The sequence below is a fragment of the Pteropus medius genome, unplaced genomic scaffold (assembly GCF_902729225.1).
Source record: "Pteropus medius unplaced genomic scaffold, Ma_sr-lr_union100, whole genome shotgun sequence".
Taxonomy (NCBI): domain Eukaryota; kingdom Metazoa; phylum Chordata; class Mammalia; order Chiroptera; family Pteropodidae; genus Pteropus; species Pteropus medius.
Genome location: NW_024354502.1, coordinates 18,033,791 through 18,177,969, shown reverse-complemented (window position 1 = coordinate 18,177,969; position 144,179 = coordinate 18,033,791). Strand labels below are relative to the sequence as shown.

The 144,179-nt window shown below is 41.0% G+C and overlaps 2 protein-coding genes and 2 pseudogenes across 6 annotated transcripts; 2 read left to right on the top strand and 2 right to left on the bottom strand.

The window, feature by feature from the left end:
* The first annotated feature begins 9,628 nt into the window (after positions 1-9,628).
* DCSTAMP (dendrocyte expressed seven transmembrane protein) lies at positions 9,629-25,423 on the top strand. Of its 3 annotated transcripts, XM_039853556.1 has the most exons (4): positions 9,629-9,913; positions 17,509-18,550; positions 23,226-23,534; positions 24,669-25,423. In XM_039853556.1, the coding sequence occupies exons 2-4, from the start codon at positions 17,522-17,524 to the stop codon at positions 24,741-24,743; spliced, it is 1,413 nt and encodes a 470-aa protein (XP_039709490.1). In that variant the 5' UTR covers positions 9,629-9,913; positions 17,509-17,521; the 3' UTR covers positions 24,744-25,423. The 3 variants fall into 3 exon arrangements, with proteins under 3 accessions (XP_039709490.1, XP_039709488.1, XP_039709491.1); XM_039853554.1 differs by lacking the exon at positions 9,629-9,913 and having other exon boundaries at positions 17,439-18,550; XM_039853557.1 differs by lacking the exons at positions 9,629-9,913; positions 23,226-23,534; positions 24,669-25,423 and adding an exon at positions 22,913-23,186 and having other exon boundaries at positions 17,439-18,550.
* A 27,001-nt stretch (positions 25,424-52,424) lies between these two features.
* Positions 52,425-133,132, bottom strand: DPYS (dihydropyrimidinase). 3 transcript variants are annotated; one of them, XM_039853999.1, is made up of 10 exons: positions 132,778-133,126; positions 117,049-117,207; positions 113,265-113,444; positions 111,872-112,061; positions 100,095-100,251; positions 98,684-98,825; positions 96,411-96,553; positions 64,369-64,576; positions 54,576-54,706; positions 52,425-53,904 (listed from the first exon to the last, which is right to left on the bottom strand). In XM_039853999.1, exons 1-9 carry the CDS (start codon positions 133,039-133,041, stop codon positions 54,590-54,592), a joined length of 1,560 nt encoding a protein of 519 aa, XP_039709933.1. In that variant the 5' UTR covers positions 133,042-133,126; the 3' UTR covers positions 52,425-53,904; positions 54,576-54,589. The 3 variants fall into 3 exon arrangements, with proteins under 3 accessions (XP_039709933.1, XP_039709934.1, XP_039709935.1); XM_039854000.1 differs by having other exon boundaries at positions 52,434-53,104; XM_039854001.1 differs by lacking the exons at positions 52,425-53,904; positions 54,576-54,706; positions 64,369-64,576 and adding an exon at positions 80,951-81,060 and having other exon boundaries at positions 132,778-133,132.
* LOC120595895 (uncharacterized) lies at positions 99,339-99,464 on the top strand (annotated as a pseudogene).
* Positions 113,646-113,764, bottom strand: LOC120595876 (uncharacterized; annotated as a pseudogene).
* Positions 133,133-144,179: the final 11,047 nt, after the last annotated feature.

Sequence of the window (144,179 nt, the reverse complement as noted above, 5' to 3'; positions counted from 1 at the left end):
AGGCTGGGGTTGGTTAGTGCCCAGAGGGGTCTAGCACTGCAGGGGTCCAGTCCACATCTCTTACAGTGACTTTTGCCATATGTCTTATCAATGGTATTGCATTAATTTTCATAATCCAATGATATCAGTACCAATGTGACCCCCTTTTTAGGAAGCAGGGGCTCTGAGAACTTCAGTAACTTCCCCACAGGCCACAGCTGTAGGGAGTGGAACTAGGATTCAAATCTAGGCCTGTCTGACCACAGGGCCCTTGCTCTGAACCAATGTACTTCACTGCATATCAAGTGGTTCCCCAACTTCCGTCATAGGCTCTCATCAAGCCCGGGCTGTCCCACATGGCAGTCAGGAGAGCTCGAAGACAGGCAAGAAAAGGGTAAAGGGTATGGGGAAGGCCAGCTCGGGGCTAAGCTCCGCCATCTATCCCTGTTAGTTTGACTGGGATCCAGCTGTGACAGTATATGCTACCTAGACAAAGTGACTCTTCTGGGGTCACATAGCCAGAATGGCAGTCCCTGGGTGGGAATTCCAGCTCTAGACAGAGTTTGAGAAATGGTTTTTCTGGCAGATAATACTTGTTGATTGACTTGACAGATGGTCCCACTCCATTATCCTTGGAACCTCCATTAAAAAGGGCAATTGCTCTCTTTCTCAGTCCCTGGTCTGGTCTCGTGACACAGTTCTTGAGAGTGGGATGTCAGCAGAAGTCCATTAGGAGCTTATGGGGAGGTCCTTGCTCTTTTTTATGTGAGGGACAATGCTACTGATTCTACCTCTTGGTTTACCGTGGCCATGTGCCTTGAGTAGCATCAACCATCTTGCAACCTTGTAAGAAAGGCCAAGAGCAGCTGGCCCTGACACTGAGTCACTGGACCAACACAATCAGCTACCTAGCCAAAGACTTACTGGTATGTGCACCAAATGCACCCCTTTGTGTTTAAACCTCTGTAAATCTGGTTTTCTGTCACTTGTAGCCCAGCATAGTCCTGACTGATGCAGGTCCCTATAAGTGATGATGAAGCAGTAGCATGCCTCATGATACCCTGGTCATTGTTGCACACACTGATTAGTAAGTACCAAGATGCGAATTCATGCTTTCAGCAGGAACGAGCTGCTGGCTGTGGTTATGGAACTCTCGGAATGACTAGACATATGTAAGTATGGTGTTTCACTTCCCCAAACTAAACTGTGTAAAGCTCATAAAACATGAACAAAAACTGATGTACGATCAGGGAAAAGTTGCCAAGGGCTGTGGTTCCTCTCAGTGACTCCTCTAGAGCCCATCAAAGCCTGATGGAAATCTTCCTGAAGGGAGGAAAAGAGAACAGAAATCAAAATCGGAGACTGCGAGACGTATTTCCCAGGGAGCGCCAACAAATATGAGGTTAGTGGTGACTGTCTGAGACCGTCCCTTCTCCTCCACTCTCTCCATCATTCGGGTATATAATTGACAATTTCATGTGGGGCTAAGAGTATAGACCTCAGATTGGGTTCAAACCTCAGTTATGAATACAATTCCAATCATGAAACCTACTCTTCATATGACACTGGATAAGTAAGTTACTTAAACTCTCTAAGCCTCTACTTCTTCATCTATAAAATGGGCTAATAATGCTTAATTCATGGTGTTGTCATGAGGCTTACATTAGGTAAACCATGTTCCATGCATAACTCAGGCCCTGGCATGTGGTAGGTAATTGATAATGTTAGTTATCGTTAGGGTCTTCAGCGAGAGCAAAGTGGCTCTTTGTCTATGATGCTTTCCCTGATCTTTTATCACACAAAGAAGGCCATCTTGCCGCCAACCCCACTGCTCTCTGCGAGAGTCCTACTATATCGGCCATTATTCTCTTATACTGTTAATTCCTCTTGAGGTCAGAAAAGCTGGGGATGGAGGGCAGTCAGGACCTTGGCCAACATGCCAATTGAAGGTCCCCACCAGCAGCCTTGACTTTGCCAGCGCTAACCTTTTTATACCTAACAAGGCAAACGACCATGGGTCAGGTCGAGGCTGGAGCAGGGGTGCAAGGACAGACCGGCCCATGAGATAAGAAGGGGGGTGCAGGGTAGGTAGATACCCTGTGAGGGTCACTTTCAGCTTTGTGATTTGATATAAATCATAAAATCAAATGCAATTGAGTTTAACTCTGTTTGAGACAACATGGATTACCATCCCCTGCCCCCCGAGTCTGGGCAGTCTCCCTATCAGTCAAGAGAACAAGCCATAAATTTCCCCGTGGATACAAGTGCTGGGCACACAACACACTCCGCTGTCTCCCTTGTTTCCAGAAAGGGTTGATGAATTCTCCCCTTAGCATTTATTTCAGCCATTAACAGGGCACAGTAGAATTTCAACAGGACAGAAATAGAAGACAGAAAGGTTGATCCTGTCAAAAGCTCTTAATATAATTATGAGAGACTAACCTCTGCGTGCACCCCCACCCCGACTTCAGGAATCATTAGGCTGCAAAATGCTGGGAAGGAGCTGAGGTGGGGGAGGGAAGGGACAGCAGGCTGAGGACACCGTGATTAGCGCGATGGCCGCTGCTTCTCTGCAGCAGGACACGATGCCGCAGCCCTGAGGTCCATGGGAAATTCTGCAGCTTCATAAAAGCCCCGGTCACAGCTTGGATCATCTCAGACGGCAATTAGTGGCTCTAATCGTTTCGGCTGAGACGTTATGGCTGCCCCAACTGCCATTCCCTCTGCTGAAGTTTAGTTATGTAGGACTGTGCCCTAATCACCCCCCACACCGAGGGTGTCTACAGAAGGTGGCCAGGGACATCTAGGCCATGGCACCAGGCTTCACAATTAATGGCCTCAGAGACAAACCAGCAGGAAAGGAGAGTCCCTCTTCCCTTGAACATTTGCTTTATGTTTAGTGTTTAATTTTCTCTTTGAAAGGCAATCTATGGAATAAAAACAGTCCCCAAAGTCCATCGAGTTGTCTTTTCTTTAATTTCCATCCTAATGTTTATGCAGCTCCTACTGTGGCTGGTGTTAGGCATTCGTTATTCTAATTCTGCAGTAGTCTCCCCGGGGTTTGCTATTTTGTCAGAGGACTGCACTGTTCTATTTCAGAATTTGAAGCAGAATTAAAGAACTCAGGTGTCACTGAAGGGGCCCAACACCCTGGGAACGAGCTCCCCAGGGCTTCTTCCTTCCTGGCCCCAGAAGTGGGCTGCCCTTCGGCTCTACTGGCTGCCACCTGGGCTCTGGAGCATATAACTGGTGGCCGAGTCACAGAGCCCTGTGCTCTGTATGCAGAACGGATTCAGATCCCCGAAAACTGCTCCTCCACGATTCTGCACCTGGCCTCCGTCGGCAGCGGTGCCAACTATACCTTTCAGAAACACTCCAGTTTAGCCTTTAAAAGCACTCTCTAGAGCTGAGATTACCTCGGGTTTGAATCTCAGAACTAGCACTTACCAGCTGTGTGACCTTGGACAATTCTTTAACCTCGCTGTGCCTTGTTTTCATCATCTGTAAAACTGGGTACCAACAATACAGGACCATTAGTAGCATTGGAAGAATTAATAGTTATAAATTGCCTGGAAGAGTGCTGGGCACACAGTCAGCAGCAGCAGGTAGCAGCCGTAATCATTATTACTGTTATTAGACCCTACTGGGGCTACCTGGATGCAGACTGGAGCTGCAGTTCCCAGCGTGCCCAGCAGGGCGTGTTCTGCATCTCAGTGGCACAGTGAGTGGCGTGGTTGATGATGGATGCTGGGTCCACCAAATGCGAACATCCTGGTATCCGCACATTGGATTCTGTTGGACAATGGGTGCTTCCATCCCTTCACAGGCTTCATTTTAATCCCTCTAACCCATTTGGCTATGACTTGTTTGAGGAAGGCAGGCAAAAGGGAGAAAATCACTGGCATTCTGATTCTCATCTTCAGAGGGGATCATTCACTGGGCCATGGTCACTTGACTAGCAAGTGGCATTGCAGGGGTTCACATCCACATTGACTTGACTCCCAAGGGCATGACTGCCTCGGAGGCCCCTTGGTGATGACCCTTTTGCCAGGGGCTGCTCCATGCCATTCCAGGCTGCAGACTGGTGAGTGTGGAGATGATTCCACCAACAAATCTCTGAAAACAGAGGTGAGGCTGTTTCATAACCTCCAAAGGTTGGAGACGGTCCAGGTGAGAGAAGCTGGCCTACTTGAAAGGCTTTCCTCTCAGCGAAGGAAATTCCCACTATCTCAAGACACAGGATGAGCTGCCACCTTCAGGCCAAGTTCGGATGACAAGGCCTTGTTCTAAAATACTCAGCCACCAGTTCTATCCTTGTGGGACCCAGCCTCACAAATCTGTACCTCCGCCCATGGCGAGGATTCCCCAGGATCAAACCAGAGCCTGTGCCCCGATGACTACCTCAGAGGTCCCGTTTCTGGGCATGTGTGGATAAGCCCGCTGTCCCCACCAAACGAGGTCCCTAGGCAGGAGGACACACAGCTGTCAACCACTCCTCTGCATTTTCCTCGCTTGCTTGGCGGCACATCGTCAGCTGCCTAAGTTAGCGGTTCCTCCACGTGTAGCATTGATGACTGGTGGTCTGTGGGCACTCCAGGGCTGTAGGCTGCACTTGGCCTCTGACAAGCCGAGTGGTGTCTGGCAAACCCCAGAAGGGCGGGTCTCTTGAGGGCTGGACTCAGGCTGTGGAGAGGGCAGACTTCCACATGTGCGACCTGCCACTCAACCTTTCCTAGGGCCTTCTGTGCCCCGGACTCCCTCATCAAAGAGGCCAGGCCTTTTGCATGTGATTCTCTCTCTATTCAAGTTCTGGTTACATCGCCAGGGGAGTGGCTGTTTTAGGCTGAATTTCTCTAGATCAAGGGTACATCAGTATCGTTCCCAGCAGACCAGGCCACCCAGGTGATTTAAAAAGCTGCCAGAATCTTTGATGTTGGTCGTTTTCCAGCCGCAGTCTCCTCAGGTCCTGATTTTGCCAAAGTCACCCGCCTGCCAACCTTGGCTAAGGTCAAAGATCTGGGCCCTTATGTCATAGCCCTGTCATTCTGGAGCCTTCACCGCCCCTCTGAAGAGAATCATCTTCCTAAGCCCCTGCAGAAGAGGAGGGGTAATGGGTTGAGGAGACAGCCCAGCTTTGGGGCCAGATCTCCAGAACTTGAGTGCTATGTGGCCTTAAGCATCCTCAGGATGCTCCCTGCACAGTAAGGAGAGTGGTGGCTCCATTAACTGTCGTTTCCATGATGAATGTGAACACCTGATAACATAGGGAGCCCTGCAGCTCAGGACATTGCCCACACTCGGTACTCCTTTGCTGCCTGCTGAATGATTTGCCCATGACACCTGGCTGCTTGGTGAGCATGGCGACTGGCTGGGTGTGAGGCAAGCACTGAAAGGACCCTGGGCTTGTCTGAGTCTGAGCCAAAGGGGAAGGGAGTTGCCATTGGCCTAGGCATCCACTGGAAAAGACAGCAACAAAATCCAGAGCTCCCCCTATTGGAAAAGAGAGGCATTGAAGGGCATTCGAGAAAAAGCAAGCGGAGAGGAAATGGCAAAGGCGCTACAAATAACTCGCTTGTCCTGCCGCTTTGCCCAAAGATTGCTCATCTTCAGGCACATCCAGATTCTGGAGTTTCCTGCCCACCCATCCTCCACAGCCCTGGCCCCCATTTTGCAGCCCACTTATGGACCATCGCCTCATGGCCTTGCTCTTTGCAGGGGCAGCTGATTCCCTGCACTGATTCATGAGAACACAAACACTTCCATGTGCTGGGAGGATGGTGGGCAGAAAGATGTGGTCTGCTCAAGGCATTCTGGAGGTTCTAAGGACTGGGAATCCTACGGAAGAAAGGGCGTGGGTGGGGAAAGCGGGCTGAACGTTCTGCTCACGAGGCTCCTGAGGCCCCTGGAATCCAACACTGGTCTCTCCGCTGGCATGGCTGATATCCAGAAAAAAGTGAGACGATGGGCAGAGATTTGCATGACTGAAAGGTCAGGCTGTTGGAAACATGCATTCATCTTCTTGGATCTTGGAAAGTCTGTCGGCCGGAGGAAGGGTTGGTCCCACGGCAGAGACTGGTCCATCAAATGTCCATCTGGCTGCGGGGCCCACACCGCCTCCCTCAGGGCTGCCTACAGAGAGAAGGGAATTTCTCAAGGAACAAGAAGGGTGAGCTGGACAGGGCTGCAGTGGAGGCTGAGCCAGCTGCAAACCCCGGCTCCTTCCTGTCTCGGGGCAGCCTCACATGGAACCAGCACCCCCTGCCCCGACTCTTTCCCATGAGAGCATCCCAAATGAAATCATAGAAGAGGCATGTTGGGGCATTTCCAATACTACAGACATAAGTCAGGCAATTTCTCTGATACCTGAATTCTCCCACATGCTGTTTGATTTAATTATTCATAAGCACCATCAATAACTACTGATCTCCAAGGATGAATGAAGCTGTCCAGAGTTCTGCTGAAGGCGAATGGGCGGGTGCTGCCCCAGCCAGAGACCACTCGGAGCTGTCAGGGGCCACTGTCCCCATTAGCACTGCAAGCGCGAGGCCTTCCCATCAGTCATTGCTGGCCTTATCTTATTGATCCTTTTAATAGCAGGCAGTAACAATTTATTAGTAATTTTCCAGAGTCTCTGCCTCCTGGCTAGATTTTTTCTTCCATCTTGAGAGCTGAAGTAATATTTCTTCTAAATCTGGCTCTTTTCAAGGCACTAAGAGAGGCCAGTCTGAGTGAGCGGGTGATGCCTGCAGAGAAGGAACAATTAAATTTAAACATTTCCATTTTTTTTTCTCCTTGCCTATTTGTAAAAAAAATAAATAATTTAGTGGTTGCTAGTAAACAACTCTTCCTGAGCTGGGGGTGAGGGGCACCCACAGAGACCAGATGACAAACAAGATATCTTTTTATTTCAATCTTATGTTGAAATCTTTATTTCGTTTTATTTCCCCTTATAGAAATTGATTTCTACAAGCCAGGGAGACGTTGACCGGGCCCAGGAGCCAGCTGAGCTGGGGGCGGGGTGGGGGTAAGGAAGGGGCAGGAGTTCCCCACTCCCGGCCTCCCTGCCCTGCCCTGTGACTCGGGCTTTTGATCCTCCAGTGTTATGCACAATCAAAAGAAGGGGAACAAGAAGCCACTTCCCTGTCTGATGACCCACGAGCTGATTCATGGCGCCTCTCCTTTCCGTGAGAACGAAAAACTGCAAAGAAGGCGCTGACTTTCAACCACGCGCTGGCAGGAGGCGCGCGACCGTGGGAAGGGAAATCGGGCGGCGAGGAAGGGCCCCCGGCGGCCTCTCCTGGCTTCTCAATGGCCCGCCGCAGCCAGGAAGCCGTTAGCGGCTCGGCCTGGGTAGGCGACTGGGGCTGTGTAAGTTCTAAGTGTTATCCGTTCACGGCCAGAGGAGGACAGGCCAAGGTGAGGCCAGGAACTGACAAAGCCCTCGAGGGGGACGAATGCGTCATTTCAGGCTTGCCAGCCGTAGTTGCAAAGTCGCCTCTGCCTCTCAGCCACATACTGCTTCCAAAAGCAGGAATTCCTGTCCCAGGGACGCTTAACTCGCCCCAGGGGGGCCCTAGTCTCTTATCCTCTGGTCCTCTGCCCAGATTCCCTCCATGGCGGGATGGCCGGGGCTCCCAGGGCTGATGATACACCAGCCACCAGCTTCTTGTGCCCTGAGTTTACAGCTTAATTTGCATGACGATAATAGATGTCATTGTGCCCAGAAAGGGTAAACAACTGCCCAAGACCACACAGCTAGTAACTGGCTTCAAATGCATGCCCATCTGATTATTACTTATTTTTCTATTTATAGTTATGTTATTGGCTTATACATTTACATAAATATATTTATATAATTAACATAGAACTTTAATATATTTGTTTAATTGTATAATGTATTAAGTTATAATTTTGTAGTTTATGACTTTTTATTATTGCTGAGGTTTGTATGTTATTTACGTTTTGAATAGACAGTAGTACATGCGGTTCAAAATTCAAAATGTACCAAGGGAACGCAGTGAAGAGTCCCCCTCCTCAGCCTGTCCTTCAGGGAGGACCACTGTTAGTTTCTTGTATATTCTTTTAGAGACAGCAAGATAGATAAAAATAATATGCTCGTGTATTCTTTTTACACAAGCGGATCTATACTACTTATCATTCTGCTCCTTTTTTTTTCTTCCAAACAGTATTTTTTGGAGATCATTCCATTTCAGTACATAAGGAGCCGCCTCATTCTATTTATTACTCCATGATATGAAGACAACATATTAAATTATATTTTAATCTCAAGAAGCAAATGCTTTTCCACTCTCCTGTTTTATGTATTTATTTTAAAAGTCCCATCTTCTATCTAACTGAACTTTCCATTTTGAACCCAGATCGCTTGTTCTAGAGTGAATTCCCAGTGCTGGGGAGCAAATTGGTTCTTGCTGGACCCCCAGGGCTGAGCCTTCATGGCCTCCTGTTTGGCAGGGTCCCTGACTAGCCACAGTCTGGCCCACTCCACAAACTGTGGTCCTGACCTTCTGCAGAGAAGGCTGCTTGGCCCACAGCCCGGGACTGGGTCCATCACTGTTCCATCTACGATGAAGAAGCATTTCTGATGTTATTCCGCCATATGCAGAGCCCATGTTTCAGGAATCGATGAGGTTTGAGATTGCAAGTCTAAGGAGTTTAGGGAGAAGATGTTAAGACACGCTATAATGTTTGGTGTCTCTTGGAGCCATACCTATGATGATTTTTCAGTAATAAAGATTATGGTATAATAGAAGTTTTGAAAATAGGTTTTGTTTTTTAGAGCAGTTTTAGGTTCACAGCAAAATTGAGTGGAAAGTACAGAGTTCCCATATACCCTCATCTCCCCTGCTAGAAATGTCCCCCGCCAGACTGGAAAATTTGTTATAATCAATGACCCTGTATTCACACGTCATAATCACCCAAAGTCCATAGCTTACATTATCTATCACTTGGTTTTGTACATTCAGTGAGTTTGGACAAATGTATAGTGACATATATCCACCATTACAGAGTTGTGCAGAGGGCACTAATACACTGATCCTAACTCCTTACTCGGCTTCCTGCCCGGTACTCACTCCCTTCCGACCCACTCCAAAGATATGCACTGATATTTTTCGTAATGCTGATTTGCTTACAACATTCGCTAGATCTCTATCACTTGTTGATCGATGGCTGTGTCTCCCAAACATCAGATATTTGTGTATCTTCACTATGATGTTTGACATGAGTTTTCAGGGGTTTGTCTATACCATTATTTATTTTGTATTTTTCTTTATATCAACCCTTCTCAGGGATATTTGAATTTTGGCATGAATTTTAGGATAAAAACTTTTGCAGTTATATTATGGGTCTCAATCAAAAAGTGAAGAACAACTTTGTAGATGGGTTTGAAGGCCTTCTTAGCTCCCTGAAACCACACAAGCTGGTCCTCTCGACGTGGAAGCTCAGTGACTATGATGGAGAGTCCGGTGCAAGACTGAGAGGCACAACACAGATGCCTACACTTGTCTTGGGTGGTCAGTGCAGAGGTGGCTCCTTTATATAACCTACCTCTTCAGCTATGAGGGTGAAGGTGAAGGATGAGGGTGAAGATGGCGAACGTTTGTCATTGCCCATTGCTGGAGGCGGGAGTAAAGAGAACGAGAGTGAGGGGAAGGAAGGAGAGAGGGAAAGAGAACATCTAAGTTTTCATAATTTACTCCCTGGTGTTAAAACATCTATACCTGAAAAAAATATATGTAATTCCTTTGCATAGATTATCCCCATTGTCAATATAAAATGACTTAGTCACTATGTAGGGGAAATAAAGAGGTTGATTCATGGTGATGTGACCCTCTTGTCATTATGGTTCCTTTTTCTCTGTCCTATATCAAGACTCAGAGCCTTTGGAACACAAAGAAGAACCTGAGAGGAAACTGTAAGTAAAACTTCAGAATAATCTTAATTTTGAAATTGCCCCTTTTTAAAGAAAAAAATTACATATTAATAAATTGGAGTCAACAGTTGAGACCAGAGGATACTTTAATCCCCTGCTTTATTCCCAACTGTTCATCTAGGTGCAGAAATATCAGAAAGGCCGTCTTTGTTAATGCTTTATTAATGCTGGCCTGAGGGATCTGCATACCCTCATCTCGGGGAAGACCTTGGCACGAATATCCTCTTACCGGAGCAGCTTGTATAGATTTGAACCTTTCTCAGACTTTGAAGAATTAATCCCTGTCAGCCAAGCCTCTGGGCAGTGGTGAGGAGCAAGACTGGCCCCCTCTGCTAAAAAGAGGCTGCCACAAATGACCGACTGAATTGTGGCGTAAATGCTCTTCTGTTTACCTGGTAGCTTTCATTAATCTTGCCTTTCTTGTGTGAAGATTGCTTTCACAGAGGAAGGCATTTGCAAGCTTTCCCGAGGCAAGAATGATTAAAACTAAGTTATGAGGAACTCATTCCACCTCAAAGCGAGGCCTCTGTGCCTGCTGGATGTATTTTGGCAGGCCGAGAGAACAGAATGTTCTGAACCAAATCATAAGTTTGCAAGAGGTTTTTGTTTTGTTTTGTTTTGTTTAAAAGGAAAGAAAGAAAAAGAGCAAAAGACAGGAAATGCTTTCTTCTTCTTCTGTCCCACTTACAGGTATGGGACTACTGTGAAATGCCAAAATCCAGAGCCGGCTCTGCTGCTCTTCTTTGCCCTTATTTCAGAGACTATTGGGCAACAGGAACCTTAGAACGGGGCTTGTCCAAAGGAACTGTGGTCCCGAGAGGTGCAGTGACCTACGCGAGGTCACGCGGCCCATTGTGGGTGAGACAGGCTGGACCACGTGTCTCCTGTCGCTCTGCCTGTGCATTTTTCCTATTCCAGTCCACCCTTCATCCAAATTTCCTGTAAAAAGAGACTCCCATCAAGTCCCATAGACAGTGAGAGAGGCTGACAGGTTCAGACTAGATCCCTGCGGGAGATCAGCAGAGCTGGTTTGAGGAGCACAGAACGAAGAGGGGAATCATCATCTGGGTTTTGTTTCTCTCCAGGGTGTCTGCAAACTGTATCTGGGATTGTTGAGCATAAGCCATTGGCTTCTGCATGGGGAGAAGCTCATTGTTTGGAGGTTCTAATTACTGTTTCTTGGCTCCACTTGTGATGGCTGCTGTCTGGGCCTTGAATCTAAAGCAAAGATGTGTTCTTTGCACTTTGAGAGTTGATCAAAGGACAGTGCTCAGGAATGTTGGTCCCTTGACTCCCCAGCAAATTGGGGTGGGTGTTGGGGCCCAAGCCCTCCATGCCAGGGCTTTTGCTGCTGCCACTGACATTTAATACTCCGCAGGGAACACAATCGAATCCACCGTGTATGCACCTCGAAGCCAAGGTCTCTTAGCGTGTGCAGGGTTGATGGAGAAGCCTGGCCACTTGTTTCCCATGGCAACATCTCAGCTCTGCGTGAAAGCAGATAAGTGTGGGCTCAGGCTGGATACACAGACTGTGTGGCTCTGCTTGGCTCTCCACTTAGACTAGGGGCTCCTCATCGCCAGCCCTGTTCCATTCCTTGTCCCTCCCACCCAGCCACACAAAAATCGATTTAACCCAGTGAAAGAGACATGGGGCTCGTGATACTCTCCTGTGGGCTCCAGCTGTGGTTTCCTCCGCAGGGGGGTATGGTACAAACTGAAGGTTGGGGATGAAGGCAGGAAAGTGGTAATTACTCTTGGCTGTTGGTAAAATCAAGAAACAGGTACTTACTTGATCCTAGAGAGACAAGGATTTTGAGTCGGGCAATGAGAATTACTGATAATGGAGGCAAAATAAAGAGAAATTGCAAGTTAAAGGGATCGGGTTAGCCTTTTATAAGTTGCCAGAAGAAGCGATGGAGAGAGAGAGGAAGGGGCTCAGTGCAGTAGCACCAGAGGAGGGAATGAGATAGTTAGAGATCTTTGGGAATAAAGAAATAGTCCCAAAGCATAGAGAAAAACCTTTATTCACGAGACTGAAACCTGGCCTACAGCATGATTTAAAAATATCCCAGGGGATGTAAAGAGGGAAAGGTAATTCAGAGAAGTGGGGAAGAGGAAGGATAAGGGGGGGAGAGAGGCAGAGCAGAGAGAAGAAGAGAAAGGAGTGTGAGGATCCCCCAAAGACCAAGGGTTGCAAACTGACGGTGGACAAAATCAGCCAGTCAGAGTGCTTAAAAATAATTTGAGCCTACTTAAAAAAAATCAGATGTCACCCACAGAAATATGGATTTCTGTCTTCTCTTGGGAAAAAAATCAGAAAATCTGGCCATTATAAAATCTGTCTCTATAGAGCCTAGAAGAAAATTTGCATGGCTGGGGGCTGCTGCTCCTGGAGCTGAAACTGGGGCACAGGCTCTCCACTGCGCATCGCCCCACACGTCTCGCTCCCAAGAAGCAGCTGCGTCTCCTGATTTCCTTCACTCTTTTCGGTGCCTGTCTGACCCCGGCAGGCATTTGAAATGCTGGATGCTGCCTACATTGCTCTGATCCTGACCTCCAGCTCAATGGAGTTGGGGCCAACACTGAATGTGCCTGTCATCATCCTGGGACAGGTGGCTCAGCTGAGACTCTGCAGCCTGGATCTGAGACCCGGTTGGACTGGACATCAGGGTAGAGACCTGCAGTCAGCTTTGGAGGGTTCGATGGCTGTGCAGGCAGAGGAGGCAGAGGATGCCAGAGGCAGAAGACGGTGCGGGAAATCTTGTGCTGGCATTGTTGGATCCGCATTTCAGGATGCACGCCTGAGCGGAATCCTGGGAATAGATGTCAACCAAATTTAGAAGCTACTCTTTGAAGATCGTGTTGAAGAGGGTTTGAGAAGCTGCCCATCTTGAACCCTCAGTGTCACTTAAACACGGATTAGGATCCTGGTTCTTCCGCTTGTTCTCTGTGTGACCTTAGGCAAGTTATTTAAGCTCTCTGAGCTTCAGTTTCCTCCTCCAAACTGTGTAGATGTAACACAGAGCTGCCGTGAAGATTAAGAATAGTGTATATTTGATGCTAAAACAGTGGCCAGGCACTTGGTTAGCAACTAGATGACTGTCTTTATTATTACTACTTAGCTAGTTCTCAGGCAGCGGCACAGCTATGGGGCATTCACTTCTCTCTGTATTTTGTGGCGCCTGAAGGCAAATTTGGTCTATGGGGAATTTAGCTCCATTACTCAAGGAACCCTGGTAAAGATGGGGAAGTGGAGGTTCTGAGAAGTCAGAGCCGAGCCGCTGTCGTGCTGGGGAATGTGTCGCTGTCTGGTGGAGACCTGGGTCTTGCTCTCAGCTCCGCCTCCAGGGCCGGGTGCGTTCGGCAAGTCCGTTCGCCTCTTTGGATTTTCGGTTCCTCATCTGTGGAAATTAGCTGGCTGGGTGTCAGTCACAGACACCAGCTACATGTGACTACTTAAAGTTAAGTTAATTAAAACCAAAGACAGTTGAAATTCAGCTCCTCAGTTGCACCAGCCCCGTTTCAAGGGCTGGATGGACTCGTACGGTCGATCATAGCAGACAGCACAGATCTAGGACAACACCATCATCACGGAAAGTGCCATCGGACAGTGCTGGGTTCTAGAGCTTGTGGCCCAGTGCCTGCTCCTCCCACGAGCACATCGGCTCCACTTGGGAGCGTGTTAGGAATGTGACATCTCCAATGCCACTCTAGACCTTTGGAATCAAAATGGACATTGTAACCAGATTCTCCTAGCTATTACATATCAAGATTGAGAAGCTCTGAGCTATTAGATTTCTTCCAGCTCTAAAAAATGAAATTTACGAGTCTGGGTATCTGCTTGACAAAGTCTTTGAGAAAGAAAACAACCAGCCTGTCCAAATCCTGATTCACTGATTTGCCTAAAAGGAAAGAATTGGGCCATCTGAAGAAAGACCAGCAGAATGACCGCACCTCCCGCAGGAGCCAGAGGACAGAACTCAGCAGCCGGTGTCGAAAGGCGCTGGGTGGAACATCGGTGCTGGGAAGGTGGTGTGAGCCAGCTCTGGCCCTAAGCCTCCTGTCACCTTGGTGCACTTGATGTTTGCCTGAAGGTCTTCAGAGGAAGGAAGTTCTTGACGTTCTGCGACAGCAAAGAAACAAGAAGAAATGGACATTTCCTGGGCACCTTATTTCCAGGGTGTCTTACACTCTCCAGAAAGTAGCTCGAGCAGGTCTTTTATTCAAATAGGAAAAATGAGAAGCAGATTGGAGAAGGAATCAAGGCCACCCTCAGCAGTGACAGGAAGTGCAGACCGGAACGCCAGCCTCTGGGCTCACGATCCAAAGCTCTCCTCTGTGGCTTGAGCTATAAAGTAGGAGAGAATACATTGTCCTCTCACTGTGGAAAGTTTTGGTGTCTTTTGGTGACAGGCTGTTTTCAGCACAAAATCAAAGGGGGTAATATTAGATCTGATGCTTGTTAAGAAAGCATATGCCTCTTACAGGACAAAATTACAGTCATATATCTTATTTAATTGATATTAGATTTCATAGCTGAATGTTAAAATTTTAATGTGTTCACAAATCTGTCTCTTACTTTCAGAGAAATATCTGTATTAAGAACACACCGTACAAGAGAAGGGGAAAATGAATCCAAAATGTATATTATTAATTTTTCAGGAAGCAAGCAAAATGGTGCCTCATAAAGGATGTTAGAGAAAAAAAAATGAAACAGCTGGGATTTCTGATTAGCTTTAGAAAAAAATCTGCTCACTTGAGACATATTCTTATAGGGTCAACTATTTTGATGCAGGGGGAAAAAATGAGCAGATAGAAATGAGTCTGTGATATACAGGTCAGTTCTTGAAAGTGTGATATGTTTCCAGCAGATACACAGTGAGCTGAGCATCCTGTCACATGACCCAGAGTTGTGGAATCTGAGCACAATGCAGGGGACAGGGAGCTGGCCAGAAGTCAGAGATCAGGTCTGAATCCCACTGTGCTCCCTACTCTCTGTGTGATCACTGACACATTCCAGTGAGAACTCAGAGCCTCAGCGTCCACTGTGTGAAACGCAGAGTACCTACTTCCAGAGGCTACAGGGAAATGCTTTATGTAAAGTGTCCAGGACAGAAGAGGCAATTGATACTTATCAGTGCATCCCTTAGTCAGATAATGGTCTGGGGTCAAATCCAAAGCCACGACAAAGAAAGTGAATGGGGACACGACCTGCTCTGGTTCCAGGCGTCTGCCCCCTGCCCGCTTCCCCGCTGACTGCTCAAGCCCCCCTGCCCATACAGCAAAGCAGGCAATGCTGGGGAAGCTTCAGGAGCTCAGGGGCTCATCAGTGATTTCCGGGGGTCAGAGAAGCGTGGGAGTGGGGTCAGTACATGGGAACACTGCCAATCTTCACGCCAACCTCTGATTCTGAAAGGAAGCATGCTTGCAGGAAACAAGAACTGTGTTCTTTTGCCAGGCCCTGTTCTAATGACTGTTCCAATTCCCTTTCCTCCTGGTAGAGTAAGGGCCTTCTCTGCGGAGCATCCTGAATCTCAGATAAGGCCAGTCTAACATGGTAATGACCTTTCTTCAACACTTAATTTCTCCCCATGTGTCTTTTCTGTGCCGAGCATTTCCATTCAGAGTACGTGACAGGAACTGTGAACCCTCCACATTATTGCTGGAGGAATGTCCACAGGTTTATTTCTAACCTGCCTACTTCACCATCCCATTTCTGTCCTTCATTAACCTCATTCAGCCTAAACCCAGAAAGAGAATCATTTCCTCACCTCAGCTTGCTCAGTCCATGCCCTCTAGCTAAGGCTGGACACCTTTCTAACACTGTGAGTGTGACCCGCTGGCTCGAACAGTGTTAAGCTACCCATAAATCCAGCCCCATAATATTTGATGCCAGAAGAGATTTATTGAGAGTGTTTTAAAATTGATCAGTGTCTTCATTGAAATCCCATACATATGGTATAATGCTCATTAGATATTTTTATGTCAGTTAAGAGAGAACATCTCAAGTTTATTTTATGTTATTCTAAATGAACTCAAGTTCATCACAGAGACCTAAATCTGAGTGATTCACAGACCTAAATCTGCGTGACTGACAGGGCGGTAGCAGTCCTATAACATCTTCATTTTAATTACGCTAGATTTGGGGGAAAAGAGAAGATAATTAACTCGGTGACAAAATATTCTTGTTTTCCTTGTAAGATTCTCAGGGGAGGACCGCACTTGGAAGGGAAAGGAAGGAGAGGAACGATGCAGCGGTTACAGAACAGAGACACAGTGGCCTCCACCCAATGCCACACTTAGCTTCGGATGCTCTTGATATGCTTTCTGGTCTGTAAAATTAAAGCACAAGAAAATAGAGGACTATCAAAAATTGATCTTACATAATTCAGCTTATTGAATTGCAGCCTGTCCATCAGCTTAGGGTTTGTTTCAATTTTGAAGACACACGAGACAGTATTGCTGCTTTTATCAAGTAATAATCGCTGCCTAACAAAGCAGCACAGAGTTCAGTGGCATTAAAATAAATAAACACTTATTATTTCTCAAGTATCTGTGATCAGCTAGTGGGCTGGCTGGGGGCCGGCTGTCTAGGATGGTCTCTTTCACATGTCTGGCAGTTGGCTGTCTATTGGCTGATCAGCTAGTGGGCTGGCTGGGGGCCGGCTGTCTAGGATGGTCTCTTTCACATGTCTGGCAGTTGGCTGTCTATTGGCTGAGTTGATGCATGTGTCCCTTGTCATCTAGCAGCCCAACCTGGATTTGACAGGCTGCATAACGTCCCCCACCCCCCGGATGTCCATGTCCTAATGCCGAGAATCCGTGAATATGTTATCTATAGTAAAAGAGACTACTCTGTGTATGTGCTTACGGACCTTGAGATGGGAAATTTTCCTGGATTATCTGAGTGGGCCCAATATAATGACGGGGGTCCTTGTAAGAGAGAGGCAGGAGAATTAGAGTCACGGAGGGAAGATATAAGAATGGAAGGAGAAGTCAGAGAGAAAAGAAGATGCGTCATTGCTCGTTTTGAGATGGAGGGGAGTCCATGAGCCTCTAGAAGCTGGAAAAGGCAAGGAAATGGGTTTTCCCCGAGAGCCTCCAGAAGGAATGCAGCCCTCTGGGCCCACTCTGACCTCCAGAACCGTAAGAGAATAAATACGTGTTTCCGTAAGCCAGCTAGTTCGTGGTAATTTGCTACAACAGCAAGAAGAGACTAATATACCTGAACTTGTTAAAAAGGTAGTAGCGAGTTTCCAAAAGAGAGGCTGGAGTGAATCATAGGCGTAGGGTTGGCACAGTGTCACTTCTGCCGCATTCTGTTGGCCAAAGACATCCCAGATTCTAGGCCATCCCAAATTCAAAGGTGGGAGAAAGAGATCCCACCTCTTACTAGATTCTGTTTCTCTCACCTCTTGATGGGAGGAGCTGTAAATTCACACCGCAAGGGGTTGGGGAGACGGAGAAGGGTAAAGAATTATGGCCTTTTTCTGCAATCAGTCTCTTCATGCCCTCTGCAAAGTGAGGGGACATTTCAAAAGCCATGTCTGACCCTGGTCTCTTTTCCATGTCCAGGGACACAGGGAACATGGGTGTCTGGACCTCAGTCAGCGATATCTTCCTAAGTCTTTGGGAGACGTATGTGTCTCCAAGAAGTTCTGGATGGATGGACTTTATGCGGCATTTGGGAGCTTGCTGTTCTGTTGCTTCCGTTTCGGCGGGCCTCCTCTCTGTGGCCTCCTCCTGGCTTCTGTCCCCATTCACAGTCTTCGCCACCTCTTGGGTGATCGTGTGCATCCTCCTGTGCTGTTCCAAGCACGTGCGCTGTTTCGTGCTTCTCTTCTTCCTCTCCTGCGGTCTGCGTGAAGGCAGGAATGCCCTGATTGCGGCCGGCACAGGGGTAGTGATCTTTGGACACATGGAGAATATTTTTCACAACTTTCAAGGTCTCCTGGACAGTATGACCTGCAACCTAAGGGCAAAGAGCTTTTCCATACATTTTCCGCTTTTGGAAAGGTATATTAAAGCACTTCAGTGGATTTATGGCCTCGCCACTCACCAAAGTCTACTTGATGACCTTGTTTCTTGGAAACAGACACTGGAGGTCTCTCTTTTAAGTCCCAGCCAAGCCTTAGAGGTGCAGCTAAATGACACCAAAGGCAAAGTCCTGGGGGTCTTGTACCAGACGGTGACAGCGACCAAGGCTCTGTCCTCGCTGTGGCAGCAGCTCCTTGCTCTCACGGGGCTTTTGCTGGTGCTTCTCGGCACTGGTCTCTTCCTGAAGCGATACTTGGACCCTTGCGGTTGGAAATTTGAAAACGTCTACATCACCAGACAATTTGTTCAATTTGACGAAAGGGAGAGGCATCGACAGAGGCCCTGCGTCCTCCCGCTGAATAAGAAGGAAAGGAAGAAGTATGTTGTCATCCCTTCTTTTTGGATGACTCCTAAAGAAAGAAAGAACCTGGGCCTGTTTTTCCTCCCCGTACTTACCCATCTCTACTTCTGGGTGCTGTTTGTCGCCATTGATTTTCTGCTGTATCGGCTCATTTTCTCAGTGAGCAAACATTTTCAAAGCTTGCCAGCGCTGGAGGTTCACTTGAAACTGCACAGGGAGGTAAGCACTCACAGGCTCTTGGTGTGGCATGCCCTGGCTGTCTGCTGGTCTCTCCTGTGAGGGGTCGTGGCCCTCCCAAGGCAGGACCGTGTCTTACCCACTATGGAGCTACAGTGCCTAGCACGTAGAAGGAGCCCAACAAATGGTGGTTGAATTGAAGTCCCGAAGTGACAGTGTACCATTCTGAAAATTTTTGGTCACTGTGTTAGTTTCCTTTGGCCACTGTAAGAAATTACTGTAACAAACTGGGTGGCATAAAACAACAGAAATTTATTCTTTTATAGTCCTGGGGGTAAGAGGTCTGAAGTCAGTATCGCCGGGCTGAAATCAAGGTGGTGCTGGCAGAGCCACATTCCCTGCGGGCTCCAGGGGAGTAGCTGCTCCTTGCTTCGTCACCTTCAGGTGGCTGTTGGCGTCCGTGGCTGTGGCCGTGTCACTCCATCTTTGTTTCTGTCTTCACACTGCCTTCTCCCAGCGTGCGTAAATCTCTCTCTGGCTCCCTCCTACAGGGTACATGTGATTGCGTTAGGGCTCACCAGGATAATCCAGGATAATTCTCCATCTCTAGATCCTTAACTGAGGCACATCTGCAAAGTCTCTTTTTATCCAAGTAAAGCCACCTTCACGGGTTTGGGGGAGTAGAATCTTATATCTTTGAAGGGTCGTGTTTAAGCAGCCTTAGTTAACAGACCCTGAAATGTGGGAATGGGGTCTCTGATGTGGAACACGAAGTGATTCTCAGGTAGGAGTACTGGGCATGAAGGTGTAGGGCCTGACTCCCTCTCTCCCCAGACTTGTGCGAGCAGACTTGAGTGCCTTCTCTGCATGAGAACATTTTTCTTGGCATCTTTATTCCTTATCAAACACAAGAGGGCTCCCAATGCACCAGCGTCATTTTTAAGAGGATGGTCTTTGAAAAAAGGGTCCCTAAGTGACCAGATAGTATAGCTGGTGCTAGTGCCTGACAGCACCCATGAAAAAATGGAACCAGCTACACTTTTGTTCAGTGGTTTCAACCCTCAGTGTGTGTTAAGAATTCCCAGGGTGGGTACAGAACCTTAGGCTTCAATTCACAGAGACTCTGTTTTAAACAGGAGGGCAATTTTAACAAGCACTTCATGTGATTTCAAAATAGGTGGATCACAGGCCACACGTTGAGAAACTCAGGATTCTCAGGTTCTGGAAAGCAAGACCTCCTAGGCCAGCAGCTCTCAGGGGGGCTGCAAACTGTCATCGCTGGGGAGCCGAACAAGTGAACGAAGGAACCAACTGGGTGCTTCGGTTTGGTGCCCTGGATCTAACCAGACCAGGGGTGGGGTTGGGGTTGCGGTGGGGAGGCCTGGGTGAGAGACTTGTAAAAACTCCTGAGTAATTCTAATGTGTGGCCCAGATGGAGAACCACTGCTCTAAACACGCCACCCAAAGAACGGTGCCATCGGACAGACCCATGAAGATCTTAATTAGCTAAGACAGTGTGTTGCCCTGAGCTTGCGCCTCCTGCGTCCTGGGGAATCTGTCTTTCTCTCCTCTGTTCTTGATCCTCTCAGCATCAGTGCCCCAGCGGAGAAGACCATGATGTTCACGTATCCCATCTTTTTCTCTTTTCCATTTTTCCCTGCAGAAATTTGTGATTATGTGGACATTTCAGAGACTTCGGATACCGTCGGATACTTGTCTTATTTTTTGACCCAGAGATTGTGAAGCTAAGCTAGGTGTGTGTGCATGTGTGTGTAGTGTGTGTGTGTGTGTGTGTGTGTGCGCGCGCGCGCGCACGTGTGTGAGATGCATGCTGGAGTGCACTAGCCCTAACATCTCTTTCCACAATTCTGATTTTCTCTTCTTTTTATTGAGCTACTATAGGTTGTATGGCTGCTGGGAAAATCTTAGAGGGAATCGACTGTCCGCAAACCCTCCTTTGAAGCCCACTCTCTCTTTTCCTCTTAGTCTCTAAGGCTTCATCCACACCTTCCCTCACCTTTTCTTCTGGCTCAGTGGGTCTGTCCTGACTCCGGTCCCTCCTAATCCTGGGCTGCTTCTCAGAGTTGATTAGGCTGAGCTCTCTTCTTCCCCTGAAGAATTCAGCTAATTACAAGAACACTGTCGCTCTAGATGTCTCAGCAGAGTGGGAAATGGAAGCCATGTTTCAAAGGGAAGTTAAAGCAGATTCTCAGACATGCTGGATCCTGGAGGGAGGCTTGTAGAAGGGCATCTGTCCTCCCCTCCTCAGTCATTTTCCTCCTGTTTCTCTTTTTTAATTTCCCCTTTTCAGTTGTCTCCTTCCTTCCTTCCTTCCTTCCTTCCTTCCTTCCTTCCTCCCTTCCTTCCTTCCTTCCTTCCTTCCTTCCTTCTTCTTCTTCCTTTCTTTCTTTCTTTCTTTCTTTCTTTCTTCCTTCCTTCCTTCCTTTCTTTCTTTCTTTCTTTCTTTCTCTTTGTTTGTTCTCGCTCATTTATTTCTCTTGGTCAACACTCAAGCCTGTTTTGTGAATTCTCAGTTATAGACAGAAGGGGGAAAAGAGTAAGTTCTTTTCAAAAAAGGCCCAGAAACTTTTCAGTGACGACGTCTTGACAGACGCATTTTGGGGCGTTATTGAGTCCTGGGGGTGCAAAGAAGTCCTGACTCTGACGGCTGCCATCGAGGGTCTCACATCCTGGGTGTGGGGGGGGGGGAGGCTGCCATGTACACTCACAATGACAGCAGGGCAGTGGGTGCTAGAACACGTGTGAGTTCAAGACTGCTGTGGGAGCTTCTCTCAGATCCTCTTGCCCTTGCCCCAGGATGCACTTGGAGGCTCCTGGTTGCTCCACTGCTGAGATTTGCAAAGAAGTCGAGCAGGAAGAGAAACATCAACTTAAGGTTTTGTAAGCATTGCTCTCCCACTTCCATAGGATCTTAAATAAAAAAAGAAAGATAAGAAATGACCCAAACTGAGCTAGCTGGATGGGCGGGCATTATGAGTAGGAAAAATAGCCACCGTTGCTACAAATCGAGCACTTATTATGTGCACAGAATTTGTCCACATTAACTTGTCGGTACTGTCTGATACCAAAGCGCCTCCCCTGTCCATTACTCAATGCTGTAACTTTGCAAATTGTTTACCTAAGAGAGATAAACACGTTTTAAAACATCAAGGTACTGTTTAGTGTATTGCTCTGGATTTTGAGAGACTTCATTTGTCTTCTGCATCACCCTCCAACGGCCCTGTACAAAAATGTTGGCTCAACCTTTACGAAGCCTTGACTCCCAACTGCAAAATCTCCAATTAGATTCCTAGACTAAATAACTTCTCCCCAGACCAGACCCCTGCTGCTTTCTTATTGCAGGATTTCTCATCACTGACTCAATCAACGGGTTTGTTTCTTCAATAGCATTAAGAAGAGTGCATGCCTTCGCTCTGGGGATCGAAATCTCCTGATTTAATTGTAGGCAAACTATCCTAATAAGAGAAAAGGAGAGGCAACACAAATGCCTTTCATTGCTTAGCAACAGTGCTGGGAAAATTAGATTTCACTTGGCATTCATATAGAGGTCCTTGGTTTGGGATTACCAGATTCTCCATAGGTATTTGGGTAGATCCAAGGTATGTGGTATTTTCTGGGTGTGGTTGGTTCTTTCTGAGAAGTCATTTACCTCTTCCTGGCCCCAGGGCTCTGGGGCACTGGGGTGATAATAACTTATTAAGTACTCCAGTCTATAAGGTTAATGCTCCATCCTCAAGGTGCTTAATTTACACTAGAAGTAGTTTATGCACAGGCAGGATCTGGTCCATTAATTCCTGTTCTACCAAATTAGAAAACAAATCCACTGAGAGATTAAATGACTTTCTCAGGTCAAGGAAAAGAAAGAGCTGAATCAGCACACACTTCTCTTGCTGGTGGCTTGGCTGTGTGGCTCAATGTCACCTTCTGCCTTCTGTGCCAGTTTGCTGAGGGCAACTGATCTGTTCTCTTGCCTTCGAGCAGGAAGAATGTACCCCTCCTGAGCATCCAAGAGATAAGAAAATGTCCTCTTTTGAGATCTCTAAAAAAATAAGATTTTAGAGCTATCTTCAGTAAATACTATTCTTAGTATTCTTACACTAAGAATAACTCCCCCTCCCCACAAGCTCTAGAAGGTTGACTTGGAACATAATTTAATGCCCCCACATCTTTGTGACTTTGTGGTCTGATGGGAAAAATATGACTGAGTCTTAAGGGGCTATGCTCCAAAAACACTTCACCCCCAGTTGAGCTAAAACCACTTTTAATTAGTCTCACATGCTCTAAAGTGTAGAAACAGGTGGTCCATAAATATGGGTTACGTGATCAAATTTGTTAGGAAAACCACCAGCTGAAGTTAAACAGATTTCTCTGCCTTCTTCTCAGAGCCTTCAACAGTCTCATGAGCATCGTGACTCTCCAAAGAAGGGACAAGCAGACAAGCTTATCTGATACCTTTCCCTCAGGGAAATCTATATTTCCACAAATACACTTTGGAAAACAGTGCAAGAACTATAGATAAGTCTCACCCCTTCCCCTTTACCTCATCACAGCACACAAAGTGAGTCTCGAGAGTTCCTTCAGCCAAGTTCCCTGCGTATTTTAAGATCCGTGTTATGTGTTGCAGGGCAGTATAGAGAAAACTAAGGAGTGAGTACGAAATGTCATGGATCTTGATAATTTTATTCTTTCGTTTTAGGAGCAAGGAGCTCAAAACATCATCCATGATTCTTCCTTTAATATATCTCTGTTTGAACCTGACTGCATCCCTAAACCCAAATTTCTTCTGTCTAAGACCTGGATTCCCCTTAGTATTATTCTTGTGATACTAGTAATACTAGGACTGTTGTCTTCCTTCCTGATGCAACTTAAAATGCTGGTGTCAGCATCCTTCTATCCAAGCGTGCAGAGGAAGCGCATCCAATACCTACATGCGAAGCTACTGAAGAAAAGATCGAAGCAGTCGGTGGGAGAAGTGAAAAGGGAACTGAGTCTGTACTTTACAAAGGTAAGGCCAAGATGGGGGTATAACCTGTAATTAAGGAGATTTTGAGTCTGAAGGGCAAATGGAATTTCAAAGCATTCTTTAACTTCATATTATTAGTGTTATATCTTCTGCAATAGATGGGACGCGGGGCGAGGGAAGTTGGCAGATGTGCATGGCCACAGTTCTTAGCTTTGTGATTTTGAATGCTGGTCTGGAGGATTCTACATGATGTCCTTGAAAACATTAATTTCAAGGGAGTACGTTTAGTCATATTGTAGAGATGCTACTGGGAAGGCCCTCTGTAATGACTATTAAAGGAAGAGATTAAGAAGTACAAATTGACAGTTATAAAATAGTCACAGGGACGTAAAGTACAGCATAGAGAATATAGTCAATAAAGTTGTAATAACTACGTGTGCTGTTAGATGGGTACTAGATTTATCAGGGGGACTACTTCATAAGTTATATAAATGTCTAACCACTATGGTGTACTCCTGAATGTCAGCTGTAATCGAAAAATTTAAAAAGTAATACCAAACAAAGGACAATGCCCAATAAGGAGTACTTTACCAGGTCAAGGATAAATAAATAAAACAGAGGGAAATATCTACTACAGCAAACTCCAAAGAATTAAAGTATACATACTACACACACACACACACACACACACACACACTTGATATATGTGTATATTTATGGATATACGTGGTAACATAATGACTTTCATACACATATAAAATGAACGCTTGTCAAAGATTTTATTTAACTTAAAGAATAAGAAATTCCAGTCAACTCAAAGAGCAATTCAAAGTCCACCCATATACAGGCCATCAGGAATATAAAAATGAATTTGCTTAATAAATGCAAAACTGGCTTCTTTCACAAGGGTAGATGGGAGGATCAATTGTATCCTACAGGGTAAAATTTACTTGCAAGTCCATGGACAAGAATCATTTCCATCATTGCTATCAGCTATCTACAATGTACGCAATTGGAAAATAGCTGATTGACAATGAAAGACTAAGATAACCCCACAAGGATAAACTTTTCTGGCCATTTCAAAGTCTTGGGCAATTTTTCTTGACACTAGTAGTTTATGTCAGAGGCGTCTGAAATGAATCCGATGCTCCTTTATCTACCTTTTTGTTCCTTCAGATTCATTTCTGGCTTCCAGTCCTGAAAACGATTAGGAAGAAACAAATGGACACTACAAATGAAGGCCAACCATGAGAGACCCCAAGTAGCTCCTCAGCCATGTCGCACCAGCCATTTTCTTCGGCACTTTTGTTGACGGTCACTCACATGCCCAACGACAGAGAACTGTATTGCATGGTCCTTCCAGGGTTTGGCCCTTCCAGGGCCAAACTACTTTTCTTCATAAGGCTAAAGGGCTACTAGGTAAATGGTGATGCCATCTGTCTTCCAAACAAGGCACTTGATTTAGACTATGTCACAATATCACAGGACTATACCTAAGCCCTTTGAGGATAAGTCTCAGCATGGAGTAATATTCAAATAAAAAAATAATTAGAAAAATCAAAATCTTTACTGCAGGCTCACAAGCAAATACCAAGGAGAACATAAAAATATAATGCCAGTAAAACATCATTAAACCCCTCCATCTCTTCTCTGCCCTCCTCGGTACCTCTCACAGCTCTTCCCTGTGCCCACAGCTGTCTCTCTTTCTCCTGGTCCCTTATTTAAGAACTGTTTCCAAAAACCCATCTCTAGCAGCTTCTAATTTCTTCTTACCAGCACTCTGCTCTTACTCCCTACTTTCCTGAATCTCTTTTGTTTTTCCTTTTCTACCAAATGCTCTAACCATATTTATTTAGGAAAAACATTTATCAAAACCATTGGAAATGTTTGTTAAAATGCCCATTTTGGGCTTCTTTTTCACTATACTCAATATATACTATATCTCCCCTATATTCTAAAATTAGGAAGGAGAAAAAAAAACCCTTGAATATTGATTCTATTATCTCTGAAGTCCTAGAATGGGGAAGAAATAAAGAAACATTATTATTTTTTAACTTTCATTCTGCAGCCTTTTCAGACTTATAAAAAGGTTGCAAAATAGTGGAGTTCCATCTACTCCTCGCCCATCATCCCCAAATGTTAACATCGTACCTAACCATAGCACAGAATTACAGGTCCTTCCGGTCTTTTAAAACCAGGCAAAGAACATTGAAAAATGTATGTACAAAGTTTATTGAATTTTTACCAATTGTTCCAATAAAAATACCTTTTCTGGTCCCTGATCCAATCTAGGTTCGCACATTACATTCAGTTGTCATGATTCCTTGGTCTGGTCCAATCAGGGAAAATTCTTCAGTCTTTCTTTTTCTTTCATGATCTTGACATTGTTTTTTCCTTATTATTTATTTATTTATTTTTAATTTATTATGGTGACATTGGTTTACAAAATCCAGTAAATTTTAAGTGTACAATTCAACAGTAAGTCATATATATATTGCACTGTACGTTCACTGCCCAAAGTTAGATTTCTTTCTGTCACCATGTATTTGACCCCTTTTACCTCATCTACCTCCCCCCACCCTACTCCACGCCCCCTGCTCTGGTAACCACTAGTCCATGACCATGTCCATGAGTCTCTGTTTGTTTGTCATGTTTGTTTGTTACTTTTAGGTTTATATGCCCCATATAAGTAAGTGATATCATGTGGTTTTCAACTTTCTCTGTCTGGCTTATTTTGCTTAGTGTGATTATTTCCAGGTCTATCTATGTCATCACAAATGGCAGTATTTCATCTCTTCTTATGGCTGATTAATATTCCATTGTATATATGTACTGCAGATTCTTTAGCCAATCATCTATCATAGGACACTTTGGTTGCTTCCATGTCCTGGCCACTGTGAATAATGCTGCTATGAACATCGGTGTGCAAATATCTTTTCTGATATGGGTTTTCAAGTCTTTGGGGTAAATACCCAGTAGAGGGATTGCTGGATCTTTTGGTAGATCAATTCTTAATTTTTTGAGGAACCTTCATACTGTTTTCCATAGTGGCTGTACCAATTTGCAGTCCCACCAGCAGTGCTTGAGGGTTCCTTTTTCTCTGCATCTTCTCCAACATTTGTTATTACTTGTCATGTTGATTATAGCTATTCTAACAGGTGTGAGATGGTATCTCATTGTGGTTTTGATTTGCATTTTCTTAATAGCGAGCGATGTTAAGCATCCTTTCATATGTTTGTTGGCCATTTGTATGTCTTCTTGGGAGAAGTGTCCGTTCAGGTCCTCTGCACATTTTTAAATTAGATTGGATGCCAAACCATGGCAACCAAATAATGATTTTCTATTTTCATATCTTCTACATTCCTTAATTGGAATTCTATACTATCCCCAGAAGGAAACATTTTTTCAAAGACTAAACTTTGTTTTAAGCACCAGAGCAGGCATTTTATACATACTATCTCATTTATGTTTCAAGACAACCCTGTGAGCAAGGTATTATTATTATTTCCATTTATAGATCAAAAATCTCACCTGAAATCCTAGTTTAGGTGGCCTGAGGTGGGGCCTGGGCACTGGCGTGTTTGAAGCTCCTGGGTGATTCTGATGGGCAGCCAGGATTGAGAACCACCACTCCAGGAATTTAACAGAACTGCAAGTCTTTTGGGTCAGGTCTTCAATGGTGAAATTTCTCTAACAGAAAGAGCCTCCATTAGAAATGCTTTTGACTCAGCATTTCCCAAAGTGAGTTCCTCAGACCATTTGTTCCATAAAATGAATTATCTGATGTTAGTAAATCTATACCATCTGCTTTCCAGCCTCGAAGATTCATAAAGCATGTTGACGTAATTCAAACCCTTTGAGAAACCCTATAACAAAGAAACTTCTTTTATCTTTGTTTCACCCAGAATTTCCCCAAATTGACTAAATCATGGAACAATTTTACCTGTAATATCTATTATCATCATATAGGACATGTCCTACAGCCTGTATTCTGGTAAATGCTGATATAATTGGCATGACTTTCAACCAAAAAAGGATCAGAGAAGGTGAATATGCAGTTTTGGTTTATTTAAATATTCTGACAATTTGATTTTTTATTGTATTTTCTAAATAAACAAATGTATTATTAATAAACAGATACAATGTGTGAATTTTCGTAATCATTTTGCATTTATTTCTCCTAAGGGATCTGTCTCATATTAAGTAAGGCAAAGAATCAACTGCTCAATTTTTGGAGGAAATAGGATGCTTTTGCCTTTCTAAATTCTACAAATTAACTAACTTGCTTATCTATCTAACAACAGCATTAGTATCTACAGCAAACATTTGAACGGGGCACATAAGAAGTGTCTGTGATGCCCAGACAACTCACCGTGGTCTCTGCCTTTGGCATGCTTCCGGTCAGGTGAGGAAGACAGACAGATGTGTGGACAATAAGTAACAATAGGTGGTAGCTTTTAAGAAACTGTGCCCTGGTTCTCTGCCTTTGCCTGCCACAAATGCCCAGTTTGCCCCTCCTCTCTAGGAGAAGGGCACTAGTAGTGTCAGCAAAGTGGTCGTAACTTTTTTGAAATTAAAACTACTTTCTAAAACAGCATAATCCCTTCTACTTCCAATGGACCGTGACTTTGGACATTTCATGAGACTTCTGGAGAGTGTCTTGCTGTCTTTATCTGTTAGGTAGGCTTGCTCCTATTGGGAGGACAGCCTGGCAAGGAGGTGCTGTCACGAAAGGCAATTTTGATCTTGAAAACAAGATTTAGATTTGCTCATTAGGGCCAGTCTAATTTGGGGTGTTAAATGCTTATTTAATTGTAGCTTATCTACTTAGGTTTAAATGAACTATTAGTTAAATTTCTTGAGACATCTATGGTGAAATGTACTGTTAATATTTTAGAGGCAAAGAAATATTGCCCAAGGCAATGTAACTAGAGCTTCCTTTTTCACTTCTAATTTTAATGGCTTATAAAAGCATATTGCATTATAGTCAAAGCCACTATTTCTCATCTCATGAATCACAACTTGGTGGCCGTATTTTGTGAGGGTCTTTCAAGAATCATTCCAATGTCCTCAGTGACTCCATATTTGTTGTTAGTTGTGTTTCTCTCTGACAGAAAGATACAGTAATGCCAAACATCATCGTTGTAATAGATTTCTTTCATTGTTCTACTTGGAATGTTAAACATTATCTTTCTTCTTTTTAGGTTTTATATCTGCTGCTTTCTCTGTTAGAACCTTTTCAATTCTACTTAGAATATGGGATATGTTAAAGTCTTCACACATCATGTATATTTGTCTATATCATCTGAGAGAAAAAATAAACAAATCTCATCTTAAGGGAGGAAGAACTAGTTTTCTCACCCAAAGTAAGTAATAGTGAGAAAGACCATTGAGGTCAATTATTCAATTTATACTATGGAAGAGAGAGGAACTGGTTTTAAAAAATGAATGTGGGTTCCATGTGGTTATATATATATATATATATCTTTAAAAGCCTGTTATATTATACTGACAAAACCACCACATGGTGGGGAGGAAAGATTTACATTAATGGATGGCAGAGACCACCTAACTTTCAGGGTTCAAAGTCCCTTTTGGTTTTAATCACTAATGGTTGCAGTGACATTTTTAAAATCAGGAAAGGAAAGGGAAATAAATAACAGAGTATAGGAGATGATAGCCTTTTACCGTCTAAATTTTTGGTGTTTCTACACCTCACCTTTGTAGTCAGAAAGCAGAAGAAATCACAGTGGATTTGTCATTTGAAGTCGATGTGCAAATGCAAATGGGAAGCAAAAAAGGCAATGATAGACATAAAAGCATAACTAGCCACAATAACTACAATTAAGGCAGAAAGTGTTGACACTACTTTACTGAATGCAGAGAAAAAACACTGGGGTGTGTGAGGTGCCCCCGCCCTCAGACTCATTCAGCAAAGACAAGGAACAACATGCCCACCAGCCACAGCATGGGACCGAGGAAGAGGACAGGCTAGGCGGACACACAGGAGGACCAGGCAAGACTGAGACAAAGATGCAGGTGTCCGTCCGCTCATCACTCAGAGCAGTGGTTTCCAAAGCTGGCTGATCATCGGAGTCACCTTCAAAAGTTAAAAAAAAAAGAAAGTTACAGATTCTCAACTCTAAACCCAGATGTACTGACTAGAGAGCTGAGGAGGGTTCTGGGAATCTGTATTCTAAGGGACTTCACAGTTGATTGAGATGTTAGGCAAATTTGGTAACTGCTGCTTTAGAGAATTGTAGCAAGGCTTGAAAAGGAGAGATTGTTGATTTTAAAAAAGAAAAAACCTACATCTACATGGTATCTACGTAATTAGCTGTGTGGGCATACACACGGGGCTTCCATTCTATCTGATGCTGAAGGAGCTATTGATCCATTGACTTTCTTCAATAGTACAAAATACTAATTGTTAAAAACTACTATTCTCATCTTCTGCAGTCTAATTTCATCACTTGTGTAAACGAACACCCAAATAAAAACAAAACTGATGATAGCTTCATGAATTAGATAATTTTAACCAGTAGTTAACTATTTATCAAACATGATTTGGTACCCAATATTATTTTTCAATTAAACCATTTTAATTTAGGGGACAGGATATCACATTTTAAAAAGTAGAATTTAACCTTGACTATGACAATCACGTGATATAGTAGAAAGAAGAGATTTTTGGAATGAGGAACACTGGATTCAAACCCCAGATCTGCTAATTATTAGTGACATCAACTTAGGCATCTTAGCTTTTACCTCTCTAAGCGTCAGTTTTCTTATTTACAAAATGGGGCTTAAAATAGCGATCTGATAGCATCTTTTTGAGAACTGAGATGATACATCTTAGGTCTCCTCAAATTAGATAAATATGTTAGCTCCTTCTCTGTTCTCCTTTGCCACTGTTCCCTGCCCAAACCCCATTTTCTTAAACCTTTGACAATACGGTCTGATACAAAAAGAGTAGAAACAAAAAAGAATGTTGATCATGCTTGTTACATAGCGGGGATTGGCAAACTTATTCTGTGAAGGGACAAATAGTAATTATTTCAGGCTTTGCAGCCATGGGATCTCTGTTGCAACTACTCACCTCTGCCACTATAGTGAGAAAGCAACCACAGACAATAAGTAAATGAATGAGCATTATTGTGTTCCAGTAAAACTTTATTTGCAAAAACAAGTAGCACGCTGAATTTGGCCTGCCTGATAATGCAGGAAAGAAAACTTTTTAGAAATCCATGAGTTAATTCAGGACATGATGCAATGAGGACTCAAAGTCAGAAAAAAAGTGGGTTCAAAACCCTCTGTTCCACCAACCAGCTGAATGACTTTGCAAAAGTCACTTCACCTTTCCGAGCTTAATTTTCTCATCTATAAAGATGAAAGAATTGGGATACACGGTCTCTGAGGAGGCTGCCATGTCTCTTAAATTCTGTGATTCTTTGGGAGACTGCAGTCTCTTAGAGAGAATCCCCAACAGGCTCTCACCCAAATTTCAGCATTTGATTTGTTTGTTCTTTCATAGTTGATCAATGAATCATAAAAAAACAACAGAAGCTCTTGGGTCATAAGTGTGATTTATTTGATGAAAAAGGGAAAAGATAACACTTGGTCAAAATAAATGTTATTTTCTCCACAGACACAAAGAAGCGACCAGAATACTTATTAAATTCTAAATGTCATAGACGATTTCACGTGGTTTAAAGTCAGGCTACAATGTCAGTGGCTAAAGACCTGAAAATTGAGTCTTGCTTTTTCAGAAAGAGCTGTGCATTCACTCTAAATGTGATATATTAATTAAGAAGTGAAAGAAATTAATCAAAATTGTTTTCCAAAAGGGAACCATCGTATGTCTGCACTGAGACAAGAAGGATGCTATGTCTTGCAAGTGGAAAAGCTAATACGTACAAAAAGATATATAATACATCGTTTCCAAACCCGATGCAATGAAAGAAAGAAAGTATCGAATTAGAAATGGGAACTGACTTCTAATTCCAGCTCTGCTACTAACTATATTAGCCAAGGCACTTCTCTCTCTTGACACTATTCAGGCCTTCGCACTGTTTTTGGTGTATTACTTCCATTAATCTTTACTAAAATCTCATGAGGGAAGTTCTGATGTTATTGCTGTTGTATAGACGAGGAAACCGAGTCACTGAGAGGCCAAGGAGCTCGCGCACAGTGTATTCTGAAAGTGGTATTTATTTATTTACAAAGTATTTAACGCAGTCACTCCGCCCCACCTCCCACCTCCCAGAGCACTGTTTCCAGGTGTCCTTCCCAGCTCAGAGATCCGGATCCACACGTCCTGGTGAGTTAACATTCCACCCAGTGGGCGTTCGAGCTCCGCTTTAATCTGACCCCGGCCTATTCCTCCCTTATTCTCTGCCTGAACCCTCCCTTTAGTCAAACTCTCTTTCCACTTGACCCCTGAAGAGTCACCCGAGTTCTCCTTCACACCCTGGCTCTTCTGGGCCTCCCCATTTGTAAAGCACCACCCCCAGCTTGTCTCCCCATTCACTTCCTCCCGTCCTTCAAGGCCCTACCCAAGTCCTACCTCCCCAGAAAGTGAGCACAGTGGGAAGAGCATGAGTGGGAGTTCTGAGCATGGGGCCATGTCCTGGCTCTGTCACAACTTCCACGTGAGAACTGGGAGATGTCGTTTAAATTCTCTGTTCCTCAATTTCTTGATCAACTGTGGGTTAATTTTCAAACTTATTAGCTACTATTCTCTTAAGCAGCAGACTCCTTCCTCCAATTCACTCTTTAGATCACCAGTTCCCAGCAAAGACACTGTTGCTCTGCTTGAAATGGCTCGAAGCCTGCTTTTGTCCACCTGGCCTTTCCTGAGGCGCCTGAGGGATCTGCAAGACAGTAGACTAACTTTAGTCACTCAGGCACATCCCTAATTTTTCATCATGTTGACATAGGTCACGCTCTATCATTTACTTAAATGTTCTTTAAATCAACTCAGCATTTTTCCTTAAATAAGTTCATTTTAAAGGGAAATTTTATAACATTATTGTAAATGGAAAAACAGTGTTGCCTTCCATAAATAAAACTAATATACATATATATACATATATATCATACAGACATTAATTATTATATACATATATTATTCACACAGTATAACAGATATTTATATAACCAGAAAATGGCTTTGCTGAAAAATTGGCCTAATCTTCCATGTTACCTACACTAGAATCCAGTCCTCACTCTGGAGCGCAAAAATATCATGAGATCGTTAAAACAAATGATTTCTCTTTGAGCACCTGCATCATTCAGCCATGAAATTCTGGACACCTTCCAGAAAGCTGTGGCCGAGAACACCCTGGTCCCACTCAGAACGCTGTTTATGAGAATGCCCTGTGTGCAGTAGTCTTCACAGGTTTTTTTTTTTTTTTCCTTCTCAAATGTTCTTTAGCCTGTGTAGATGGCATTTATGCAATTCAGAGAAAGGTACCTCAACAGGATTAGTCAGCAGCAAGTCCTCTGACGAAGCTTCTGTGATCTAGTTAAAAATAGGAAAGAGGATGTTTTGCCTAAGTCATCACCATTGTGCAGTGCTGGAGAATTGACCTCCTTTTTTTATTTTTTGGTTGCCACATCCTGTTACTTTATCTAAAAATAGATGAAAACTCTGTCCCTGAATTTTTGATCAAGACCTTTGCTTCTGTGACCTGGGCTCTCTGGCCCTGCTTGTCTCTGGGTCCCTTGGCTGACTTCTTCGCACCCTGACATTTACAGTCCCAACTCTTGGCCCCAGGCTCAGGGGCTCTCCCTTTCTTCCCTCCTTCTAGGGGTTGCAAACTCCAGAGTTCAGAGGGACCATGCAGATCATATAAACGGTGAAGCTGGCCTGGTAGAGGGGGCCACGCAGCCTTGCATGCCCCATCTGAAAGGAGTGTGGCTCTTAACCAGTTTCTCACAGACAGATCAACAGCCAGACATCCAGATTTTTATGGGAACTTCCTAATCTTTAAATGTTAAAGATAAATCCAAATATCAGTCTAAAGAAGTAGAGTAGATGTCAAACCATGAGTTTGTGGTGTGTGGCCTCTGTCCCATATGGTCTCCTTTGGAAAACGTTTGTGTTATCAGCTATAAAGTGGGTTTCTACCAAATCTACATCCTTAGGTCTAAACTCTCCCACATGGAACTGTGGCAGACTAGCTGCACTTCTTGGGGCCTCAGTTCCTCTTCTGTAAAATGTGTCACTTCTAGTCAGTGGCTTCGCAGGCTCGCCCAAGCTCGAGTAGCCTGTGAATCTGATAGATCTTCATCCTCATTCCCCCTTTCTTGCCCTTCTTGATCTCAAAGACCAATTCTCCACCATAGTCAGTGACCCAAATATTTTCCAGATTTTCTCAGCTCAGGAGCCAGCTTTATTTCTAAGTTTGCTTCTAGCCAACACCCATCCAACTCTATTCCTGCAACGTTCCTTAACTCTCCCTTTTTTCCAGTGTTGACTGCTACCACCACTTTCCTGCCAAATCACTGCATTTGCGTCCACCCCTCCTTCAGCCTCCCAGCTCTAGAACTCCTTGTCCAAAAACAAAACAAAAAATAATTTTAAAAGCACTTTATTTGGAACTTTTCCTTGAGATAGAATTCACAATGGCCGTTTATAATTCCCATTACTTAACCACATTTGACCCCCCATCGCCTGCTGCCCTCACAGATTAATAAATCAACTCAGTTATGTTTAATTCACTAGCTGGGTGTGAGGGGAGGGGCCAGTGGTGTGTGACAGAGCCAAGGGCTCTTAAGTAACCTCTCCTCATGGTATCAGGCATTCGTACTTCAGGAGGAACTGTAAATATTTAGGTAGCATCTCAGATACACGTGTCCAATGCATTTATGGATAGTATGGGGAGGAAGACTCTCACCATTTTTTTTCCCCTCACATCCAAAAGTACAGAAAGTGTTATCATCCAAGAAACAGACTGAGAAAATTTTCCATTTTTTCTGTGGGGGGTGTTGAACATTGGAGGTAGGACAAAATTTTAGAGATTAAACTGCTCACCTTTATCTGATTTTCTAGTTGGTGAATGTACTGGTTTCTAAGTACCGCTATAACAAAAATGTATGCCCTCACAGTTCTGGAGGCTGGAAGCTGAGTTCAAGGTGTCAGAAGGGCTGCGCTTCTTCCAAAATCTCTAGAAAATAATCATTTCTTGTCTCTTCTACCTTCCGGTGATTGCTGGCAATCTTGTGCATTCCGGCTTATGGCAGCTTAACTCCAATTTCTGCCTTCGTCTTCACGTGGCAGTCTGTCTTCTGTGTCTAATTTCCTCTCTTCTTCTAAGAACAGCGATGGTTGGATTAAGGCTCACCCTAAACCGGTGTGACCTCACCTTAACTTAATTACATCTGCAAAGACCTTATTTCACTGGTACAAGGGATTAGGACTTGAACACGTTTTGTAGGGAGAGTAGGGGGCACGATTCAACCCAGCATAGTGAACAACCAGCAAAGACTTCCCTCCACATGATTTACTCCACGCATACTATGTAAACCCGGCTCTGTAGACAATATCTTTTACGAGTTTGTCATAGTACAGCTGCATAGTTAGGATGAACTTTACGTATCCTCTGGTGCACTTGAGCGCTACATGCAGGCATAAAACGGGCAAGAGAAATCAAAATTGGATTTTTGCTGCACGGTCGGAGAAAAGTTGTTCTAAGAAATGTGGATGCAATGCCTCAGCCACAACAAATGAGAGGCGCGCGGAGCACTGAGGAGAGGATCTAGAGGGAAAACCTCAGCTGTGCTGAGCCACGAGAGGCCTCGTACGTGAGAGACACCAAACGTGGGAATCAGTGCGGTGTTTTGCTGAAAGGCAAGAAATGGTAGCGAAGAGCCCCAAGTGACGGCAAGACCAGCTGCTGGACAAGGATAAGCCTATTCACACTGGCTACAAGGGACAATTGTGTGGCAGCAGTTCTGTCAGCCGATGTGAATATCCACCTCGAAAAGAAAAGACAAGCTGACCCTCCACTGACGTTAGTGGGTTCTAGCCGAGTGTTTTCTAGAAGTGTCACAAGTTTACAGCTGAGAAAGGGACTATGGTCAAGACACACTCTGGGAGTGGAGCAAGACAAATTCTAAGAATGGGTCAGATAGATTCTTTTTCATCAACGTGATGAAAACCGTTGGGAGCTTTAAAAACACAAATGGATCATTTAATAAAAATGACACAGTAAAATAAAATTAAATGTGCATTGTGACTCTCGTGCCTACATTTTCTTGCGATGACGTTCAGATCTTCAGTTTTGAGGGTGAGACTGCTGGTAGTCCGATCAGGACCGGGACTAGCAAGGAGTAAAGTCCACAGAAGTTGGTGAATGTTTGCGAGCCAGACTTTATTTTGGGAGCCAAACGCTTCTCCTGGAGACTCTTTCTAGGGCCGGCTTACAATATTTGTGGAGGAAAAAGTTTTGAAGAGAGTCAATGAAAACAGCTGACAAGAAAACTTGTTTATTGGCAAGGGAGTTGTAGAGAAATTTGGTATTTCTAGTTGAAAAAAAAAAATTGTGCCACAATGTGTTTAAGTGCATTTTTTTAAAGTTAATTCCTGAGAAGATGATGTTCTCTTGATGGAAGACATTCTGTATCAGGACAGATGTAAACATGGCTGGGAACTGAATCAGGCACGGTGTGGCAATGCCTCGTAACCAGGGGCAGGATGAGTGTGACATAACAAAGGGACAAGATGCCCCAGAAATAAGCCACTCAATGCAACACGGCCATCTTCAGAGCATACACAATATAAAGAGAAGAAAAGGAGGCCAGAGACGTCCTAGATGGCCTGGAAGTCTCAGGAGGGACTGAGAGTACTATCCACATTAGCTATCTGGCACTCGAAAGAAAGCCAAAGGCTGTCAGAAACCAACAAAAAGGGGGAAAAAATCAAAATGTATTGGGTATTTTGAATTTGGCCTTATTCATTTGTCTTTCATTGGTTGGTGTATTCCCTCAAACACTGACTATCTTCTGAACACCAGGCACTTCACTGGACAGTAAAACTACAGAGAGGAATGAGACATAGTTCCCATTCTCAAGGAGCCCGCTGTCCCTAATTGCTCTCTGGAGCAGCAAGACCTAAATAAAATCCTCACCGTCTCACTCCTAGAGATCGCCTCCTGCCCCTCCCTGTGCCCTGCAGCTCTGGTCCTGTTCCAGGGGGTCTGCCAGGTTTCCTTCCTGGCTGAGTAGCATCCTTGCCACCCTGCTTAGGACTCCAGCTCCTGTACTGGTCTTCTTGGCCTTCCACCCCATCCCCGTGGCGGGTCCTTACACCTGCTGTCGGCCTCCTCTGCCCAGACATCTATGTGCTCATTCTGACCCCCTCCCACCGCCTTCTGCTGGGCTCCGAACTTGCCTAGAGCGTCCAACTCATTTCACCATCCTGGTCCTCCCAGCCCAGTGCATCTTCACAGGTTCTTGAGCACAGTTCGAGCCTCAGCTGTCATTGTCTGTTCCTGGCTCTGGCTTTTGCATGTGACCTTCACTATGGAAGACACAGTGACTCACAGAAAACACACCATAAGCTGTTCTCCAACCTCATTCCTCAGCCTGTCAGTGCACGAAGCTTCCAGCTTCCTCCTGTGGGGCCTGGTAACACCTCCTCCTTTGTAACCGCTGCCGAACTTTCTGTCCAGGTTCCAGTTATTCCTTCCATTTCTTGGCACCTTCCCCTCAAAAGTGCCCTTCTGTTATCACTGCGATGTCACCAATCTGTTTTTAAATATCCCATGGCCTTTATAATCTCTCTCATTCTGAATCTTTTTTTTTTTCATTACAAACTAACTTTCCAGAGTAACTGACTTTTTGAGCATGACATCATCATCAATATTATATTGTATTCTACTCATTATATGCATATTTTTTTTTATTGTTCACAAACTTCATTTGGTTCTTTCGACAATGCAGTAAAGCAAGCAGGGTGGCTATTATCATTTCTATTTCATGGACCAAGAAATTGAGGTTCAGAGAGGTTATGTGACATTCCCCAGGTGACACACTGAGAAGTCATGGAAGCCCCTTCTCACGTCAAGCTCCAGCTCTTTGCTGGTGTCATATATGTGTCCTTTGGTGCATGAGACACTGCCTTTGAGGACTCTTGATTCTTTGCCCACACTATGCCTCACTCTTATCCTAAGGGCGCTTCCTTTTTAGTGTAAAGTTAGTGTCCTCCAAAGAATTTCAAAAAACAGAAACACCAACTCACGCTTTCATTTTCCCTTTTTCCCATTAGATCCAGTGGCATAATTGTAGATTCTAGGATCCTACAATTAAGATTCAGGAAGCTCCATTTTTCCTTCCTTGGCTACAAAAATAGGAAGGAAGGAAGGAAGGAAGGAAGGAAGGGAGGGAGGGAGGAAGAGAGGGAGGGAAGGAGGAAGGAAAGTAGGAAGAAAGGAAAGAAAAAACCAAACAAACCAAAAAATCACAAGAAAACTCTCTTATCAGAAACTCTTGAAATCCCAGCGCTTCCTGCATAGTATCCATGCTACGCTCCCAAGAAGCCTGGTAACTTTTAGACTCCTCTCCTTTTAACCTTTGTATTATAAGCTCCTGGAGCGCTGTGTCTACATCTTCTTAATGTTTAGCAAACCTCTCTCCCTCTCAGCAGACCTGGACAGAGCCAGTAAATATTGATTGGCTCGTGTTCTTTAAAACGGAGACAGCAAGCCGTCTTGTTACTAGAATTCCCAAGACGAAAGAATTATTTACAGCGAGCTGGCCAAAGGCGTAAAGCATTTCAGAGTACTGTAAAGAACACGGGCCTTGGGAGGAGAGAGAGCGGAGAACACAGAACCCCGCGAAGCCCGTCCGCAGCTCTGAGAATCTGGACAGCTCAGCGTGGGAACGGCAGGGGGCGCCCCAGTCCGAGCGCCCCGCCCCGCCGCGCCCCGCCGCGCCCAGCAGCCGGCCGCATCCGCGCGCCGTGCAGCTCTGCGGGGTCCGCAGCCGCCGCGCCGAGTCGACGACAGTCGCCGTCGGAATCTGCCGACTGGGACGGGCACCAACACGGGGCGCGTGGAGGCTTCGCGGACGCGGGTGCTTTCCCGCAGCCCCTTTCCAGGGGCCCGCGGGGACTCCGGCACCGCCGGAAAACTTGCAGTCGCATCATTTATCTGTTACTCGGCTCCAGCTCCGTGCTGGTTGCTTCGCGCCCACCGTCTCATCTGAACCTCGCAGCCAACTTCTGACGACGGTGCCACTGGCCCCATTTACCGAGAGGGAGAAACCCGAGGCTCAGAGTGGCTAAGTCGCTTGTCCACCGTCTCCCGGCCAGAGAAGCTGGTTGTTTGACGCCGAAACCTGTGCCCTTAATCAGCCCGCTCTTAAAATGCTCTGTCTCCACCTGTATCTGGCATCTGATAGGTTTCAAATTAATTTCACAGGCTTTATCTCTTGTGTGCCTCCCAATAACCCTAAGACTGGGTGAATGTTATCGCTTCTAGCCGAGGAAACTGAAATTGACAGAGTTAAGTGACTTCCCCGAGGCCATACAGCTGGAAAGGAGACAGCACAGGCCCTCCGACCTGATCTCAGGAGCCCAGTCACGGCAAATCTAACTCTGTGCTCGTGTCTCGCGACCATCAGTAAAGTCACTTCTTGGAGGTTCCATCCCCCTGGGTTTCGGTGTGAGGAGTGGGCAGAATGTACAAGAAGGTGACCTCAGAGGCAATAAAGACGGAGCACGCCGGCTACAATGCCTGGCACAGAGAAATGATCCAGAGGTTCTTGTTAAATTAACCAATGAATTTGATCCAAGACAATACTCAGTTATAACAACTCAGCATAACAAAACCGTTTCCGTAACCAGCTCTGGTTCTAATAGTGTCTTCGCAGTGACTATGGCTGAGTGCTAATCCCTGCCCATTTCACAGTTCCTCTCTGATCATCTGGAAGGACTTGGTTTTTTAACTCTGGGAAGAGAAGTGGGGGGTGCTGCAGCTGGGCCTGTAAAAGTGTCTTATTGTTATTAGAGATATTCACTTTTCAACTCCCTTTTCTTCGTTTTTCCTTCACTCCCAACCATCTAAATTCCCAAATCCCTCACTTACATTAACCAACTTATTTGAAAGTGTTATGTGTGTGTGTGCCTTTTCGTCTTCTCTTTTCATTTTTGTTTTTGTTTTTTATTGTGTGAAAATACTCATGCAACATAAAATTTACCAGTGTAACCATTTTAAAGTGGTGTTTTGAATAGTAACAATGTTGTGCAACCTTCACTACTAAGTTTTGAACATTTTTTATTATCCCCCAAAGAAATCCCATACCCATTAAGCTGTCACTCCCCATGTTTCCCTTGCCCTAGGCCCTGGCAACCACTAATCTCCTTTCTGTCCCTATGAATTTACCTATTCTGGATATTTCATAAAAATAGAATCATGTAATATGTAGTTTTTGTACCTGGCTTCTTTTACTTAGCATGTTTTTCAGGTTCATTCAGGTCGTAGTACATAACAGCACTTCAATTCTTTTTCATAGTTGAATAATATTCCATTATGTGGACATACAGGAATCCCTCACTTCTTGAAAGTTCTCATTAGGGCACTTCGCTTTTGCAAAAGACCTATATTACTACCTGTTTTCACTAACGAAAAGAAAATTGAAGAGGATTTTTGTTTTTATTAAAAAAAAAAATAGTTGAAAAGCACAAACAGCATTCAGCATTGTTTGCAGTGAGTCATTGTAGAGACAATATGAACTTTGAGTAGCAAGTGTGGCACTGCTCTTGATATATATTAGTGCTATTTTATGTGTTATGTATTATTTGGTATGATTTGGCAGCGTTTTTTTGAGTCTAGGAATGCTCAAAAATTTTTCCATATAAATTAATAGTCATTGCTTTTTCACTTTATGCCATTTCAGTTTACAAAAGTTTTCATAGGAACATCCTACTGTTGAAAGGCAGGGGAAACAAACCACATTTTGTTTGTGTATTCAACAGGTGATGGATATTTGAGTTCTTTCCACCCTTTGGTTATTATGAATAATGACGCTGTAAATATTTGTGTATAAATTTTTGTTTGAATACCTATTGTCAGTTATTTAGGAGTGGCATTGCTAGGTCATATAGTAATTCTGTTTACCTTATTGAGAAACTGCCAAATTATCTTCCACAGCTGTGCTTATTCTTGCCCAGGCCTCATGCTGGGCACTGGAGATGCGAGGATGAGTAAGACATGGTCCCTTTCCTGAGGAATTCATAGCCCAGCGTGGAGACTGGCATGTGGTAGGAGCAATAATAGAAGTGTATCACTGGTGAAATTTTTGGTCAAACTCAACCCTTTCAGAGGCTCTGTCAAGGCAGGAACTCTGATGGAGACAGTTCTACAGGATATTAGAATTCCAAACTCTCCCAGAATATTCATGGTCGATGGTCATCAGAACAATGCACTACACACCTTAGAAGCTCAGAGAACAGACTGTGAAATGCAAGAATTGCTTTGGGGCTTGGAAGAGACATAGAAACAGGGGGAAAGGTAATACTTAGCATTGATTTATTGCCAAGCCCATCATACCGTCTTTCTATCCCTAAAGCACAACAAAACATAAAAGGACCCACAATCTCAGAAAAGGAAGGGTTGATTCTGTCCACAAGAGGTCTTAAAATATTCTGTTTCATTATGAGTCATGACTGACATGTGTTTATTAAACAAGCTTTTTCTGACTTCCTACTATGTTCCAAGTACTGCGTTAGACACTTGAGAACAGGGATGAGTTTACCTATCAAGGCCTTGATGAGCGATAAAAAGAAAACAGATCTGGCTCTTGGCAATGGTGGATTCTATTGAGAAGACTACCCAGCATGAGCAAAATAATCACTGTGGGGAATACAAGTGTCCCTTCTGGGCGTGGGGCTGACTGTAACTGCAATGTGACACGAGAGTTGTAGCAGCTGGAGGAAGCTTCAGGAGAGTGGGCAAAGGAAGAGAGGTGGGCAAAAGGGATCGAGAAGAGGTTGTTGGGGACACAGGGGACCTTTGTCTGGCATCCTCCCTCTCTGCGCCAAAGCACCCTGCCACTGTCACGGTCCTTACCACACTGTACTAACACTACTGATCTCCTCGTCTGTCTAGTTTTAGGGACTCTAAACTGGCCCTTCATTGTTATTTTCCTGGAACCTAGATCAGTGCCTGGCACGTGTCACCAACAAATAGCAAAGCTTCCTGCAGTAAGAAGAATGAATGTGTTCACTCCTATTTTATAGCTCAAGCCACAGAGAAGGGTTTTGAACCATGAACCCAGAGGCTGGTGTTCCAGTCTGCCCTTCCTGTTACTGTTGAGTGTGGCTTTGATTTCTTTCGCATTCTCTGTTCCTCATTGGTCTCACTTAAATAAAAGATCTGACTGAGCTCCTCCCGGGTGAGGTTTAAGAAGGAGAATCTCTTTCCCTCTCCCTCTAACCAGCTACTTCCAACTTGGTCCCCTTACTCATACTTCCAGCTCTCCTTTGCCTAGTTATCTTCTACTCATTCTTCAGGTCTCAGCTCATACATCACCTCCTCTGGGAAGCCCTCCCTAACCAGTCCCCAAATCATCAAATTTTTTTCTCTCAGGTTCTCATTTTATTGTATACCTCTTATTTGTAGCACTTGAAGTAGTTATAAATTTAGGCTGATTTGTGATTATTTGATCAATATCTGTTTTTCCAAGGAGGGTGGGTATCACGTCTGTTTTTGTTCACAATTTTGTCTCTGACAATACCTGTCACATAATAAACATTCAATAAACACTCGTCGTACCAAGGCGTGCCCAGCAGTGCATAGTGGGGCTAGGAGGAAAACTCAGGGCAGTACAGCCTCTGGACTCCCATTTCCTTATCTCTTTTATGTATGGCTAAAAGCCCTTTCTGGCCTTAAATCTATGATGCTCTCATTTCCCGCCTAAATAAAGTTTTAGTCTGGTCCATGTTGGAATGTAATGAAGACTTCATCCAGCAAACAACTCTCTCTGTCTCTCTCCTAACTCAACTTTTAGGCATAAACACCCACAGTTTAAGTTTGGTTTTTGTAAAAACAAAATTTCAAAATATTTATGACTTTGGAAGAATTAGTTGTAGAAATGTTTTAATTCCATTTATTATTGACATCTCATTCCTCAATAATTAACTCCAATAATATATTTTATGAAACTGAAAGACATGTTTAGTTGGCTTATGAGACAATTTGAAAAGAGAATGGCAAGGTTAATTTCTCAAGTGGTTTCACAGGTGTCTGGGGCAAGAGGATGAGTCTCCCTGCACCTCAGTGGCTATTAATGTGACTACTTTGGAATTAAGGAAATGACAAAAGTAAATAGGAAGATAATTGTCAATCAATCTCTCTAGAATCTCTTTGGAAGAAAAGTTTGTTGTTTCTTTCCGTTTTAGTTTGTTTTGTCATTGTACTTTTGAGCAACAGAGGCCATAAACTATGACCCAGAGGTGACTTTAAGTTCCCAAGATGGCATTAGACCGCTTCCCCCTGCCTTGGCAAAGAACAATAAAGCAGTCAAGCACAAAGAAATACCAGTATCTGACATTGATTAAGGGCTTACTTTGTGCTCAGCACAGTGTTAAGTGCTTATGCCGTATCCTAATTTAGTTCTCCCCCAAACCCTACGAGGTATTTTTATTCTCCCATTTTACAGATGGGGCACATGAGGCTGGGTGAGTTTAAATAGTGTGACTAAGTTACACAGGTGGTGACAGAGGCAAGTTTTGAACCCAGTCAGTTTGGCTCCAGAGTCCTTGGCTCTTGAGTGCTTCCCTACACAGCCAGTCACTGCTCCTCCTGGGGAAGATAAAGACATTGGGGTTTAGAGCAGAGTTGTGACTTGCAGGAGCCACATGACCAAACGGTGCAGAGCTGGAATCAACTTCACTCCGCATCATGCAGGGAGTCCCATGGCAAGCGGCACTTATGGGTGTGAGAAAGCTTACAAATGGGTTTGACGCTGCTTCAAGTTCATTTCCTCAGTGGCTGGAGGGACTTGCTGCAATCAGGTTCCCACTGGTCCCTGGCACTGGCTCAGCAGCAGAGGACCGCTACCTGGAGAAGCAGCCCACTCAGAGGCCATCTGCACCATGAGTCAATCCCACCCACCACTCTCCCGCCCATGCTTCCAACCTGAGCTCTTGATTTTAGATGCAAAAGAGGAAAAACAACAAATCTAGATTCAATTCTCTTAAAGAAAATGCATGAAAGATAACTCACCCTTCAGCTTCCTTGAAGATAAATGTCTTTACCTGAATGCCAGATTTCTTAGAAAAAAATTGAATCTAATTCCATGAGAACTGCCATCGATTTCAGAAAATCCTGTCTTCTGCTCCTTCTGTGTTATGGGTCACTAGTTAGAGAACATTCTCTAGCTACTCTGTAGAGAAGGATGATGCACCTTCACTGGTATTGTCTTGGATAGTTCAGAAACTGTTTACTGAAAAGCCTTCATACATCTTGGAAGCCCTCTTCCAGGTCATCCTTGCCGCGGTCCAGCCACGACAGGATCCAGGGGGCCCCGAAGGTGGGCAAGGCGTCGGCGTGGGAGACAGTCGACTACACAGCTCAGAGGCAGTGTGACACTGTTCCGTTTTATTGTGATTTGAGTACAACTTTTATACTTTTTATTTTGGCATTTGATTATACTTTGTTGTTAAGGTAGCAGGGAGTTAAATTTCTGTGGTTAGGCGAAGCAGAAAATCTTATAGAGTATATTATTATTAATGTTCATGATTAACTAGTACATTTTTCTCTCAATCATTAGAACAGAACTACCTGATGGAACAATCTAAACTTTAATTCTTATATCTATTATGTAAGATACAGTTTGATTTAAGTAAAGGTGATAGATAGATGTATTCATAACAGCAAGCATTGGCTTGTGGGCAGACGTTGTTCTTCTTTCTGCCTGAAGAAATCTTTTAAATGCTATTTGATTTATGCTATATCTAAAGTTCAAGCTGAACCTTTCTCATAGCTGTTCAAAAGTTTCCTTGGTGCAGAAATGAGGAAAATATTTATAAAAATCAGTTTTACAAAGCTGCTTTCATAAGCTAAGTTTCTGTTCCTTTGTTTTTAAGCACCAAGGAGATCCTGACCTAGCCAGCCTTTCTATGAAACTTAAACTACTATAAGGCACATGAATTCTATCTTTATTCACTATATGTATACTATCTTTATTATAAGCTTCTGTATAAGGCAAAGGAAGATCAGGTAATCTTTTCATACTATTAGCCCCCCTAGGTGGATACCAGAGTTTTCTATTTATCCACTAGGCCACAAAAGGAGGCCCTTCTATAGTAGGCACAGGCTTATGAGTAAATTTCTTATCCTTTTCTAATTTTTCTACTAACTGCATGGGAACAGGAGTATAAACTGGTTCTAGTAATTCAGCTTGTTATAATTTATTCATAATATCTTTAAGAGGCACGTCAAAAGGAATTTCCCTTAATAATTGTTCAAATAAAGGGTTTACGCATTCTGGACACGTCAGGGTGACTAGAGCTGATTCCATACGCGGGGAATTTACTATGTTTTCCTCAGAGCCAATTTTGAGGAAATCCATTTGTATAGCGTTTACACTTACTAGAATTTGTGCTACCCAAATTCCCCCTCTTAATAGGATCATTTCTAAGAAACCAATTATCCCTAAACACATGCCACGTCCTCGTTCTTGACGATGCATTCCTTGAAGCCTCTGTCCCCATCTCCGGACCTTGTCACGCAGTAGGGTAGAATGAGGACGCGGCACATCCTTGACAATTTCTGGGGTCTGAGAGTTATTATTAATGTCCCTGTCTGTGCCATGTATAAAATGGGATAACCACCGTCTCCACCTCCTGGTGTTGGAAGGATGACACGAATTGATACTTGTAAAGTAGGTAGGGCCTTAATAAGTAAACCCTTAATGATTCTTAGCTGCTATGACTTTTTTCTGTGCTCTAGTAATGTTCAGGCAACTGTACATCATTCAAGAGTGGATTCTGTTGATAGTCTTGACTAATGAATTAACTAGAGTGGTCAAGTGGATTCCCATTCCGGATCACCTACTGACCAGTTGAATATCTTTGGGCAATTACTTAACTTCTCTAAGCCCTTTTTAAGAAAATTTATTTTAATTACTTTCAAATATACAGTACTTTGGTAGACATCTATATAGTTCGTAAAATGATCCCCCCAATTGCTCCTGACCCTCCACCTAGCCAAAGTATTAATGCTAACTGCATTCCCTAAGCAGTTCTCCCCATCCCCATGGCCATACATCGGCTACTAATTTGTACTCCTTTAACCCTTCACCCCATTCTCCCAGCTCCCCACCCCCTCCCCTTTGGCCATCACCAGATTGTCCTCTATATTTGTGAATCTGTTTTTGATTAGTTTATTCTTTTTATTCCTTAGATTCTGCATATAAGTGAAATCAAATAGTATTTATCTTTCTCTGTCTGACTTCATTCTAGGTCTATCAAAGCAATATCTTTTTCCATCCTATTTCTTTTAGTCTCTGCGTGTTTTTTAATCTGAAGTGAGCCTCTCGTAGGCAGCATATGTAGGGGTCTTGTTTTCTTATCCTTTCAGCCACTCTATCTTTTGGTTGGAGCACTTGATTCTTTTCCATTTAAGGTACTTATTGATAGGAATGTAGTTGTTACCATTCTTTATTCCTGTTTTTGATACATGTTTTTTTTTCCTTAAAGAAGTCCCTCCAACATTTCCCGTAATACTGGCTGGCTTGGTGGTGATAAATTCCTTTAGTTTATTTTTGTCTGGGAAGCTCTTTATCTGTCCTTCAACTTTAAATGATAGCTTTGTTGGATAAAGTATCCTGGGTCTTCATCGCATTGAATATTTTTTGCCAGTCCCTTCTGTCCTGCAGTTTCTTTTACTAAATCGGCTACCAGTCTCATGGATGTTCCCTTATAGGTAACTATCTGTTTTTCTCTTGTTGCTTTTAATATTCTTTCTTTGTATTTAACCTTTGGCATTTTAATTATGATATGTCTTGGTGTGGGCCTCTTTGGATCCCTGGTTTTTGTGATCCTCTGAGCTTCCTGGGATTTTATGTTCATTTCCTTTACCAGGTAAGGGACATTTTCCATCATTATTTCTTCAAACACTTGTTCAACGTCTTGATTTTCTTCAATTATGCTGATCAGTCGGATATTTGGACCCTTAATAGTGTCCCATATGCTCCTTAAATTATTTTTATAGTCTTGGCATCTTATCTCTTGACATTCTGTTTGAGTGTCCTTGGCTCTTCCATCCTCTAGATAGTGCATTTGATCCTTTTCTTTACTCACTTTGTTTATTCCTTTGTTTATTTCATTTAATATACTTCTCATCTCAGATAACGTGTTCTCCATTTCAGACTGGTTCCTTTTTATAATTTTCATTTCCATTTTTATGTTTTTTATCCTTTGTTGAAGTTCTTATTGAATTTATCTACACTTCCCAAAAGTTCATTGAGCATCTTTATAACCAGTGTTTTGAACTCTGCATCTGTTAGATTACTTGACTCCATTCTATCTGGATCTCTGTTCTGTTCTTTCATATGGTTTCTGCTTCTTTGTCTTCCCATTTTGGCTGCCTTTCTTTGTCTATTTCTATGTACTAAGCAAAGCTCCAAATCTCTCGGTCTTATTAGTGTGGATTTGTGAAGTAGATGTCCAGTGGCACAGTCCTGAGAGGGGTTCAGCTGCAGGCCAAATTTAGCCCAAGCCTCTGTTTCCCCAGGGCCACCTGTTAAGATTCAGCAAGCAATCCACAGATGCTGTGCTTATAGTTGCCTCAAAAGGCCACACCAGAAACCGAGGCCAGTTGCCACCAGCGTGAGACTAGGTGCTGTTCAGCAAGGAGCACCTGACTAGCTGAGGATATACCTGGATGTGGCTTGGTTGGGGTTGTGAGTTGGGGGAAGCAGAGTTTCAGGAAATCCTCTGGGCTGAGTGACCTCTGTTATCCAGTTCGATGATGTCACGGCTATGGTGGCGCTGTGTCTGGAGCACTGGGAGAGGGGAGGGCTCAACAGGGAACAATGGATACCGCCGGCGCTTCTGTATAGAGTGCGTCTCCCCTTGGCCCTCGCTGAGACAATGTCTCCTTGTAATTCTCTGGGGCCCTTGCACGCAGCCCAATCGGCACTGGTGCTCAGAGCGAGCAGGTCCGTCACCACGAAAATCCGCTTGTGGATGCGGCCCCTTTAAGAGGCGTCTGCCGCTGCTGCAGCCTCCGTCTCACTCAGCCACTCCAGACCGGGCAGCCCCGGGTCCTCGCCCCATCTTTCCTTCTGCCGTTGCAGGGTGCTTTCTTGGATTTCTCCATAGTTGTATAACTTGTTCCTCTAGATCCCAGGCGATTTTTCCTTGCTGCTCCTTGTTTTCATCACAACTTTGATTTGGTCGCCAGAGGGATGAACAGAGCCTCTATTATCTATGCCATTTTTTCCTCCCCCTCAGCCTTTGTTTTATTTTTATCTGTTCAACCAAAATAATAATAGTACTTATCACATAAGGCTGCAGAGAGAATTAAATAACAGTGCCTATAGAGAGCTTAGTGCTGGTCCAGACGCCTAATAGGGCTCTAATAAATGTTTGAAATAAATGTTAGAAAATCTATTGAGCACATTTATAGGTTTCGTTAAAGAAAACATCAAAGGTCCTGTAGTCTTGTGGGGACTACATCCCGTTCTAAGCAGTGCTTGAAAGAGTCCTGTTACTGCGTCCTTACTCCCACAGCTTGTTATATAAACCCTCACTGTCCCACGGAGCCACAATGGCCAGTCCCCAGTGAATCTTCATGGCTGATGGCCCTGGCTGAGCAGACCTGCCCTTTTTTGTACTGTTCCCCTTCCTAAAATGTTTTTCTTTCTCTCCTGTGCATATCTTTATAAAGCAGAATTTTAAATCTTTTTCCTTAAGAAAAACCTTTCCAAAGTCAGACATTTTCCTCTAAATCATCTTAACCATGATACATTAGTTGTTCCCCCTTGTCCTCGAGGATATGTTCCAAGATCCCCAGTGGATGCCCGAAACGTCAGGTAGTACTGAATCCTCTATATACTCTGTTTTTTTCTATCAAACACACCTATGATAAAGTTTAATTTATAAATTAGGCACAGTAGGAGATTAACAACCACAATAACTAAAATAGAACAATTGTAACAACATATTATAATAAAAGTTAAGTGAATACGGCATTATTAAGTAAAATAAAGGTTACTTGAGCACAAGCACTGTGCTAGTGCAACAATTTATCTGATAACCAAGATGGCTAAGTGGCTAATGAGCAGGGAGTGCAGATGGCATGGGGACGTGGGACAAAGGGCTGGCTAATGTCCGGGAGGGCAGGGAAAGGCAGGATGCCATTTCATCATGCTGCTCAGAACACTGCACAATTTAAAACTTAGGAATTGTTTATTTCTGGAATTTTTCATTTAATACTTTTGTCTACTGTTGACTGCGAGTAACTGAAACCACAGAAAGTGAAACTTTGAATAAGGGAGACTACTGACTGTAGTTTCAATTCGCTAAGCCCATTGTGGAATTCTACCCTGGTATTGTCTGGGGCACAAGCTGTCCCTGCCCTCAAGGAACTTATAAAGTAGTTGCAAATGTTTGCATAATAAATATAACAGTTATTTTTATGATATTAGATTATTGTATAGGCTGAGATAAAACATGGGCAAATATATTTCGAAGCTGGTCATTTATATTTTTACAAAGTCCCCTGACACATTGCGAATAGCTCCTGAGACAAATGTAGTCCTGACTCCTAAACACAAACAATGATTTGCTCTACTGTTAATTTTCATTCATGAATTATTTTTGTCTCCCCTCTTCATCATCATCATCATCATCGCCATCACCATCATCATCATCATCATTATCATCATCATCTTCTAGTCCCACAATTAACTCATTCTTTCAAAAAGGTTTCACTGACCATTCGAAGGACAGTGGCAGCCAACACTAAGGGGTGTGGTTCCGTGTTCTATAAACAGTAGGTGTTTAATAAATGATAGAGTCACTACTTTATATTTTCTAACTTGTCCACAGATATTCTCCAAAAAGAAGAGAGACAGTGGGTTTGACAAAAAGAAATCGAATTAATCTATTTGGGCTTTTAGGAAGCTCAGTGATAGGTAGATGGGAAAGAAGGCAAAGAGGAGAGTGAAAGCTGGTAGCGGGGAAGGACCTGGAGAGGAGAACGAATCGGACCTTCCACTGCTGGGAAGCCAGATGCTTTATGTGAATCCTTTCAACTAATCTCTGCAAATGAGGTATTATTAACCAGTTCCATCTTATCAGTAGAGAAACTGAGGCTCAGGAAAGTCAAGTATCTTGCTCAACTGGTTCCAAACCAGCTTTTGTGATTTGAAAGCCTGTGACAGGCCCATGGCTCTCCCCTACAGGAGGCTGCCTCCTGGACAGTGGGCAGGCAGAGGACAGAGAAAACACTAAGAGAAGACAGTCCCAGGTATAGCTCCAGATGTTGACATTGGCACCTACTGGACCCGCAGGTGGCATTTGAGAGCCAAGTTCCACAGGCCCCACATTTCAGCTGGTTCCCTTGCTCAGACTGCTCACACGGCACCAGGTCCCTGGGGCCACTATGTCCACTGACCTCAGAGCCCTCTCCAGACCCAGGCTAGGCTCTCATCCTGTGCCCGCCCTCACTCGCCCATCTAGTCTTGGCTTCCGTGCTCCTGTAGCTTCCAAAGGAGCACTACCAAGCCTGGAGAGCTTTGCCACAGAAAGAGAAGAGTCAGATGTGGCCAGTGTCTGGGTAGCACATCATTTATTAATTCGTCATATGGCTGTTGGCATAGTAATCCTAGCTGGCATGTGCTGACCACACAGTATGCATTTTGTAACCCTCACAGCGCCGTCATGTATTAGGTTGATACTGTTATCATTCTCTTCTTACAAATGAAGAAACAGGGGCTTAGTGAGATCAATTAAATTGCACAATGAAAAGGTGCTCAGCCTCATTAGCACTTGAGAAAATGCAAATTGAAACTCTAATAAGATGCCTTTCCTATTGAAAAGATTGGCAAAATTAACTAATCAGACAAGATCTAATGTTGGTTAGAATGTGGAGCAATGGAAACTCTTACACTATGTTACTGAGGGCAGAACTTTCCACTTAGGAGAACAATTTGCCAGGAGCTAAGTAAGAAGAGAATATGCACGTTTTAGGGCCCATCAGTCTTTCTCCTCTCTGCAGAGGGTGTGTACCCTGGAGTGGCTCTCAAAGTATGCACAAGGAAGCCTGTGCAAAAATGCTTATAGCAGCATCATTTGTGATAGCAAGACAGATGGGAACAAACTCAATGCCTATCAACAGGAAAATGGGTAAATAGATTGTGCATGGCTATATGATGGAATATTACATAGCAATGAAAAGAATGAGATTTAGACCTGTCAGAACAAATAACTCCCAAACACCTTGACTGCAAAAAACAGGAATCAAAACAATACATAAAAGCAACAAACAAAAACCCAATACATTCTATATAATGTTTTTATAGATTTAACCACAGACAATGAAATGTTTAGGCATATGTACACATATAGCAAAGGTACAAAAGATGTGCACAGGGCTAAAACACCAGATTCGGGACACTGGTTCCTCTGGGGCAGGAAGAGGAAAGGAAGAAAGAAGAACATAAGGCACCTCAACAGTATTAGTAGTTTTATTTCTTAAACGGAATGATAGGTACCTAGGTGTGATTATGGGTTTTGTTTTGTTTTTTCATTTTGTCTATTGTAATAAGCTCACAACATATTTTAATTTAAAAAATTACTCAAGGCCTCACAGTTAGTAAACAGAAGTTTAAAGCCCACATATTTTTTGTTTCCCAGTACGTCACACTGCCCATTGGACGAAGTAGGCAATGGAAGATGAATTTGAAGAAAGAATGCTGCTCCTTCCATCTGTTCTTCATACAGACCTTGAAAATGCAATCGTATCATGTCAAAGGGGTTTTACTTTGTATACCAGAGGCAATCCCCAAAAAACATGGTATAAAATATTAACAGCTTGAATCACGTTTTCCTATTGCTTTAGGTCGTTATTTAGAACTATGTTTCTGCAAAATATTTGCCACGAAGCCTAATAAAAGCAATAAAGGGATCCTCTTAATCATTTCAAAAGACTTTGTTGATGTAGAATCCTACAGCTATTTCATTCCCCCAAACAGATCTATCAAACTGATAATGAATCTACATTCTTTATTTGAAGCACCTTTACACCAAAATGCTCCACAAAATTTGATCCTATTTTTGTTGAGAATGCTCACTAATTTCATCTATATCGATTTAGGAACTTAGTAGGAAGTCCTTCATCTCCTCCTTTATTTAAAAATGAAATATCCATTGCATGCCCATTGATTGCCAGGCAGTCAGCTAGATGCTGGGGAAATAACAGTGAACCAGACAGGCCCTGACTTGCGTGAGCTTTCAGTTTCCTGGAGGAGACAACAAGTAACACAGGTAATTATTATGCAATGAGATATGGGGCTATGATGGGGTATATGCTGAGCCCTGTTATGGAGGAACATAAAAGTGGGACCTAACCCTGTCATCTTGGATCTGGAAAAGCTTCTGAAAGCGGCTGATATTTCAGCTGAATACTTAAAGATGAATGAGAATTGGCTTATAAATAAGAAAGCGATTTAATTATTTTTTCCCCAGAGGATTCATCTTATTGTGGAGTTTCTATTGTCAACTAAAATGGAGAGGAAAAGGAACAAAATATTTTAAGGTATCTCTTTCCTGAACAAAAAGACTTATAGTTCTTCTTTATATATAGTTCACTGTCTTTTCTTTGTGTTCAATACAAATTACAATTGAGTAAACTGGATTCTAACTACCTTTTGTCAAATATGTGAATACAACTCTGATCATAAGTCAGGGGTAGATGTACCTGCAATGAGAGCATAATTACCCTGAGTTTTACCTGATCCACATTTTAAAAATCCCTCTTGACCTGGTCACCTAGGAGAAAATATAGAAGCTCAGCTTCTCTGCATACACAGAAGGATCCCAAGACAGCCAGGGGGAGACAGGATCTCACTGCAGTATCTTTCAGCCATGTTGATTCCATTAAGTCTCTCAAATCCTGCATTCTTGTCACTGTGATTGGATAATTTGCCTAGGAGTTATCCTAAGGTTGAATATCCAATTTCATTACATGGGGTGTGCTGAAGGACCTGATTTCTGGAGTTGCTGAGGCAGATGTCACACAGGAAATGATGCTTTGGAATCAAAACCAACCTCCCAGGGTCCCAATCCTACTAGTTGGAAGAAGACACATGTAATGCAGATGATAAGGTTTATAATGAAGATCTAAATGTTTATTAATTACAATCGGGTGTAAAATCACAGAGTTTGCTATTTTAAACAAATGCAGTCATTAAAACAACTTTAAACAAAAAAGTGATTTTTAAAAATTCAAGGTAAGAAATCGGGTACAAGCAAAGATGACATTCTAAAGTATCATCAATGAATTTTCACACAGACTTCCCATCACAATAATATTCATTTACATCTTCAGTCTTACACAGCAGCAAAGTCAGAGTGAGAATGATGGCAGTTGTTTCTGAAAGGAAATCAAAGAGGCCTAGAGCGATTATTTTTTCAAAAGGATCTTGGAGAGTTGAAATAAGGCCTGCTTCTCAGGGCTCACAACATTTAGCTGTGATGGGAACAGCAGATCCTTTTCTCTGACTTCGCTTTTGAAAAGAATTAAAGGAACGCAGTGTAACATTCCCTCTCACAAACAGATGCAGAACTCAAGCCTAACCCTTAAGAAGTGCTATAATCAAAGTAAACAATCCTGCTCCCGCAAATGCTGTGAAAAGTATGTTAGAGCCTTCAATAGAATTTCTTCCTCTTGCTAATCTTTCTTTGAATTTTTAACATAATCTTCCTGGATTGCAAGAATAATTCCAATAATCAGGAAATGACAACAAAGCTGAAACTTCTGTCTATGTGGCATGGATAAAGACAACTCTCAATAAGGCGAACACAGCACATAGTGCACAAAGCCTCGTTATTCAAGTTGTGGGTTTATGGAGGAGAACACAGGCTATCATAATGTGAAAATATGCAATGCCTACCTGGATATATATGACACTAGTCCTCTGACAAACAGTGTCCCCAATTAACACAAACATCTATCCATCATGTCAACTTTTATGTAAGTTATTTGCAGATTGCTCTGCTTTGAAACATCTGAAAATGTATCACATATTTAAAAAATTTAGAGTCTACCGAAATGGCAAAACTGACAAAACGTGTAGATTTCATGAAGTCAGTGGAGGAGATGTTAGAGAGATGTTTAAATCACAGCAAAGCCACTTTCAAATAGGCATCTGGCAGAACAAGACCAGAAAACAACTGGAAAAAAAAAAAAGAAGTAAAGAAAAAGAAAATTACTTCAAAAAAGAAAGATCTAAATGCCAAAATACTAAGAGAAAATTGATGAAGCACTCAAATATTTTTCAAAGACGATCACGTCTATAATATTATTCCAAAAGTTAAGTGTGAAATAAGTGCATCAAATACTATCAAATAATTTTCCTGAAAAAGTATACTCCAAAAAGCCACATTGGATTCATTTTTTATTCATCTTAAGTTCTAGAATATTGTCGCCTTTACAATATGAAAATTAATTCTCTAGATAAAGTCTTAATCAGTTTATAAATTTTGACCATGAAATCGTACTCCCTGTTTTAAGTAGTGCCAACTTTCCTCGGTAACAGATCTCTCTGTGTTATGAGCCTACCACTTATTGCTCATATTTGATTTTTCAAGGCTCTGTTGAATGTTCTGAATGCTTCCTGACATCACAGAGAACAAACCTCTAGCTGGCCCAAGGTCTTGGACCTGCAGGCTTATCTAAGTGTTCTGCATCAAGAGGTCTTTCATCAATCTCCCTTTGCCTAAACTCTGCTTGAGTGCTATGTCACTTTGAAGTCATTGACCTTGACCATGGACTCTTCAAATGCTTAAGAAGAGAGGAATGCTATATTCATATGTTGTCATGCAGGAAGACTTTCTTTGTCCACCGTCAGCATGCAGGTCAGGGGCGGGTCTGTTTCCTAGTTCCAGCTGTGCAGCCTTCTTCTGTCTCTCTCGATTTCAGTGTGATGACTTCTCCCTTATAGGGTTCACGCTCCACAGGGGTAGGTGTGCAAGTCTGAAACAGAACATTTCATTTTTCTCATGTGATTTGTTTATTGACTTCTTGAGTTCAAAGCTAAGTGCAGCTCCCTTAATGAATTGTTAGAGAAAAAAAGAATCTCGTGAATTTATCATGTGCCTTCTACCTTCTTTCCCTTTCACAGAAAGTCCTGGCAACCTCGGGTACCTATATTGCCCCACTCTGCCGGTGATAATCTGAGTCAGACAAAAGCCCAGGAAACATTTTCTAATGATCATTCTTTCCACTGCAGCTTTCACTGGGGCCTCTGACACATCCTCACACCCTTCAGAGTTCTATTACCATTTTGTCCTTTCAAACATTCTAGACATCTGTATTCTCAAAGTACTTTGTTGTACCTCTCCTCAGACTCATCATTTGGTTTCAGATCCTAGCAATTTTTGTGGGGGTTTTTCCCCCCGACTGTGGCCGTGTGTAACAGGCCTTCCACAGAATCTCACATAGCTAACCATGCCTCTCCGGTGACCAGCTGCGCTTCAGAACCCTAGGCTGGACTCGACTAGAATTAATTCACTGCGAGAGACGAGTTTTGCAATCTGGACTTTATAAACGAAGGAATTCCCGAGAAGCAACTAAAAAGCATACTGTTTGTAAACATGCACATAAATTCACTGACAAGCAAGCGGCAGCCAATCACGGTGACCGAGGGTGTGGGCTCCCAAACCGGACTGCCTGCCTGTGCTGTGGTTCCCTCAGCTGTGAACGAGGAACAACAGTAGCATCTATTTTACAAGGTGGCTGTGACGATTAAATGTTGAGAGGATTAAATATAAGCAAAGCATTTAGAATAATGCCTAGCATATACTAAGCTCTTTAGAACTACATATATATGTGTGTAGGTATGTGTGTGTATTACACACACAAATAACAAATTATTATGGGTCTTATTAATTTGACCCCCCAAATTCATAGATTGTAGCAATCGACAAAGTCAGGTTTGGAGTAAGACAGATCTAAGATCTAAATTTGTATTCTAGCCTTGCCATTGATTAGGTGTGGGAAACTGGCAAGCTAATAAACCCATCTGAGCCTACTCACTCATCTGTGAAATGGAGGGAATAAAACCCTTCTCCCAGATGCATGAGATTTCCAGATACAAAGCACTTTCTTCACTCATTCAATAGTTATTTATTGAGCATACACAGCCCCAGGCACTGGGGATAAAGCAAAGAAAAAGTCAGAAACTGTCTCTATAGCTGTGGAACTTGAAGCACGGCATTGGGTGCACACAGATCACTCAGTCAGAGGGCGGACCCCCGCCCTCTGCCCACCAGTCCGAGCCTCTGTCCACTCTCCGTGTCTGGTTAGGTGCTTTGTGAGACTTCCATTTGGGCTCGCTATCTATTCAGTCTTTTTCTTCCCCCTGGGTCCTGTTAGCATCTCGAGGAACGCTGATACTGAGAAATGAAGCGCCAGCCTCCCGTTTCTGTCCCCAGCGCCCAGACACTGCAGTTGCCTGGGGCTGATCGACCCCTGAAACTGTAAACTCACTTAATAGCCTGCTCTCTGACCATATCCTCCCTTTCAGGTCCTTGGTCTCTGTGATTTTTCCTCTCCTGGTTTACTTTTCAAGCCAGACTGTATGATGTATCACTTAAACCTAGGGTGACTGTATAATTTATCATCCAAATTGGAACACTTTTAAGAGTGTAAAGGGTACTAAATGTAATTAACAGGCATAACGAAGGACCGGCCAAATAAATCAGGATTTATTTCCACCTTCCTTCAACTCCTCTCTTGCCTACAATCTAAGGGGTTCTGCCTTTCTCTCTCTTCCTCTGGCATTTGCTCTCAGCAAAAACCTGTGGCATATTTCAGTTCAATTAACAGCATTTTCCACAGCCACTTTCTCTCTAGCAAGAGAGTGATATAAGTGGGCAGGTCTTTGTGTCACTTGCCTTCGTGCTGTGTGTCCCTAATCAGCTCCTGCTTCATCTCCCTTTGTCCCCAGCAGTTCCTTTGAAATTTTACTGCATGTGGTTTTCATCTGTCACTTTTCTGCCTCACCTTGGTACTCTTTGGGAACTGGTGGCCAACACCAATGATTTAGGCAGAGCCATCAAGCCCAGGGCCCCATCTCCGCATTCAGAGGTGGCCTCGCTCCAGAAGCTGGTCGGTGCCTCGAAGGGTCCTTGCTCCAACCCGGCTGCAGGCTCAGGAGTAGTAAGTACAGGACTCAACGCAGGAGGAGCAGCGTCCTTCCTGGTTTTTCTGCCAGGGCCGTGGCTTCGCCCATAGGGAATACCCACCCTTTTTTTTTTTTTTTGCCTGAATATCTCCAATTTCTGTTCTATAACTTCCCAGGTGATCATCAGTCCAAGAAGCTTTAGTCATCCCTGCCACATCCACTACCGCACTCACCACTGTTTTCTGTAACAGTTTACTTGTCTGTCTCCTCCAGGAGACTTGAGGCTGGTGTACCGCTCTGTTTCTCCATAACACGTACTGAATAAACAGCTGATCAATTCCCACTAAAGATATGAGGGGAAGGAGAGCCCCCACTGAGCTTTCTCTCCTCTTTGGGTGAGTTGTCCTGGCCTGGGCTGACTCAGTTTCCCCCATACTCCTTCGTTGCGCTTTGCCAGTATCTGGTCTGCAGGCCTCCCTTCTCCTCGGCCGGCTGCCCTGTGTGGGCCGCGGCCTCAGCTCCCCGGTTGTCTCCGAACCTCTTCCTGGCTGCTTAGCCACTGAACTAGCAATGCTGTTAGGCAGCCCTTCGCTCGGCTGGTCACTCTGGTCACACTGACCATTAGATGTCTCTGACTTGACTGGCCAAGGCTCATCTGCACACAGTCCTCCTCCTCACCTGCCTCAGAGACTCTAGGTGGGCGGGGCCTGGTTTCCTGCCGGAATAACTACTCCTGTCCACACTGCAACCTCGTAAGTAAACCAGCCCTCTCCGAGGAGTCTGACTGTCCCATACTTCACAGTCTTTCCCTTTAATAGATAGATTGACAGAAATTAACAACCATTTAAGTTCTGGTCTCAAGCCTTTCAGGTCTTTCAATTTTAATTTTAATTTTTTTTTTTATCCTCAGAGGTGGATTACATAAGCTCTTTAACTCTAGAGTCACTTCTCGTTTGCCTTTGTTCTGCCTATGCCTCCGGCACTGTATGCTATGCGGATTTTAGAACCTCAGTAGTTGTTCACTGTGACAACATGGAAAGGCGATGGCACTCGTGCTGCACAGTCTTCAGCCGTCACTGTATTGTTCAGAAGTTCAGTCGTACATTTGCTTCCTAAGTAGATGTAACCTATGACTCTGAGGAAAAGCAGTCTTGCTACTTCTTTCTAGTGACGATGACAAACCTCCCTCTGAAGTGTGAAGTGCAGGACCAGTGCTTAGTACTCATAGGTGATCCTAGTAGTTGGGGGCCAAAATAAGTGGGCTTCTTTCCTTGGTATCCCAGTTGGGCATAGTTAAAACAGGGACTCCAGCCCCAGTCTTCAGCTAAATGTGTACCTTATTCTTATAGGACATCTAAGCAGCATAAAAAGCACAGAAAGGCCAGGATGAAGCATCAGAGGGTTCTGGGTTGAACAAAGTAAACATTATCTTCTCTTCTTGCCTTCTTCTCTTTGTGTTCTGGTTTTCTTCCTACCTTGCTTGTCGCCTTTCTTAGGCTTCTTTGCTAGTTTCTTCCCTCCTACTCTACTCAAGCTTTGAAGGTTGACAGTCCTAGAGGTGCTCTATTCAAGTGTCCTTTCTTCTCTGTCTAAATCATCTTGGTGGCCTCAGACTTTTAAACTATAGGTTTAAAATCTATATGCCATAACACCCAAATTTTATGTCTAGCATTGATCTCTCTTAATTTCTAGACTCCTTTATCCAAGTGGCTAATTGACCTCATTACAGATGTGTTAAAAGCATGTCAGACAGAACTATAACTTAAGCACCACAAACAACAGTTGAAACAAAAGTAGGATTTAAGCTCTTTGAGACCAGGGACTGCTGTTTTATTTGCGCCTATAACCTCAGGACCTAGACTACTGCCTGGTGCTCAACCAAACACCTCTTAAATGAAAGAACATTTCTTGACTGTATGACTTCTTAGAACTTTTTATATGATATTGGGCAACAGAATCACCTGAGAGTAGCATTATCTACAATTATTTGACGGCTTTCTCTAGGAGTATCTCAAAACACTAGTGTCCTGAGAACACACCTGAGAAAGGCTGGTCTGGGTTGTGCCATCTTTCCCCCACAGTACAGAGTGATATCTATCTTGATGCTATCACAATCAAATAAAATGGCTTGAGGGGAAAACCGTGTGACAGGCACTCCTAAGTCACATACAAAACCTAGACGGCGCCTTGCCTGTTAGGATGGTGGGGGTTTACAATTTCTGTTCTGGGTATTTAATGATGATTGTCATTGTGATGAGTTAATAGACAACAATGAGAATGGTATCACAATACACAGTGCTATGAATAAGTATTACTTGTAATTATCATGATACCTGTGTAATTGAAAAAAATCCTTTTCGGTTAGATGATCAGGAGAAAGAAGCAGCTTTCAGTTGACAGAAAATTTAACTGTATTGTCTGCAAAGAGAGAGAAGTGCTGGGATGCTAGATTTTTCTGAGACTGGAAAGACCAATTGAGAAGAACCTTGGACCCCAAAGGCAGTACTGATAACATGCTGCCCACGGAGGCTAAGATACTAAAACATCAATAAAGACAACAGACCTTCAGAATACCAAACAGTCGACACTGGCGCATACTGAACAGTCCAGCTGAACAGTGACTCCCTGAGAATGGAACCCGTGCCTGCCCAGTGAACTCAGAGGGACCCGGTGCACTCTGAACCGACCCTCCAGAGACAGTAAATCACTAAGACATGAGTAACAAAGGTGATCCATAACAGTGAAACTATGCGTGTATGCTAATGTTTTACAATCCACCAAATGTTTCTATTTAAACCTTGAAATACCTTGTGAGCTATTTCTCAAGGACTGTGTGACAAAGCTGGGTCCTCTCATTTCGGAGCTGGCTCCTCTGGCAAGCTTGCCAGTCTGGAGAAACTGAACCCCACCTGCAGGAGGGAAGACTGAAGAGCTGATATCCTGAGGATGGGGCAGGTGGCTATGTGTCTGGGTAGGGATTAAACTTTGCGATCAGTATACTGCAGCGGTTGAAGTTAAAGGGATTGGCTTTGGAGGGAGAAAAATCTGAGTTCGAGTTCCAATGCTGCCACTTAGTGACTATGTGATCTCCCCAAACCTCAATTTCTTACTCTATAAAATAGAGATACCACTACAGTGGTGTGCTGGTAAATGTTAACAACCAGCTCTGTTTTCCCTTTTCTTACTACTCCAAAAGCCCGGATGTACAGCACTTGCCTACTTCTGTAGTGTAAATATTCCCACCACGGCTGACTGCCAAACTACCAAAGTGACATCACTGAATGAGGAGTTGGGAAGAGATACACACAAGTGAGCCAAAATGAGTTGGCTCCAACATATGTAACATCTTTTATAATTATTAGCAAACAATCTGAGGAAATTAAGATTATATGGCAGTCGAAGGTAAGTCTTAAATTATTTTCTCTGAGCTACCACATTGAGAAAGACATCGACAAACTGTCATTTCAGAAATGGAGAATACCCATTTTAAGGACCGGATCAGCCATATACTTAATTTTACCCCATCTAAAAGGCAAATTATGCTTATAATTGCAAAGATACAGTTCAGTTTAAAAGCTTTGGCAGCAATATTCTGAAACAGTGCATTACTTCATAAAGCTATTCCTCTTTCTCTATAAAATGCAATCTGACCCTTAATTTCCAAAATAGATTAGGTCGCTTATTACTGAAAAAAAGAGAAAAAGAGATGACTTAAGGAATGTCTGTACTTCCAAATTTTGGTGAAAATTATATAACTCTAAACAAACAATAATCTAGAAATAATATCCATTTGAATTTAAAGAGCTATATTTTTTGGTAAAGCATTAAAATATGTAAATTGATTTTTTTTTTTAAAAAATGCTCTTGAACATCTAAATTGCTGTTATTTTTTCTCTTCTTTTATTTTTTCTCCCTGCATCCCTTAAGCTCTTCCTTAAGTGACTTTATATATAACTGAAATATGTATTTTATTATGTTATATTTATCAAATAAAGTTTGATGCCTCATCTTCTGATTTAAATATTTTCCCTTAAGGATTAGCTGCTTAAATGTTAAAATAAATAAAGTAACAATTCCCCAAAGCTGTCAAATTGGATAAAAATGTCATTTCTTTCCTTTGAAATTCAACACAATATCTGATAATAGTGACAGCTGCATGGCATGATGCTGATAAGTTTTATTAAGTAATAAAATGATGGACAAGAATCGAGCTCACAGATAACCCCACTACTTGAAATGAGTCAGGGAAAGTCTTCTGAATAAATTCATTTAAGTTTCTATGAGCTTTGAAACTATAGTCCTGTTCCTTTCATTTGCAGTTCATTTATTTATCTAATGCCTACTATGTACCAACAACAATATATAAGATACTGTCCTCAGGAAATTAGCACTCTCGTCGGAAGACCAGCTGAGCTCTGGAACTGGCAAACGCGGAGGTGTCTACAATCTGTGCTTTGGGAATCTAGAATGTAAGTGATGAATCTTCTTGGGAAGGGTAACAGGTGAGTAGGGGAAATGGTATGAGCTGTTTCTGCTTGCCTTCAAATACTTATCCTCACCAGCAAAGAATCTGAATATTTTAAATGCAAACCAAAGCTCTAATAACCTCATGTGAATTTAAAATCAAGAATTCCTAACAACTGGTTTCTTAACCTTATTGTGATATTTTTCTTCTATAAAATTATCTTTGTCTAATAGAGAAAAAAAATGTTTGAAATGTCTCCAGACAATCCCCAAACCTCATTTTACCCAATTTATTTGATACTGTTTCCACATCAACACTTTTTAAAATATGCATTTCCTCATGCTTTGAATTTCACAATCATGTTCTTTTTCTTGCTCTACAGAGGTCCCATGATACAGCGGGAATCAGAAAGGCCTTATCACAATCCTCTTACTCTTATGTTGACTTACTGCTTAGATCAGGGAAAGTTATTTAATTTTGCTGACACTCAGCTTTCTATTCTGTGAAATGGGGGTGATAACATCTATCATATGGCTTGTTGTACAGATTAATTAAAATAATAAATATAAACTACCTAGTAAAGTGCCTGGCAGATAGTAAGTGCTTGGAACAACATATGATAATAATGATAACAGCTATTACTTATTGTTACCGTAAAAATAATAATGCACTAGAATGCCTAAAAAGTTGGTGATATCAAAAGAAAATACTAAGAAAATAAAATAACTCACAAAATTGATAGTTAACTCTTTAAAAAGTTATGTTGACATTAAGGTCGCCAACAAAACATAAAACGATTTGAAAAGGAGAGCTGATAAAGCCAATCATTTGGTGCTCTCTGCTGCCTCATTTTCCAAACCAGAGGAAGGCTTAGGCAAAGTCAGTCTTTTAAATACAGTCCATCACATGTTCCCAGTTAGTCTAGCATCCCTGCTGGTCCACCAAAAACAGCCCCGCCTTAGATCCACTTCAAGTGTTATCTAGTCCTATTGATCCTCCCCGCTTCTGATTTTCACCCTTTTCTGTTCATCCTTGGATTACTACTACTGCTTCATAAATGAACTAGCTGCCATAAATAAATGCCACCAATTCAGATTAATTTTTTGGGAGACTATTACTTTTCAATCCCATGTGCTATCAATCCCATGAACTTATTTAACTCAATCTTTATGATTTAGAGTATCGTTTATTGCTTAATTATAGTTTTTGGAGTCAGATAACCAGAGTTTATGTTTTGGCTGTGGCATACACGAGCTGTGTGACTTGGATAAGTCTCTTGATTTCTTGAAGCTTCGGTTTTCTAATTTTTAAAATGGGAAAGATAATCCTTCCTTCCCTCACAAGGTTGTTACAGTGGCGGAACCCTTAGCACCATGCCTTGTATTCAGTAAACAGTGTTACTGTTATCTATTGCATAAATGTTTAGAAACACACAGGATTCTTACAGTCACTACCTACCTGTCACTTGTCAGTGTCAGCATTTATAAATTAACCCCCAACAAAATGAACCATCACCTTAAACATTTTGACTAACATATATGTATAAAGAATTGTAGCATCCTGAGAATTTAAAGCATCCTAGAACACTTGTTTACTTAGTCAAAGCTTTAGGAAGTTTTTAAAAATTTGGATGAATCTTGTATAATAGACTCTGAGAATCCACAAGTTAAAATGTTCACGAGACATCAGAAGAGGATTTAGACTACAAGACCCAAATAAAATGAATCAAACCACCCAGAGAACTATTGAAAAAGAAAAGTATATTTTAAAATGGAGAGAAGAGAGAGAAGCCTTAGAACTAATCCAAGGGTTGCAAACTCCAGTGTCTAATGGTCCAGTAAGAAACATTAATGAGTGAAGCCGTCGGAGTGAAAATCAGAGAGGCAGCCTCTGCCAGACTTGGCTACCCAGTTCTGGCTTGTTGTTGCCATGCAGGATTGAGGACACAAGTTTCCTCTTCTGCCCCAAATAAAGCAATTCAGATGGCTTTAATCTGAAATTTTCTGACATGTTAGTATATTTGGTGAAGTAAAATTTTAAAACTGTTTAAACCACTGTGTGAACTACACGAAAACCTATGACATATTAAGAACAAATATCTCTTTTATAATAACAGAGTATGACAAACAAAAACTTGAGGAAAACTTTGTTTTCATCAAAAGAAGAAAACAAAGAAACAGAACTAACATTTATTGACTTTCTACTGTGTGCCTTGCATTTTAAAATTTCATTGAGTTTTACAATTTGTTAAGGAGGAAGCATAGTCATTTTCTAGACGAGGCCACTGAGCCCAAGGATGAGAGAGACATGTGCTCTTGGCCTCACAGCTCGTAAATGGAAGGGCAAGGTAGATTCATATTTAGGTCTACTGGACCCCAAAACGCCACCATTGGTGGTCATTAAAATGCATCCTCAGACATTACACTACACGGAATATAATTTTTCAAGGGGTCATTGCTAAGCTCTGAACTCCATCCCCGTGTTTGAATGGGGGCCATGCCTCCCGCAGCTGTTTCAAGCCGATGACCAGAGACTTGGCTCAATTGCTGCCTGAAGGCCTTGCTTAACTTGTCATAGACTGTATGACAGTTTAGGATACTCTGCCTCCTTTTCTCTCCTCTCCTTTACCAGGGTTAGACTTGAATTGCAGTCAGAGGGCTCTTCCGGCCTTTCCTGGCTCCCTTCCATTCTCCCTCACAGATGTTTTCCCTAATAAAAATGTCACACCTTTATCCACCTGGGTGTCTGCTTCTTGGAGGACCCTGACTAATCCAATTGCCAAAAGCTTCCAGAAGTCCTAAATTTGCCTGGGAAAACCTGACTTGGTCCATCAGGAAACCCTGAATAGACACCAATCGACAAGGGGAAGTGCAACCATCTAATAATGATTCTTTCTTTGAAAACCGGTATTTGTCTCGAAACTCTCATATCAATCCTGACACCCCAGGAATGTGTTAAATTGAGTATATGTGACAACAACACTGACAAGATCCAGGAGCGGGTGACAGCCCAACCCATGGTAACTGTCACATAGGCACAACTCACCTGGTCTCGCTGCTTGATCCGTCTGTAAAGGTATTCAGCAAACGGTTTGCGGGGAACATACTTCCCATCTCCTGCTGTAACACTGAAAACTCCAGCTTCATATACCACTTTACCTCTGGAAATAGTCACTACGGGCACCCCATGGCAAACCATGCCTTCGAAGATGTTGAAGTTCACAGCCTGATGATGAGTTTTTGCTGAAATAGTCCTGTTGGTAAAAACAAAGAAGCTTCAGATCATGACCCACTCATCCGACAAGTATAAAATATTAAAAGAATGACTTAGAAGAAATTTTAGCAACTCCATTAAGACATAGCTTTATCATTAGAACAAGTGACTTTAAGAATAGAACATAGCATTAACATTTCATTACAAAGTAATTACATTTTCTGAGAGAAAAACCCAATAGATCATTCTTTATGGTGATTAATGAGGATGGAGTGGGTAGAGAGAGGGCACTGTCTCTCGGGTTTAAATTTTAAATTAGTTTTTACTTATGTGTTTAAAGAACAAAATATTAATTATAAAACATTTCCAACACAGATGAGTCTGATGAACACACTGACCCCATACCCAGCTCTATAGAATTTTAACTTTTCGCAGATGCCTCTGAGGCTTCCTCAATACCACTCCCCAAATACCATTCTTGTTCCTCCCTTCGCAGAAGCAACTGCTAATTTATAGTGATCAAATTGAATTTGAGACTTATCAAGGAAAATTATATCTTGAATTTCACTCTCTTGTCTGTGACGAAACTTGAAATTTGAGGTAATAAAAATAAAATAGGTTAGAATATAATCTCTTAGTATATTGTATGTCATGCATTTGCATATTCATCAGCGCTCTCAGTAATTTATTAATAGTCTCCCCTTATCCGCGGTTTTGCTTTCTGTGGTTTCAGTTCCCACAATCAATTACAGTCAAAAATATTAAATGAAGAATTCCAGAAATAAACAATTTATGAGTTTTAAATCTCGTGCCATTCTGAATGGTGTGATGAACTCTCACGCCATCTCACTTTGTTCTGCCCAGGATTCAAATCATCCCCTTGTCCGGCATCTCACACTGTATACACCACCTGTCCATAAGTCACCTAGTAGCCGCCTCAGTGATCAGATCGACTGTCATGATATCGCAGTGCTATTGTTCTGGTAATCCTTCTTTTACTTAATAATGGCACCAAAGCACAAGAGTAGTAATGCTGGCAATTCAGATATGCCAAAGAGAGAGTGCATCCCTTAAGTGAAAAGGTGTGTATTTATAGGGAAAACAGTATCTGTAAGGTTCAGTGCTACCTGTGGTTTCGGGCTTCCACTGGGGGTCTTGGAATGCATCCACCTCGGATAAGGGGGCACTATTGCACTTTCAATCATACACAATATGATTGATGACTTCCAGGCTGGATATTTGGAAATATTGGATGTCATCTTTCCCTAAATCTCATTAAACAGGAAAAGTGGGGGGGGGGGGCGGGATCTAGCAGCAGTGAATAATATGAGCATAATCTGAATTCTAGTCAAAATTTCTACAAGTCTTTTTAGGAATGGATTTAAAGAGGTACTTTGCTAAAAACCCCATGGCTGGGTCAGAGGAAGAGCAGAAAAAAGCTCCTGCAAACCTAATATGGAAGGGTGGGACTGGGAAACTGACAGTTTTTGTGTATTGCGGTCCTAGAAATGAACGCGACAATGCTGGCCTGGTCCTCAGCCCTGGAATCTCATACCCAACTATCTACTTGTTTTCCACTCCTAACAGGTCCAAACAGAATTCTTGATTTTCAATGCCTACCCCTACAACTCAAGTTTGCTTCTCCCTTAAGTTTCTCATTTCAGTAAATGACACCACTATCTACTTTTTTTCACCTGTAAAATCATCATCAAGTCTGTTGGTTCTACCTCCAAAAATATAAATCTCAAACCTGCCAACTTCTCTCCCTCTCCATTGCCCCATGCCACCATCGTCTCTCATCTGGATGACCGCGACACCTCTTACTGGCCAATTTGTTACCATTCTTACCCTCCGACACTCCTCACCACTCTTCACAAGGCTGCTTAAATGATCTTTTTAAAGCAAAAGTCATCTTCCTCCTTGAAACTCTAAATGGCTCTAATCTGTTCCTGGAGAGCCAAATAATTGTTAAAAAAAAAAAAAGATGATAGAAATAATAAAAAAGGATCTACTCCCAAGAAGAAATTTCACCATGGAAAAGAACAAAAGAAGCTTCCTGTGTGCGTCAGGTAGATACTTTATAACATCTTATTTCATCTTCATTATACCTCTTCAAGGTAGAGAGTATTTTCTACACTTTACAGGTAAAGAAATTGAGATTCAGACAAGTTAAGTAACTTGTCAAAAGACATGACTACATAGTTTGATAAGACTGGGATTTTTTATATTTTTTAAATTAACATTATTTTTGAATTAAATTAACATACTATCCCTTTGTAGTTATACCCATAACCCCTAGAAACCATTGATCTGTTTTTTATCACTATAGCTTTCTCTTTTCCTGAATGTCATGTAAATGGAATCATAGATTATATAACATTTTGAAACTAACTTTTTAAATTTGGAATAACTATTTTGAGGTTTACCCAAGTTGTTGTGTGTATTAACAGTTTGTTCCTTTTTCACTGCTGAGTAATATTCCATTGTGTAGATTCGCCACAGAGTATCCATTTACCTAATGAAGAACATGTGGGTTGTTTTCAGTTTTTGATGATTATAAATAGAGCTGTTATAAGCATTTATGTGCATGTTTTGTTTGAACACCTCTCTAGTGTAAATACCCAGGAGTGGAATCACTGAGTCATGTGGCTGGAGCTTTCAGTGGCCTTAGGAACCAACTTTCTGATAAAAAGTTTAAAAGATGAATAGGAGGTAGGTCGATACGAACACAGCAGCGATAATTTCAAACTCTAAGAAGGAAAGGTAGTGATTGAATAGTAAGTAATGTTACTGCAGTAAGAAAATGAATAAAATATCTAAAGGATTACTAAGTAAAGAATGAGTTATGATGAGCTATGAGTTGGCGATGAAAGATACAAACTCAAAGAAAACCTAGGAAATAATATAGAAGAACTTCAGATCTTCGGATTAAAGTAGCTTTTTATGACCATCACAATCTCTCTGTGATGGTATTTCCATAGCCTGGGCTGCTGCTTTCCCACATATTACAGCAACACTGATCGATGGCAGGAATTCTTGGGCTCGTATTGTAGAATGTTACATAAACATGTCTGGACTGACACATTAGTAATGCTGCTAGATAGAGAAAGTAGAATGCATAAAAATTCATGCTGAAATGGTTATTGACATAAAAGAATGAGAGGCGAAAAAATGAAAACCCTAAGTCATAAAACTATTTTTCTTAGTGGGAAGGTAAGAGTTACTGATGTTCTTAGGAAAATAATCTAACAGAAGAAAAAAAAAATCTATACACAAAGACTGTCATTACAATATTGCCTAAACTATTCAAAAACTGAAGTATAACAATTTTCCAATGACTAGGCAATGAAATATTGGGCATCTATGAATGACTAGTATTAAGAATACACTAGGAAAGCAAAAAAAAAAAAAAACAAAAGAAATTATATAATATTAAATGAAAAAAGTATAGAAAGTACATACACTATATCTACAAAGAAAACACATGTATGAAGAAAAAATATAAAAGGAAATGCACAAAGTAAGGTTTTTTGGGCTAGGAAAAAGCAAATATTAAAAAATATATATATGAAAGCAAAAGGTTTGTGACAGCAAAATATCAAATCACATTTCTCTTCCTCAGCCAAATAAAGGTCATTCATTACCTTGACTTTCTCAGCCTTCAGATTAGCAAGAGAAAGAGGGCAATTAAGCAACATCTAAACTAGTCTTTCTAATAGGCATTATGTAAATGAGGTCAAATTAACACAAAATGTAAATTCTAGGCATTATCACCAGCAGCAAAAAAAAAAAAAAAAAGTGCTTCCACTTTCACTTTCAAAGGCATCTGACAGGGTGTCATCCCTCCCTCAACTTCTCCCTTCCAGCCAGAGCTGCAATTGTCTAACTTCAAGAGCTTTCACATTTCTTCTTTACCCCAAATGTCCCCCTCTCTGTCATGGCTGCCCCTCTCCCTTCCCTAAGACTCCATTCAAGAATCTCAGTCCCATGTCAGTTACATCTCAACAAACCTTGGAAAATGAAAAGAGAAAAAAAAACAAACCAACAACCCTGGTACCTAGAAGCTGACCCTGATGACCTAGGGCATAACCGACCATTGTTCTTCTGTGGATTAGCATGATCTGAATGTGTCGTAATAGTCTCTTGATAAGTCCCCCTTTTCCTACTTGGCCGCACACTTTAAGAAAGAGACCATGTAAGCAGTGGGACAATGGGGAGTGCGTCTCGCAAGAGGAACCCTGGTAGTTACGTAGGGTACTTGCCTCCGAAAGACAAATCTGAGCTGGAGAAAAAGAATTACCTCCAAACATTTGAACATCTATTTTTGGAAAGAGTTGTATTTGCTCCCTGATGCTGCACATAGTAAAACTAAAACAAATGGGGATACATTACAAGAAATCAATTTTAGTTCAATATATTATATAATCTTCAACAAATAATGAAAGAACCATATACTTTTGTATATTTGTTTTACATTTTAGAATAAATGAAACCCAGCTATTGAAAAAAAAAAAAAAAGAGAGAGACCATGTTGTTTTATCCCCAGAACACAGTAGGTGCTTAATAAATATTTATAAAATGAACGGAAAAAGAATCGCACAATTTTCCTATCGGTTTTATTTCTTGCCTCCACTGTCCCCTGGGACGTGATTGTGTTTTAGAAATAGAACACTGAATTAAATGAGCTGTAAGCATCCAATTGCAAATTTCTGTTGTGTACTTAACCCTTCTGGCAAGCTGTACAAGTTCATTAGTATTAACTAAAGAACTGAAGTAAAATTGTTATAATTATCATTCTTAGCTGCATCTTATTATAGGAAACACTAGTATGTTGATATCTAGCAATACTTAGCAATACCAAGATTGTTAATACTAATAAGTATGCAGCTAAGTATTATTACCCCATGTCTCAGATGATAATGCTAAAATGGAGCTGTATAAGAACTTGTCCACAGAGTTTGATACTGAATGAACCCAGAGTGGTCAGAGTCACTTTCACGTTTTGAGAATACCGGTATATTTGTAACCATACTATAAAAAGGTTAAAAAAAGTTGTGGTACATTTACAACCTTTAATTGTTTTAAACAAAAATAGAATGTGACATCGTCACAAGATTTATACAATTATAAAATATGTTAAAATCTATTCATTACTAGTGCAGTATGGGTGATGTGGTCCATTAAAATAATTAACACAAGTTCAAAGTCACACAGTTGCCTTTGTAAGAAGTCACACAGTTGTCTTTGTAAGAACACCTGTTGTTTCTTTGAGCACACCTCCTCCCAGGCAGAGGCCTTCTGTTCCAAGTACGAAGCCAGGGACGGGCCGTCCCAGGATCCTCTGCGACCTGGCCTTCTCCAAAGGGTGCCCTAGCAGCACACTCTGCATGGCAAGCTGGTGACTCAGAAAGCAGGGGCCCCAGGAATCCCTGTGGGTGAAAGTGGAGACGAATAAATCCTGCTTATAGGCCCAGCCATGACAGGCATCTAGCAGTAGGGTCCAAGCCCAGCCTCAGTGAAGCGATCCACGGCAGCCGTGCCAGGGCAGCCTGGGGCTCTCTGGGGCTCTGTGGTAGGCCTGAGGCACTGCTCCGGTGTGCAGCTTCTCAGCCTGGTCCTCTGGCACTCCTGGAGATTCTCTGAACCACCGCCCCTTTTAACTACCTACAATGGATTTTACTTGGTCGCGGCTAAGAACCCTGCCTGATACATCTTTTTCTTTTGATACTTGCAGTACATTTGGAACTTTTTGAAAAATCTCCTTTGTGATAATCTCAAACGTATAAATTTGAGGCCTGCCTTAAGCGTGAAGGCTGAGCCTAACTGCCCTGCAAGTGTTGGCCCAGGACAGAGGTAAGCGTTAAGCACCATCTTTGATTAGGGTCATTGTCATATAGTACACAGGTGCAGACCCACTCTTTTCGGAGCTTTATAATAAAACACCCACTATGTTTTCGTAAGTTGCTCAGAGGGGCCCCCTCTGATTCAGCACAGGTCCAGGTGTGAAGGCCAAAGTCAGACTCATGTAACCAACTCGGCAGAGCTGGCGGGCCTCATGTCATCTGGTAAGCAGGTAATGCTCTGAATGCTGGAAGACTATTTTGGAAGGCAGCAAGAACACACAGGCCCAGGCTCTGACTAAAGGAACACTGAATTCAACGGACGGCTCTGACTAAAGGGGAAATAGAACACTGAATTCAACGGACGAACCCATCATCAACATAAGGTTTGGCCACGCAGTGAGGTAAATTGGAGCAGGTGTCATGGATCTTCGCAATCATATATCAGCTCTTAAATGGGCCACACACATGAGTCCATCCTGAGAAATGCAGGGTAGCAAGCACTGTAGTTTTGTCCCTTGGCATTTAATCCTCCCTCCTCTGGTGTCAGCACCCCAATTTTTCTTTAAGAAACTTCTCTCCCCATTGGAGATAATCTGGCAAGACCGTTAGATATGGCGCCCTCTCCCTCCCTAACCGAGAGACAGCCAATTGCGTTGTTTCTCAAGAATCTGAATCTTTGGCAGAGTGACAACAAAATTAAAAGTGATTGAAGGATGCATCTCTGAACACAGACCACCTCCTGCTGCGGGATGTCCAGGGCTATGCTGGTCACTGCCCCTCCAAAGCCCAGAGCACTGCCTGTTCCCTCAGTCTGTGACATTTCCATGGCCTCCCATAGAGTGTGTTTGGGTTTAAGTGAGAGCATGTTGGTTACTATGGTTTGCAGCCAATGGCCCTGACTGATAAGGACCTCCTCATTTGGAGTGTACTAACTCCCTTAATGAAGAGCCCATGGATATCTTTGAGGCAAGTTCGAAAGGTCTGTGATTCACAAAGAACCTAAAAGCTACTTTCAACCAAATCTGTCCCCAGAACAGGTGTAAATGTGGGGCCGTTCTCCGATTCCATCTGTAAGGAAAACCCAAGAGCTGCGAGATTCATTATCAAACATTTTTAAAATTTAACAATACTCAAGTCAGCTCGGGAGAGTGGCATTTATGAGAAATTACTCTGATTACTGATTGGATGCCAGGCTGTTGGCCTGGCCTGGTGGTGACAGGAGGGGAAGGAGTGAGTAAAGCCTTCCCATCGGGTGAGTGAGGCTGGAGCTCAGGGCCACTGACACTTCATTAGCAAATTCACAGGACGGATAATCTCATTGGCCACTGCGCCCAAGGGAAACGCTGCTCCTTGTCCAGCTCGCTTCGTATATACAGCCACACGTCTCGCTGCGGAGGGGTGTCTGACCCATCCAGTCACAAACACCTCCGCGCTCACGCCGGCGGGAAGCCCCTCAGAAAACACGAAGCTGTGTTCCGACTTAGTCAATAAGTTTGATACCACTCATATCACAGCTGCAGAAAAACATTCTGTTCCTCGCAAACGGCTTTCTATCAAAGAGCCGCGCACGTGCTCCTAGAGATGAGAAAAATCACCGGAGCGAAGCCTGGGCGAGCCGGCGGAGAGAGCGCCGTGGAGGCGGGAAGAACTTAGAGGACGTGGGTCTTTCTGACCCGGGGAAATGACGCGTTTAGGTGGATTTTTTAAATACTTTCTCCAACTCAGCCATTTTGTTCATGGCACAGATAGATTCATATCAGGTTGTCATGAAAACCTAATAATAATAATTATTATTATTAATAATAATAATTAATAATAATAATTAATAATAATAATAATAATAGGGCTATTAGTGGCATCTTTAAAAATATAACACCTCTTTCCATTGTTATAGGACACCTTGCACAGCCAACACAAAAGAACAATAATCTAAATTTTCCCAACAACCCTACGGGGTCGGTACTATGATTATTACCACATGATAGATGAGGATGATGAGACACCAAAGAGTTAGTAACTTACAGCACGTTTCAGAGGTAGTAAGTTCATGTGGCTCAGGGTAGCTGCCACTGTAGATATTACCCCTGGGAGGCTCTATGGGAAGCTCCCAGGAAAGCCTCCATCAGTGAAAGCATTCTTCATCCACCAGAAAATGCAGGTAAGACAGCTTGTTCCGTCCTTCTCAATGTTTCTTAGCCCGTTTTGTGTTTAGCAGCGAGGGCTTTAGGATGTTATTAAAAACTGCTTAAGCCGAAATTGGTCTTTTTCAGTGTAACCATGATAGGAGATATTTTTTCTGACATGTGTTCCAACTATTTCAAACTACCTCTCTTGTCATTTCTTGGACGTGACAAGTTATATAAAAGGGGAGCAAAGCAGCCACGTCTCTAGAAATGCTAAATGGTGCCACTTCAAGTACATTGTCATTATTAAGCAAAGTTGCTACTGACTGCACCCATCAATCTTCCACCCTCTGTTCAGACTACTATACTCACCTCCCACAGAAGAGAAAATGGGAATTCCTTCAGCCACGTTATTAAATCTAAATTGGACAATAACTTGGGAACTCTGTTGGTGCTCAGTGATGACAAGACATTTAATGCAGTTTCATATAAATGCTGCCCAAACATTGACTTAAAGAAAGAAACTGATCAGGAAACCCTGATATTTTGTCCTTGACGCTGTGTCATGTAAGTAGTGTAGAGCGTGGTTAGATAAACTAGATTTAGACATTGAAAAGTTGACCTTGGAGGTAGGGACCACATTCATCACCCCCTATTCCTCTCACAGCACTAAACATATAGGAGGCATTTTATATACATATTTGTTTATCTGAAACTAAGTTATCGGCAAATTTCTGAATTACTACTTAATATAAATATTGCATGTTCTATATACTAGTTTTCAGAAAGTGGGGAACTGAATGTGAACCAGCAAAAGCTAGCATGACACTAGGGTGCATGTCCTATGAATATTAAACTGGTAACTGCTTATAGGGAGTTATGATTATTAGCTTTTAGAAAGTGAGCTATTGGCCTGACATATTGGTAAGAGCTAGAAATCACTTTCTGGGGTGGTGTGTGGGCTTGGTCTTGTGATTATATTGTTACCCTTCCCGGGAGCTGCCTTGTCCTTGGAGAGATGACATTGTTTGACAGACTGACTATGGGTGCAGCTTGGGCAGAAAAAGATGTCAGTTTTCTACACAGAAATACACTGGGTAAAATTCACACAATATCCTTCCTGAAAGTTCACAGTAGGCTAGGTACTTATTATGTTCAGTTCTAATGTCGTATTTTAAGAAGAAGAAGAAATGACTGGAATATGAAGGGTTCTCAACTAAAGGGACTAAAAAGAGAAGGCTGGATAACAGAAATGTCTGGGGGACTTTTAACTTTACTCTTTTTTTGAAAAGAAGATGACCTATTTTCCCTCCATCCCTCCTGAAGGGAGTAAAAAGAGGTAGTAAGCATAAATGCTGGCAGATGAAATGTAGTTTGACACTGGAAAATAACTTCTTGACAACCAGGGAGTGAGGTATGTTAGTGAAAGAGAGAAGCCAAGTCTATGGCCAGGTAGGAGAGCTGCGAATGCAGACTGCTCAAGAATTGTGTGACATCCAAGAAGATGGTCTGTGGCACCAGTCAAAAGTCAGAGAGAATTTCTAGCTCCTGAGTCCTAAAAATGGAGGCCTGGTCACAGCATCCTGAGGAGGTGATGAGGCAAGCCTAACGTTGCATGATCCTACTCCCAAGTCACAATTGAAAGGGCTCTCAGAAACTCCAAAACTGTCAAAAACATTTTCTTATAAAAAACCATAATGGACATTTATGGCTGCCTTGCTCTGTAATAGGCATTAAAAGCGTTATCTCATTTAGTTTTCACAGTAAGCCCATGATATCAATATTATTATTATCCCTATTTTATGGGCCAGAAAACTGAGGCTGAAAGAGTTTAAATTGCCTAGGATATAGCTATCGCATGGCATAGATAGATCTTGAAGTAAAAAGGCTTTTCCCTTTAATGAAAAGCAGTGTGTTTTAACCACAGTGCAGTGTCTACAAGCTGCTTTGGAGATGGGCTGAGAATCAGCTGATAACTATGTACAGTGCACAGTACCAGCAACGTGCTTGTATATTTCTGCCATGGCTAACAAATTTAACCTAATGCTGACTGCTCAAATACCATTAGTCGGTTTTGAATGGACGGAGCCATTTATGATCCAAGTGTCTAAATGAAAAATTTTTTTTGAATCTTCTAGACTTGAATGGTATCCTATTGTGAATAACAAAGTAACCTTTTCCCAATCACTTCTTGATTCACTGTCTAAAGACTGTGCTGAGGAAAAAGATGGACCAAGAGTTGTGGAGGCACCAAAGGCTCCTCAGCGTCATGGTGGGAACTGGAGATCCAGGAGATTCAAGGAGCTGACCGTGGGTGTTCCACGAGAGGAGTCTATAATCTCCAAAACTCTATATCATGTGTTGGAAACCAATGGCTCGCAGGTTAAATCTGGCCCACAGCTTGCTTTTGTAAATAAAGTTTTATTGGAACACAGCCATGTTTATTAATTTGTGTATTAATACTGCTTTTGTACTGCAATGGCAGAGTTGAAGAGTAGCAACAGAAACCCTTTGGCCTGTAAAGCCCCAAATATTTATCATCTGGTCCTTTACAAAACAAGTTTGCTGACTCCTTCTCTAAGCGCAGTGGTGGAAAAATATGAGGCTCTTGACAGGATTGGAAGACCTAAAACCTTGACAATGAAAGGCCAGGAGAGAAAAAGAGAGAAAAGGTGGACGGGTAAAGAAAAACAAGGAAATAATAAAAAGAGCACAAATGAGGATGAGCAGGGTAACAAAAAGTTATAAGGCAGAGAGACACCAGTGACCATCCCAGCAAGTTCCAGGTATGGTCACTGTCCATTTAGCATCTGCTGTACTCCAGGTATGTGGCATCGCCTCACTTAATTTCTCAACAACCCATATTATTATCTCCGTTTAACAGACGAGGATAGGAGACTGAGAGGGACTGAGTAACTCGTTCGAGGTGCCTAGTAGGTAAATGGCAGAATCAGAAATAACACACGAGCAGGCTGACCGCCAACTCCGTTCTCCTTCCATCACACCCCAGCCATCAGCGACCACCCCCTTTCTTTGAAGGATGAAAGCACTACATCGTTCTTCACTCATTAAAAAGGTTACCGGAACACTTGGTATTTTCATAGTAATTATCTGCTTTCCATCTGGGCAAGAATTCAGTGAAAGCTAATCATCTATTTCAGCTGTGCTGCAATCCAGCATTTTATCAACCCTCCTAAAATAGAGTGTTTTGAGCTTCATTTAGTAATAAAGTTGTTTAGCTCCAACTTGACCAGACCCAAAAAGCACCTGCTTCTAGGAAGTACTGTACTGTCCAGTCGCAGAGGCAGGTGCCGGGGCTAATGTAAGTCACTGCAACATCACCTCTGACTGCCTGGAGCAGGCAGGAGGCTCAAAACCCAAGGTAGATGCAGCTGAGGAAACTGACTCAGCTACACCACTAAGCTTGCCCAACGGCAGACTCATCCATAATGGAGGCAGGGAGAGGGAGTGACACCCAGGAGGGCCTGACTAGTGATCTGCTATTGCAGACGAGCAGAAACCTGCTGACTTGAGCAAACTGGGGTGATGACTGCCTATATTCATAGGATGCTTAAAGCTCTGGGCGCTGTTACAACGAATTCACATATCTTAACACCCTGACTCTACATAGCAGCCTCTGATATGGGTATTATAATCATGCCCAGTTGACAGATGAGGAAATTGAAGCAAACCAAGGTTAAGTAACTCGTCCCAGGTTACACGGTCAGTAAGCGGAGAGGCCAGACTGTGAACCCAGGAGTTCTGGCTCCAAAGACCATATCTTAACCTCTGTGCTGCAGGTGCCCCTCTGTCCTTCTTGCCCTTTTGAGAGGCTATAACTTTGCAGGTTTAAGAGATTACACACTGGAGTCAGCTGGGCCTGCTCTGATTCCCAGCTCTGCCCTTTCCAGCTGTGGGATTTGGGGCAAATGACTAACTCTGAACCTCAGTGTCTTCATCCTTAAAACAGAGCCTCGCATTTGGTAATGGCATCTATGCTTTGGGAGGCAGAAGGCAGAAGTAAAGCAGCAACCAATTGGCAGCTCAAATTATCTGCAGGCTCACTTCTCAGTGCGAGGAGCCACCTGACCGGCTCCGCCTTCCCCTGGATCCTCCTTCAGCTGCTGTGACTCCTGGCCCAGCTGTGTGTGTTCTACCCCGTAACCAAAGACAGACACCCACCCGCACCACACCACCAAGGGCAGAGGCAACGAGAACTGGCATGGGTTCCACTTCATCTCTGTGGGGCTCTGGCTCATGCTTGTGCTTCCACCTTGTCCTCACTCTTCCCTCTTTACCCTCATCTTCTTTTCCTGAAGACCTGCCTGCTGGACTTCAAGCTCCAGCAGCAGCCACACAGATAGCAAGCTGTGCAGATGCTGCTTAACCAGCTCCTACAACTGTGTAAGGTCAAATCATATGTGTATAGATGTGTATGTCTATGTGTGTATCTATGTGTGTCTATATACACATATGCATATGTATACGCTCATACACATATGTACATTTGTGTATATGTGCACACAAATGTATGTATATTTATGTGCATATGAGTGTCTACATCCACATCTATCTCCAAGTGGTTCTACTTCTCTGTCTGAACTCTGACTGATATATCCTGAATGGGCTACTTCTGGGATAGTTACTTGCTGGGATCTCTCTTTCCTCATCTTTTGCTACCCAGAGTTTTCACCCTCAACATTATCACTTGCTTTTCTTACATTTACTAATAGTACCTGAGTGACTGAAAGTCATGGCCAAGTTTTATGATGAACATGATGACAGTAAATAATAATATTCAGTTGCAGCTTCCATTTACTGCATGTTTATATGTCAAGCTCTATGTTAAAATCTTTTCAAAATTATTTTTATTTAATCCTCCCTTACCACCCTATAGAAGCAGGGTTTTTAAAAATACCTATTTTATTGGTATTTTAGATGAAGAAATTGAGGCTCAGGGAAGCTGAGTAACTAGCCTAAGATCATAATTAAGAGTCTGTGTGACTCAAATACTAAGTGATTAACCACTATATATTGCCTCCCACTGTAAGTGATCCATTCAGGACACAGGCCTGGAGTAAAATGCACATTTATATGAAATTTTATATCAACTTCTTCCAGGAATACTAAAGCACCTTAAAAAGAAAACATAATGCAAGGTAGGATAATTAGGGATAAAAACAGAACAGAAAAACTTTAGAAAAGATGATACCAGGCACCCGTGGGCAGCTGAACTGAGGTCTACACAGGAGAATATATTTATTAGCATAAATTTCTATGCAAAATCTTTCCCCACAATAGGCAACCAAAGAATGAATCAGTTTTAAGGCACGCCGTCATGTTTTCTTTTAGACCTTGTGTACAATTTATTCTTATAGGTGCCCAGGAAACAACAAATGAGGCACGGGAAGACCGGGAGATTTGTCATATATTTAGGAGTTAAAAATGCTGGTATATTAAAAATAAAACAACTTGTGTATTTTATCACATTGCTGAAAACCATGCTTGTGTCATTAAACTCTTCCTGGTCTCCGGTTTATCACTTAAATAAATGAGGTAGAATTAGTAATTAGGTTTACAATATTTCTGAAAAGAAAGTTAGGTTCTGAAAAATGAATTTCCTGAGTTCAGGATTTTAAGACCATCTTTCCACAGCTCTGGCCTGCCAGCTATATACAAATCTATTCACTTCTGGCTTGAGGCAAAAAAGAAAATAAAATGAAGAAGTTATCTTGGTGGAAAACTGCCCATCTATGGGTTTATTATATGTTTATCCACATATAGTTCTAGATACTGAGGATGCAGCAGTGAATAAAACAAATAAAAATTCCTGCCCGAATGAAGCTCACATTCCACTCATACCTATTTCTGAATTTTCAATGACATCTTTATTATATAACATGATTCTAACATGTGAACGAAGTCGATGTTTCAACAATAAATATATAAAGATATAATGCTTTATAGTTTATGCAAAAACGGTTTCATGTAAGTATAACATTTTTTTCTTCAAAAGAAACTTTTGAAGAAAAGAACATTTTTTTCTTCAAAAGAAACTTGGGGAGTTTGCAAGAAATATGACCATTTAAATGAAGAGACAAATAATACCATGTTACCAAAAGAAAAATGAGCAAAAGGCATGAACAGATATTTCATTATAAGAAAAAAAAACAATGACTAATAAACACGAAAAAGTATTCGACTGTCTTAGTGCTCAAATATATGCAATTTGTAGTTGAAAGCTAACAATTTTTACCTGCAAAAGTAATAAAAGTCAAAGGAAAAAAACAACACCGTGCCCAGAGCTGGTAAGAAATCACGAGGTGGTTGCCAAGAACCCTTTAATATGCATGCCCTTTGATATAGAAATTCCTCTTTTAACATCCAACCAATGGAAATAATCAGAAACTTAGATTTAAAATAATTCAGGAAAAATTAAAAACTGAAAAAACATAGAATTTATCCATTACTATAAAACCTAGATTAAAGACCTAACACAAAGAAATTACATAGAGAGCCTTTCCCTGGAAACTACTGTCACATAATGTCAGACGTCCAAACATGGTTTAACAGTCCTGTGCGATGTAATGTCTGAGGAACCTTAGACTGAAATTGTAGTTACAATTGTGTCTTATTGACACACCAATTACAAACTAAATGTTCAGAAGAGGATGTGCATAAACAGATGTGAAACTATGACTGGAATTCTGGGACTTGTTGATTTATCTAAGCCTTTTTCTCTAGGATTCCATATTATAAGTTCATTTCCTTTGATACCATTTCCTTGGTACCTTTGATACCTGCTAGTTTGTAAATCTCTAGTGTCTAATAGTTTTATATGTGATAATAATATTGACATTAATATTTCTTAAAATTTTATTACATGCCGTGAACCATGATGAAGGCATTATCTCCTTCCAATAACCTCAGAGGTCGGTACTATTAATAGTGTATCTATATTTTACTCAGAGGAAACTGAGCCTTGGAGAGGTCAGCAACTTGCCCAAGGTCACGTATGAGTATAACTGGGATTCGAATCCAGTGGCCCAGTTCTGCTCTAAATCCCATGCTCCTTAACCACTGGACCATACGCCCTGATCTTTCGCCTTTATATTACAGCTATTTTCATTATTTGGAGTGTTTCTTATCTGTCCAATTAGATCCAAAGTGACTTTAGGAGAAGAAATTTCTCACTCAACTTTGAGTACAATATATTACACCCAGCTGGCATTCAATAAATGCTTGGGTCATAAAAGAACAAAACTGCAGTTGTTTTAAAGTCACTTCTGACTCTTCTCTCTCACTCCATTTCCAATCTTTCACTCAGTTGTCAAGAAAGAAAATAACATCTCTTAAATCTTTTTCTCTCCCCAATGCCATCATTATCTTGCCTGAGTCCTTATCCCCTCAAGCCAGACTCCACCAACAGCTCCTGACCATTCTCCCTAACTCCAGTCCATCCTGCACACTCATCACCCTAAACTACTATTATTCAACCAGTTTCCCGACTGATGAGCCCAAATGCAAGATCCATACTCTCAGACCCCAGAGTGTCCAAGTGTCGGAAAAGCCTGTAGGCTAGTCTCCTTTGACCAAAAGCATCCTCACAGGTGACAAAGCAGTCCTGGTGCAGGTTTAGATTGAAGGATTTGTCTGGACATGGGACTTTTGCTGCTAAAACTGGGGAAGTTATGGGCAAACCAGGACAAGTTGTTTATGCTACATTCTCCTCAAGTCTCCAAATCTCCTTATCTTTACTGCCATGTGCTCTACAAATAAGATCATTTTCTACTTGTCCCATGTGAAGATTGGGAAGTACAGATTTAGATCAATTTAAACCCTCAGTCAAACACAGTCAATAGCTAATGCTGCCTAACAGAAAATCTATGCTTAAACTAACACTCAAAGCTCTCGACAGTCTGGCCAAGACTCATCTTATCTCCGACCACCCACCATCCTGATCTCTTTGCCTTTCCAGTCTCTTGATTGCCCCATGAATGAATCTTTCCCATTTTCCCCCATTTACTCTTAACTTCTCCAATTGGGTGGCTTTACTGCCCCCTTTCTACTTACCCAGGGCCATCCCCAAGGATTGAGTTTGCTCAAAGCCCTTTCCCAAACCCAACCAAGTCTTCTGTGAAGTTTGATGACCTTGATTTAGGACAATGATCTGGACCACTTATTGGTCAAGCAGTCATGCACATAAGACCCTTCCCACCTCTTGTGTTGAATTTTTATTATTTTCTTCTTCTAAGAGTTATCCATTTCCATGTTTATATTTTGTCTATCCAACCAGAATGCAGTCTCCTTGATGGCAGGTATTACACCTTTGATTTATGTCCCCCACAGCATTCGGCAATGCTATTTCTTGTGTATTTCTTATACAGAGTGTGCATGCAATAAATATTTTTATAGATAACTGAGTAATACTCTTTTCCCCTACCATGTGAGGAATTCAGCAACCCTTCTGCACAAATGAATGCTCCAATTTTTTTTTTCTTGTGGGTAAATTGTCATCTCATTATTCTGCCTCCACAATCTTAGCTTTCCTTAAATGCCTAGTAGGAAAATAGAACAGGAAGAAAATTATGAACGTTTCTCACCCCTGTGATAAGAAAAGGGCAGAATCACAGTGTGGGTGAGATGAGGGAGAAGACAGACGAAAATATTATAACACAAATGTAAAGAAAGCATCTTTAAGAAATTCTGGAGAGGCGGAAGGCATTCCAAATGTAGAGAAAGATAAAGAGAAAAGGGCTTCATAGAAAAGGAAAAAAAAAAATGAAACAAAGTTGTCTATATTAGAGTGTGGACAGAAAAACCTGCAAAGAGCCTCAGCACGGATGCCCAGCTCTGCCCTAAGAGGGGCAGCCTGCTCGACCCGCTGCAGAAGCGCACCCGCGGTGGGCTCTGCGCAGATGTTAGGGCTCACGCGCACACCTGGGGAGGCCCCTCGCCGCCTAGACAGCACGCAGCCTGTTACAAGACTGAAGGCAAACACCATGAATCAATGGAAAATTTCCTTCGGGCAACATAATCTCAGCATAAAAAACAATATTGATCCATTTGCCTCCTGGCCAAAGAGAAATCAACTTAGACAAAGGAAATTAGGCAATAGGTTTAATGTGACTCCAACTGCAGCTGCAAAGTAAACCTCATGGAGCCTGACTCTCCTTCCCAAACTCTCTCAGCCTGCACAGGCCACTCCTCTGGGAGAGCGCTGAGTAGGTGTTCTGCAGGCACATGAAATCTTTTAGAAGAAACGTCAACGGCCCTGTGGTGTCCAAAGAATCCCCCTGCCAGCAGAATGTGCTGGGCTGTGTGTCTAGGAGCGCTGGCGGATTTGCAGGGACCCACGCCACGAGCCGGCCAAGTGCACACTTGTCACCAAGGACAGAGAATGCAATCTGCTGCCCCGCAGCACAGCAAGGAAGCTCTGACCTTGAATTCACAGGCAGCTCACTCGGCGCCTCCAGCTCATCCTTCCACATGAACCTATATGGATGAGTATATTCTTTAATCTGTCTATATGTGATAGAATCAAGAAATCAAGGGCCAACATGTGCGTCTGTGCAAAATATGAGGCTATAACCAGAGGCCCTGATTAATAGGGAAGAGTTATATGCCTGTATGCATGTGTCTTGAGTGGGTGCCAATATTCTATATTTCAAGAACTGGGTATGCAGTGAGAAAACAAAATAGGTACAGACCCAGGTCTGAAGGTGACTATTTGCTCTGTCACCTCAGGGGACAGGAAGGGTCCTGATCCCAAGTTACCTGACTCCACTTCTTTCCCACCTGCTTCCTAGTGCCATATCCCATCTCACTCTGGCAGTGAGAGTTAATCCCTGGAGTATCAGGCTCAAAGTCCAAAACACAATGACTGCAGCAAGAAGCAAAACCACCACTTCTCCACCAGCCCTGTCCTTACCACCCTGGGTAAAGGATGAGATTGCGTCTTATTCATTTTTGTCTTTGGCCACCTACTATAGTCTCTGGCACATGGCAGGGCTCTATATATGATTTTTAATGATTAGAGAAATGAATGTGGGACAAGATAAAATGTAATAGGGACAAATGGAAAGTTCTGCATTTATGTCCCAAAATCAAGCAATTAGATATGTTTCTTCTGGGGAAAATCTGACAGCAGTTTATGTAAAACAAATCAGGGGCTAGATGGCTGTTCTAGAGAAATATTCACACATCTATACAAAGATGTATAGAGTATCTGATATACTGAAAGATTAGAAACAACCTAAACGTTCACCAGCGAGAGAATATATAATCTATTATGATGTATCCATAAAATAGAGTACTATACAGCAATGCAAATAAATGAAACAAGCCTACACATTTCAACATGCATAAGTCCTACAAAAAACATATTGTTATACAATATATAGTATAATCAATTCATATAAAGCTAAAAATACACAAAATTTTATATATGTGTGTATATATGAAGCTTGGGAATATATCTACATATAATGCAAATAGAAGAAAATGCAGAAATGTATGGGAGTAATAAACATCAAACCCAGGGTAGTTGTTGGAGAGAGGGACGGAGATGGGCTTGGGAAGGTTAATGCACAGTGCTAACTGTATGATTCTTTGCACTTTTTGTTTATATAAAATATTGCACCTTTTAATTATCTGCCCAAGTGGACTTAAAAGTTGTGATGTGGAAATGTTACCGTTTTCTAATCCTAGTCATATTAACATAAACATCAGAGAAGAATACTCAATATGTTTTTAAATTATTGAATGAACAAATGTGATTTTAGAACCTCACGCAATTGTCCACAGTTCACTGTTTTTGTACCTACAAATGACAAGTCCATCAGGTGCATCCAGATAAAATGTAATAAAAGAAGTGCGAAGTTCTACATTGAGTTATAAAAGTACTCAGCCTCATATGTTTGTGCTCCGGTGGTATTACAGGCAGAATTGTACTCAGTTCTGGGGCTCACATGTTCATAGGACATGACGAGTGTGTCTCAAGAGAAGGGTGGACAGAGAGTGATCAGGACATTGAGATTCTGCTAACCCTGGACCCAAGAGTTCATTGAAGGATCTGAGAATGCTTATCTGGTGATGAGATGGTTTATTGGGGGTCAATAACTTTGTTCAAATGTTTGCGTGAATGAGTGAGTGAATGAATGAATGAATGAAATGACTGACATATGAGAGCACAGACATATTCTGCATAGATCCAGAGGCCAGACATGTTGAAGCTGGAAGGAAGTAATATTCAATGCAGCAAGGGAAGAATATCTTAACAATGACAGCCACCTCAGAAAGGATGGAAAGGTGTGATTAGGTAGTAAGTTCCCCAAAGCTAGGAGTAATCAAGTAAGGCTAAAGGAAACTGTTTGCGGAGTTAATCAGGCTTGATGGTTTCCAAGATCTTACCTAACTCTAGATCCGTGGTTCTCAAACTTGAGTGAGCATCGGAATCCCTGGGAGGGCTTGTTAAGACACAGATCGACGGGCTCTACACCCAGGGTTTCTGAGGCAGCAGGAGTGGTGCCTGAGAATTTGCATTTTTAATAAATTCCCAAATGCTGCTGATGTTGGTGGTCCAAAGACCACACTTTGAGAACCTCTGCTCTTAAAAAATCAAATCAGCTTAAATTAAGTTTTTCGGCATTTTGTTCAGGCCATTAGAAAAGACTGCCCTTCCCTGAATTACTCACTGTCTGCAAACAGGCTTCCACTATGAACCTCTTCTGAAGGGAAAGGCACAATTTTACTGACATTTTCTCAAAGGCCTTTGTGGGAAGCCATGGCTCTTTGCTGTGCTTTAGGAAGATAAGGACCTTAGGATTCTATTCAGGTCCTGATATTAAAGTTCTTTTATTCATTTTCACTCTGTCTTCTGTTTCTTCCATAACCAAGGACCCATGTTTGTAGGATAACTGGCCAGAATTAGGAGTAAGTCTGAGGCCAATAAACAGAGTTATTCAACTCAAAATAGGATCCAGCTTGGTTTAAACCACGTCCATAGGCAATGCTACTGGCCACTGACTCTGGAACGCATATCTGTCAAGTACTGCTTTGGGAAAAAAGAAGGCAGAAGTGCCAAGAATTTTTTTTTTAACTTGAAGAAAAAAAATGTAAAACCTAGATCTTAAACCAGTTCTAGGAACAAATGAACAAAGCCCAACCAAAATATTAAAATCACCCACTTGCTCATTGGCCCAAGACTATTAGTACCTGGTTTATTCATTCAACAAATACTTATTGACCTCCTCTCGTCTATGTACCTGGCACTCTTTTGGAACCTAGGCATACAGCTGCATATAAGACAGGCAAATGCCAAAGACAGAAAAATATCTAATATATGTCAGGTAGGAAAAAATATATAGCAGATGCTCAGTTAGAAAAGACCATGCCACAACTACCTCCCTTCGGTGCTTTATTTTATTTTTTTTTTGCCCAAATCTTAATGCTTAAAATAAACTGTGCTTACTTTGGCAATGGCAAGTGATCAATGATTGAATGTGTTACTGTGATCTGTTCCTAAGCTGCTTTTCTTTTATAATTTGAAAATTTTTTTTTCAGCTATTAGCAGTAAAGTACCTGGAAATCGTTTCTAATTGACTTAAATGGTTCAGTTGCATAAGAACATGTTAAAATAAACAACCTGGAATAAATAGTGGTTAAAATTTTACCCATATGTAACCAGCAAAGCTAGCTTTTTTTCCATGCATAGTCTAAAATTTTTTTAAAGCAAATGTCTTCCGAAGGCCACAAAATGAATCTTAGATGGTTTGTTGGAACAATTTCACTGCAAATAGTTTTTCAAAGGAGTCAGCTCTGGGGGCACTTAAGAGTTCTGATTTAATCAAGTTACCTTAGCTTAAAAAAATCCATTCAAGTTTCCTAATTTTAGTCATTCTTGGTAAAAATTGGTGGATGCAAGAAACATAAGAGATGGAGCTTTTATATGACATACAATTCTAATACCTTTTAGAATTCATGTCTGAATTAAGTCATTAGGGTAAGGACTTTTGAATCACAACTATAGCTACTAATATCTCTCATTTATTTGACAAATTGACCCCCTACTTCCACTGACCAACCACTATTGCTAACTGACCAGCTACCACATACCAAGCACTAATGAACATTAGTAATGTACTAAGCATTTTAGTTGTTTTTTAAATTTCTTTTACCATATCAAACATTTTATGTACACTATCTTAAACATTCACAACAATGCTACGAAATCAATATCAATATCTTCTACAAATAAAGAAACTAAAATTCAGAAAAATGAAATAACATTTCCAAGGTCACATCCAGTCAGCAAGTGGCAGAGTATGAATTCAACCCAAAAGCCTTTCTCTTTGCATGATGGTTCTGCTCTTGCCTCCAGCAGCCAAGATGGCGGGCTGGATTTGCGATAGATCAGCCAAAGGCACTTATTCCTCAAGATACGTTGCTATCATTTGTCAGAAAATGGTCATAATGACTACATAAATCGATGGTGACTACTGTGCGAAGGGTGCCCCCGAGCCATGCAAAAGCACAGCTTGGACAACCTTAACATGGAGCCACGCTTTCTCCGTGAATGTATGCAAGACGACACAGTGAAAATCATGGCATCAATCATCTTCATTCTCCCCACACACTTGGTGCATGGCCTTGGTATCCCACCCTCTCATCCCACACTATGTGCACTTTGATGAGTGGGTTTGGGGACTGGAGGAGGAGTGGGTTATAAACACTCTTAGAAACAGGCATTTAAAGCAGAGTCTTCAGGCCGACCAACTTTTATAAGCAGAAACCTCGTTGCTAGGTTTATGTGCATATGTGCCAGTTTTTGCAAGTATGTGTGTGTGTGCATATGCTTCTTTTGAGAAAGATTATAGTGTATAGATTAGGCAAATGATACACAATGTGCAACTTCAAGGGAAAATACCCAGTAGCTTCTGTGAAAGTCACTGATAATATAGCTATAATACTAAGCTGTTATCATCACTATTTGCCAAAGGGCATCATACTCCTGTTTCTTTTCCCCCATACCCCACAATCCCTGTGACCTAAGGATGAAATAGTCATTCTTCTCCTGCTTTCTTTCACACACCAGGCTGCCTTTAGAATCCAGATGGGCACTTTCATAAGCTGCAAGTCATTACTCTTCACTGAATATAAAGTTAGATTCATTTATCTCTATCTTCAATGAGAAAGGGAAGGAAATTAAGCAGGAAAGACGGCACAACGCCTTCAAGAATGGTGCATTCACAGTCGAAGCCTGCTATAATTGAGTTTAAAAAAATAAACGAAAATAACTGAGTAAAATATGCCTGCTCTGCAGAATACAGTCTAGCTAGAAGTCTTCATTAAATGTTCCAGTGCACACAATGTGTTAGCTCTGTGTTTGTGTGCTTGAGATTCTGTGAGATATCCTAGAGCTCATAAATACTGAAAAGGGACAGTTGCCATAGTAACTAAGTGCTATTTAATGAATACTGAAGAACTGAAGCTCATAGGATAGTCTTAAATTGCCAGAACATGAGTTTCTGCTGCTGCTATGGGCTTGTAAGTAACTTAGATGCCATCCTCTCTCATAGGATTTTTCACAAGTTGGCCAATGTGACCAGCTTCTGTCTTGACCACACGATACCATATGTTTCTGTCTTGACACTCCATGAAAATCATACTCTTGATTTCTTCCCCTTGACTCTAAGTACCAAGATATTCTACAGAAATGGGCCAATCATTTAGATAGGGAATGTGTCCTTAAAATTGAGGCTCTGACCCAAGTAGTGAAGTGTTGGAACACATACCTCTGTCACAAGCAATAGACACTGGCTCAATGAGCCGTCAAGCCGAATACAGCAGCAGATTCTTTGTACTCCTGAAAAAGGTGAATGATCCATATGCACCAAATGCAGTTTGTTTTTATTGTGCGATGACACGTAAGAGCTATTGCAGTTGATTTTTGCAGGAACTTTTCACAGGCTAGTAACGTCTTAGGTAATCTTTCATCAGGATGTCCAAACCTTCTCGACAGACTCCCACTCCCAATTCTCTCTCACCATCCATCACCACATGTCAGATTTCTCACCCTGGGATCATCTATCTTTTTATAGATTTAAAAGAAAAAGATCGTGGCTGCACTGCTTTTCTTTCCGGAGCTCCCTCAGTAACTTCAATGCAGTCCCGTTTTAAGGCTACAATTGTGTTGCAAGCATACTTATTTTACATGCCATTAATAAGTAATGAGAATTTTTAAAAATGAAAACATCTATGTACCACAAAGCCAAAAATCATTAGCAAATACATTCATTCTCCAGAGGCTGGCTTGTTCTTGCATAACCAGCAGCTCCAATGGCCTGGTTGGAGCCCTGAGCTCAGTATGGGCTGTGGGCGCCCCCTTCAGGGTCTTGGGTGAAATGCATGTTGCTCTCATTTGAGGTACTAACTAGCCATATGGGCAATTGTTTTTGCTAAAACCTTGCAGAAAATTTCGAAGGAAAATTTTGGCCAACATCTAAATTTTGGCGAGACAGAAAATCTTCACATCACCAACATTCAGTTAATATTAAAATCGGATAAGTAAAATAAAAGGGAATATCTTGCAAGAAAAAAACCTATTGATATATCCATTTATTTATTTGATGAAACAATGCTCCTACACTAGATGAACTCTGTTTAAAATCGTAATAAACAAAATTGAAACTGGAGAGAGTCAGCTCACGACCTCCTCACCTTCCTATTGCCTCCACAGCCTGAACCTGTTCTCTCTCACGCAATCCTCAGCCCCAACTGCCTCCCCCCAGATCTTTCCATTAGTGCCTCAGTTTATCTCACCTCTATGGTTAGTCTTGGCTCTCAGGGCCAGACACTTCATATACACTCCTCTCTAATGTGGTCCTATGCTGATGACTATGCTAATGCAAGAATGATCTTTCTTCTTTCAACATCAACAGCGTCTTGTTTCTGTTTTAACACATTTTTTAGACTGAGAGTATTTGACTTTGTATCTCCTCTCCTCTCCCCAGACTGTCAGCTTCCTAAAGGCAGAACCTGGTTCTTATACAACTTTGACCTTCATGCTTCTCTTGGCTCACAGAGGTGCTTTTGTGCTGAGTGAATGCGTGAATGAAAGAATACAGGCAGGCAACTCTGTTAGGTTCATTTTCTTCCTCACAAAAGCTGCTTGACAAGGTAATTGCTCCCCAATCTCAAAAATGAAGGGGACACAGAAAAAGTAAGACCAGTGCAACAGTTCTTCCTCTTCTCCTTGGAGAATCCTTTCAACTTACATTCATCTTCATTCATTAATTCTTTCAACACTATTTATTGATAACTTACAATAAATTAAAAGCATGAGGTGAGAAAATGCTATCTTTTTAACTTCCTCTCACCATAATTGTTGCCGAATAAAGCCTTTTCTAATTTCTTTTATGCCAATTCTTTATTTTTCTCCAGTTTTACTGAGCTATAATAGATGTATAATGTTGTGTGAATTTAAGGTGTACAACATGATTTGATGCGCTTAAATATTGCAAAATAATTACCACCATAGCTAGCTAACCCTTTTATCATGTCACATAATTACCATTTCTCTTTTGTGGTGAGAAAATTTAAAATCTACTCTCTTAGCAACTTTCAAGCGTATGATAGAGTTTACCCCATGTCTTTATCACACAGTCTCCCATGCAGCATGGAAGGCTGTAAACTTCTCACTTATCCATTCAACATTTCTTCTTCTTCTCTGGGCTAAACTGGGCCAGGCCCTCGAGATATAGAATTAACTAAAACATAAAACTAGAGCATAATTCCCCACTCTTTAATTGTGGGCTATACATAGTGACTTCTAAAAAGTACAATATTATAGAAAGAGGAAGAAATGAGTAACACTACAGTGAAGAAACCTAGCAAACTTGACCTCAGTCAGCTGATCCAGGTCAACAGTGGCAAGTCATGTTGACAGGAGGCCTCTTGAAAGGATGTGAAGAAAATGGTATGTTACCTCTGTAGTCTTTCTCCTAAAACCCATAACCCCAGGCTAACCACAACAGAGGGACATTCTACAAAATACATGACCAGTATTCCTCAAAACTGTCAAGGTCATCGAAAACAAAGAAACTCAGAGAAACTGTTGCAGACCACGAGAGCCAACTAAACTTAATGTGACATTCTGGATGAGATCCTGGAATGGAAAAAGAATATTAGGTAAAAACTAAAGAAATCTCAATAAAGTGTGGACTCCAGGAAATAATAGCATCAACATTGGTTCATTAATTATAACAAATGCATCACAGTAACGTAAAATAATAATAATAGAAACTGAATGTGGGGGTATATGTGAACTCTACTATTTTTGTGACTTTTCTATAATCTAAAACTATTCTGAAATAAAACATTTATTTCTTTAAAAAATGGGATCAGACTTCAAAAAGGTCGGTGAGGCAGAAAGATGCTGAGTTAAAGGCTGGGGTGTAGTATTGCAAGTGGGCGTGCAGCAGTCGACAGAGCTCAGTCTGCCGGGTGAGAGGAGGCTGACACGACAGGGGTGGCGTCGTGTCCAAGGCTGTGGGGAGCTGTGGATGATGTGCGCACAGTTAGAGAAGGCTAAAAATGTCATTGCACATCCAAGAAGGCCTAGTTAAGGACAGCAGCATTTTGGTCAGGAACAGTCAGCCCAGATGAACAACTTTCTCATAGCAACCAAGCATAGAGAAAGACGATGCTATAATTGACCTAGATAAGGAACCAGCATACGGTTTCCGCAAAATTTCCTCTTTAGATATGAACCACGACTCACTTTCTCCTTATTTAAATATTCTTTCAGATTCGTTATTCTATGAAGCTCCCTGTTTCCCACATTCTGCAATTTTCACACTGAAAAAGATGAATGATAGTGAAAAAAATTGATGATGGCTTAAGGAAAATTCTTAAATTAAAAGGTTAAAGAAGCAAGATCTAGAACAAGTCAAAAAAAAAATCCAAAGGGGCTAGATCATTTAATATACCTTGCTAAGGAAAGATGATGTTTCTTCATTTTTTGAAAATGAAACAGTTGAAAAAAGAAAAAAACAAAAGTTTCCATTTTTTTAAAATTAATTAAATATTTATTTTTATTATGGTGACATTGGTTAATGAAATTCAGTAAGTTTCAAGTGTACAGAACAACAGTAAGTCATATATATGTTGCATTGTATGTTCACTGCCAATAGTTAATTTCTTTCTGTCACCACATGTTTGATCCCTTTTACCTCATCTACCTTCCCCTCCATCCAATCCTCTGGTAACCACTAGTCCATGTCCATAAGTCTCTGTTTGTTTGTCCTGTTCATTTGTTGCTTTTAGGTTTATATCCTCCATATAAGTGATATCATGTGGTTTTCAACTTCTCCTGTCTGGCTTATTTCGCTTAGCATGATTATCCTGAGGTCCATCCATGTTGTCGCAAATGGCAGTATTTCATCTCTTCTATGGCTGAGTAATATTCCACTGTATATATGTACTACAGCTTCTCTATCCAATCATCTACTGTCAGACACTTTGGTTGCTTCCTTGTCCTGGCCACTGTGAATCATGCTGCTGTTAACACTGGTGGGCAAATATCTTTTCGGACATGTTTTCAAGTCTTTGAGGAAAATACCCAGTAGAGGGATTGCTGGATCATATGGTAGATCAATTCTTAGTTTTTTGAGGAATCTTCATGATGTTTTCCACAGTGGCTGTACCAATTTGCAGTCCCACCAGCAGTGTATGAGGGTTCTTTTTTCTCCACATTCTCTCCAACACTTGTTATTACTTGTCCTGTTGATAACAGCTACTCTAACAGTTATGAGATGGTATCTCATTGTGGTTTTAATTTGCATTTCCCTAATAGCTAGCGATGTTAAACATCTTTTCATATGTTTGTTGGCCATTTGTATGTCTTCTTTGGAGAAGTGTCTGTTCAGGTCCTTTGCCCATTTTTTAATTGGATCGTTTGATTTTTTGGTGTTATTGAATTGTATGAGTTCTTTGTATATTTTGGATATTAGACCTTTATTGGAGGCGATGCTTGCAAATATATTTTCCCATTTGATGGTTGTTTCTTTACCTTGTTGATGGTTTTTTTTTTTTTTTGCTGTGAGGCACAGAAACTTTTTAGTGTGATATAGTCCTATTCATTTATTTTTGCTTTTATTTCCCTTGCCTTTGAGGTCAAATTCATAAAATCATCTTTAAGTTCAAGGTCTGTGAGTTTAGTTCTTATATTTCTTCTATGGAAATTATTGTTTCAGGTCTTATATTCAGGTCCTTAATCCATTTTGAGTTAATTTTGGTGTGCGGGGATAGACAACAGTCTAGTTTCATTCTTTTGCAGGTGGCTTTCCAGTTTTCCCAGCACCAATTATTGAAGAGACTTTCCTTTATCTACTGTATGTTTTTGGCTCTTTTGTAAAAAATTATTTGCCCATATAAACATGGGTTTATTTCTGGACTCTTAATTCTGTTCCAATGGTCTGTGTGTCTGTGTTTTTGCCAATACCATGCCGTTTTGTTTACTGTCATTTTGTAGTACAATTTGAAGTCGGGCAGAGTGATGCCTCCTCCCTCATTCTTTTTTCTCAGGATGGCTTTGGCAATTCAGGGTCTTTTGTGCTTCCATACAAATTTGATGATGTTTTGTTCTATTTCTTTAAAGCGTGGTGATGGGATTTTGATGCAGATTGCATTTAATCTGTATAATGCTTTAGGTAATAAGGTTATTTTAACTATGCTGATTCTTCCAATCCAAGAACACAGAATATCTTTCCATTTCTCTGTATCTTCTTTGATTTCTTTTAATAGGGTCTTATAGTTTTCATTATATAGGTCCTTCATATGTTTCATTAGGTTTATTCCTAGATATTTTATTCTTTTTGTTGCAATTGCAAAAAGAATTATTTTTTCCTTCTTTTTCTGACACTTCATTATTAGAGTGTGGGAACACTATGGATTTTTGAACACTGATTTTGTATCCAGAAACATTACTGTATTTGCTTATTGTTTCTAGTAGTGTTCTTGTGGAGTCTTTAGAATTTTCTATATAGAGAACCATGTCATCCACAAATAGTGGCAGTTTGACTTCTTTGTTTCCTATTTGGATGTCTTTTATTTCTTTCTCTTGTCTAATTGCACTCGCTAGGACCTCCAATGTTATATTGAATAACAGTGGTGATAGTGGACAGCCTTGCCTTGTTCCTGATCTTAGAGGAAAGGTTTTCAGTTTTTCACCATTAAGAATAATGTTCGCTGAGGGTTTGTCATGTATGGCCTTTATTATGGTAAGGCCATATACCAATTTTGTTAAGTGGATGCCGTATCTTGTCAAAGGCTTTTTCTGCATCTATTGATATGATCTTATGATTATTTTTTAATTTATGTGGTGTATCACATTCATTGATTAGCATATGTTGAACCATCCCTGTGCCCCTGGGATGAAGCCCACTTGATCAGGGTGTATAATCTTTTTAATATGTTGCTGTACTCGGTTTGCTAGTATCTTACAGTTTCCAGGTTTTTTTTTTCCCCCTCTTTCATTCCCCTCACTCACTTCCACCCCTGACCTATGGATGTTGCCATTTCCCCGTAAGAACTGGTTCTCTGAAGCTGGGGTGTCTCCTCTCATACACTCACAGCACACACCTGGGGCCTGGTGCACACGGGGTATGGTCCGTGACTCCACCTGGGGTGCAAACCCAAGACCTTCTGCATGTAAAGCAGACATGCTAACCACTGCTCCATGGAGCCCCTCCTATAGTTTCCAGTTTTTTAAAAGAATCTGAGGCTGAGAGATATCGAGGCTATGGTTCGGCTGCCTCCCCAGTCGCTAAAGTCAAAGCAGCTTAGAACCCCTAACAATGAAAATGTACTGCAAAGAATGATGCCAGCCATACTTGATAACCGTAACAATACATATTTTGTCTTTGTGTAACACTTTCTTAGTTTATAAAGCATTTGCACATATATTACCTCGTGATTCTAACAAAAATCTTATGAGCTAAGCATAACAATGATTAATAACCTCATTTTTCATATGAGAGACTTGATCTTCAGAGACCCTAAGACATTTGCGTGGGTCCCCGGGCTTAGCATTGATGGAGCAGGGGCCAGAATTTACACATCAGGCTCTCGGATTGTGCTGGTTTTCATGTGCCCAGGTGTACACAACGAACAGACAAAGATGAAGAAGACTTAGCACTAACAATCGAATGTCAGTATGCATCTTTACCCCAAAAGACACATATATGAAAATGTAAATATTTAGTTTTCTGTTATTATTACTGTTATACAGTGAGGACAGGTATAAGAATATTAAAGAACTGATGAGAGAAAGAGATAGAAAGAAATTTAAAAGTGCAGAAGCTTTTTACTTTGACCTTAAGTTAGTTATTCTTAGATTAGAAATGAGGGAAATTAAGCAGGTAATATATAGGTCTTTAAAAAAAAAAACGGAGCATCTGGATCATTATGTGCAATTCAGAAACAACTGAATAGGAAAGGAAGGACAAAACAATGTTAAAGAAATCAGTAACTAACACTTGCGAGAAAGTGGTCTAAATTTATATAGTCGAAAACATGACTCAAAGAGACATAATCACAGCATATAAATATCCTCCAAGCAACAATATACGTGGTAAATAAAGTAAGTGAATTATGCATAACCTTAGTTTCAGGTCATTTCTCTTTGTCCAGTTGTCTAAGGAAGACAATGCTTTACACCTGAGCTGGTGTCATCTTCAGAAATTAAAACAGCTGAGCAGACCTTAAGGCTGGGTGCTGCTGGTAGGGTTAAAAAGGAGAACCAGAGGGAGTGGCCTCCCATGCTCACTACATTAAGACTTAGACTGAGTAGTCACCTCATTCAGTAGGGTGTTTTCCTTTCTCCTTCACCTTAGAAAAGGAATAATAAAGAATAGAATCAAATCCAAAAAGCTTTTGGTTACTGGCCCACTTAATTGGAAGCAAAAATGGACCGTGAACAATCAAGTAGGATATAAAGTGCTCTGCTTTGATATCAGGGCACTAGCATGGTACTGAATCTCATGAAAAGCAAACAAGTTTGCAAAGTCGAAGACACTGGATCAGTGTTGTCGTGTCAAACCTAGCACAGACACTGTTGTGCTATAGTTTTCTCATCACTGTAAGATGATCATGTTTGTCTTACCTTGTAAATCATATTCTAGATGCCGAAGTATTTTTAAGACCACTGAGAGCTGCACACACGTAAATTATTACTAATTATTATCATTGTTATGACTCTCCCAGATGCTATGCTTTAAAAACACCATTTCCCATAAATCTTTCTTCCACATGGTAGTTTTCTCCCTTTTGAAATTATCCAGGTTTTCTGATTAAGTCTCATGATCTCCTTAAGCCACAAGTTATTTTAAAAGACCTGTCTTGTCTCAGTACTTGAGGAAGCCTGAATTGTTTGAATTGCAGCAGAAATGACCCTGGGCAGGCAGGCCCCAGTGGTGTACAACAGCCCTGGCAGAGTGACATTTACAGTATCAGGAGCTCTCTAAACACAGCATGCTCAATTCATTCACAGACCAATCCAACTTTAAGCAACTTTTTTCCATTGTCTTCCCACAGGCAATTTTTCTAGCCTTGTAGAGAAGCTGCATGCATTGGGTTGGACTTGTCTTAATCTCTTATTCAGGGAGAGGGGCCTAGATCATTTGACAACCAGATATTTGGTTCCTAAATGGCCAATGGTTTCTTGTTAACATAATAACAAAGACTCTGAGTTGTGCCTTGTTGCTGTCTTAGGACATTTATGTAAATAAGATGTTCATACCACCATTTACTGCATTGCAAGGATCCTAAAACAGCAACGAGGTGACACACATTTACTAAACGCTACTCACAATGACCAAGTACTGCTGGCTACCTGAACGGGTTTCTGAGATGAGACAGTGAGTGCTCAGAGGAGAGTGAAGAGTGTCAAGCTTAAAAAGACAAGTATCTTCTAAGAGATTTGTTTTTATGCTCAGAGCGATGGTAGGAAAGTGCTTCTCCAATGATCTTCTTTTCCTCAGAAGGTAGCCCAGGAGCACTTCAATTGTAACTGGGTCTTTGTGACAACGTCACTCCCAAGAAACTATAGATCTTTGCTTACTACAATGAAAAACCCAATAGACTTTGAAAAAAATGCATATACAATGAAGGTGGATGGAGCTATCATATCCCTGTTTACACAGGCGTGCATGCACACACAGACAATATGTTAAGTATTTGGAATTTTCTCCATTACAATTGCAAAGTTTATAAAAAACACAAATCAGGATGCAGGTGTCGTCTGTGCTAACGTCCTGTAAAGAGAAATTAACAGAGCTTCTACCTCTTTGGATGCTTTTCTGAGTTGGAATTTGCCAGACCTGCAATATTAACATAGAATTATGGAAACTGGAAACGAAAAGCTGGAGTCTACTGGGAATGACAGGCTCAAGACGAACTCAACTGGAAAATTTGGCTAACTAAAAGTGACATCCTTTGTGCTGGAATTTTTCTATCTGAAAGCTTAAAAAAGGCTGTAATTATTTCGAGTTTTGAATTCAGCCCTTTTCAAACTAAGCCTTTTATTTTCTTCATTGCTCTGTACCTTTCCTCTATGTGAATTCAGGCATCTGCCAAGCACTGAAATGTTAAATTTGTATTGGTTTTATACACATATTTATTTCCAGGGAACGGTAAGCAACACAACGTTTGCATCCTCTATGCCAAGAAAAACAAAGGAATATTTGTACATTAAAACATTTCTCTTATGCACAGGCACAAAATATCTGAGCATGGCTAAATAAATCACCTAATAAGAAATGGCTGATTAAGGCCAATGAATAATTTCTTTGCAAGTTAGTGCTTTTTCTCCATTATGAAACCAATGAGAGCAAGAACTTAGACTTACCTTGTGGCTTTTGGGTCCCAAATCACAATGTCAGCATCTGATCCTACAGCTATTCTTCCTTTTCTTGGATAGAGATTAAAGATTTTAGCTGCATTTGTGCTGGTAACTGCCACAAACCGGTTTTCGTCCATTTTACCACTATGCTGTATAAAGCAATTCAAGGAAGAAAATGCATTTGTTATAATGATCAAATATTTAAAAATCTTCTATCACTAAAAGTACAAAATTTGTATCTTTTAGAACCAAAAAGAAATGTATCTAATTTCTTATGTTGTAGAGCTGAACACATTTGTGGATGCTGGTAAGTCTTAACTAATCATAATGATGATGGGGATGGTGGGATAGCATGTGGAAGCCTGAAGATAACCTTTTAAAAATACTTCAGCTTAAAAAAATACCACTACTAATTTTTTCATACTTCCTAGAATCACATAGACAACAGCTAAATGTTAGCAATGGTATTTTCATTTCTTATTTAAAGTTTACTGCCCGTCTACTGCATTTATGATGTGGCTTATATATTGCAGACCCAAGATTTATGAGTGATCATAAAGACATTAAATGGAATATTATAGAGTTAAAGTAAGACAGACCTTTAAATCAGGTCACAACACTTTTAGAAAAAGAAAGAATCAGCTCAAGAGGTTCGATTTTGTGCGTTTAAACTTTACATGTACCAACAATCATGGATAGTCTACTGCAAGAGATTTTTTTTAATGGACAGACATTGGAGGGATGTAATCCTGCTAAAATTATTATTTTTTTTTAGTGTTGAGAGTTTATCTACATGCACATTCATATGGTAAATACATCCTTAAAGTTTATTTCATTATCAAAGGGTCCCCATCTCAAAAATAAATAAATTAATTAATTAAGAACTATGTCCCAAAAGTAATATTCCCATAAATAAACCATCCTAATGTTTTTTAAAAAATAACATAATTTCTTGTATGTTATTAAATATTCAATCATTTTAAAGCCACTTATATACTTGGGAACTGTAATAGATTATGAAAACTTGCTGTAGTGAAAATACTCATAACACAAGTTTAAAGAGAAAGGTTGGACTGTTATCAAGGAAATACAAGAAAAGAGAAAGAGAAAGAAAAGTCATCGGGGATGGTGAGAGTTAGGGTAGAGGAAAAGGGGGTGTGAAGAGAATGATTAGTAGAAGACGGGGCTACAGAGATGTTTTGAAGATCTTTACATGTAAATTAATTGTTCAAATATCATCATATAAGTCATGGAGAAAATGAAAGGGTTTTAGAGAGGAAGGTATCATGAACAGACCTTCATTTTCGAAAGGTGACTCTGGTACTGGAGCATAGAATAGATTGTAGCGAGTGAGACCAGAGGCAGGGACACCAGCTGTGGGGACGACTGCAGAAGTTCCAACAATCGATAGGCCCCAAAGCAGAGTGGTGGATATAAAGATGGAAATAAGAAGGCGTTTGGAAATAAAATTGACAAGATCTGGTAAATAATGAGAGTTAGATGTGGGTGGTATGCGTAGGGGATTCTGAAGAATGAGATGCGATTCATCTGTCATTTAAGGGAGGGATCCTAGGAGATGGGTGTGAATGGCATGAAATTGGGGACCTCAGGTCTTACCAGGCAGGTGTCCCTACTGATCTTCACATCTATACGTGTAAACTGGCTAGAGAGGTTAATACGAACATTTAGCTATTTGATTCTCCTCCATCCTCAGGGAGAAATTTTTAAATCGTAGGAATCGAAAATATCTCTTTCTAGATTTTTAATTCTTATTTATGTGCCCTCATGCAGCGATTTTAAAAATATGACATCCAAGGGTTCTAAAAGGGGACATCTACAGAGATTTCACGAAAAGGTTACATGAACATAATAAAAAGCCTTCACATATTTTCAATCATTCCAAGAATTTATACCAGTGACATACAAGGAACTGGGATTTAAGAACATGAGGAATCATGTGGAAGGGCTATAACATTTCAAAGAATAAGACTCTACATTGGCACCCAATCTAAATGCATCAAAAAGGCATAACACATCCTCTAAACTAAATCACGCAGAGAAAAAAACGATTATCCTGGGGGTGGGGGTGGCAGTGGTGATGGTGTCGCATTCCACTCTAGTAAAAACAATCAAAAATCTTCTCTGAAATTGTTTTTACTAGAGTCTCCACTCTAGTAAAAACAATCAAAAATCTTCTCTGTGAAAGTTTGCTACCCCTAAAACAGGCTGGATCCTGGCAGAAGAATTAGGCAAAACAGTCTGTATCTCATGAAACTCACCACGCCTTTTTCCCATACTACTGACATCCGGTCCTCAATGCCATTCACCCCATTGGGAATCTTTGTAAAATCGTCCCTCCCAAGAGCTTTCTGGCAGGTGTTGAAAGTGCAGTTGTCAGTGCCTGTTGTGGTTAGATCGTCACTGCAGAAGAAAAACACAAGAGAGTGATGGGGAATAGGTCAGGAGGAAACCACCATACCCTTTCCTAGTCTCCTGACCCCCTTCTCAACTGAAAGTCAGAAAACTGCAATGGAAAACGAGTAGCTTTTTCAAGTACATATTTCACCCACCCCTATTTCTATTCCAGAAAGCACTTGTGGAGGTTCTAGGCTCAGTACCACTGTGATTATGTGCTTGTCCAATGCTCAGTTTCTCATTTAGAAATTGATAATTATATATACTTGATGATAAGTATTTCAGAATTGCTGGCAATAATATAAGTGAAAGTTTCTTGTGAGCAGAGTACTACATACCAATGAACTACAGTGACCACGTGAACAGAGGCAGGTCATCCAGGACATTGTCCCCCTGGCCAAATGTTGTGATGAGCAGAGATGTGACACTGGCTAAGGGTGTTAATGTCATCAGTGACAGGAATCCTGCTTTGGCTGGTGAATGATCTTGGGGATGTAGAAGTGTAAAGAAGGAAAGAGACTCTATGGCCATGCACCCTGAACGTGCCCGATCTCGTCTGATCTCGGAAGCTAAGCAGGATCAGGCCTGGTTAGTACTTGGATGGGAGACCACCTAGGAATCTAGGAAGACCAGGTGCTGTAGGCATTAAAAAAAAAAAAAAAAAGGAAGGAAGGAGACTGAAGGCTCTTGTACAGTCTATTGTGAAAAGCTCTTTGTTAACTTGGATCTGAGTATCAATCCAGGGTGTCAGGGTGTCTGTGAATGGTGTAATTCTAAAGAAAAATATCATAACCTCTCAGAAAGTAGTGTCTCTGAAGATAATTTGGATGACCTTTCACGAAGATAATCTACTGAAGGTCAGAGTTTGCCTTCCCATCCCCACAGCCATAATCTGGTTCCCAAGTTATATCCACATAGAAAGAATTCAAGAATATTCTGAATGATAAAAATAAAGCATAATAGAGAGATCTGGCTCTAGGCAATAAGAGAAAAGACAAGGAAAAATCCAGAAGAGAGAATAATTTCAATAAAAATGATTTGCTTTCTCTGTGTCCAGGAGAGAATTTCACACTATATCATAACATAACTAAGCTAATGCCTTTTGGTTTCCAGATGAGGGCCAGTCCCCAGGGCCTATCGGGTCAAGTACAACAGAATACTGGGAGATGAATGGAAGGTGCAAATGGTAAGACAAGATCTCCTATACTCAAACCTGAGACTCGAACAACACCTGATTTTGGTAAAACACTTCACAGTCATCTGCTAAATGATTACTTAGCCAATAGATTCATGAGGTAGTCAGGAGTTGAAGGGTCTGGTCGTAAAGGTGGACCCATAACATGGTGGGCTGCATGGTGCCATTCTTTATTCCAGTAGTGAGTGCCATCTGTGCCCAGGCTCGCCGCTATGGGTTCTCCATAGACCACCTTCCCTGGGAAGTTAAAAGGAAGCGTACGGCACCTTAATTTGCTCTTAAAAGAACCATCTGACAAACACACAAATATTAGTCTTTTCTGTCTTTGCAAAGTATAATATGAATCCTAAACCTTTTGTGAGCAGGATTGAAAAATAAAAAATACTGTTTGTTGAGCATTTACTGTGTTCCAATAAATGTGCATTGCATGTTATGGTAGATGATTGTACACTCTTGCTGATATTACACTTGGCCACGTGGCTTACTTTGGCCAATCAAATATGAACGGAAGTGATATGTGCTGCTTCCAAGCAGAAGTCGTTAACACCACAATAAGTTTTGCCATCCCCATTTTTCCCTCTGTCATGAGACCAGCAGAGGCTGCTCCTTCGGTTGTGTCTCAGAACAAAGAGAATATGGAGCAGAGTCAGAGCCAACCCATAACGGACACGAGTACGAATGAGAATTAAATCTCTGTAACTGTAAGCCAATAATACTTTTGATTCATTTGTTACTGTGCTGTAACCTAGCAAAAGCTGGCTGATACATGTGCCATTCTAATGAAATCTTCTCAAAGCCCACTCTAGGAAATGTTATTATTATCTCCATTAAAAGATAAGGATAAAGCTTATGGGCTTAAATCACTTCTCTACAGTTACATTACATGCACTTTATATAGACAGAGTAGTGGAGGTAAGATTCGAATCCATACATTTAACTCTAGTGGTCCTAACTGCTATGCATATTACTCTGATGACAATTATCACATTGTCATATGGTGTTCAACTTCGGTGTATCTCTGCTGCAAATAGATTGATACTCTTTTCACACATTTAAGAAAGAAAAACTTCCTCTAAAAACATATTAAATAAAAGAACACTCAGATAAAATTGTAATCAGAAATGCATATTTTAAAAATCATGCAAATGAGGTCATCAAAAGCACATGCAATGTTAGAAAAGTTAATAGCGCATAGTGAATTTGAATTTAAAATCAGAATCCTACCTCTGATTAGCATTTGTCAGGATAACAGATTCCCTGGCATCCATCCACCTGATCATATCCAAGCAGTCATAAAGGAGAGTGCAGAGTAGAGATGCTGGCATACCAAATTAGTTCACTCTGGTTAATCGGATGCCAGATTTTAGTTTAAATCTTGATAGATAACTGAAATTAACTGATTTCCTCGGGGAGTATTGACAGTGGATGGCCACTAGCTGCCTGAGTCATATTAAATTGGAATGCAGCACCCTATTATCTCAAAGACTGTTCCTCCCCCAAACTAGCCACTGTCCTCTAACTAGCCTAGAAATTTGAAAAACCATGAAAGCAAGGTTTATTGAAGCCTAATTGTGCTTCTTAAGTGACCAAATATCAGACTGTGGTCAATAAAAGTTGCTCTCCAGGGACTCAGCCACTGCTAAGATCCTTCGCTTTCTTGATGCACACACACGGGGTGAATCCCATCCCATACCTGTGCCTTACTGCCCAAGTCCCAGAAAAGAGGAAATACCATTAGTATCTTTCGGGTGTGTGGGACAAGAAGCAATCATTTTTAATATGAACTAAGAAGTAATGTATTATTTGCTGGAGAAATAGCAGGGTGGACACAATATGTTATTTGCACAGAGGGATCTTCCTATTCCAAGAGAACTTCTTACAGATGCTTGGACAATGAGAAACTTGGGAGATGTGATCAGCAATCACTTTACAATTGCCAACTCAGGATTTTCCGTGGTGCTTCATCACAGAGGAAAGGTCCTTATCACCTATTCTATTCAATCATTTGGCCCATCGAGGTGATATGGGAATACTGTTCCAAAAGTTCTACAATTTTAATAGCACTCAGGAAAGATTAAATGTGTCAGCATCTACCAAGAGCCTGCCAGGACTGTTTTGAAACCAGATAACAGGTAATTTCCTCCGAAGGGCTCAGCTCCTTTAAAATGTGACAGCTGCTTTTTGGTACACACCACGAGCTCTTCGTTGACTGGGCTATTTTCAACTGTCTCTCTGTAAATATCTGCAAATTAAGCATCCATAAATACAAAAAAAAAAAAATTGAAAAACGAAAGAGTAAAAATTCCTAACTGCCCTTCCCCATGTTTCACAATGGTTTTAAGGTAATTTCAAAGGACGAAACAGTATGCAAGGAGTAAAAAGGGGAAAGAAACCAAGGAGCTTGGAGAACCCATAAACTGGAGACTCAAACTGAATAATTCAGTGTAATTGTGCGTTCTGTTAGATTTGGGCTAAAAATAAAGCAATAATAAAAATAGCTAACATATATACAGCACTCTATAGTTTGCTATTATTGTTTGAAGGTCGTATATCTCATTTGATCTTCACGGCTACCTTCACGCTGATTTGACAGATGAAATTCATACTCAACAAGACCAACTTGCCCAAGACACAGGGGTAGTCAGTGGTACACCAGAATTAGAATCCTAATACTCTGCTAGCATATCATACATATGCGCTATGTTACTAAGAAAAGTGTCCTCCTTTTTCATTTCTTGGTGAAGAGCATGTATCTTTAAATGTTTAAGTCAACCACAAGCTATTTGTGGATGTGGCTGAGCAATTTTCCAATTTCACTTACTGGTTTCATTTACTACGCTTAGCAGGTTGGTAATGAAAAGTGCACTATCTGTCCTCATCTGGTACTCTCCTGATTACATTTGAGACCAGATGGTTTCAACAACTCTTGGGAGAGAGTACAGCTTCATCATTAATCTCCTCCCCCATCTTAGCAAGTTTCACATTACGTTGTATCCTGTCTACCCATACATGTCTTCTCCTTCTTTCTCTCATAAACAGAAAAGACTCTGCACTTATGATGCAATCTCCTACTTAAAGGATTTTTGCCCTCTGGGAGCTTCTAAAAATTTCCAAATAATGCAACATGTCCAAACAACTCAAACTCCCTCCTCACCAGACAACCCGTTTATTAGATGAGAGTGATGGAACGGATGTGAATGCCTTGTCTGGATTTGGGCGCAGCACTGAATTGAGTCCCGAGACCCGTGAGAGAAGGTTGAAAGACGCCGAGATGCTGGCACAGGTAACTAGGAGTAGAAGCACTGGCTGCGGAACAAACAGCCAAACACGTTCATAAAACTAATTTTTCCTGGGCTCCATTTTGATTCAAAATATTGCATTTACAAAGGAAGAAAATAATTGAGAAGGAAAATACATAGAAGGAGCATAACAGAGTAGATCACACAGGTTTCAGTTTGAATCCTGATTTTGCCACTTTTTAGTTGGTGACCTTGAGCAAGATGAGTCCTTAGTCTCAGTTTTTCTCATCTATGAAATGGGATCACAATGTTCCCCCGGTGTGGCAATTTTGTGAAGATTAAATAAATTAATGTATATGAAAGTACCTAGTATCTTCCTGAGTCACTTCATGATTTGGACTGAATTATGCTCCTTGCCAAAATTCAAATGTTAAAGTCCTAACCCCCATTATCTCAGAACGTGACTGTATTGGAGATAGTGTCCTTTATAGAGGTAATTATGTTATCGTGAGGTCATTAGTGTGAGTCTTAATCCAATATGACTGGGATACTTAAAAGAAGAGGAAATTTGGACACACACAGAGGGAAGGCTATGTGCAGACACAGGGAGATGACGGCCATCCACAAGCCAGGAGAGAGGCCTGGAACACAGCCTTTCTTCCCTACCCTCGGAAAACGCCAACCCTGCCAACACTTCGATCTCAGACGTCTAGACTCCAAAATTGTGGGAAAATAAATTTCTGTTGTTTTTAGCCACCCGGCCTGTGGTGCTGTGTTACAGCGGTCCCAGCAAACTAATACATCCCACGAACGTTAGTTTCATTATGTTTACACCATTCTACTCTAAAAAAAATGTTTTTAAAAGGTCAGTTTTCAACTTATTTGTAATTGGATACAAGGTAAATCATCTTGTTCTAAATTAAAAATACAAGGGGATATTCAGATGCATATGTACAAGAAAGAAAAAGAGAAAGCCTGAGATTGAAATCCACCTCGACTCAGCCACACATTAATCATTCCTCAGGAACAGTGTCAATCAGTTCATCGTACTCGTGTCGATGAGGTTTGGTTGACTCTTACTCGGCACTAACAAGCCATGGCCCACACGACCACATAGGGAGAGAATGGTCGCTCGCTGCGTGGCCCTTTCTCCCCCTTATCCCTAAACACAAGAGGAATATATGGGGGCGGAGTTCAAATAAAATGGAAAATTGGACATCTAAAACCTCTCTGCAAGAGAAATTTCTATGTTACAGCAATTAGCCTGGAAAATAAAGCTTTCTACAATAAGGAAAACCAAAACCGAAACCAAAGCACATCAAACAAAGAAAACCCGACCACAACACAGACCACTTCACTGTAAGCCACTTGAGAACCAAAACTGTCTTAATCATCTTTGCAAATCCAAAGTCTAGAGCACAGTGTCTAGCATATATCTGAAGTTCAATAACTTTTTAAAATAAAAAGTATAAAGAAAACTTTTTAATAAGTTCAAATGAGAGTCATATTTATACCCTAGAGACAGGAAGATGAATATAAAATAGAGTTGAATTTTATTAAGACAAGTTAAAACAAGTTAAACTAGAAACTAAAAAAAAAAATCTTGAAAATTTCAATCATAATTGGGAAACAAAAATAACAGATATACACCAAATAGAGCAACAGGTAAGTTGCTGAGAAAAATCACCACTATTCTAAGCAAAGCACCAGAAAAATAGTGAATCCATGTGTAGAAAAATAGTGAATCATCTGAACAAGAGCAGGTTCTATGGGGAGGTGCAGAGGAGAGGTGAATAATATATTTTTTAAAAGACTTTAATAATTCCACATATCAATATGTGCAGAAAAGGAACGTGTTTAACTAAAACCACCCAAACCAAAATAAAAAGTGTCACTGAAGTCAATGAGATATTGACAGATATACTATTTGGAAAAAGACCAGACTGTGGTGAGTGAAAGGGGTCTGCGGCAGGCAGACTGGAACTTCTATTTGTGACACAATTACAGCTGGTTTGTCCAACTTTATACGTTGGACAAAAGAGCAGATCCTGCTTATGGAAGAAAAAGATAACACTCTAGAGACAGCCTTCTCATATTCTTGCCTTATTTTTGCAAAAGTGGCTTCTCACAGGAAGGATGGGAACCAACCTAGTTCTAGTTTCTCAACTTGGATTAACTAAGACTCGAAATAAACATGATATTGAAATTTCTTGCAAACTGGCTTTCGATGGCTTGAATGTGAAAGCTTTATTTTTTTTTCCTGTAACTTGCTTTTTACTTTTTATCTGAATGCTAAAAGAAAATATCAAGGTACAAACACAGGGAAACCTCAAGCTTTGAATTAAAGTTGGTGAACTAAACCCACATTCCTGTCTCTTCCTCCCGAGTTCATATAGAAACCCTGGTGAAGATGTACAAAAGCCACAGCTGTGTTGAAAATGAAGGAGGAACCGTGGCTGACCAGAGTTTTTGAAAGATTTCAGGAAGCCAGAAAGCAGACGAGATGGCAATAGCTCACAAAGGAAAGAAGAGAGAGCTACACCTGAACTCAAAGGAGGAGAGGGATTCATGAAAAATGTTCTTCCTGGGGTGCAAAGGGGCAGTTCACTTGAGAGGAAGGGGAGGAAATGGGGACAGTTAGCACACACCCCCAACTCTGCCTGGAAAATAGAGCTTCCTAAGGTGGTATTGCTGCTACAGAGCGAAGCCCCCGCACCTGACATTAGAGCTCACCGGTGACTGTGCCCCATTTAAATTTACGAAGCTCACAGTCAACACTCTCCTTGAGGGCTGGGCCTGCTCAAGAAATAGGCCTACAAAGCAGCAGAAAAAAGTCTACACAGCTCCCTATTTTAACCACCCGAACTGTCTAGGCTTGAATATGAACAGTCTAGGATCACCAGACATTTGAAGAAAAAACAAACATGAAGAGAAGGGCCAAGATGTTTAAAAAAAAAAAAACTGAAAAATTGACTAAGCAAAAACCAGGGATAATCCAGAAAATGGAAGAATTTTTTTAAATTTCCATCAGTATTTGTAGGGATCAAGAAGATAATGTATCCATTAAAATAAAACAATAGAAAACTAAGCAACTGTGGGGAGAAAAAAAGCTATCAGAAAACAAGAAAGTTTTCTTGTGAATAAAATATGATTACCGAAACAAATGGTTATTACAAGGGCAGAAGAAGTAAACAAAATCCTTTCCTAAAACACAGAACAAAATTAAAAAAAAAATTTTTTAAGGTGAAATAGTTAAGGGTAAATGCAAAACTAATTTAAGAGGTCTGATGGGGGACTTCTAAGAGAAGGAACAGAGAAAATTAATATAAAAGAAATAATAGAAGAAAAAATTTTCAGAATCAAAGATCAGTTTTCAGATTGAAACAGGCCCCTGAAAATGAAGGTGAATTTTTAAAAGGTTTACTGCTAAATATAGTCTTAATAAAGTTTCTGAACTTCTAAAATGAAGAGGGAATACAAAAATCTTCCATGTGGTGAATAAAGTTAGTGACAAAATGACAAGAATTTTGTTGGCATTTGCTTGTTTATCAGTAACCCTGGATGCCAGAAGAAAATAATTCTGAACCTAGAATTCTGTGCCCATTCAAGCTGCTGAACGAGCTTGAGGACAAGGAATCAGAAAATTTACCTTTCAACATTCTTCCTTAAAAAAATTATTTGAGATTCTTCAAGGTAATTCCAAGAAAAGGAGAGGAGATATGGGAACCAAGAAACAGTATATCTAATCTAGGATGCTGTGAAAGGAAATCCTAGGATGACAGCTCTACAGTAGGCTTGAAAAGCAACTATCCAAAAATACAGAAGTCAGAAAACTCTCCTCCCAAAAAGAATCTCTGAAAGAAGAGCTGATTTCAATCAATAGAAAGTGTGATGAAGCTAAAATCTTCATATATGGTAAAGAAGGCATATGTTTCTTTTCTGAACCTATTTTCAAAAAAGCTAATTGGAAAAATTCCAAGGGGAAAAAAAAACTTTACTAGACAATAATGGCCTAAATATGTAACAAACTAAACTAAGGTCTGCTTTAAACCTTATTGGAGTGCAGAAAAGGAAACACATTTGACTTTAACACTTGGCAATTGCTTTTCCAAGAGTTCATTTAAATAACACGAGTTTGCATTTCAATTTAGTGATATAGATTTCTGAGATTCTCTTCTCACTCATCATTTCTACAAAGAAGAATATTTCCACAGTTTCATGTTGAAACAGTTCTAAATTGTAGACTTAACCTATAGACAAAGCATGGAAGACCTAATTATAGTTACAGAGCCAACTGTAATTTCTGTTTGTATAAAGATAATATAGAGTTGATAGAAGTCAGGAGGAGCAAAGAGGGTAATACAGAGCCTCTACATCCCCTTTTCAACATAGTTGAGAATAAAGAGATATCTCTAAAAATAATAGCCGAAAAACACATAAATGTAATTAATATTATTTGAAGTGACAATTATTGCTAACAAAACTCTGGAGGTAAAAGACTTACATAAGCCAAATGGCTCATTTTTCACAGTTCAGAGTCAAGTGATGCTGTCAACAATTATAAGCCTCTACTTATAAATTTATGGTTTAGAATTTTGGAGGTAATCACCAAAGAACTAAAGATAGATATAGTGAAAAACCACTAGTTCTAGGACTGAGCTGAGGGAGAAAGAGGATGTTCACTTTCCACTGAATACATTCTCGATCATTTCTATTCCTGGTATGGGTTTTTCTTTTAATAATGTTAATAAATAATAACAAAATGACAGTGTTTTAAATAAAAATTTTAAATATAAGGTAAAAAACCCAATTACCTATAAACTTGGTATTCATGTTTCCCAACTTTGTAAACTTTCTTCTTGAACAGATCTCCTCTTGAACAGAATGGACAGTAACCAAAAATCAGGGCTCTGGGGTCAGAGGGACTTGAGTTTGAATCCCAGGTTTATTTAGCATTTACTAGTAAAGTGATCTTGGACTTAATTTACTAAACTTTCCCAAGCCCAATTTCATCAATCACAAAACAGTGATAAAATTTAGCTAGAAGCATTGTTATGACAATTAAAAATGATAATGTATATTAAAATACATTGATGAGATGATATATAATAAAACCTGAAATGAGATATACTGTTAAAATATGTGCCAGGCACACATTAAACACTTGACAATGTTGGTTGTTATAATCATTAACTCTCATGCTGTTATCTTCTGGGTATACAGCTGGCAATTCAACAATAAAATCAAACTTAACAGCATTTGTATTTCCAGGCAACTACAATAGAGACAATTAATAATTGGTTATCTTTTGTGCCTGCTGGTACAGTGACTCTGAGCTTTAATATGCATATGAATCACCTGGGGTTCTAGCATAATCTGATTCACTGGGTCTGGGATGGGGTCCAAGGTTATGCATTTCCAACGAACTCTCAGGGGATGCTGACACTGCATTCTGGAGACCACACTTCGAGTGGCAAGACCCTAGATGATAAGCTGGCCTGGCAAAGGAATTTACGGATAGGAAATGTTCATATTATAAATCTGTTTCTTATTTAAACAGGATAACAATCAATAGATCTGTATTGCTCTTTTATGCTCAGAAACTATGTTAGATAATAAATGAGTGCAAGTGGAGTAAATGAATCTTCTGTAAAAGGTCACTTTAGTCTTGTCCCTCTGTACTCCCCAGGGATCTGCCCTTGGGTTGGCTGGTTTGTCACCATGTGGGAGGTTTGGTGCTGTTTATGTCCCACCCTCCCATGCTCCCTTCAAGTTCCTATTTGATTACATGCCTTGATCACATGCAAGGGGTCACATGCTAGGGGCAGGAAATCTCTCGTGCTAATTTCCCCTGAGAGATCTGATGCCTCTTTGACAACTGTGCATTGGAGTATTCTCACTAGTGCTTGTACAATAAGTTTGACTCAACTAGAACATCTGGGGTGACATTTCAAATATTCCATATTTATAATCCCTTTGGAAAGGAATTTAGCAACATCCAAAAGGTGCATATGCATCTACCCTTTGAACTAGCAGTCACGCTTATAGGACTCTACCCTGAGGACAGAATTTTGTGGTAGGCAGAATAATGGTGCTCCACATTCTAATCCCCATTACCTATGAATATGTTACCCTATATGGCAAAAGGGACTTCACGATTGCAATTAAATTATTGACCTTGAGACAGAGAGCTTATTCTGAATTAATCGAATGAGTTCAGCGTAATCCCAGGATCCTTAAAGTAGACGAGAGGTGACAAGGAGATCTCTACCCACCATTGCTAGCTTTGAAGATGGAGGTAGGGACTTGAACCAAGGAATTTAAGTGGTCACTAGAAGCTGGAAAAGGCAAAGAAAGGGATTCCCCATAGAACCTCCAGAAAGAACACAGCCCTGCCGACACCCTGGTGCAGCTATAAGATCCTCCAGAGCTATAAGACAATAAATTGTGTTGCTTTAAGTTTGTGGTAATTTGTTAGAGCAGCAACAGAAAACTAACACACCCTCCACAAACATGAAATAGCATATGCATGTGGCCATCACTGTGGTTTTATTTGTAATAGCTAAAGATTGGAAACAAACGAAATATCCATCATTAGGGAGTAGTTGAACAAATACAATGGTATACTCTGCATTTGAGAAAAAGAATGAAAAGTCTCTTTACCTAATATGAGCTGACCTTTAGGACATATTTTCGAGTAAGAAAAAAAAGCGATATAGAGAACACTCTGTATAGTATTTTACCTTTCGTGCGGGAAAGAAAAAGAAGTTAGAATATACATATACTCTTTCTTTTGGTAAAGAGAAACACTATAAAGATAGGCCAGAAATAAAGTAATAAAAAATAATTACTTATGGGGTGTAGAATGAAGGAACTAGGGAAGAATGTGACTGAGACTATATTCTTTTCTTTTAATAAGAGTTTTTTGAGCCAAACTGAAGACATCTACCAGGGAGCAAGAACTCAAATGCTCTTGAGAATACATTCTCAATATATAATTTTGACTTTTGGGCCATGTAAATGTTTTACATATTCAAGAAATAAAGTTAAATTAAAAAATAACTTAAAATAAAATAAAAATATCCATACTTGAGTTTTCTGCCTATGGTTCACATTCCAAAACTTTCCCTAAACTCTTACTCTGCTTCTAATGGAATTCTATCCCAGTGCAAATTAAATACCCAAGATCAAGAAACTGTTTCCTGACAGAACTGTCGAAATTGTAACTTGATGGTAGGTTAAAAGTGACCGTTTTTGCTGAATTTACTGTTTCTTAAATCATATGCTGATAGTATGGACTTAACTGATAGGCTCTAGCATGTGATATAGTACTTAGAAAGCACAAAATGACAGAACAATTTCATAGCGTTAGCAACAGCGCCATCTGGTGGCAAAAACTTAATGCTCTAACTTTAAAATTGTATTTTCTTTTCAAAGGATTATGCTCTTCTATACTGAAATTACATTATATGGGGGAAGGGAGGAAAAGTAACCAGAATGGTTGGCAGTAAGACCTTATTAACTCCCTGTGAAACTGAGTTTATTCTTAACACAAGATATTGATGGATTACATTTTAAAAATGCATTTGGCTAGAACAAAATCCTTAATTGAACCTTCATTCGACAAGAACCAATTTTGAAAAAAATTATTTTAGTGTCAACTACAGACATGCCAAATATGTTTTCATAGTTTTTATAATTCATATTATAAAAATGCAGGCAGTCTCAGTTTAAACAAACAAACAACCCAGGATGATTTATAAGACTATTTCTGATTATCCGGATTCCTAAAAGTTAGATGATAGAAACTACCAGCCCATCCCCAGACGGCCTAAAGTCATCAAATACAATTCACCTGATTTGTTTCTCATCCTTCCTTTACCAGTACTGACAAATAAATACAATTATTTTTCTACCCAATTCTTATTAAAAACAGGAGATTTTCCCATGGAACAACAAGATGGGAGGAATACGACGAATGTAGGCTGTCGTGCCAACCCTGGGCTACTCATGGTTATGTCTGAAGAAATAAATTTCTATCTTAATAATAAAAAACGAGATTTTCTCTTTCTTTTACGATGACTATTTACATAGTAAACTAAAGAATGTAGGCAATTAGGCAATTTGGAGTAAAAATAACTTTGGTTTTAAGATCTTAAAATAACTGTCATAAAAATACTACTTGGATAACTGCTTCAACTGCACAACACTCAAGTTGCTATGAGACAAATCAATCCAATTCAAAAGAAATTTGTTAAGCACCTACTATGTGTTCTACATTACCCTGCTACAAGGAGGAAGGACAGCGGAGATGCCTAAGAGAAAGAGAGAGCTTCTTAGGAAATGAGCTGCTAGTGGCGTTAAAGGTGAGGACTCGGGGCTGAAGGAAAAGTCTTGAGGTTCCAAATATGGCGAAGAAATAACCTGAAAGAAGAGAAGCAGTCATGAAAATGAGCAAAAAAGAGAATAAAAATAGACACGCACAACAATAAAAGAAAACAGAAAAAATGGAAATTCTTGCACAACTTTTTCATTAGAAAAGGAGAGGTCGCCGGTATTTTACCTCACTCTTTAGTTAATATGGAGTTAGAAGAGAAGTTATATAACTCAGGAATTACCATCTCGCCTCGCATCCGCTATCACCTTTGCTGCGGACTTGCTCATCACGTGGACGATGTAGAGAGGGCAGTTCACCGCGCTGGCGATGGTGATGGCTCTCAGCGTGGCCTCTGCCTCCACTGCTTCTGGGCGGCACAGCTCATGGCCCTCGGGGCCTGTTATCCCCAACGCCAACATCCTCTTTGCTCCCTAAAAAGGCAGGAGGAATATACACACGTACAGGGAAGGTTTACTCATGACAAATGCCATTATTGTATTGTAAAACAAATACACTGACAGGCTTTTAGATCTGTTTTATATAGATGTGTGTATGTGAAAGTGTGTGTACACACAGTGTATTTGGTAAAAAGAAATTTAATATTCTGATAGTATATGTAAATTTTTATATACATATTTTTCAATTCTTGTGATTGAAAGGTGAAAAAGATACGAGATTAGTTCTAATCACATTCTTTGAAAAGCAGTGTTTATATTGAAGACTTATTATTGGTTCAGATCAAACAAAATAAAATGAAACATGCTAATCTCCTATACTGGATCCTTGTTGAAGTGACTCATGGTACTACATTATGTAGTTATATAGTCTGCTACTTTTTACTGAATCAGTCTTCAGTGCCCTCTCACCCAACCCACTGACTGATATCGGATCAGTTATTTCTCCTCTTTAAAATGTTATTTCTTCCTTACGAAAAAGGCAGGAAGTCAAGACTCTGGATGGAAAATGACTTGCCCGGTGTCACACAGAGAGGAAGAGGGAGAGTCAAGTGTAAACCCTGGTCTGTTTGAGGTTACAGCTCACGCTCTCCTCTCATCACATCCCGCTGCCTCCGGCCCCGGAGCCTCAGTCTCACTGACTTTAATAGGAACTGAGCCTAGGGAGGGAAAAAAATCAGCTAATATAAAGGGTAAGAGGGAGCTCTTTAAATCTTGCAGATGGCGTACCCTCTGGGTATTAATAATGGAACTGATATGAAAAATAAGTATCTTCTAGACTCCTCCAGAGCACATTTTAATACCCAGCTTCTGAAAAGAGTGGGGCTTTAAACAGCTCCCTACATTGCCTAAATCATCAGATTAAGCCGATGACCACACTTGGCCATTCCAAACCAACAACAAAAGCTGAAAAACAAAAAAGTGCTGGGCTACGCAAAGAAAAATATTTGTGTTTTAATAATAAGACGTGTTTCAGATCTAATAGCTGGTTTGGAGAAGGGAAATCCTCAGTTCAATGCATATACCACCTGAATAAAATTCAGAGCGGGCACAGTGTTTCCAACCCGCAGAAAATTAGTTCCTCCCAGTGCATTAAGTGAGTTTACCCATCTCAGGCCAATCGACTGTAAGTCAAGTTCGTTTCCGTTTGTGCAGAAGTTCTGGAATGCAACTGCTCACCTCTGCAATTAGGTCTCCGTTTTCTGCGTGAACCTGAGCAATCGCTCCGATTTCCTTGCACTGAGAGAAGGCCGTGTACAGCTCCCTGTCGCTCACCATGTACAGATCTTTATATGCCATAAACATCTTGAAAGAGTTCACACCTTTATCTTGGGTAAGGATTTTCATTTCTTCTTTAACCTAAAAGAGAACAACAACGAGAAAATGTCTCCGTTTAATTTAAAGACAATTTTGACATTCTCTAAAACACTGCATTCAGAAGAGAAGTAAAATAAGGACAACCGCATAATTCCAGAAAAAAGGCAGTTAAGGCCTTCATCTTTCCTGCATGTTAGAGCCCATTTCATCTGCTGAACTGCTACTGATACTTCTTTTTTTTTACGCCTACACCACCTGGTCTTCCTACATGGTCTCCCATCCAAGTACTAACCAGGCCTGACCCTGCTTAGCTTCTGAGATCAAACAGGATAGGGCATGTTCAGGGTGACATCGCTGTAGACTGATATAATACTTTTAAATCATAAAAGAGTTAATAGTTTCCCCCAAGGTATTCCATTTCTATACTTGGATATAAATTCTCAACATCTATTTCCCCATGTGAGGAAATTTTTCTAGAAAATGAAGATAAAGCCATTTGGCAGCAACAGAAGCAATTGTGTCTCTAGACGGAATCAAAGCTAATGTGAGGCGAGTGTTTGGGCTCGAATCTGAAACCCACATAGGAGTTCTTATCGGGGAAGTCGAGGATGTAGATCCACCCATTGGCAGTGCTGAGGAGGTGACAGGCTGGACCAGTCGGGTCCTAGGGGGCTTAGTGCTGCTTAAGGTCAAAACTAGATTAGTGATTGCCCTTGCAGAGACTTAGCAATTCAAGCCTTAATAAGGAGTAAAAACTTCAAAGAAACAATCAAATTGTTTGAACTCCTTCTACATGTTACACACACACACACACACACAAAATAAAACAGGCATAGGATTATTGCTCTTATTTGATAAAAGCTCTTTCAACTTCATAAGAAAAACTCTAACATTGGAGGTAAAAAATGTTACCAACAATTCGAACAGTAAATAAAAATGACTAATATAGAAAAATTTATCCTTCCTACTGATTATAAAGTGCAAAATAAAATGATGCAACTTTTTCTACTGAATCAGCAAAGTTTAAAAATAAAAATATTACTTGTTAAGTTCTCACTTCCATCACTCTATATTCCCTTACTAATTTTCTTTGCTTTTCTCTCTGGTGCTTTATCTATTGACGTATTAATTTATTTTGCTTTATCTATTGATATATTATTTATTTGTTGATAGCCTGTTTTCCCCATAAGAGCAGGGGCTTTGTATGGTTTGTCCACTGCCATATCTTAGAACAGTGTCTAGTGCATAGTGGTCACTCAGTAACTGTTAACTGAATGAATGAATGAATGAATGAATGAATATACTTCTGTATGTTATGTGTCAGGGGTTCCCAATACCCAGGCCGTGGACTGGTACTGGTCTGTGGCCTGTTAGGGTCTGAACCACACAGCAGGAGATGAGCGGTGGGCAAGCCGGCGACGCTCCATCTGTGTTTGCAGCCGCTCCCCAGCGCTAGCATTACCGCCTCAGCTCCACCGCAGATCATCAGGCATTAGATTCCCACAGGAGCACTGGTCCCTGGTGCCAAAAATTTGGGGACCGCTGCTATATGTTATACGTAGTACATATACAAAGGAATAAAAAAAAATCAAAGTGTTGAAAGTGGTCATCATTGAAATGATGGAATGAGCTTCAAAACATGTTAAGGGACAACAGCAAGGGCAGATCATAGTATAGAGTGCCTCATTGTTGTTGCTGTTGTTAAAATTTTTCTCTGATTTCGAATTTTCTACCATGAGTATATTATTTTTATTGTTAGGGAAAAAATGCTCTAAACATTATTAGCATATTCACATAATGGGCTTCCAAAGGGGATTATGATCTGCATTGCTCAGAAGAAATAACTATTACTCCCTGAGTAGAAGAGTCTTTCTGAGGGTGACCTCATTAATCATCCGTCTTCCGCATCTTTGGTACGTCCCATGACACTACTCTCAGGCACAGGAACTTAAGCCTTGCTACTCCCAAAGTGTGGTCCTCGAACCAGCAGCATCAGCACACTTGGGAGCCTGCTCAAAATGCAGAATATCAGGCCCCACGCAGATCTACTGTTATGAGTCGATGTGTCCTCCCAAATTCATATGTTGAACTCCTAACTTCCAACACCAAATGTGACCTTATTTGGAAACATGGGCATTGCAGATGCAGTTAAGATGAGGTCACTAGGATGGCCCGTAATCCGATATGACTGTGTCCTTATAAAAAGGGGAAATTTGGACAGACACACGCAGGGACGATGCCATGAGAAGATGATGGCAGAGATGGGGTGATGCTTCTGCAAACTGAGGAACATCAAAGATGGCTGGCAAACCACCAGAAGCAAGGGGAGAGGCATGGAGCAGATTCTCCCTCACCACTCTCTGAAGGAACCGATCTGTCCACACCTTGATCTTGGACTTCTGGTTTCCAGAACTGTGAGACAATGAATTTCTGTTGTTGAAGCCTCCCAGTTGATGGCACTTATTACAGCAACCCTAGCAAACTAACACACTTACTGAACAAAATCCATATTTTAACAGTATTTACTGGGTAACTATTTGCATATTTAAGTGTGAGAAGCACTGGTAAGAGCAAATATCATCACTTTTGCTATACTTTATAAAATAAGAGATGGAGAAAGGGAGGGAAGGAGGGAGGAAAGAAGGAAGGCAGGAAGGCCCTAAACATTTTTGTAGAAAAATTAACTTTAGCTGTGGACTATAAACCTTGCTGTTATATTTGCTGAACTATCCGTTTAAGATTGACTACTCGTTTTATATTAACTTAGTGTCTAAAGCCCTATTTTTAGGGGGAGGTAGAAGTACAAGTTACAGGGTAACTTCAAATAAAGTCACCTTGTAAGCACTTTCTGATAAAAAGATTTCTGAATTAAGTCCAATGTGGAAAAACGCAGTGTTGATTTAAATTACAAGTAAAAATTTCTTCTAAAGTATTCATGAAAATTTATATGAGAAATGAACACATTTTAACATCTCTCAAAACTATCTTTCCTGCCTGAACCATGTTATCATTTCTGCCACGGCCTAAGTAATTAGCAGATATGGAAGGCTGGTTTAAGCTCCATTACGAGATGATGTGAGCAGGTGGTTACATTAGCAGAGCAGCACAGAGAGAGTGAGGGGACAGCTGGAGAAGGCCTTGAAAACGTTCCTGGGCTGTCCCTTCCTCTTTCAAGTGCACAGGAGGGGGAAAAGGGGCCAAGAATGGGAATGGCAGTAACTAGTTTTAAATGAGAATTTCCTTGGTTTTTCTCCAAAATTTAAACATTTCAAATTGAAATTCTAATCTGTGGAAAAATACTGTTTTAAAATCGTTTGGAAATGGGGAAGTTGAGAAAAAGGGAGATCTTAAAATGACATGTCATTAATTAAATATTAGGGAAGGCTGTTGTGAATTATTATGAAGGATTTTCGTATCGTCTGTCTATGATTTTTAAAAATTTTAGTTTTACAAATGGACAATACTTCACAGGATTCAAAATTCAGAAGGCAAAAAGGAATATGCAGTGAAAGGTCTTCCTTCCAGTTCTGACTTCCAGGCACCCAACATCCCAATTTCTTACGTTTTGACATTACCAGTTTCTTGATCTTGTAAGAGCAAGCACTAGGGGACTAAGTGGAAGAAATCGGACCCCTGGGTGGTTCACCTGGTCACTCCACCATGTCACTGCCACGTGAAGGCTGTAGTCACAGCAGACTTTGGGATCAGCCCAGCTTCGCCAGGTCTCGAAGGCCTCGACGAGGGAGCTGCCTTTCTGAGGAATGGCAAAATCGATGACCATGGTGGTGCCTCCTGCCAGGGCAGCCTGGAGTCGCAAGAGAATTTCAACAGGTGAGCCATCAATTTTCTACTTAAGTCGTTTATCTCCTTGAACAATACACATCTATCTGCAAGCAAAGCACTTGGGCAAACTTGATGAGTCCAGTAAACTGCACAAAGATACTGACTCTGAAAGACCCAGAGGGACATGAGTAGACTTCTCATAAGTTAAAGTTTGAAGTGTTAAAACTGCTGAAGTTGCTTCTGTAAAAAGGATGGCATGTCTGATGGAATGAAAATGGCTTTGACCCAAAGAAAACAGAGGGAGGACTATAAGAAACACCAAAATGGAAAAATGGAGATGATTAAAAAAATTTCTCCAGAAAACTATATTCGTTATTGTAAAATCTTACTATATCGGCATCAAGAAGCTTGGTGAATTATATCTCCAACTGCTCCGTGATTTATGCAGACTCTTGAGAGACAACGTGATTCCCCTCTCAGCTCATTTCCGCTGGTGATGCTCCACCTTTCCTTAATTTCCATCTGTCCCTCTGCCCATCCCCATGGCTGCGGTCTTCCTTCGCTCAGACTCTTCTCATCCTTCGCCTGCTCTTTATATCTCCAGTTCTGCTCTCACTGCCTCCAGTACAAACCCCTAATTGCAACCAGAGGGATGTTCTAAAGCCCCGAGGTGACCACTTGACTCCGGAGCTTGAAACCAAATGCTTCTCACTGCATCCGGAATAAAGTTTCATCTTTTTAGCATGGCCCACAAGGCCCTACAAGATCTGCCTCAACTCTTATATTCTCCTTGGCATATTATATTACATTAAATTATGACAATTTTAACACCATTATTAAATCAAGTGTCTTGACTAATTATTGAAATTGATTTTATTTAAACTAAAACCACGAGGTGGTTAAATGTGCTTTTAACTGTTGTATTCAAACAATGTGGGTGAAGAAAACAAACATAGGCAGAGGTATACTAGGGCAGTGGTTGAGAGCCCCAACCAAGGAGCCTCATTGGCTTCAGGGCACAAAGCTCAGAATCAACACTTATCAGCTTTGGTACCCTGAGTGACTCCCTCCCTCCCTTCCTCCCTCTTTTCCTCCCTCCTTCCCTCTCTCCTTTCTTTCCTATGAGTTTTATGTTTTATTTCTTTATTTTTATGTTTTATATTCTTTTTCTTTTTTTTTAAATACCCAGTTTTCCTGAGCACAGAAGAAAAAAGAATGCTTTTATTTTTCCCCCAGATTTACTGAAATATAATTGACATATAACAGTGTAAGTTTATGGTATATGCATATTGATTTGATGATACACTTATATATCGTGAAACGATTACCACATTAGAGTTAGTTAACATCTTCATCGCCTCACATAATTACTGTGTCTTTTTTTGTAGTGAGAACATTTAAGATTTACTCTCTCAGCAACTTTCAATTATATAATACAGTATTATTAACTCCAGGCACCACGCTGTACGTTACATCCCCAGGATGTAAGTCTATCCTTTGACCAACAGCTTCCCAGCCCCTGGTAACCACCATCCTACTCTCTGTTTTTATGAGTTTGTCTTTCTCTGTCTGACTTATTGCACTTAAGAAAATGCTTTTGAAGTCTGTCCATGTTGTCAAAAATGGCAGAATTCCCTTCTTTCTTATGGCTGAATTTTATAAAATTTATAAAATTTCCTTTATCCATTCATCCACAGATGGACTCTTAGTTCATTTCTGTATCTTGCCTATTGTAAACAGTGCTGCAATAAATATAGGAGTGCAGCTATCAACAATTTCTTAACATCCGTGTGTCTTTGATTCCTCATCTGCAAAGTGAGGACAATAATTGAACCTAAACCACAGGGTCGTTAGGAAGATTACACTGAGGTGATGTATATAAGGTGCTAAAGACTGCGTTTGACTCACGGTAAGCGCTTCATAAGCTTCAGCTCATGATGCGTCATAAGCCTTTTCACCGCTGCTTTAGAATTAGGCACTTTCCCACTTGTGATACATTGTCTCATCTCACCACCAGAAATGTGGCCATGCACAGAGCGGGTGCCACCCGCCTCTCTCCCGAGCCCCTGCAACTGCACCCTCATGACCCTCCCCACAGCCCTGCTGACACACTGCGGGCTCCGTGTCCCGCCTGGTGTGAGAGCTCTCCTCTAGCACCGTTTCCTTGCTTCGATAGGTTTTTATTTTTCCTTAAATCACTTGGCCCCACTCCAATTCTTTTTGCTTTCAAAAATCTCACTTTTTGGCACAGGATCCTGTACTTTGTCTCTACCTTTAGGTAACATTGACTTATTCATGCAAAGCAATACATATTTGCGTCTCTTAAGAAATTCCTGTTGGTATAATGACAATACTAGGAAAAATTCCTCAAGATCTGTATTTTTATCTGAATGCAGATGAATCTTCTCATCTTCCTTTCTAAAATGTCTTGCTTGTGCCATACAGACATCCCTCGGGGATGAAGGACATTTTTCTCATAGAAAGAGTTGTTAATTTAGATGTTAGAAGAAAGTAGTTTTTTAGCGTACTGAACTAGAAAATCAAGCTAAAAGAAATATTCTTTCCATTCTTTTTATATTAAAAGTCTACCACCTGCAGGATGTGGGGAAAATAGATACACTGCTGGGGGAAATACAAATAAAATGAATAAAATGGTACAGTACTTTGGAAAACAGCTGGCAGTTCCCGAGAGGGTTAAACATAGAGTTACTATATGGCCAGACAGTTCTACTTGTAGGAATTATATATCTATCTATATCTATATAGGTAGATATAGACAGATAAGTGATAGATAGATAGATACATAAAATAAAAACATGTCCACACAAAAAGTTGCACACAAATATTCAGAGCAGCATTATTCATAATAGCCAAAAACTCAAAACCACCCAAATGTCCATCAACTGATGGATGGATAAACAAAATGTGGTATACAATACAATGGGATATATTTGGCCATGAAAAGGAATGAAGTTCTGATACATGCCACATCATGGGTGAGCCTTGAAAATATTAAGCAAAGTGAAAGAAGCCAGTCAGAAAAAATAACTTATTATATGATTCCATTTACATGAAATTTCCATAAGAGGCAAATCCATAGAGACAGTCAATAGAATAGTGGTTGCCTGGGGCTGGAGGGGTTGGGGAGAGTTGAGTGATAGCTAAAGGGCACAGGTTTTTTGGGGAGCGATAAAATGTTCTAAAGTTGATTGTGGTGATGGCTGCACAACTCTGAATATACTAAAAACTACTGAACTGTACACTTTAAATGGCTGGACTGTACTGTATATAAATTACAACTTAATAAAACTGCTACCATAAAAAGCCTCCAACATGCAAGCCATTACATGGATTGAGGAGGGTGGGAAGACACATAAATAATCAAAGATTCTACCCTCGAGGTGTTTAGAGTCGAGGTGAGGAGATGGAAGTATGAAGAAAAAATTATAATAAAATATTCAGATTGTAAGAAAAGTAGCGAGTATACTTCTATAATAAACGGTGGTATAAAAATTGCTAAAGGGAAGTAAAAATTGCTAGGCTCCCTGAAAGAGGTCCAGGGCAAAGACTACTGAGAATTCAGAGGAAAAGATCAACTCAGAGATCAGAAGAGGCGTGGCTTGAAATTAGCATTAGGACAATAGGATAATAATATCTAACTTGTAATGAGTGCTTATAATATGCCAGGGAACTCTTCTGATGTTCTAGGTGTTTTAAGTGTTGTAATCAACTCACCAGCTCTGCCGCAGGTCCTATTGTCGACACTATTTCAGAGTTGAGGAATCAGAACACAACACCATAACTTGCCCAAAGTCTCAAAGCCACTAGTGACAAAGGCAGGGCTGGAATCAGGTCATCAGGCTCCAGAGCCTGTGCCTATTGGAGCAGCCAACTGCACGGGGAAGCCCTGAGGAAGAGCAGCTCAGCAAAAAGTGTTCAAGGGCAGAATTAAGATGACGGGATGGTTCAAAGCAACGGCTCCCAGAGAAGGCAGGCAGGACGGTGGCTGCCTGCAGGGGCGAAAGGAGCCCCTGGCTGGGATGACTGAGAGGGTGGCAGACCAGCAGACAGAGGAGGGGAGCCCACCTGGCGTTTTGAGAGATCATGAGTTCAGTGTGGAACATCCTGAGCGTGGGGTGGTCGGGCACGTGTCCACTTTGTGTATTTGCAGACAGAAGGACATGCAGACCTGACGGTGAAGAGCAATCAAGGGCAGGAGAGAAACATGACAGTCGCCTTGGAGAGGATGCCAGAGGGGTCCTGAGGTTGGCGGAAATGACCAGGGACAGAGAAGCAAGGTGTGATAATAGGAGCCATGGTACCATGCTTGGAACATACCGACACTTAGCACGAAAACGAAGCAGCGCCGAGCCAAGACGGAACATTGACAGTGGCTGTTTTCAGGTGGCACGATTACGAGTTATTGTAATTTTTTTCCAGTTAAATCTCATCTTCAATATTTGATTGATTTTGTATAAGAAAGCATGACTTTTATGAGGAGAAAAAGATTTTGCAGACATATGATACGAATACATGCTTATGGTATCTAAAATAAGTACACAGACGGTTGATGGTCTTCTTAGTAGACTGAAGATGTGATGGTCAGAGGACCATTTTTCTAAAACCACAGCAGATTGAAATTCCTGGGGCTACAGTTTGAAATATCCTGAATCAGGATCTATCACAAATATTCCATCTCCTTAATTAACCAGGAGCAGGGGAGGGAGAAGAGAGGGGTAGTCGGTCACTGTCTTTTCTTCGTTTCTTCTTGTTGTTTTTCCTCTCCAACTTCCTCCCTCTCCTCCTCACAACGAGAATGAATTTAAAGAAACTGGAGTGAATGGAAGAGAATAGCCTGGGCCAGTGTGGGCAAATGGGTGAAAAAGAGAATCTGCCTTTTTCCAAACCTCCGCTGTCTTCACCCAGCCTCCTCTTGAACCTCTTTCTTCCTGGTCTTTCTGGTCATCCAGGGTTTTGGGGCTGCCCAAAGTTATCTCAAATCCCTGAATATTATTTCAGGATCTGAAATGTTCCCTTCTTTCCACTGGATGCAGGGTGCCATGTGCCAGAGCTGCAGAACTGAGATCCCAATTAGAGTGGACCCCCCTAGGGTGTGAAGAAGCCCTGCTCCTCTCAAGGGTTACTTGCCTCTTGAAAGTGGCCCTTGTTCAAATACCCACTTCTAGGTTATGCATCTTATACTCATTCACTCATTTAATTAAGCCTTGCTACAGCCCTGAGTGGTAGGAATTGCTTTTCTTATTTTACAGTTAAGGATACTGAGGCTCAGAGACATCAAATAACTCTCCAAGGTCACGCACCTGGTAAATTCTCTTTGGTAACCTGGAAGAAGATACAACTTCCTCAGTGGTCTTACATTCAGCCTCCCCTGGGCCTCAACCCCCTGTAGGCTGTTTCTCCTTCTCCAATCTTCCATTGATCTGCTTTCCAGCCTGCAGCCCTAGGCCATCAGTGAATCATTACTTGGAGAAGTGCATAGAGCAGTAAAATGAATCGAGCATTTAGAAAGCCGAAAGCCATACAAAACAAGACAAATCCCATCAGGTTAAACTATGAATTGTAAATTCACAAATGAAATGCAATTTTATTAAGCTCACGTGATGTTCATTATTGTGACAATCGCTATTGAAATAAGATGCCCCTAAAGGATTTATAAGGAAAAGCCTTATGCTAGTGCTTCTTTGTCTTCGCACAACCATTATAATTAACTTTATCCAGCAGACTAACTGGTCAGAACATTTCATTCCCAGTCCACTTTAGATATTTTCAGTATTTGTTTAATTTTTTTTAACATCAGATGCTTCTAGATGCACTTCACAAAATGTTTCTCAGGATCTACCTAACATCTGAAGAATGAAGCGAGCTCAGGAAAGGGAGAACCAGTACAGGGCAAAAATGTCTTTCATATTTCTATAAGAAACTTAATTATTTCCTTTGTTTTTACTGCTGATCGACTTTGCTCCACTTTTATTTGTAGTTAGCCAAACAAAACGTATTTACCTTTTCTAATCTGGGCTCATAAATCAATTCTTTCAGCTCATAATTACTTTGGCTGTTCTCCCTTGAAAACCTTCCAGTTTATCTAAAACCTTCTTTTGCGGGAGGAGAGCATGTGCTGTCGCAGGTGCAAATGTGGATAGAATATAAATTGAGATAAACTCTCATCAGCGGTGGGGGTCATAATATTACATAACACAAGATTTTATTTAAGAATGTATTAAGTTGTAAATCATTATTTATGGCTTTTTCTTCTTCTTCTTCTTCTTTTTTTTTTATGGTGTCACCTAATTTTCATTTCTAAGCTCATCCTAAAACAAGTGACCTTGTTTCACTAAAAAAAGTCCCAGGACCTGCTCGGCCCAAGTAAAACAAAAATAAGTCCAACAGTACATTTGAGCCATAGAGAGAAAAACACTTGGTTCAATTTTCAGCTTTCTCATAGTCACTAAGTCACTCATAAGTCACTAAGACTTATGAAAACAAACTTCATGACTCCAATTTATCTTCCAACTCCGGAAGCACATTCACTGTTGTAAAGATGTCCTTCACATGCTCATGTCCTTGTCTCTCCAGGTTTGAAATATTAACCACACCATCACCCATCCAACTGTGCAAACTGGACTTCAGAGTCAGCCTTGACCTTACCTCTCTTCTTCCCAACATCCCCCAACCCAATCCATCAGTGTCTACCTTCCATATTAACATTTTCATAGAGGGATCCAGGCAGCTACATGGCCAGGGCTAGCAATACTTTGGAGAAATGAAATCTCACATTAACATGTAGCTTACACTACTTTTCCATTTTGCTGTTGGAAAAGTGAACCATCATAATTATGTCAACTCATAGCTTTTGAGGGGAATTTATTGATTCCTCCTTTCCTCCCTTAAACATCTAAAGAATATTTATGTACCAGGCACTGTAATGGGTACAGAGATGAAACTATATCAATTGAATCCGATTCTCGAGGGATGGTATAAAAGTTCCCTAGAAGATGCTAGAGTGTGGCCAGGATTAAGATTCACTGGACTAAGTATAGGAGGCAGAGGAGGGGATTTCATCTCTCCAAAGTATTGCTAGCCCTGGCCATGTAGCTGCCTGGATCCTTCTATGAAAATGTTAATACGGAAGGTAGACTCTGAGCACATTTGAAAGCTAAATGCTCATGTTTGGCCAAAGCCATTACCTACTCAGAGTTAACCAGAACTTATAATACAACAGAATTATAGTCTATATTTATGCCTCAAATAATTTATTCTTTTTTTTAAAAAAAGATTAAGTTTTATTTTAAGCTAATTTTTAAGCTCTTTGCTTTTATGTGTGACCAGATCCTCAGGGATCAGGAACTCATGACTTGTCACCAGAATGTGCAATTTCACTATTAGATGCAATGAAACATAACTAAAAATGAAGTGTCCTCCCTTACTTTGTTACTCAATATGTGAAAAGAAGAGCCAAAGGCGATGGTGAGGAGTTGACTCTGGGTAATTACAGAAGCTCACTTATCAATCAGATAACCTACTTAGAAACACAGCTTGGTGATGTAAGCCTTTATGACCCAGGACTTCACAAAAGAGAAAATGCCAGACGTCAAGTATTCACCCAAAAATAGTCACAATCATCAAAGTTAGTCTACAAGTCCAGAAGTTTATTGTATATAATCTATTGTTAAGGCCAACACAGAGTCCCATATACTCCTAGTCTGTCTGCTACTGAGAACAAACACCACGGTTTTCACCTCTATTACCTCAATGACAATGCCTGGCCTTAGTGGCTTTCCAAGAAATATTTTTTGTCTGAGTTACTAGACTCTAATCATCAACTTGGAAAATCCTTAGTTTAGGGTTATTCTGTATTGGATCAGTGACAGGGTCTAGAATATGATACTTTGTCATAAAAGTCATTCTGAGCTGAAGGCATTTGAAAACATGCTTTGTCAACTGTAACTAAAAAAAATTTTTTTTAATTATATTAAAAAATTTTATTTATAAAAAGCCTTTTTTTTTTTCTTTTTCTTTTCTGAAGTCCCTTATCTGCCTAAAAGCAGAAGCTCTCAAAAGAATTCAATTGTCATAATTCCCCTTCCAGGAAGTGTCACTACCAAGTAACACTGAATCATCATCTAAGACCAGAAGCTTGCACCACACCTAAATTAGTCCTTCTCACAAAACTATCATATCTCCCATCTATTCTCCTAAAGGCCCATTTGACTTTCCTAAAAGTCATTTGTTTTCCCATAAGTGCTCCCTCCTTTCCCCTGTTGAGATGGTATATAAGCCCCAAATCCCCACTGATTCCTTGAGTCACATTTTTCTGTGAACTCCCATGTACTTGAATTTTAAAAATATATTTTTTCTCTTCCTAATCTATCTTTTGTCAGTTTAATTTGCAGGCCCCAATGACTAAACCTAAGAGGTTACAGGAAAAGTTTTCCTCTCCAACAGCAGCATCGTGAAAACCATGATTTCCACACATCGAAAATATCCAGTCCGTGTAAAACAAGTGGTGGGACCAAAAAGCATGGAGAACTCAAGTACGGAAACTGAAAAAAGGCAAGTCCTAGATGCCACACAGTTCCGTGAAAGGATTCCTAACATACAGCACCCTCAACAGGGCTTACAGCCCTATTTACAATCAAGTAGCTTCAGATTAACATTCGCGATGGCTTTTTTCTTCCTCTGATTAGTAGCACAAAGATTAACTTCATAATCAATAAAGAGCCACCTAAGCAAATCATAGAATTATAAACTCTTAGAGCTGGAACATGTGAGCTAACGCAACAAAATTGTTCAAAGCTCAGCCTCACCAGTAGTTAAAGAAATGCTCATTTAAAAACATTAAGAAAGTCTATGTTTTTCCTATTAAATTGGCATTGATTTTTTTTTCTTCAATATTCACAGGTAACTAGGATGCAGTGAAATGAGAATTACAATGTATTGCTCATGGGAGCGTAAATTGAAGTGTATATTAAACTCCTTTAAGATGCATATAATACTCATTGACCAAGTCATTTCACTCTCAGGGGTGATTTTATAACCCGTGCAAATCTTCACTTCTTTAGAATGACTTTTTCTCTTCTCTTCCTTTTTGATTCAAACTGGCCTTGGGAGTCTCTTGCTTCTTCCTTTTCCGTTTCCCTCTGCACAACCACTCCGTTATCACTAAGTCCTTAGGTCAGCATTAAACAGTCTTAGGAATAAAGCCTCAGGTCTGCTGATCACAGAAACAAATTTTGGTCAAACTAAAGATAAAGATAACATTTTGCAGCTCCACACTCATGAAGAAGAAGGACCCTATGGGCATCCTCTTGAAACCAGACAGAACAACTCCATGACTGACATCAGGGCCTGATGCAATGATCAACTGCCTCCTACCCGAGCCCCAACCAATCAGTAGAACCTACGACCCCAACTCCCTTAGATACTAATGAGTATTCCCCTATATAATCTATGCCCTAGAGGCCTTTGGGGAGCCAGGTCTTTGAGCGCTAGCTTACCTGTGTCCCTGGGCTTGGAGCTATTTCCTTAAATAAACCTCTACTTCCCTTGCTGCAAACTCCTGTCCATGTCTCTTTTGGCTTTGATATGTGCAGGCAAAACGAACCTCTTGAGTTCAGTAACAGTTTTTAAGTCAATCATCAAGAATCTGAGTGATGATTTATTGGCACAGTGTTGTTATACACAAGCAAAAACAGAAAAACAAAAAATTGGAAATTACCCAAATGTCCAACACCGAGAAGAAGAGAGCAGAGCTGTTAACACTTTGGAAAATAGGGTGAAAACGGGTTGGGTGCTTGGAGGGAAGGATAAGTTTGGTTTGGAACATGCTGAGTTTGAGGTGCTTACGAGACATCAGGTTGTAATATCCTCAGACAGACAGAAATGGAAACCTGATGCGTGAGAGATAGCAAGATCAGAGAAAAAGCTCTGAGACTCAGACCGGACTCAGAAGATAACAGGGCCACAGAAATCATGTTCTCCAATGATAGTTAAGGTCACGGGGAAATGTTTAATGATCAAGGCTGACTCCAAAGAAAATGCACAATTTAGTAGAAGGAAAAATGTTTATATGCCCCCCCAAAAAGAAAAAAGCCTGAAAGGATAGGAAGCAAAATGTTAAAATTATAGATAATTTAAATGTTTCCTCATACTCTTTTCCTTTTTTAAAAAGGAAAGTTTATTCATTCGACTAATATATATATATACTGAGGAACTGTAATGCTCCGGCATTTTCCTAAGGGCTGGATGATGAGCATCGATTGTTTTCATTAGTTTTAAAAATATATTTTTTAAATCTAAGTTATTCTTCCAACCAGTGCCTCATTTTACAAGTAAGGAAATGCTGACAACCCCAAGAGAGGAAGTGGCTTGCTCAAGGTCACACAGTCAGCCCACACAGCCTCTGAAACGCAGCCTGGAGCTCCAGCAAGTAACAGAAAAAGGGATTTGGTCTGCAACCAAGTTTTCTGAGCACCTACAAGGTGAGAAAGCTCCATAAATACAACCATAAATGTGTGCTTAATCACATACCTTCTACTGCCTTATTATAAGTAATCATCTTAATGGCATTTTAACAAAAAGTTCCAGAGCAAATTTCCTTTCCTGATAATTTTGAAGACTTTATGTCCTTTACCAAAAAAAAAAAAAAAATGATGTCTGTTTTCCCGATTAAAATGATTCTTCCTCCAACTACTGATACTGCCTGGTTTTTTAATGCACGTCCACCCATTTCAAGGTGCATATATGTCTGAATATAAATATATATGATATGAGCCATCATTCGCAAAATTCTAAATCTTTTTAGTAAATCTAGTTAAGTTCTTTTCTTTCTTTCTTTGGAGAAAGACCCTCTCCCTCAGACTTAGATAATTACCTTGAAACTGGTGACTCAAGTCCTCTAGCTATTGATAAGGATCATTGAAACTCAGCATTCTCCTTGCAGGGCCTTTAGAGCCTGAGGAGGGTGGGGACCTTTAACCCAATTTTTTTTCTCTTTTTTTTCCTTTTATGAAATCTATTAACCAAATCTGTTTTCCTTTACCTGCTTGATGGGCAAATTAATGACAGAAACATAACTAGATATATGATTCAAATAACAAGTGTGTATCCTTTTCCTTGTGTAGGAACAGAGGTGGCACTTCGGCAGGATACCCAAGACCCCGTCCTGACTAAGGCAGAGAGAGAAAGAGCTCCATGAAACCCCAATAGGCAGGGACTACGATCTTCCTCAGCAGGAAGCAGATACAGAAGAAGAGACCTCCCGTCCCTCAACATCCATACTAATAAAAAGGGGTTCGTGGCTCTTAGAAAAGTATTAGGCAGGAAAGTTAGATAGGGGGTTTCTGGTCCGCCTGCGAAAACGCTGAGGTCATCTTATTCTAGAAAGAGTCCACCCTAGTCTGCCCACAATTAAGCAAGCCAGAAGGCATTTTGGAGCTAAAAATAACTCATACAAGGAAATAAGCAGACAATTGGGTACTAGTTTCAGCCAGTCACGTACACCTGCGCAATGAAGGCCCAACGACCTTCAACTCACCTGAGCCTCATTATACTATCATTATAATATGATGCACATGCCCGGAAGTCATTAATATCATTATAAGAGACTGAATTCTGGGAACGAACAAGCGCGGAAAGCAAAACGATGAGTCACTGAGTTCTGTCCATCTTAGTTGTCAATCAAGAAGTAACTGCCCACAGCGAATGGGGATAAAAACCCCAAAGACTTTGTTACCGTGCCCTTGACTCCTTGATCCTTTGAGCATCCCTTCTCTAGAAGTGGACTGTTGCTTTATTTTCCCTTCTAATAAAGCTACTCTCTTCTGTTGTATTTCTGTGTCTTGTTCAATTCTTTGTTCGAAACATCGAGAGCCTGGACAACACGCCGAGAGGGGAACCCCACTCTCCAGTAATATATATATTAGAAAACTGGCCAAGCGCTTGTAATTCATTCTCTTATCACAGGATATAGTAAAAACAAAGTCATAATTCCTTCAAGTTTATCTAATTCACAATATCCATTTGAATAAAAAATCATTGTCTTTCTTCACAGATATTGAATTATTGAAAGACCACCATACATTTAGTATAGACCAACAACATGAAATATGATTTCTTTATAACGGAACATTATTTCCATTAGTTATATCAGATAGAAAGCTTTTATCTTTAATTAAATAAATTAATTATAGGCTTTAAACCAACCTCTGACATGAATTAGATTTATAAAATATATAACCTTTGGTTGACCTATATTTCATTTTTTAAATTGGGCACCATCACAATCTAGTAATCAATAAATAGAATACCACAAACAGTATTCCTTCTATTTGTCAGATATTATACACAATCAGCCTGGTAGATGCAGAAAGCAAACAGCTATTGGTCTGACATTTTGGGGCCCATCTCCTGAAAGCATTGTGGGTAAAAAAAGGTTTCTACAAAAAATAACCTCACAGGGTGATCTGATCATAAATTCCTAACTGGGCAGGTCATGGTGGGGGGTCACACCTCAGATATATAACATTTTTAGTGAAGGGTTTATCTTTGCCTAAGCGAGCCCTGTTCATTGTTTCTGTGCATCTAGGTCAACACTCCTTTGAAATAAGGATAACCACCCTCAAGAAAGCACATAACCTTGTTAACCATTCTGTAATACAACCCTTGCCTTGCTTTCTCCCACCTTCAGGTGGTATTCCTTTCATTCCTTCCTTAATTTCAAATGCCTAAAAGAAGTTGCAAAACTGTTATTCTCTGGACATTTGAGATCTTGCTTCCAGGAAACTGATATTAGTTTGGCTCAAATAAACTCTTATAAGAATTCTCAGAAGGTTTGGAAATTTTTATACCGACAGTATAACATGTTATTTTTATTTTGTGGCTTTCCGTATTTAAGGTACACGCTTCTGTACTCTTAGAGATGACATGGCTCTAAATGCATGTAGAAATGCCTCACGAAACTAATCCCTGTGATGTGTGTTTTGATAACCTTAACTGCACTGGGAAGGTGAAAGGCTACTGTATTTCTTAAGGATGACTTTGCTCTATTTTTGAGAAAAGCCATCTCACATTACCACGCAAGGTATACAGCTTTTTCATCCATTGCTTACTATTTGAGAAATCAAAACATTAGATATCTTTTCAACACTCACATCAGGAAGGAAGAGAGTCTAGTAGGTAAGATCTCTAGTGCTAGCAGCAGGCAGTCCTGAATTGGAAGAGCCACTTGGTCACTTACTACGTGAGTGACCTTAGGCAAGTGACTTAAGTTTTAGTTTCCTCAGTTGTAAAAAGTAGGTGATGGCCTTTGGGATTGTTGGAAGATAATGCACAGCTTGGCACCGTGCCTGGCACATAGTAAGTGCTTGATAAAATAAATGTCACAGAACAGAATTAATAAGATGCTTTTCAAGTTTAATATATATATAATACGAGCATTTACAAAAGACTTACTTCTCCCTATTTTCCCAAACCAGAAATCCCAGCAATACTGCCTTGAGAATTACTGTGAGCACTGTTTAATAGTCAAGATGAATTTAGTATTTGCTAAATTTTTGACCTTAACATCTCTGCCCACATTGTTTTCTGCTTACGATCCTAAGCTCACGAACATGTTTTTGTTTAATGTTTTGACAGCCTTTAAGTATAGAAATGCCTAGACTATCAGCTGACCCATAAGTCCTTTCAGACGGTGACAATAGATATTTGTATGATACAATGACCTGTCTTCTCAGTATGGAACTGTAAATCTTTCCATCCAGGAATTCCAGATTCAGTCAAGGAACATGTAGAAGACTAAGAAACCCTCCAAGGGCCTTGGGGCACAGGCAGAATAATCTTGAGAAAGGGAAGGAATGACCTGCCATCACAAAGCACTTTGTTAATGATGAGTCTGTGATAATAGAAACTACTTGTACTGTAACTGAAAACAGCACATTATAAAATTTTATATATGGGTACACACACACATGTGCAATATAGTATCAATTATGTAAAAAAAGCATATTAAAAAGGCATAACGACAATATACAAAATGTTGGGTGTCATGAAGTGGAAGATTATGGGTAATATTTTTCTCTTTCTCCTTTCCTATTTTTCCCATTTTCTATAATTTGTATTGCTTTGATATCTGAAAATTTTACATAAACTGTAAAAATAAGTTTATTAAAGTTTAGCAAGTTTCCACTTTTGACAAAAGGGGAAAATGAATGTTCAATTTTCAAAACAAGTAAGATCTGTCCTACAAAACACTTTGACCATTGCCCTGATGATAAAGGTTTACAATCAGTAACCAGGAGGAAGCTTTCCAAATGCTTATGTGAGCAACCTGCCCCAGACCCCTTTCTCTGGGTCAAAGTGTGTTTGTTTGTTTGTTTTTCTGTTCAATATTCTGGTCAGTCATGGATGATTGGGTAATGTGGATTGGAGGAGGTGTAAGGAGAGTGAAAATGTTAGAAATCAGTAGGGTAAACGAATCGTCAAAACTCTTTGAAAGCCTGAAATACCTATACTTGGAGCCCCAACTGTTTCCCACACATCCAGGTGTCTCCTAGGGGAAAATCCTTTAGGAAGGCGTCATTTCCCTCACGACAGCCCTGACCACCAACGTAAGCGGGGGTGAGGCTTGGCTTTGGCTGAAGTGGATTTTTAACTATATATTCTTGCAAGGCTGCCCAGTTCATCTTCTCATCTCTTTTTCAAGAGCCTTGGGGGAAAGTTTAAGGTTCTTTTCACAGACCTGAGGTTCTAGGCTTTTGAGTCTAGGGAAACTCAAGTTCCCTAACCTGGGGATGGATGATCTGATCCTCTTGCACCCTCAGTGGAGGTGCAGGTGGTCCATTAACAGGAATCAAAGGCTGTATTTAATGTCCCCAGGGCAAGAAGTTCAGAGAAGAGGTGCTGCCTGGAAGATCATATCTGGAATATTTATCTTAGAAACCTCATCTTAGAAAATTCATCTTAGAAGATGAAGGCAAAACTTGTGGACAAGCTGGGCTTCTAGCCCACCCAGACTTCTCACCACCCAAAACACACTGATTAATGAGTCAAGGCAGTAACTACTAGGTGAATGGATTTTTCTTTTGGTTCTGGCTGGGGACAGAGGATGGGGAGAAACGTCTGGGAGTGCCAAGGGAACAAAGATTCTATACATATTATGGAAAGCTAGTGGAGTTCCATAGAACACAAATGAAAATGGGGGAGGAGGGCAGATGGACATAAGGTGTAGAGAAACGAGGATAAGGGAACAGGTTGCTTTCAACTCGTCAAATTACCCAAATTGAGTAGGAGACAGCTGGGTTGGCCGAGGTGGGCCGATGCCACCGAAAAGGAGCGCCTAGAAGGAACCTCGGCGTGGAGAATCTTAATCTCATCAAGTCTTTTTCAGGGCAGATCTTACTTGTTTAGAAAATTGAATCTTAATCTCTACACGGGCTGGGCGGCCGCGGCTGGCTCCTGGCCCCTCGGTCCCTCCAGCGCCGCGCAGGCTTGGGCGCTCTGCTCTGGAACCCTGCGGCGGCTGGAGAGGTGGCCGGAGGACTCCATGGGGCCTCCCGGGACGAGGGCGCGTGGGTACCTTGGTGCCCTGGTGGAAGTCGTCGACGGACCTCGTGCCCATGAAGGGGAACTGCAAGTGCGTGTGCGTGTCGATGCCGCCGGGCAGCACGAGCTTGCCGGCGGCGTCCAGCACCCGCAGCCCGGCGGTCGCGCCCCCGGGCGGCGGCAGGTCGCGTCCGAGCGCGCGCACCACGCCGTCCTCCACCAGCACGTCGGCCACCTGCGAGAAGTCGTCGTTGACCACGCGACCCCCGCGGATCAGGAGGCGCGACGGCACCGCCATGGGTGCGCACGCAGGTGCTGGCCTGGGCGAGCGGGGTCACCCTCCTCCCAGGACCCCGAGGACCGCCCCAGGCTCAGACCCGGGCCCGGAGCCGGTTTATCAATCGGCTTCCGGATGCCGGCTCCACCCACAGGAGGCTGGGCTGGCGCCGAAAGGCTGGGGCAGAGCAGGAGATGAGCACAGTGCTGACCTCAAATGTCATTATGTCGCCTGTCTCCGAGCCATTGCGAGGGAAAGATCTTGGAATTTTAAAAGTGACGGACGCTGTGGGGAAAGATATCCACCTCATGAGCAGTGTGTCTACACACACACCCACACACCCACACACCCACACACCCACCCACCCCGGGGCAGGGTGCGGGGAGCCATCGCCCACAGCAGCTACAATGAAAATACTCATACTAAGCCAGAAAGAACAACTCGATCTGGATTTCCTTTTAAATATTCTTTACATGAGGCTCAAATCATCACACAATGCCAGAAACTGGCAGAGCGAAAGTTCAGAGTGAAATATTTAATCTATTTGAAATGAAAATGAATTGGTATCAACTATTCTCTAAGTTTTAATGATACCATACATACCAGCGAGTTTTACTTGAAAAATAGCAGAAAATGTAACTCTAAAGATCTAGGTTTACCTCCAGCTTTCCAGAAAACTAGCTTAGAAGACTTCGGTTAAGTCTTTCATCCCCTTGGTATAAAACTGGTATATACTCTCATATATAAAATTGAGATTATTTGTTCTTCCTCTCTGGATGTTTTTTGAGAAGCAAAATGCTGATGGATGTGAATGCACCTTAATAAAATGGGAAGCACCATACACATTTACTTAACAAATACTAGCTTCGTAAGGATCGATGGGGGGTGGGGGGGCGGGGTGAGGATTGGTTAGAGGGGAAGGTGATAAAAACAAGCCACATTCTCATGTTCAAGGACCTAATAGCCAGTGTGACACACATGCGTATTTCAATATATAACAGAATATCTAAAACAGAAAATTCTACCTTTGAGAGGATAATGAGAGTTTAGAGAAAAAGGAGAATTTATTTTTGCCTTGAATAAAATTAGATACGGAAGTTTCGCAAAGAGGTATGAGAGCCAGGATATGGAAGACATGAACCTGCAGAAATCAGGGGTGGGAAGCGGGACCGTGGTAAAGGGAACGGAGCAGGCAGAGGCACAGAGCAGGCGATGGCAGGGTGAGTCTGAACTCCATGAAGCTGGAGGCATAGGGTTGGACAACTGGGGGCCATCCCATTGCTCACAGGGGAAGGTGAGGAAGAGGAGACAGAAGAGCAGCCAGAGAGAAGGGAACCCAGAGAGCACTGCACGAGGGAAGGCAGCAACGCATATTTCAAGGACACCAAGGTCAGATGCCGTAGAAAGGTTGGAGAGTGTAGTGGACATCTGCGGTCCCCTCACCTATTCTCGTCCTTCTGCTAAGTCGCTGGAGTGTCGCTGGCAGGAAATCTTCCACCTGCCTTCTCAGAACACTTGCCGTGGTGGAACTGATGGGACTTCTGGCTCTGGGATTGACCTACTCACTTAAGCTTTGTCAATCATGGCAGGAAACCCTCACAGCCTCACTAAAGGGTTCAGAGCACCTCTCCCAACCTGACTAATCGTGCCCAGTGAGAGTAGATCCTAGGACTTCCATCAGGTTGAGCAGCCTAGAAGCTTATTCTTTCCTGCTGAACTGGAATACAGGAGGGTGTAAACAAGAGGCTCTGGCAGCCATCTAGACAGCACACGGAGACAGTCCCTCTGTGAACAGAGCCGACACAGAAAATAGAAAAGAGAGATGGCGAGAGGCTGGGTTCTCATGACATTGTTGGAGCTCCTGGGAACAACCAGGCCTGAAGTCTCTTCTCCCTAGATTTTCCATTGTTTGCTGAGGCTGGTTTACTTTGGGTCTTTTATCATTGTCAACCATCAGCTGACAGAGCCTGGAAAGATACCCCTGAGTATGGAGACTAGCTGGTCACATCTGACCTTGAGAGGGCATTTTCAATAGTGGAATGTAGAATATTAATATTGCCCAATTTCCTCAAGCCTCAGATTACACAAACCGCAAAACGATTAAACACTAGAAAGCACCAATAATTTCAAGTTCCATAGATTTAGCTGTCAAGCCAGGAACAAGAAATCCAAGAAGGTTATGTAGTTATTGTCAAAAGACCATTGTGTCAAGGTGAAAGGAGTAATTATAAATACAATGAAGCTCCTACGAGCTCTACAAGTAGTCACCACCCTAGGAAAATAAGATTGGTTGTCAGAGTGGTTGTGACATCCTTTCTGAAACTGTCCAGATGAATGATTTCAAAGGTTTCCTTATCTTAGACACTTTATATCATGAAATGCCCTGCAACACAATACGAAACAAACTTCCCATGTCTAATTAACTCAGAATTTTATCAGAAAAGGGGGTTTGTAAAATGTCACCGAAGCAGGAAAAAATGGCTCGTTGAGATTCACTGGCAGCAACAGAAGGTGGTGAGTAAGTTTAAGGAGAAGTGTCAGCTCCCAGGAGGGGTCATTCCCTTTTGGCCATCATTGTCCCACCCCAGCGTGCCAGGTGGGAGGCTAAGTGCGTGAATGTGCTCAGAGGGGAAGTGAGTCCTCAGAAGACACTCACTTCCCTTTTCTTCTCCCTACTCAGACACCTTCTCACCTGGACACTCAGGACCCTCGATGGGCAGGAACAAGTATTACGGAGACACGATGCTGGCATTGGGAGGGAGGCGGGAAGCAAGATTCTTGCTGTTTCAAATTCTTCTTTCTGGCAAAAACAATTAGTTTGAGTAACATGCCAAGGTGCTACATGAGTCCCCCCCATACCCACAGGAGATGTGTTCCAAGACCCCAGTGGATCCCTGAAACCATGGATAGTACTGAGCCCATGACAGAGCGAGACAGAAAGAGATTCCACCACGCTGCTCAGAAACGGCATGCCATTTAAAACTTGTTTATTTCTGGAAATTTCCATTTAATATTTTCGGACTGTAGTTGACTGAACAACTGACACCGCAGAAAGCAAGACCATGGGTCAGAGAGGACTACTGCACTCCTCGGCGGACTGATTTTAAAGGAGGGTTACAATGACTGTTAAGCTTAACCCACAGAAACATGTCTCCTTTGAAGGGCAGGTGAGAGCAGCTCGGCAAGGCCTTCCCAGCCCCCAGGTCTAAAGGGACAGCAAGGCGGAGGAGCGAACGGTGACTTCTCCACTGAGCGCTTGGGGCTTTGAGGAAACAGACTGGCCAGGCCTGGTCGTATTGAAGTCCTGCAGTCACTGCGTTTGCTTTTGCTCTTCTCCTAACCCACCCCACTTCTGCTCCCCTACGGCCGGGACGAGGTTTCAGGTGGTCCTTTCCACCTGTTGGAGTAGCTGTGTGGGGCAGAGCGGAGGGACAACGAGGATGTGTGAGCAAAAGTGAGCAAGGAGAGAACGGAACGGAGCTGGCGTCTCCAGACAGCACGCCTGAGTTGGGTCTGTGGGGAGCCCCAGTACCCCTGCCCAGGGATCTAAGTCCCTGGCAGGATAAGGAGACCAGAAGTCCAAAATCAGTCTTACCAGGCTAAAGTCAAGATGTTGGCAGGGCCGATTCCTTCCGGGAGCTCTGGGGGAGATTCTGCTTTCTCGCCTCTTCCAGCTTTTGGTGGCTGTGGCATGCGTTGGCTGAGGCCGCCTCACCCTAATCTTAGCCTCCACAATCACGTTGCCTTCTCTTCGGTGTCAAATCTCCCTCAATCTCCCTCTTATGATTTAGGGCCCATCTAGATAATCCAAGATAATCTCATTTCAAAATCCTTCACTTCATCACATCTACGAAGTCTCTTTATCCATATGAGGCGACATTCGCAAGATCCAGGGACTAGAAAGAGAACCAGATATCTTTGGGGCTTATCATCGTTCCCCCAAAAGACGCTGCTTTCTCGAGTGATGGCGTGGGAACTCCAGGCTCCCGGAGAAGGCTTCTCCTGCCCATTCGGCCAGCAGCACTACCTTGCGTTTCCGGAAACTCTCCTGCTCCTCAAACGTGCTTATACTGTGCCATGGTTTCCACGTTACTTTTCAGCTTTCTTAGCAAAAATATATTGCAGCGATATAATAATACTTAAGGAAACAATGAAAGTGCTCCTTTGGTTAGAAAGAGTATAATAGAGTAAAATAAAATACACTTGCACTTTGGAGCCAAACTGATCTGGATTTGAGTTTTGGCTTTATTGCTTATCATCTGTGGGTTCTTAGCTAAGTTTCTTAACTGTTCCAAGCCCTGTGTTTCCCCTCAACGGTAGTACTGACCTACAGGGGGCTGTACACTTTAAATGAGGTAAATCACGTAAAGCCCATAACGCAGTGCTTGTTAGATGTTATTGGCAAAACCAATTGTTTTATTTCTAGATTCTAGAAACTTCCTTCTTATTAATAGTTTCATTTTTTAAGCATGAGATCCACAAGCTTATGAAATGCTTCTGATCTTGAGAATTTTTTTAAGAAGAGTAAATCATTGAAAAATACTACTTGGATTTTTTGCTCCATGGACCAAATAGGGTTGGAATTTTGCATTTTTTTTATATTTTAAATGTTTAAATAAAAATAGAGTAAAATGCACAGAGTGAAATGCATCTTGTTTAAAGTGTACAGTCCTGTGAACTTTGACAGGCATCTAAACACCATCACAGTCAAGATGGGAAATATTTCCATCACCCCAGAGTTTCCTTGTGCCCCCATGCAGTTAATCCTCTCTCCCCAACCTGGGACCCTGGCAACCATCGATCTCCTTTCCATCCTTTGCATTTTATTAACTTTCAACTTGGGTCCAAAGCAATCGGCTGCAGGGGATCTGCGTGAGAATTTAAAAGTCATCTGCAGCTTTTAGTAACTTTCTTCCTGTGCTCTACATCTAAAGCAAAAAAAATGCTCCATGTTGTCAAGGTCTAAGGCAAAAGGGATTCAAGATAGACCTTACAGGGACTTACTCCAACATTTTCAGGAATTCTGGGAGGTGCTGAGCTGTTCTGGAGCCTCACAACACTGTTTAAAGATATGTTGTTATGTAGACATGACAAAGTTGAGATTCCAATGCCCCTGAAGTGGAAGAATTTAGTACAAAAGCCAGAGCATGAGACAGAGAGATAGTGGTCAGGTGTGGCCCCTCTTACATGCACTTGCCCCTCCTAAGCCCATTCCCTCTGAATTAGGATGTTTTTACGTCTGCCCTGTCTATTCCAACTAACTTTATGCTTTTATGTCTCTAATATAACTGAAAGGTAATGGAGTTGTATATCTTCCTTCTTCATTAAAAAATTTATTAGTCTTAAACAAATACTTCTTGGAAGAAAATCACTCTTCTGCTGTAAGAAGTATTTAGCACCAGACATGATGAACACAGCAGAATTGTTGCAGGTCAAGTATATTACCTAACCACCCATCTGTGTACTTAAGGGCACTAATCTGTGAACTTCTGGAAAACAAAAACTGGATCACATTTACCTTTGTATTCAAAGACCTCTCACAGGGCATGGTGGAACATAAGAAGAGCTTACTAACTTCATTTTTGCCTGGTCAACATTACAGCAGGGGATTCCATGGAGGGAATTTGAAGCATTTGGTCCATATTAATAAGAACACAGTTAAAGTCTCTTTTAGACTTCTTTGGAACTCTAAACTCAACTTCAGCCTCATTTACTATTCAATTTACAATTTTGCCTTTGAAGAAATTCATTTGAGTGTTATAAAAACCAAATATTGAACTAAAAGTGTTGCAAAATAAATAACTGTAATGCTTAAATAGGCCACTAGATGGCTTCTTGAAACGACCAACTATTCCTTTGGTTTGTGCAGCAATTTCTTATTATTAAAAAAAAAGGTGAAGGGATTAAGTACAAACTGGCAGTTACACAATAGTCATGGCAGACAGTAAAATACAGCATAGGGGATATAGTCAATAATACTGTAATAACTATGTATGGTGCTAGGTGGGTACTAGACTTATCGGGAGATCACTTTCTAAGTTATATAAATGTCTAACTACTATGCTGTATACCTTAAACTAATGTAATACTGAATGTCAACTGTAACTGAAAAATTAAAGAAGAAAAAAAGAAAAAAGAAAAAAAGGCAAGCTACTCCTGCTGACCTTATCTCTATTGATATATAGTTGTTATCACTTTTTTAAAGTTGGAAAGAAAAATAGCTCTTTATTTACTTGAATATGACTAATGCATCTTTTTGTAGACAACTTATAACTTACAAGTACAATTTCATATTATAATATTATGACTTTCTGGATTTATAAAATGCATTATTCACATTAAAGTTTCACATTATGATTTAGAAAACAAATGGATCGAGCATAATTATTGAGCATATAGTAGTCCCTCCATGAATATTTATAAAATAATTAGTCATTGAGTTTGTTGAATCTGAATACTCGAGGCCCTGGGTTAAGGCCCTTTTATATACTGTCTCATCTCTACAGGAGCTCCATGAGTAGAAAGTATTACTTCCATTTTATAAATGTAAAAACTATGGCTCAGAGAGGTTAATTGGCCAAGTAACATAGTTGATCAGATTTCAAGGCCAGTGGTACCCACAACCACTACTGCTAAGTAGATGAAGACAGTATTTTCCATCTTTTATTTGATAAAACAACTACTTTTCTCTTACACAATAAGCAAGCTTATTTGTAGAGGAAGAGCTTAGACCCAATTTCAAAATCAAACAGAAAAAAAGGATATTGTGGTGGTGTTCTCTAATCTTTAACAGCTATATGGAGATATAACTTGTATATCACAAGTTTATCCATTTCAAGTGTACAATTCAATGGTTTTTAAAAAATATATTTACCAAGTTTTGCAATGTTTATTTATCTAAAAAGAAACCTGTACCCATTAGCAGTCACTCACCACCCCCTTTCCCCACACCTATCTCCTAGGCCTAGGCAACCACTGATCTGTCTCTCTAGATTTGCCTACGCAGGACATTTCATATAAATGAAATCATACAATATGTGGTCTTCTGTGACTGGCTTTTTTCACTTAGTACATTTTCAAAGTTTATTTGCGTTGTAATATGTTTTAGCATGTCATTCATTGAAATATTGTCAAACAATATTTCATTGTATGGATATATACCACATTTTGTTTATCCATTTATCAAAAATGTACATTTGGGTTGTTTTGCTTTTGGGGTATTTTGAATAATGCTTCTACAAACACCCATGTACAAATTCTTGTGTGGACATATGTTTTTGTTTCTTTTGGGTGTATACCTAGGAGAATTTCTGGGTCTACATGGTAACTCTGTATTTAACTTTGAGGCACCTGCAAACTGCTTTCCAAAGCAGCTGGCCCACTTTACATTCCCACCAGTGATGTACGAGGGGTCCAGGTTCTCCGCATCCTTGTCAGCACTTGTCATTCTCTCCCTTTTTGAGTATAGCCATACTAGTGAGTGTGAAGTGGTTGTTTTATAATCTTTTGTTATTTTTTAAATAAAGCAAATATCGTTCCAAAATAAAGCAAAAATCTTTATGGGGCTGTAAAAAAATCTTATATAAAGTAAAATCTCTCCATTATTCTCTTTATGAAAATATAATACAGTAAAGACAAGTTCCAAGTCTTATACTGCTCCCAATCCCAGTGACAAAGGCACTTTATGATGCTTCTGCTGATATTTGAGAGGATAATATCTATCACACAGATTTGCTCTGTGTGTTAGAAATGAAGTACATAAAGCATCTACTACTATGATTGGTACTCAGGAAGAAGTCAATAAATGGATGCTTATTTTTATTCCAAATCAAGAAAATGGTTACAAAGAATTGTTTTTGCACGCTTGGCTAACAATTCTAATGGCAACTCATGAGCCAGAGAAATGGAAATTATGTTCCAAATTTAATGGTGAAATCTCAATAGAAAACATTAATAATGCAAAGTCTAATCAAAGAAAGTAGGAACATGAAGTTAAAATTCACACAATGCACAATAAGAAATATAAAATATATATTTAAGGAAAGCCAAATTTTGGAAAACTAAATCTAAAAACCAAATTGGAGAAGGAATTTCTATGTTCTTTGAAATCAGAGCTCAGCAGATGAGCTATGCATGTGAATATTCAGGTAAAACTTGATTCCATTGTAGTGAAATTGAGAAAAGGTTTTGAACATTATTTATATGTTGCTTTTTACCATAACTTCTGAATAAAAGTAACGTTACTGCATTTGTTATTTATATTCATGCAACAAGTTACTAAGTCCATAGCCTGTAGCTACATGTTTCCTGTTCTGGACTCTGCAAGTTCTTCATTTGGGCTTTTTAAATAAAGAGGTCTGAGTCAAGACTGTTCAGTGAATCAGCCTTTACCCAAGGCCTTTCCCTTAATTTATTCCTCACAATCTCTTATATGAGGTAAGCTATTCTTATCCGTAAGATGAAGATGCTGAAGCTCAGTGAGTTTGCATAATTCAGGTTTGTTGGCTCCAATTTGACAGGTGTTTCTGATTAATAGTATTACTTCACTTTATGACCCATTTCATTCACAAAACAACTGTTGAGTCAGACTAGACTAAGGTCAGTTCTTAGTTCTGCTCCTAATGGCCTTGTGCCCTTGGATGAAAAGATGTAGTTTATATTTCACAGGACTGTGAAGAGTCCAAAGATGCATATAAAGGACTTGGCAGATGGGAAGCACTCAACAACAGGTAACTATTATTTGCTTTGAGAATTCTTTGCTATGAAAAAGCAGCTGGTAGTAAAGGACTCTCAGAAATGGTCTTTGATAATGTGAACATGAGATATACACTCACCTTCAGGGTTAGGTATGTGTCAAAATGTCCTAATATTTTGAAGAAAGAATCCTGTAACATCACATAATTGTAAACTATGTATGGCATAGATGGCTTATGTTACATGGTATAAAATAAATACAGATTTCTGTGAAGTTGAGAACAATTGATTCATCAGCTGTTACTTCCTCATTTTAAAGCTTCCTTCAAACTCTAACATCTGCAGATTTTACTTTGGCTCATTTTACCACCATGCATGTTGGTAGAATGAGGCAAACTTTTAACCCATGACAATATCCACATGCAATTTGTAAGCAAATTCTGAACAAGGCTTCAGAGATTCTGAGAACTGAACTTTCCCTCTCTGCCTGCTTCTATCAATTTTTAAACAGGGCCCCATTTGAGTAAAACAGGTCCTATCAAGTTACTTTCATCTTCTCCCTTGGAATTCAGGAGAAAGGGTATGAGGGGATGACCAAGAAGCTTGGAGAGCAGTAAGGTGCTGGGTGGGTGTGAATGCGTGTGTAGTAGGTACTCAATAAATACCTAGTGAATTGAATGTAGTTTTTCCCCTTTATCCTTTTAGCTTGTCTTACCCATTTCCAGTTTAACAGTGGATGATGGTGGTAAGCAGTAGTAGCAATTAAAACCTCAACGGGTTGTAGAAAGAGTCCCCTTCACCCTGTGCTTATGTTCTCAGTCCTAGCTTATAATATGAGCTGAGGCAGGGGCTGCTGGCCCACAGAACTTTTCTTACACAGCCCCTTTTGTTTCTATTTTTTTCCATATTAATACTGGATCTCTGACTTACAGACTGATAAGACAAAAGGCTGTAGAGATGATCTAAATAACATGATAAATCTGAGTAATATCCACCAAAATCTGTACCCTATAAACAAAAAACACACTTTTTCAAAGTGTTCCTGGAATAAACAATTGAGAAAAGACAATGAACACTCTAAAGCAGACATAATATATATTCTCTTAGTTTGATGCCATAAAAAAATTAATAAAATAGAAAACAAAACTACCTAAACCAAAAAAATCTCATTATTTGGGGGGCAAAAAAACAGCAAAGAAAAAAAGGAGGAAGCCTTTTTTAGATATAACTTTTGGGCAAAAGAGATAAAAAGTGAAATTTCAGAACATCTAGAATATAAAATAACAACACCACTACATGTGATTCAGTTAAAACAGTGTTCAAAATTAAGTCCACACTTTAAATCTCATATTACTAATTGAGAATAAAAATGAATGAATGAAGTGCTAACTCAAGGAGTTAGGGAAAAAACAACAAAATAAACTAAAGAAAGAAAAAAGTAGGACATTTATTAAAGTGGAAATCAATTAACTGGAAAACAGAAAAATTATAGAATGGAGACACTCAAGGCATACCACTTTGGGGGAAACCAACAAACAAAAAACCCACAATAAAAATAGGTAAACTGTTAGCTATCTTAATTAAGAAAATAAGGGAACAAACATAATACATAAGGGGGGAGAGCCAAATGCAAAGAACAGGAAGAGATAACTTTGCTCTACTCTAGGCAAATAAATGTGAACAACCGGATGAAATGGATGGTTTATGACCCCAGCGCAAATGTCATTAGCCAACTACACAGACCAATTACCATAGAAGATACCAAAAATGTTGTCAAAGAGCTATTTGCCATACATCCATCAGACTCAGATAACTTCACTAAAGTTTTAAGGAACAAAATTCCAGTGCTATTTAAACTGTCCCAGAGCACAGGAAAAGGAGAGAAATTTCCAGACTCACCAGCATCAACATTTTAAAGATAGCATGCAAACACATACACACATACACATTATTGGCTAATGTAAATATACTAAAATATGAAACAATATACTAAAAAAAAAAATACACATGGTTGAGTTTATTTCAGGAATGCAAGGATGATTCAAAATTATAAAATATATTAATATATTTTATTGTATTAAAAGATCAAAGGAGAAAAATCATATGGTCATTTCCATATAGGATAATGAAAAGGCATGTGATAAAATTCAACATGCATTCCTAGTTAATTTTTTTTAAAAATAGGGATCAATGGATATTCCTTAACATAATTAAATATATCTATCTCAACCCAGTTCATTATAGCCAATATATTTAACATCACTGTAGATGTACTAGACAATGCAATTAAGACATAAAGAGGCATGCAAATTGGAAGACATGACTGTGCAACTGGAAAACACAAAAAATTAACAGAAATACTATTATAAACTATAAGAAAATGGGAGTCTGGTAGCTAGGTAGAATATTAACATAATCGTTTGCTTTCATATATACTAAAATCAGACTATGAACAGAAAAAACTT

What these genes read in the sequence shown, in the direction of transcription:
- DPYS (XM_039853999.1), bottom strand. Translation starts at nt 133,041, where the DNA reads ATGGCGGTGCCGTCGCGCCTCCTGATCCGCGGGGGTCGCGTGGTCAAC. An exon ending in ACTTCCACCAGGGCACCAAG is followed by an intron (nt 117,208 to 132,777) that starts GTACCCACGCGC and finishes TTGCGACTCCAG; the next exon opens with GCTGCCCTGGCAGGAGGCAC. An exon ending in CTCATGAATCTATTGGCTAA is followed by an intron (nt 98,826 to 100,094) that starts GTAATCATTTAG and finishes TTTCTTCTGCAG; the next exon opens with TGACGATCTAACCACAACAG.
- DCSTAMP (XM_039853554.1), top strand. Translation starts at nt 17,477, where the DNA reads ATGTCTGACCCTGGTCTCTTTTCCATGTCCAGGGACACAGGGAACATG. An exon ending in ACTTGAAACTGCACAGGGAG is followed by an intron (nt 18,551 to 23,225) that starts GTAAGCACTCAC and finishes CTTTCGTTTTAG; the next exon opens with GAGCAAGGAGCTCAAAACAT. An exon ending in TGAGTCTGTACTTTACAAAG is followed by an intron (nt 23,535 to 24,668) that starts GTAAGGCCAAGA and finishes TTGTTCCTTCAG; the next exon opens with ATTCATTTCTGGCTTCCAGT.